Raw genomic sequence first — 131,615 nt, 5'->3', positions numbered from 1 at the left:
GAAAAATGGTCAAAAGTGCCAAACCGCCATTTTTTCACTGTTTTGATTCTGATAAAAATTTGAATAAAAAGTGATCAAAGCAATAACATTTCCCGAAAATGGTAGAACTACAAAGTACACCCGGTCCTGCAAAAAAAGACGCCCTATACATCCCCGTACACGCACGTATAAAAAAGTTACGGCTGTCGGAATATGGCGACTTTTCAAAAAAAAAAAAATTAACACAGTTTTGCCTTTTTTTAAGGGGTCAAAATGTAAATAAAACCATATAAATTTAGTATCCCCGGAACCGTACCGAAACACAGAACACAGGAGACATGTCATTTTGGCTGCACAGTGAACGCCGTAAAACCAAAACCCGTAAGAAAGTCGCAGAAATGCATTTTTTCTTCAAATCCACCCCATTCTGAATTTTTTCCCTGCTTCCCAGCACATTGTACAGAACAATTAATGGCGGCATCATGAAGAAAAATTTGTCCCAGGAAAAATTAAGACCTCATATGACTCTGGGAGCGGAGAGATAAAAAAGTTATGGAGTTTAGAAGGAGGGGAGTCAAAAACGAAAATCAAAAAATGCCATCGGCGGGAAAGGGTTAACTTCAAATACTTCTGTCCCAAAGTCACTATGTAAAGTTTCTCACAGCACCGTATAGCAGCTCAAATACAAATTAACTTCAACACAAAAGTCTCACGTATTCTCTGAATTACAGCAAAAACAAGATACAAACTTACATTTCATATCCCATACCTTATACACAGTACGAAAACCTTACCAGCGCCTGTATATACCCACTGCTACAATCACCACAGACGAAGTCGCGGGTACCAGCTAGTGTGTGTATATTTGTGTTAAGTGTCTGATACACTGTGTGAGTCCTGTATACTGTATATGTAGATTGGTGTGTGTGTGTGTGTGTATGAATGTATGTGTGTAAATGTATGTTATGCCAGGGGCCACTATGGGGTATAATACTGTGTATAGGGGCCACTATGGGGGATAATACTGTGTGCAGGGGCCACTATGGGGTATAATACTGTGTGCAGGGGCCACTATGGGGGATAATACTGTGTGCAGGGGCCACTATGGGACATAATACTGTGTGCAGGAGCCACTATGGGACATAATACTGTGTGCAGGGGCCACTATGGGGTATAATACTGTGTGCAGGGGCCACTATGGGGGATAATACTGTGCGCAGGGGACACTATGAGGCATAATACTGTGTGCAGGGGCCACTCTGGGACATAATACTGTGTGCAGGGGCCACTCTGGGGCATAATACTGTGTGCAGGGGCCACTATGAGGCATAATACTGTGTGCAGGGGCCACTATGGGGCATAATACTGTGTTCAGGGGCCACTCTGGGGCATAATACTGTGTGCAGGGGCCACTATGGGGCATAATACTGTGTGCAGGGGCCACTATGGGGCATAATACTGTGTGCAGGGGCCACTCTGGGGCATAATACTGTGTGCAGGGGCCACTATGGGGCATAATACTGTGTGCAGGGGCCACTATGGGGCATAATACTGTGTGCAGGGGCCACTATGGGGCATAATACTGTGTTCAGGGGCCACTCTGGGGCATAATACTGTGTGCAGGGGCCACTATGGGGCATAATACTGTGTGCAGGGGCCACTATGGGGCATAATACTGTGTACAGGGGCCACTCTGGGGCATAATACTGTGTGCAGGGGCCACTATGGGGCATAATACTGTGTGCAGGGGCCACTATGGGGCATAATACTGTGTGCAGGGGCCACTATGGGGCATAATACTGTGTGCAGGGGCCACTATGAGGCATAATACTGTGTGCAGGGGACACTATGGGGGATAATACTGTGTGCAGGGGCCACTCTGGGACATAATACTGTGTGCAGGGGCCACGCTGGGGCATAATACTGTGTGCAGGGGCCACTATGGGGCATAATACTGTGTGCAGGGGCCACTATGGGGCATAATACTGTGTGCAGGGGCCACTCTGGGGCATAATACTGTGTGCAGGGGCCACTATGGGGCATAATACTGTGTGCAGGGGCCACTCTGGGGCATAATACTGTGTGCAGGGGCCACTATGAGGCATAATACTGTGTGCAGGGGCCACTCTGGGACATAATACTGTGTGCAGGGGCCACGCTGGGGCATAATACTGTGTGCAGGGGCCACTATGGGGCATAATACTGTGTGCAGGGGCCACTATGGGGCATAATACTGTGTTCAGGGGCCACTCTGGGGCATAATACTGTGTGCAGGGGCCACTATGGGGCATAATACTGTGTGCAGGGGCCACTATGGGGCATAATACTGTGTGCAGGGGCCACTCTGGGGCATAATACTGTGTGCAGGGGCCACTATGGGGCATAATACTGTGTGCAGGGGCCACTATGGGGCATAATACTGTTTGCAGGGGCCACTCTGGGGCATAATACTGTGTGCAGGGGCCACTATGGGGTATAATACTGTGTGCAGGGGCCACTATGGGGGATAATACTGTGCGCAGGGGACACTATGAGGCATAATACTGTGTGCAGGGGCCACTCTGGGACATAATACTGTGTGCAGGGGCCACGCTGGGGCATAATACTGTGTGCAGGGGCCACTCTGGGGCATAATACTGTGTGCAGGGGCCACTATGGGGCATAATACTGTGTGCAGGGGCCACTATGGGGCATAATACTGTGTGCAGGGGCCACTATGGGGCATAATACTGTGTGCAGGGGCCACTCTGGGGCATAATACTGTGTGCAGGGGCCACTATGGGGCATAATACTGTGTGCAGGGGCCACTATGGGGCATAATACTGTGTGCAGGGGCCACTCTGGGGCATAATACTGTGTGCAGGGGCCACTATGGGGCATAATACTGTGTGCAGGGGCCACTATGGGGCATAATACTGTTTGCAGGGGCCACTCTGGGGCATAATACTGTGTGCAGGGGCCACTATGGGGTATAATACTGTGTGCAGGGGCCACTATGGGGGATAATACTGTGCGCAGGGGACACTATGAGGCATAATACTGTGTGCAGGGGCCACTATGGGGCATAATACTGTGTGCAGGGGCCACTATGGGGCATAATACTGTGTACAGGGGCCACTCTGGGGCATAATACTGTGTGCAGGGGCCACTATGGGGCATAATACTGTGTGCAGGGTCCACTATGAGGCATAATACTGTGTGCAGGGGCCACTCTGGGACATAATACTGTGTGCAGGGGCCACGCTGGGGCATAATACTGTGTGCAGGGGCCACTATGGGGCATAATACTGTGTGCAGGGGCCACTATGGGGCATAATACTGTGTGCAGGGGCCACTCTGGGGCATAATACTGTGTGCAGGGGCCACTATGGGGCATAATACTGTGTGCAGGGGCCACTATGGGGCATAATACTGTGTGCAGGGGCCACTCTGGGGCATAATACTGTGTGCAGGGGCCACTATGGGGCATAATACTGTGTGCAGGGGCCACTATGGGGCATAATACTGTGTGCAGGGGCCACTCTGGGGCATAATACTGTGTGCAGGGGCCACTATGGGGCATAATACTGTGTGCAGGGGCCACTATGGGGCATAATACTGTTTGCAGGGGCCACTCTGGGGCATAATACTGTGTGCAGGGGCCACTATGGGGTATAATACTGTGTGCAGGGGCCACTATGGGGGATAATACTGTGCGCAGGGGACACTATGAGGCATAATACTGTGTGCAGGGGCCACTCTGGGACATAATACTGTGTGCAGGGGCCACGCTGGGGCATAATACTGTGTGCAGGGGCCACTCTGGGGCATAATACTGTGTGCAGGGGCCACTATGGGGCATAATACTGTGTGCAGGGGCCACTATGGGGCATAATACTGTGTGCAGGGGCCACTATGGGGCATAATACTGTGTGCAGGGGCCACTCTGGGGCATAATACTGTGTGCAGGGGCCACTATGGGGCATAATACTGTGTGCAGGGGCCACTATGGGGCATAATACTGTGTGCAGGGGCCACTCTGGGGCATAATACTGTGTGCAGGGGCCACTATGGGGCATAATACTGTGTGCAGGGGCCACTATGGGGCATAATACTGTTTGCAGGGGCCACTCTGGGGCATAATACTGTGTGCAGGGGCCACTATGGGGTATAATACTGTGTGCAGGGGCCACTATGGGGGATAATACTGTGCGCAGGGGACACTATGAGGCATAATACTGTGTGCAGGGGCCACTATGGGGCATAATACTGTGTGCAGGGGCCACTATGGGGCATAATACTGTGTACAGGGGCCACTCTGGGGCATAATACTGTGTGCAGGGGCCACTATGGGGCATAATACTGTGTGCAGGGTCCACTATGAGGCATAATACTGTGTGCAGGGGCCACTCTGGGACATAATACTGTGTGCAGGGGCCACGCTGGGGCATAATACTGTGTGCAGGGGCCACTATGGGGCATAATACTGTGTGCAGGGGCCACTATGGGGCATAATACTGTGTGCAGGGGCCACTCTGGGGCATAATACTGTGTGCAGGGGCCACTATGGGGCATAATACTGTGTGCAGGGGCCACTATGGGGCATAATACTGTGTGCAGGGGCCACTCTGGGGCATAATACTGTGTGCAGGGGCCACTATGGGGCATAATACTGTGTGCAGGGGCCACTATGGGGCATAATACTGTTTGCAGGGGCCACTCTGGGGCATAATACTGTGTGCAGGGGCCACTATGGGGTATAATACTGTGTGCAGGGGCCACTATGGGGGATAATACTGTGCGCAGGGGACACTATGAGGCATAATACTGTGTGCAGGGGCCACTATGGGGCATAATACTGTGTGCAGGGGCCACTATGGGGCATAATACTGTGTACAGGGGCCACTCTGGGGCATAATACTGTGTGCAGGGGCCACTATGGGGCATAATACTGTGTGCAGGGTCCACTATGAGGCATAATACTGTGTGCAGGGGCCACTCTGGGACATAATACTGTGTGCAGGGACCACGCTGGGGCATAATACTGTGTGCAGGGGCCACTATGGGGCATAATACTGTGTGCAGGGGCCACTATGGGGCATAATACTGTGTGCAGGGGCCACTCTGGGGCATAATACTGTGTGCAGGGGCCACTATGGGGCATAATACTGTGTGCAGGGGCCACTATGGGGCATAATACTGTTTGCAGGGGCCACTCTGGGGCATAATACTGTGTGCAGGGGCCACTATGGGGTATAATACTGTGTGCAGGGGCCACTATGGGGGATAATACTGTGCGCAGGGGACACTATGAGGCATAATACTGTGTGCAGGGGCCACTCTGGGACATAATACTGTGTGCAGGGGCCACTCTGGGGCATAATACTGTGTGCAGGGGCCACTATGAGGCATAATACTGTGTGCAGGGGCCACTATGGGGCATAATACTGTGTTCAGGGGCCACTCTTGGGCATAATACTGTGTGCAGGGGCCACTATGGGGCATAATACTGTGTGCAGGGGCCACTATGGGGCATAATACTGTGTACAGGGGCCACTCTGGGGCATAATACTGTGTGCAGGGGCCACTATGGGGCATAATACTGTGTGCAGGGTCCACTATGGGGCATAATACTGTGTGCAGGGGCCACTATGGGGCATAATACTGTGTGCAGGGGCCACTATGAGGCATAATACTGTGTGCAGGGGACACTATGGGGGATAATACTGTGTGCAGGGGCCACTCTGGGACATAATACTGTGTGCAGGGGCCACGCTGGGGCATAATACTGTGTGCAGGGGCCACTATGGGGCATAATACTGTGTGCAGGGGCCACTATGGGGCATAATACTGTGTGCAGGGGCCACTCTGGGGCATAATACTGTGTGCAGGGGCCACTATGGGGCATAATACTGTGTGCAGGGGCCACTCTGGGGCATAATACTGTGTGCAGGGGCCACTATGAGGCATAATACTGTGTGCAGGGGCCACTCTGGGACATAATACTGTGTGCAGGGGCCACACTGGGGCATAATACTGTGTGCAGGGGCCACTATGGGGCATAATACTGTGTGCAGGGGCCACTATGGGGCATAATACTGTGTGCAGGGGCCACTCTGGGGCATAATACTGTGTGCAGGGGCCACTATGGGGCATAATACTGTGTGCAGGGGCCACTATGGGGCATAATACTGTGTGCAGGGGCCACTCTGGGGCATAATACTGTGTGCAGGGGCCACTATGGGGCATAATACTGTGTGCAGGGGCCACTATGGGGCATAATACTGTTTGCAGGGGCCACTCTGGGGCATAATACTGTGTGCAGGGGCAACTATGGGGCATAATACTGTGTGCAGGGGCCACTCTGGGGCATAATACTGTGTGCAGGGGCCACTATGGGGCATAATACTGTGTGCAAGGGCCACTCTGGGGCATAATACTGTGTGCAGGGGCCACTATGGGGTATAATACTGTGTGCAGGGGCCACTCTGAGGCATAATACTGTGTGCAGGGGCCACTATGGGGCATAATACTGTGTGCAGGGGCCACTCTGGGGCATAATACTGTGTGCAGGGGCCACTCTGGGGCATAATACTGTGTGCAGGGGCCACTCTGGGGCATAATACTGTGTGTAGGGGCCACTATGGGACATAGTGTGTGCAGGGGCCACTATGGGGCATAATACTGTGTGCAGGGGTCACTATGGGACATAATACTGTGTACAGGGGCCACTATGGGACATAATACTGTGTGCAGGGGTCACTATGGGACATAATACTGTGTACAGGGGCCACTATGGGACATAATACTGTGTGCAGGGGTCACTATGGGACATAATACTGTGTGCAGGGGCCACTATGGGGGATAATACTGTGTGCAGGGGTCACTATGGGGGATAATACTGTGTACAGAGGCCACTATGGGGCATAATACTATGTGCAGGGGCCACTATGGGACATAATACTGTGTGCAGGGGCCACTATGGGGGATAATACTGTGTGCAGGGGCCACTATCGGGGATAATACTGTGTGCAGGGGCCACTAAGGATTAGGCCCTACTGAGCAAAACACAGCTAACGCTGGGTTCACACCAGCGTCTGGTCTCCATTCTGAGGTTTCTGTCTTCTGCCTGCAGAAGACGGAAACCTGTCGATTCGAATCCGGCTGTGAGCGCCGGTGAGTGTTTTATGCTCTCTGCGGTGAAACCGTTTTTTTTTTTTTTAAACCAGACACAAAGTCCTGCATGTCCGACTCTGTGTCTGGTTAAAAAAAAAAAAAGTTTCACCGCGGTGAGCACAAAACGCTCACAGGTGCTCACGGACGCACACTTCATTTGAATGGGTTTGAAAAATGCCTGCAGGTTTCCGTCTCCTGCCCAGTTTCAGGCAGGAAACGGAAACCTGAAAGCAGAGACCCCGGGTGCAGTTGTGAACGAGCCCTTAAAAACACTTTCTATTTTTTTAAGCACACTGCCGATCCGAGTGTGCAGGGGGAAGTCTGCCTGTCCCAGTGTCTCCCAGTGCGGTCCAGTACGGCATGTAACTACCAGCAGAAGTGCAGGTCCAGAGCACTGGGAACAGATGAGTGTGTTTGTTTGTTTTTTATGTGTGCTTTGTTTTTCATCTCCCCGGACTAATTATAAACAAAAAAAAAAAAAAAAAATTCTGCTGGACAACCTCTAAAGTGTGGGGCATTTGGAGGAAAATTTAAAGGGGTTGTCCAGGCATAATTTTCTATGGTTTATCGTCAGGATAGGCTATAAATGCCTGATCTGTATGGGGCCCACTCCCAGCCCTCAGACCGATCAGCTGTATGGAGCCACTTCTGGCACCAGTCCTGTACACAATACGGGGCCAGAAGCAGAAAGCGCTATCCACTGTATATCAGCCGGCACCTTCTCTGCATCTCAGCACTTATTGAAGTCAGTGGGAGCTGAGCTGCAGTGAATCTGCCACACAACTATACAGTGGATGAAGCTTTCTGCTCCCAGTCCTGTGTTGTGTACAAAACGAGTTCTGCAAAAAGCGCTGCAGGAAAAACTGATGTGTCGGTGTCGGGGTTTTCCTGCAGCGCTTTTTTGCTGCGGGACGCTGTGTTAGGCCTTATCCTTATAGTGTGATGTACAGTATATTGAGATGGTAAAGAGGAGCTCTCACCTCCTGGGACACTTGCGGTTTAATACACTACTAGAGAGCTGACAGTGCGATGATTTCAGCGCACTTTCGGCTTTCCCGTTCTGTGCCCCCGGTGAAGAGCTATTGATGCCGGTACCGTAGCTTTTCACTGTCAGAAGGGCATTTCTGACAGTGAGTCCGGAACGCCCTTCCTCACAGCAGAGGAATAGGGCAGGACGGCGCTCACAGGTCCAATAGATTTTATTAATAAGAAGAATTGCACAACGCAAATAATCACAGCGTTTCGGGCTGGACGCCCTTTCTCAAGTGCGTATCTTGCAGGAAAAAGACCTGTAGATACCAAGGATCAGCTATTCAACAGAAACAGGTGAAGGCGCTTTTTATTTATTTTTTTTATTTTACACCTCCCTCCCAGCACATGGGTCGCTCCAATTCCTGGACAAATCTTTAAAGGGTTTATCCATCTTTGTAATATTGATGGTCTGTCCACAACAGCCAGGACCTCTGCAGATCAGATCTTCCAGGACAGCGCGGCTATAGGTAATGGTAACATTTCTAGGAGCCACGCTGTTCACTTTCCATACAGTATGTAGCAATAGGTTTAGGTAGTGCAGTGTTGCACATTGTATGGCGGGTGAGCAGCATGGCTCCTGATATGTTATTACCTTCAACCGCCCTGTCTTGGTTTCGCTGGTTTGCAGGGATCCTGATGGTGGGCCCCTAGAAACAATTCCACTGGTGGGCCCTAGACACCCCAGTCCGACACTGTGCCCTCTATAGGGTGGTGTACAGAGTGCACTCTGTTCTCCTAATTCCATCCAGGAGAATAGATTTGCATATTTTTTACCCATAATCCCTAGCGGAGCAGGAATGACTTGTAAGTCTCCGTACTGCCTATGTAGGCACACACTCTCCCTGATGTTGACGAGTGTCCTCTGACCCTAATTTGCATAAGGAATAACACTTCTATGGCTTTTACTATCCACTTCAATACATTTGTATTGTATTGTATTGTATTGTATGAACGATCAGACCCCCTAAAGTTCATGGTCCCTAGGAGGACTGAAAAATAAAGTAAAAGAAAAATGTAAAAAAAAAAAGTTTTTGAAAATATAAAAATACTAGCCCTCCTGTGGGCCAAGATCTGACTGTGCTATAGATAGGAAAAACAGTCTCCCTGTTAGTCTTGATAAATAAGGCCCAATATGTCTTTTTTGGCAGTGGGGATTGTGTTGTTAGTTTCCCTGTAAATTTGGCTGTTAAACATTAGAGGTGATATTAGGGGCAACACGGTGGCTCAGTGGTTAGCACTGCAGCCTTGTGGCACTGGAGTCTTGGGATTGAATCCTGCCAGGAACAACATCTGCAAGGAGTTTGTATGTTCTCCTCGTGTTTGCGTGGATTTCCTCCCATACTACAAAGACATACTGATAGGAGGGAAAAAATGTACATTGTGTGCCCTATATGGAGCTCACAATCTGCATAAGCAAAAAAACATTAGAGATGATATTGACAGTTGGCAACAGAGAAGACGATGCAATAATAAAGATGGCTGCCAGCTGAGTATCTGCAGTAATACATAGAGCAGTATTCACACCTAGTAACACAATACACAGCATAGAGAAGCAGGTGATAGACTATAATCATTCCTGTGAACTGTACTCCATACTTGTAAGGTAAGTGGTTGGTGATAATATCATATATTGCCCGATGATGGCACAATACATGGGCAGCAGGTGATGGTATCCTGGATTCCATTATGATGTCGCAACGTATGATGCAGATAGTGTTCCAATTCTGTGTTGGAAGTCACTTGCCACGGAGAAGCCCGCTCATAAGCATCTCTAGCGCAGGATATTATCCAAAACTTTGGATTATTTGCTTATTTTGCTTGATTTGAATTAATTGACACTTAATAATATAGTGTCCCTAAGGCCACACCTAGTGGTGGCCACAAGCCACAATATGCCAAAACGGCATCTTTCTCGCCAATCTGGCAGAACCGTCCAGGACAATCTGACGCCAAGTGGCATACAGCCTGCTGACCAGATGCAGGATTATTCACCAGTTGCGAGCCGCACAAGGAGTCGAACATCAGGCCAAAGGAGAAGCAGGAATCCAGGACCTCAGGACAGGAGAGGTAGAAGACATCATCCGTACCGGAGTCGCTCTCCTCATAACAACGTGGTCCCATCTACCCATCAGGACATCGAGGAGCCAGAATCATGTGCCATTTGTCTGGAGAACTATTATGGAGGTCAACAGATACATCACTTAAACTGCTCCCATGTGTTCCATGCTGCCTGTATAATCCGATGGGTCCAACAGAACAACACTTGTCCACTTTGTAGAAGCCAGATTCTCCATTTAGTTCCAGGTCGGCTCCAAGGTGAAGGCATCATCTACAGCACATCGTCTTCTTCTATTCTCAACTTTGAAGGACTATCAGTGCTCCATGTAGAATCAAGACGGCTCTAGCTCATTATCCAGGACTACGTTAGTAGCCATATTACCCTATATATTCTGTACCCTCCTATTTCTCTCTCTCTCTATCTCCTATCTATCTTTAAAAAAAAAAACACAAAAATCCCCACCTGTATATCTGTCTGTCTACCTAAGTATTGAAAAAAACTGATAAAAAAAATTACCCACCCCTGTGTGTCTATAAAAACTATCTATCTATCTATCTATCTATCTATCTATCTATCTATCTATCTATCTATCTATCTCTCATATCTATCTATCTATCTCTCATATCTATCTATCTATCTATCTATCTATCTATCTATCTCATATGATAAATAATTAGATAGATGGAGTAATGGAGGGGGTGTACATCTCACACAGACTGCTCTGTGGCATAATACTGTGTGCAGGGGCCACTCTGGGGCATAATACTGTGTGCAGGGGCCACTCTGGGGCATAATACTGTGTGCAGGGGCCACTCTGGGGCATAATACTGTGTGCAGGGGCCACTCTGGGGCATAATACTGTGTGCAGGGGCCACTCTTGGGGATAATACTGTGTGCAGGGGCCACTCTGGGGCATAATACTGTGTGCAGGGGCCACTCTGGGGCATAATACTGTGTGCAGGGGCCACTATGAGGCATAATACTGTGTGCAGGTGGGCGAGATGAGGAAAAGTCCAGGATGATTTGTTCTCAGCAGATAACTTTTGTCTGCTGAGCATTTTGTTACTGTACATGCTCAGTATTGGGCTGGATTTTTTAGGAATGGCAGGTAGGTTGGTAGTGGGACCTGTCATTCCACCCCCCCCTTCCCCAGTCCACACATTGTGGATGTTTCTGCAGCGTGTCAGCTGCTGAGTATTGTCCTTATCACTGATATCTATCTATCTATCTATCTATCTATCTATCTATCTATCTATCTATCTATCTATCTCATATGATAAATAATGAGATAGATTGTGGTACAGGATATATATATATATTTACATAAGTATAAAATATTCTGGTTTCACATATACTAATCTGCTGAAAGTGTAATAATAAAATTGAAAAATCTGAATATATTTATTTTTCTGTCCATGAGTCTTTATTCAGTTTTATTTTCTCTAATCTGACAATGTGTGAATATTTGTAAATCTTCTAAAAGGGACAGACACTGTATAATACGGACATCAGGTGAAGGCAGTGACATAAGTACCGCAGTAGTAGCTGTAGCGGCTGCCACTGAGCCCTGGATCTATTTAACCGGCCCTATTTACTTACTGATCCCCGCTCCTGCTCACAGCCACTTCCACTTCTGCCCTCCAGGGGGTATCATGTGTCTCATATATAACGTCACTGGGGCCCCCTGAAGGGGAAGAAGCGAAAGCAGAGGTGGCTGTGAGCAGAAGCGGGGATCAGTAAGGCTGCAGGCTCGCAACAAGAGTATTTGTTGTGTGAACCCCAACAAATACTACTATTATTATACTCAGAGGTCTCTTCAGTATAATAATTGGAGGCTCAGGGAGGGAGAGGGAACATAAAAACCAGTGTTTCTCACCTCTACAGCGCAACTCCATGAAGTGTTTGGACTCTGTAGTGACATCACAGTGGTCAGGCCATCGTTGCAACACATAATTACACTGGCGTAACCCATGTGTGTGACCAGTGGCGTAAGTAGGAATGGCGGGGCCCCGTGGCAAACTTTTGACATGGCCCCCCCCCGACCGACACTCAAGACCTCGACTGACCCCCTCCTACGCATTCCTGCGCGCTCTATTATGCCCCATAGTGGCCCCTGCACACAGTATTATCCCCCATAGTGGCCCCTGCACACAGTATTATGCCCTATAGTGGCCCCTGCACACAGTATTATCCCCCATAGTGGCCCCTCCACACAGTATCATCCCCCATAGTGGCCCCTGCACACAGTATTGTACCCCATAGTGGCCCCTGTACACAGTATTATGCCCTATAGTGGCCCCTGCACACAGTATTATCCCCCATAGTGGCCCCTGCACACAGTATTATGCCCTATAGTGGCCCCTGCACACAGTATTATCCCCCATAGTGGCCCCTCCACACAGTATCATCCCCCATAGTGGCCCCTGCACACAGTATTGTACCCCATAGTGGCCCCTGCAGACAGTATTATGTCCCACTGTGGACACCCATAAACAATTATTATACTCTTTTAAGACCCCAGAGTATAATAATCGGAGACCCAGGGGGAGAAAAACATAAAAAAACCCTCTGTTACTCACCTATCTCCCGGCTCCTACGCTGTCGGCCTCTGAAGTAGTCCATCTTCAATTACATCAGACGTCACATGACCCGGGACTAGGCCGAAGCCTGCCGGATCGTGGAGAGGTAAGTAACAGTGTTTTTTATGTTTCTTACCTCTCCCGGGCCGCCGATCATTATACTCGGGGGTCCAAAAAGACCCCCGAGTATAATGATAGCAGCGATAGCGGCTGTCACCGGGCCCCTAATGTCCCGGGCCCTGTGGCAGCTGCCTCTGCTGCTACGGCGGTAGTTACACTACTGTCTGTGACGTCATTAAAGGTAATAACATGTCGGGCGCCATGCTGCTCACCCACTATACCATGTGCACTACCTAATTGTATTGCTACACCTTGTATGGCAAGTGATCAGTGCAGCTCCTAGAAATGCTACTATTCCCTGTAGCTGCTCGGTCCTGGAAAAGGCTGATCTGCAGAGGTCCTGGCTGTTGTATCATCGCAGATGTAATATTGATGGCTTATCCTAAGGACAGACCATCAATATTAGAAAGATGGATAAATCCTTTAGGGCTAGTTCACGGAGATACATGAACTGTGCGTGTGATCATTCTGTCGCAGATGTCAGGCATCCCGTCGTGGCATTCCGATCCGGATTAGGCCCAAATGAATGGGCCGGAGCCTCGCGCCGCGGATGCTGAGACTGATTCAGCTGCAGAATCTGCGGCAAGATAGGGCAACTCGCTTCTTCTTTTTTCTGCTACTAGCTAGCGGAAAAAAGAAGCGAGCAGCTCCCATTGAAGTCATTGGGAGCCATTTTTGGCAGCGGATTTTGAGGCAGATTCCACCTCAAAATCCGCTGCCAACTTCCCCGTGTGAACTAGCCTTTAAAGTGGTTGTCCAGGAATTGGAGCAACTCATGTCCTTGGCGGGAAGTGTAAAATAAAAAACAAATAAATAAAAAAGCATACTCATCTGTCCCCGTCACTCCGTTGTGCGCTGCCAGTGTCCATTCGGTCTCGTGCTGGCGCCTCCTTGCTGGGAGTCCTGCACCTCATGTGATCGTTGAGACTAGTTAGGTAAAGAATTTCCAGAAATGAGACCGAATGGACACAGGCGGGGGACAACGGGGTGCTGGGGACAGGTGAGTATACTTTTTTTTTTATTTTTTTTATTTTTACACCTCCCTGGTGGCTACCACAGTGATCACTCCAGTTTATAGACAACCTCTTTTAAGGGGATGTCTGGGCCATATTTTTTATGGGCACTTCACTGGTCTCCCCCAATACAGTGGTCTCTTCATTGGTCCCCCATAATGTATGGGGTATAGTGATGGGGCCATTATATTGTGTGGGAGCAGTGATGGGGTAACATCCTGTGCGGAAGGGGGACGTTAAACTGTGTGGGGCATATTAAAGGGGTTGTGCAGGGTTAATCTTTATTATGGCCTATACTCAGGACAGGCCATACATACCTCAAACCTCACATTGCAGAAATGCAACGTCTTTGGCTACTACAGAAAAAAAAATTATGTGTTTTACAAAACCAGCAAAGTGAATGAAATGTTCAAATTTACCTCCGCACACTGCAGGAATAAAAGATGTGGAACAGCCACAAACTCTAAAATGCGTGCGCTTCTGAAAACATGGCCGGTTACTATCAGCTGCGTAATCGGGAGAAAGTATTGTGAAAATGCATCAAAAGCGCAATAATATGGGGCTCACAATCTATGTTAAAAAAAATAAAATAAAATATATATATATATATATATATATATATATATATATATATATATATATATATATATAGTGTCCTACACTATAAGGGTAAGGCCCCATGTAGCATCCCGCAGAAAAAAATGCTGTGGAAAAACCCCGGCGGCATCGCATCACTTTTTCCCACAGCACTTATTGCAGAAACTCCGCAGAGGTTTCCATGTAATGTATGAAAAACATTGTTATCCTTAAAAGCTGAATGCTAGATATAGTTGCTTCTGCTTGAAACTGGTATAATGTTATATGATAAGATGGCGCCTGTATCCAGGATGGGGGCAAGAAAAACAAATGCTTGGCTTGCTGCCAGAAGACAGCTCCTAAGGTTACCACGCAGGACCGGGAGTAGCTGGCTATATATGGCACTGCTTAAACTTTTTCTGAAACTTATGTTGTTGTTATCTCTCTTCCTTTCTCTGATACTATTTAACCCCATGTTGTTTTAATAAAAGTGCGTCAGTATTTCCTCCTTGATTGGAGGACCCGAGATATAAAAGGGATCACTGCGCTCAATTAGTTTAAACAATGCCCGAAACGCTTTGTGTGACGTCTATCAAAATAAAGAATACCCATTGTTTAAACTAATTGAGCGCGGTGATCCCTTTTATATCTCGGGTCCTCCAATCTTTTATCGACACCAAAGGTGGTACGGATTCTGCGGGCTCAGCATCTGGGGTGGAACCCCCCCGTGCATTAAGTGGTTCAGAGGCGCATTGAATGGTTGTATTCACAACCATAGAAGGTGAGGAGTACTCTTACCTTTGTTTCCCGAATAGTGCCATACGGTACTTCACTATTGGCAGCTCGGTGCTGTTTTCTGGTTTTTAGTATTTCCTCGGTTGAGCGAGGAACTAATCCCAACATTGTGTGTCTGGTGTCATTTCCTTACTGCTGGCACTCAGCCCAATTAATTAGGACAATGACAGTTACCCAGGGTTATTGGTCAATTAATCAATTAAACACAACTTTGACCTTATCAAGACCATGAACAAAGGTGGAAGAAAGCAGCCATGATTTCCTAATTTTATACAATCACTTGGTCAATCCCTGGCTGAACCTAGTCAAGGAATCTCCTGATTAGGTTCAGACCCAGATATTCGGCTGATGTACAGACTGGATTTCTGGTCCGGATTACCCTGTGTTAATGGGGCCATTACACAGCCATAACATGACTGCCATACATTTTTTGGGTACCTTACTGTACCCCTGTATGCCTCATTGCCTACGGAGAGAGGTACATATAGTGATTCCAGTCCTTTGAATCTATAGCTCATTCAATATGATATATATCGCTAGTATTGTATGGTATCTCATTGTTATTTTGTGTTACTTTCTATCTATGTGCTGTATACATTATTCTCTTGGATTTTTATTGTACTCCACTAGAGACGGCTGCTGGAAGAAGCCGGACAATAAAGCCAGAGTTGTGAGGTACACAAATTCCGAGCAAGGTCTGTAACCGAGGGTGTGCGAAAGTATTAATGCACATGAATGAGAAAAACATCTCCGAAGCAGCCACAATGGAGACCTTCACAGCGCGTTTTATGGCTCATCCATCAAAATCTCCTAATAAAATGTCTGAATGGCTTCTGTATGTAGCCTGAGCTAGACTGCATACATATATTAACATTAGTAAGCGGAGCGGCCTTGGCTACGGCATTGAGTATAGGAGCAGGTTTATCTATTGGGTAAATGGGTCATGATGGAAATTATGTAAATGTGAAGGAAAAAGGAAATTTGACAGTCTCCGAAATACAAAATGTCCTTGAATCTTTGATCTTCGATGCTTAAAGAGGAGAAATACATATTCCTAAAGTCATAGTTTCAATAGCGGTGTATTACATTGGAGGTGTCTGGTGTTAAAGGGACGGTACAGATATATGACTTATAATCTGTAACATTAGATTTTGGATGGCAGTGATGGGGCCATACAATGAAGGATGGGATCATTGGTATAAACTATACTACCCGGATAAGGGCAGTCTATCAGGGTATCCAGTTTATCCAGCATGGCCAATCGTCTTTTGGCAGACTAAAGTTATGAATGGCTGTTGGTGGCACCTACGTGGCAGATTGCCAGCCAAAATAGCCAAATCTAATGTACATGGCCACCTTAAGAAAAGATGATCGCATAGAAGGTAACAAATCATGTGTCCCTATCACTGGTTGCACTGTATTTAAACGGGCTTACAGGGCTAAAAATAAGTATGATCTATCCTACTATTAGGTCATCAATATCTAATTGGTGGGGGTTCAACCCCTGGCGCCCCATCTATCAGCTGTTCTAATAGAACAGGAAGCAGACAGCTCTGTTCTCTGCTTAGTGGTCAGACCAGGGTACTGCAGATCAGCTTCCATTCATCTGAATGGGACCTAAGCTGTAGAGAATTAGTTCAGCCATTACACAGAGAACAGAGCTGTCTGCTGCCTACTCCACTCTCTGTGTATCAGCTTCTGAGAATACCTAATCCTTGGGGGTACTAGGTGTTAGACCCCCACCGATCCTAGTTAGTGACTGATTTGTAGGATAGGTCATCAACATTTTGAGCCTGGGCTCTTCTTCTCAGAAGACACTTGGGCTGCAGACTCAATTGTTTGCATGAAGCCTAAGTTTTCTGCTCAGCCAAAATTCAATTCTATCATCAGGGAAAGATCACACTGAAATATAAGTTTAATAAACTAATTGAATTTTTTTTTTAAAGCTGATTTTATTGCCGTTTTTGAAGATTTTTTTTACAGCAAATAAAACAGCAGAAAAAGGTTAACAAATTTGTACAAAGCTTCAGATATGAGTAGAATAAACTAATTGAATTTGTTCCTAATATAGATTGCGCTATCTGACTTTCCATTCTAGTTATTGAATTGTATATATCGTTCATGTTTAAAATAAAATCCTCACGCTATGCAAAAAAGATCGCCGACCCCTGCACTAGGGTATAGGTCTCAAGCCACAGTTGTGTAGCCCACCCTTGGGTCTTCGATTATTATACTCTGGGGTCTGAAAAGAGTATAATAATTGTTCATGTGTGTCCACAGTGGGGCATATAATACTGTGTTTAGGGGCTACTATGGGGCATAATACTGTGTGCAGGGGCCACTATGGGCATAATACTGTGTACAGGGGCCACTATGGGGCATAATACTGTGTGTAGGGGCTACTATGGGCATAATACTGTTTGCAGGGGCCACTATGGGCTAATAGTATGTGTAGGAGCCACTATAGGGCATAATACTGTGTACAGGGGCCACTGTGGGGCATAATATTGTGTGCAGGGGCCGCTATGGGGGATAATACTGTGTGCAGGGGCCACTATGGGGCATAATACTGTGTGCAGCTGCCACTATGGGGACATAATACTGTGTGCAGGGTCCACTATGGGGCATAATACTGTGTGCAGGGGCCACTATGGGGACATAATACTGTGTGCAGGGGCCACTATGGGGCATAATACTGTGTGCAGCTGCCACTATGGGGGATAATACTGTGTGCAGGGGCCGCTATGCGGCATAATATTGTGTACAGGGGCCGCTATGGGACATAATACTGTGTGCAGGGGCCACTATGGGGCATAATACTGTGTACAGGGGCCACTATGGGGCATAATACTGTGTGCAGGGGCCACTATGGGGCATAATACTGTGTGCAGCTGCCACTATGGGGCATAATACTGTGTGCAGCTGCCAGTATGGGGCATAATACTGTGTGCAGGGGCCACTATGGGGCATAATACTGTGTGCAGTTGCCAGTATGGGGCATAATACTGTGTGCAGGGGCCACTCTGGGGCATAATACTGTATTCAGGGGCCGCTATGCGGCATAATATTGTGTACAGGGGCCGCTATGGGACATAATACTGTGTGCAGGGGCCACTATGGGGCATAATACTGTGTACAGGGGCCACTATGGGGCATAATACTGTGTGCAGGGGCCACTATGGGGCAAAATACTGTGTGCAGCTGCCACTATGGGGCATAATACTGTGTGCAGCTGCCAGTATGGGGCATAATACTGTGTGCAGGGGCCACTATGGGGTATAATACTGTGTGCAGGGGCCACTCTGGGGCATAATACTGTGTGCAGGGGCCACTATGGGGTATAATACTGTGTGCAGGGGCCACTCTGGGGCATAATACTGTGTGCAGGGGCCACTATGGGGCATAATACTGTGTGCAGGGGCAACTATGGGCATAATACTGTGTACAGGGGCCACTATGGGGCATAATACTGTGTGCAGGGGCCACTATGGGGCATAATACTGTGTGCAGCTGCCAGTATGGGGCATAATACTGTGTGCAGGGGCCACTATGGAGCATAATACTGTGTGCAGGGGCCACTATGGGGCATAATACTGTGTGTATAGGGGCCACTTCCTTGCACACAGGAATCTTCTTTTTTTTTTTTTTTTTTGTTCAGCAATAAATGTGATTTCTTCATTGAAAAAAAATAAGACATTCCCTTAAAAAGGGAATATGGCTGCTTCAAAAGAGCTGTTAGTCTGAGAGGTGGATTGGGTTTTGCAGTTGAAATTGGGACATGCTGCCAGCAACCTAGAACAGCACCCTGGACTTTGCAAGCTTTCCTGAAGGTGGGAGTCCCGTCAGCACCCTGCTTCTCCTTGATTATTTTAATATACACTCACCGGCCACTTTATTAGGTACACCTGTCCAACTGCTCATTAACACTTAATTTCTAATCAGCCAATCACATTGCGGCAACTCAGTGCATTTAGGCATGTAGACATGGTCAAGACAATCTCCTGCAGTTCAAACCGAGCATCAGTATGGGGAAGAAAGGTGATTTGAGTGCCTGTGAACGTGGCATGGTTGTTGGCGCCAGAAGGGCTGGTCTGAGTATTTCAGAAACTGCTGATCTACTGGGATTTTCACACACAACCATATCTAGGGTTTACAGAGAATGGTCCGAAAAAGAAAAAACATCCAGTGAGCGGCAGTTCTGTGGGTGGAAATGCGTTGTTGATGCCAGAGGTCAGAGGAGAATGGCCAGACTGGTTCGAGCTGATAGAAAGGCAACAGTGACTCAAATAGCCACCCGTTACAACCAAGGTAGCCAGAAGAGCATCTCTGAACGCACAGTACGTCAAACTTTGAGGCAGATGGGCTACAGCAGCAGAAGACCACACCGGGTGCCACTCCTTTCAGCTAAGAACAGGAAACTGAGGCTACAATTTGCACAAGCTCATCGAAATTGGACAATTGAAGATTGGAAAAACGTTGTCTGGTCTGATGAGTCTCGATTTCTGCTGCGACATTCGGATGGTAGGGTCAGAATTTGGTGTCAACAACATGAAAGCATGGATCCATCCTGCCTTGTATCAACGGTTCAGGCTGGTGGTGGTGGTGTCATGGTGTGGGGAATATTTTCTTGGCACTCTTTGGGCCCCTTGGTACCAATTGAGCATCCTTGCAACGCCAAAGCCTACCTGAGTATTGTTGCTGACCATGCCCATCCCTTTATGACCACAATGTACCCAACATCTGATGGCTACTTTCAGCAGGATAATGCGCCATGTCATAAAGCTGGAATCATCTCAGACTGGTTTCTTGAACATGACAATGAGTTCACTGTACTCCAATGGCCTCCACAGTCACCAGATCTCAATCCAATAGAGCATCTTTGGGATGTGGTGGAACGGGAGATTCGCATCATGGATGTGCAGCCGACAAATCTGCGGCAACTGTGTGATGCCATCATGTCAATATGGACCAAAATCTCTGAGGAATGCTTCCAGCACCTTGTTGAATCTATGCCACGAAGAATTGAGGCAGTTCTGAAGGCAAAAGGGGGTCCAACCCGTTACTAGCATGGTGTACCTAATAAAGTGGCCGGTGAGTGTATTGTATTGTATAGAACAAGTCAGATCCCACCCCTGGGTATTAGCTTACATGTAATCCTGCCTATGATGATAATGAGATGACTGCAGAGAAGTGATCTCTGCAGAACAGGAAGTGTCAGTTATGAGACTCTGAATCCAAGATTTCAGGCTTTTTTAATAAAGTGACAAAAAATGAAAATAAATTCGTATAATCTATGTTTATTGGTTTACACAATAGGTAATTGTTGATGACATACTACATATGTGAGTGGTAAATTCCTCCTTCCTTCTTATCTATCTACTCCAGTGGTTTACAAGGCTTCCATATAATTCTTCCTGGCAGATAATATAGGAATATTTATTATTTTATCCCCAGAGCAGGCCTGGAAGTAATATATGTGCTTGTTTTCTGAGCCTCTGCCGCCAAACCCTATGCTGACCATATGAAGTCATAGACACCTTTGGCCTGGTATATTTATAATCCTGTATACTTACAGACACAAGACATTTTTCAGCTCCTAATAAAGACATGAGCTGCAGCCGGGCCCTGAGCTGCCTCCCTGAAGAAATGATATGTGCACAGAGTCAGATAATTCGAGGATGCCTTTGTCTGACCCTGTTTTTCTGCTTGTTTCCTTTCTGTTCCAGCTGAATGCATTCTAACCTCTGGATGCAGAGCCAAGGGATTGCAGCTGCACTCCACGCCTTGCAAAACCATCCGCTCCAAAGTGATTGGGATCTCGTAACTACAGGTGGAGGGGGTTACAGTAAGGCAGAAGAGGACCATTGTCAATCTGTCCAACCAGTGGTTCAACCTTAAATTTAAGAGAAAATAGAACAAATTCTTGATAATAAAATGCCTTTTTATATTCCTTTGCTGCAGAGACTGTAGGGGGAGTGGTCGTCCTTTACAACCTTTGCACATACGTCCAACAATAGAATATAAAGGTCTAAAGTGGCGTTCACACTACCGCAGCTGTCTGCGTCGAGGTTTTCGTCGTAAACCCCGGAGAAACTGGACAGGGAACGACTTGACAGCGGTCAGCTTTAAAACATTCATTCATTTTTAAAGGTGACCACCAGTGTCCATAGGCAGCCTCTCCGCTTGGTAACCGTTTTTTTTCGCACGGACACAAAGTCCTGCATTGTCAAAACCGGACGGAAAACGCGTGAGACGTTTCCTGAGGCGTTTTTTGCCATTTAAAGCGTTTCCTGAAGTGTTTTTTTGAGGCGTTTTTCAAGGAGTTTCCTGATCCGTTTCCTCTTGGGATCTGGTCATGAATTATATTTGAAAAAAATTTTGATTTTAAATCTAAATTTATTGTTACAAAAATGTTTTTAATTGTAAAAAATGGTATCAGGAAAACACAAACATATAAAAACATTTAAAAACACACAACAAGAGTGGAGGTCGCACTGGACTGAGCAGCTCCAGCAGCTGTATAATCTGCTAGTGGTGTAGGGGATGAGAACAGCCACAATTAATGTGTGTATAGAGAGGCCCAGTATTTTGTATATATAAATGTAAATAGGCTCCTATTGCCCACAATATCACAAGATCAGGGCACTTAATTGAAAAAATATCTGTAGCATTGCAAAGATCATACCCACATCACCACTATATAGTAAGAGCATATAAGGTAACGGAACCAATGTAAAGTTACACACACATGCCAGTATTACATAAGTCAACCTACATAGGACAAAATGTGAAGCATATACATAAACCACTGCTCACCAGCTGCGACCTCCACTCTGAGCCCCGACGGACCGTTTCGCCCCTGCTTCTTAAGGGGGCTGAACTTAGCCTAAGGGTAAGTTCACACAGAGTTTTTGGTCAATGTTTTGAGGCCATAATCGCCTCAAAACCCTAACCAAAAAGACGGCTCCCATTGAAATCAATGGGAGCCGCTCAGGAGCTTTCTTCAGGAGCCGTTTCTTCTGGCTCCCAGAAAAAAGAAGCAAGATGCTCATTCTTCGGGCCGAGTTGCCTCGCGATTCGGCCTGAAGAAACTCCACCCTCCGGACTAGGCCCATTCATTGGGCCTAATCCGGAGCGGTGTGCGCGGCTGGATGCCGGTGCAGTGCACCAACTTTCAGTCGCGGCCACCCGTTTTTTTGGATCGTAACCTGATAAGGACTGATAAGATAAGCTCAACACCAGACCCCTGGTTATGGAAACGCAGTGTAAACAATGAAGTGAATAAATTAAGATAGCGGCCAAACAAAGCTGTTTTGATAAAGCAATGTATTTAGGAAAAGTCTTAAATCCACATAAATTAACAATATAGATAGGATCCTTGTGATGGGACAACCTCTTTAAGGGTTTTCTAAGACTTTGATGGTTTATACTTAGGCAGCTGTGATCTGGCGGGCGCTGTATCCATTGCTTTACCAGGGACAGCTATGCTATACTTTACAGCTCAGGCACAGCAACTACAAAATATAAGGCGCTGTGCCTGAGAGAAAATGCTGCTTGCCAGAGCGCCCCATCCGTCAGCTGATCAGTGGCGATGTCAGTACTCAGTCGGGCCCTCAACAATATGATATTAATGACTGGACATCAATATCAAAGTCCTAGAAAACCAACCATTGTGCAATATGAATGTCATTCACTGCCGTTTCTTACAGTGTCTACTTTTCATTTCTTAGCTCTGATTTTTATAAAGTAAAAAAGAAAAGGCAAAACTATGGAAACGACGGCGGTTTATACCTGTAGGTATAATTGATGCAGAAGCCTGTAGAGGAAAACTCTGCGGACGTTCTGTGAAAAGTGCTGTGTGTTTCCACCGTGGTTTTTTCCTGCAGTGTTTTTTGGCTACAACATGCTACATGGGGCCTTGGCCTAAGCCAGATTTCTGGTGATGCTGGGTGTTAACGTGGCAAATCTTTGGCCCATTTTTGCAAGAAAGCACCACATTATTCGTTCTATGCCTCGCTTGCTACTTTATAAGTAAGTGGGTGGAGAGCGGCACATGCAGACCTAAAAGCGATTCATTTCCATGACAAAAGTGTATATACACTTTGAAAGTTTCAACAAACCAAATTAAATCTTAACCGTGATTCTAGATCCTTACGTGTGGCAGTTCCTCAGCAGTTTGTACTCCAGGCTTCTAAGGGTAAGTTCACACTGAGTTTTTTGGTCCGGAACTTGAGGTGGAGGCTGCCTCAGGTTCTGGACCAAAATACGGGTAGCTGCAACTGGATGCCTGTGCAGTGCATCAGCATCCAATCGCGCACTCCGCTCCGGATTACGCCCAAAAGAATGGGCTTAGTCGGCAGGGAGTGTCTTCAGGCGGATGTCGCGAGGCAAATCTGCCTGTAAGAATGAGCACCTCACTTCTTTTTTGGGAGCCAGAACAAACGGCTCCTAGAAAAAAGAACTGACCGGCTCCCACTGATTTCAATGGGAGCCGTCTTTTCGGTCAGGATTTTGAGACGGATACGGCCTCAAAATCCTGACCAAAAAAACCAGTGTGAACTTACCCTTATATCTGGTCATCCAGTGGCTCTACCACCCTCTTACTATCCCTTGCAGCCAATTACACTAAATTGGTGCTCATTGGGGCAGATTCTGCACCATTATTTTGACACTAGCTGGTACCCGCGACTTCGTCTGCGGTGATTGTAGAAGTGGGTATATACAGGCGCGGGTAAGGTTTTCGTACTGTGTATAAGGTCTGGGATATGAAATGTAACTTCGTATCTTGTTTTTGCTATAATTCAGAGAATACGTGAGACTTTTGTGTTGAAGTTACTTTGTATTTGAGCTGCTATATATACGGTGTTGTGAGAAACTTTACATAGTGACTTTGGGACAGAAGTATTTGAAGTTCCTGCCGATGGCATTTTTTGATTTTCGTTTTTGACTCCCCTCCTTCTAAACCCCATAACTTTTTTATTTCTCCGCTCCCAGAGCCATACGAGGTCTTAATTTTTCCTGGGACAGATTTTTCTTCATGATGCCACCATTATTTATTCTATATAATGTACTGGGAAGCAGGGAAAAAATTCAGAATGGGGTGGACTTGAAGAAAAAATGTATTTCTGCAACTTTCTTACGGGCTTTGGTTTTACGGCGTTCACTGTGCAACCAAAATAACATGTCCCCTTTATTCTGTGTTTCGTTACGATTGCGGGGATACCAAATTTATATGGTTTTATTTACATTTTGACCCCTTTAAAAAAATCCAAAACTGTGTTTAAAATTATATTTTTGAAAAGTTGGCATATTCCGACAGCCGTAACTTTTTTATACGTCCGTGTACGGGGATGTATAGGGCGTCTTTTTTTTGCGGGGCCGGGTGTACTTTGTAGTTCTACCATTTTCGGGAAATGTTATTGCTTTGATCACTTTTTATTAAAATTTTTATCAGAATCAAAACAGTGAAAAAACAGCGGTTTGGCATTTTTGACCATTTTTCCCGCTACAGCGTTTACCGAACAGGAAAAATATTTGTATAGCTTTGTAGAGCGGGCGATTTCGGACGTGGGGATACCTAACATGTATGTGTTTCACAGTTTTTAAGTACTTTTATATGTGTTCTAGGGAAAAGGGGGTGATTTGAATTTTTAATCAAATTTATTTTTTTTATTACTATTTTTTTGACTTTTTTAAACTTTTTTTTTTGCATTTATTAGACCTCCTAGGGGTATTGATATGGGTGGGCGGTGTCGCGGATTGTCAGAGCGGTGGGGGTCGGCAAACATGGCTGCTCCGGAGCGTTAAAGAGAGCCTCCTGGAGTATCGGTAAGGTGAGGGGCAAAGTGGTAAAGTATATGTATATGAGATTGTGTGGGGTTAGGGGCGAGGCTGTAGAGGGCAATAGGAATTTTGTGGCTTGCTATGGTCCAAAGTGTGTGAGATTGCAGAGATGGTGGTGTGAGTTTGGGTTTTGTGGGGGTCCTGGGACAAACGTATGTGCGCTATTGTGACGAAAAGTAGCCTATTGTTTAATCGGGTGTATTAACTATGTTTGTGGAAAATTTCAGCCGAATCGGTCGAGCGGTTTTTCCGTGATTGAGGAACAAACATCCGAACATGCAAACATCCAAACACACAAACTTTCACATTTATAATATTAATAGGATTATACCCCTTCCCCAAAAATACAAAACCCTTTTTGATATACATTTAGCCTAAAATGGCAGCATTAAAAACACAAAAAGAGCGATCCCTGTCAGTATTGGACTGTCCCACCAGAATACCATTGAATTTCCCAGGGCGTCCCAAGCTTTAATACAATAACGGTCTAACAGAAGGGTACAATGGGCTATTTCCTTGGGATTGTTGGAGGGTGAACTCCAAGAATCATTTTGTCCAGTGGGCTCCAGGATCCTGTCAAAACTGAGCCCAATATGGATATATCCTTAGACTGGATTCCCATTGGACATACATCTAGCACGTTATCTTAACCCCTTCCCGCCACAGTCAGTTTTTGAATTCCCGACAGAGCTCAAATTTTCAAATCTGACAAGTGTCACTTTATGTAGTAATAACTTTGGAACACTTTAACTCACCAAAGTCATTTTATGAGGGTTTCTTCGTGACACATTGCACTTCGTCTTAGTGGTAAATTTTGGTTGATATGTTTTATGTTTAATTATGAAAAATAGGAAATTTGGTGAATATTTTGAACATAATGCAATTTAAAAAGTTTGAAATGATGTGCATTGCATACAGATAGTCAGACCACCCAAATTAGTTTATAAATATAATTTACCATATCTCTGCTTTATGTCGCATCAAACTTGAATCACCCTTTCATTTTTTACTGACATTATAAGCATTACAAGTAAAACAGCAATTTTTTAAATTTTCAAGAACATTTCCAAAACCCAGGGACTAATCCAGTTATGAAGGGGTTTTGAAAGGCCCCTATATTAGGAAATCGCCAATTTAAAAACTGCAACCCCTTAAATAAGCCAAAACAACATACACCAAGTATTTCACCCTTATATGCGTTTAACAGGAATTCAAACAAGATGGAGGTAAAATTTACACGTTTTCTTTTACTAATATGTTCATTTAGCCCTCGTGTTTACACAATCACAAGGGGTTAAAGGAGAAAACGCACCCCACAATTTGTTAGGCAAGTTCTCCTGACTCCCATAGTACCCCACATGTGGGTGTAAACTAATATAAGGACGCACAGAGAGACGCAGAAGGGAAGGAGCGCCAAGGAGCTTTTGGAGGGCAGATTTTGCTGTGATCAGTTTCTAGGACCATATTGAATCTGCAGAGCCCTTGATGTGCCATAACAGGGGAAAATCCCAGAGAGTGACCATTTTGGAAATTAGACCCCTCAAGGAATTTATCATGGGGTATAGTAAGTATTTGGACCCTACAGGTTTTTCACTTAATTCATTACCATCGAGATGCGAAAATGAAAAATTTACTTTTTACCGATCAAATGTTTCTTTAGCCCCAAATTTTTCATCTTCACAAAGGGTTAAAGGAGAATAACCAACTAACTTTTTTCTCCCGAATTCAACAATACCCCGTATGTGCTGGTACTTGAAAAAGAACAAGCACTAATTGGCTTTTGGAGGACAGATTTTCCCGGAATAGTTTTCAGGTACCATGTCCCATTTGCAGAGCCGCTGAGGTGCCAAAACTGTGGAAACTCCGAAAATGTGACCCCGTTTTGGAAACTAGACCCCCTCAAGGAAGTTATGAAGCGGTATAGTGAGCACTTTGACGCTACAAGTCTTTCACAGAATTGGGACATAAAGATGGAAAATTACATTCCTATTTATAAAATATTGCTTTAAAGGGGTTTTCCCATCTCCCTGTTTTAGCAGTCTGTAGTCTCTTCTTCTCACTTCCTGTATTTCTCCCCCCTTTATGAATGGACACTGAAGGATCACAATGCTTATGCAGATCAGATAATATGCAGATGCTTGTAGAGAATGGACTCAGTGTTATCTGTGTATTTACATAGAGAGATTACAGAAGGGGCTTTATCGGCAAACTGCAATGAGCTGAACTGATTATCCTGCAGAGCAGGGATTGCCGTCACTTGTCCTATAGGTCCGTGGTTATGTTAACGTTGTGTAAACAATGGGAGGAATAAGTTCACATAGCAGGCGAACAAAGCAGCATCTCCAAAGTAATATATTTAGGAAAAGTTTTCATTTTACATAAGCTTCCAGTATAGATAAGATCCTTGAGATTGGACAACTCCTTTAACCCAAAATCAGGGGTGAGCATTAGTATCCCAGAAGTGAATATGTCAGCTATGCAGTATACATTGGGTACACCAAGTCCCCCACTATTTTCCACCAGCTCTGCCGACATGGGTAGGGGTGTCATTCTTGTGGATTATTGGGGTGTAAAGACAAATGGTGCAAAAAAATGCAACTAATTCACCAAAAGACAAGTCATTGTACTGCCATGTGAGAAAAACAAATAAAAAATTATGACAAGAAAAAAACCCTAAAACTTGCTGTGTTTATGAGGAAATCAATAGTTTAACCCCTTATCATAAAACTCCCCCTAACAGTTACTGTAAGGAGTCAGGTCACTAACATATAGGAGCAGGTGGGTTTGCCTTATGGGCTCCATACACAGCCCACAGTGCAGCCCCCCGACCAGAAGCCACACTGCACGGCCACAAATACAGGCTTCACCCTGACACATTCCTGCGGACATGTTATTGAAGCCCACAATACAGTATCACACTGAACAGTCCCCGGTTTACACCAGTGAAGACAAAGCGGAAACAACCCGTCTTCCCTCTAGTAAGGAAGCTGCTGTAAGACTCGTCACCACAACATTGCGCAGCGCCATCTTTGTACCGGGCAACATTTCCCCTTGCACAATGAACACACAATCGGGTGATTCAGATATAACGTCATTCTAAATAAATAACCTGCCCGTGTAACACCGAGTGAACCTAAGACGTGTGGAGAGCTCAGTGGCGCCGTAGAGCGAATGTGCCCACAAGAAAGATGGCCGCCGGCTCACACGGGATGCGTCACCTCTGCATAGTGAAGCGGAAGTGACCCCGAGAAGGGGGCGGGGCGCTTTGAGAGGGAAGAGGAGCCGGTAGCGGTGAGTATATGAGGGGTGTTATTATCTCCTACAGATGTGGGGGTCACAGGTCACAGGAGAATTTAACCTGTTCACTACCATCTACACTATGTGTTTGCTGTTATTATACAAGGTGGAATGCAGATTATACCATTTTACATAGTGCTGGGGGAGTCTATAGTTACAGGGCTTCTACATTTTATGGGGTTTCCCACATGGGTATAATTAGAGGGGTTCTCCAAGGAGTCTGCCATCACACTGTTCCTTCAGGATTTTGTATGTTGTGAACCCGGGAATTCCAGGCTGGTTCTGGCCCCAGGTGAAAGCATCGGAAACAGCACTGTCACCTGTCACTGCTAGTTAGCTGTCCTAGGGGTCTGGCAGACTAGATCACTGTAATAGTACAGCCGGTCCCATAATGCAGGTAACTATCAGTGACATGGGGTCGGTCCTGATCATGTGAGCTGGGGTCAGGACCCCTCCATTCATTACATACAAAACTTGAAGGAATTAAGACTGGCGCAGGATACATCATTCTTAATAAATACCCCCAGATGTGTCTACATCTCATCCACTACATCACAGAGCTTATCTATGGGTGACTTGGCTATGGCTAGCCTACTGTGATTCCTACTCGTGTGTGCCCAGCCTTAAGATATCCGCAGCTTCTCCAAGTGATAACAGCTGATCACTGTGGGCTCCACCAGCCAGACCCCTGCACACCAGCCCGTGACTGGGGAGGTGCATTAGATATGGAGGTTAAGAGAAAAATCTTTATAATAAAGTAAAGTCTTCTCTCTACACGGTCATGGTGGAGGAAGTTTTGAACTTCCTGTCCAGGAAGAGTCTTTCTATATGTAGAACTGCTTTACAGTGTAGAAAAGATGTCTCTGCCCATGAGATCTGCTACTTGTGAACATTACAGGGCATCCCTTCTATGAAGTCACTGTGTCAGATTTATATGGTACCAGTCTTGATCTTCTCTGTACTGTAATTTATTAATGGGGTTTTCTAGAGTTAGGATAGGCCATCTATACAGTGTTGGCCAAAAGTATTGGCACCCCTGCAATTCTGTCAGATAATACTCATTTTCTTCCAGAAAGTGATTGCAATCACAAATTCTTTGGTATTATTATCTTCATTTAATTTGTCTTCAATGGAAAACCACAAAAAGAATTGTCAAAAAGCCAAATTGGATATAATTCAACGCCGAACATAAAAAGGGGAATGGACAAAAGTATTGGCACTGTTTGAAAAATCATGTGATGCTTCTCTAATTTGTGTAATTAACAGCACCTGTTACTGACCTGAGGCACCTAACAGGTGGTGGCAATAACTAAATCACACTTGCAGCCAGTTGAAATGGATTAAAGTTGACTCAACCTCTGTCCTGTGTCCTTGTGTGAGCCACATTGAGCATGGAGAAAAGAAAGAAGACCAAAGAACTGTTTGAGGACTTGAGAAGCAAAATTGTGAGGAAGTATGAGCAATCTCAAGGCTACAAGTCCATCTCCAAAGACCTGAATGTTCCTGTGTCTACCGTGCGCAGTGTCATCAAGAAGTTTAAAGCCCATGGCACTGTGGCTAACCTCCCTAGATGTGGACGGAAAAGAAAAACTGACGAGAGATTTCAACGCAAGATTGTGCGGATGGTGGATAAAGAACATTGACTAGCATCCAAACAAGTTCAAGCTGCCCTGCAGACCGAGGGTACAACAGTGTCACCCCGTACTATCCGTCGGAGTCTGAATGAAAAGGGACTGTATGGTAGGAGACCCAGGAAGACCCCACTTCTTACCCAAAGACATAAAAAAGCCAGGCTGGAGTTTGCCAAAACTTACCTGAGAAAGCCAAAAACGTTTTAGAAGAGTATTCTCTGGTCAGATGAGACAAAAGTAGGAAAAGGCATCAACATAGAGTTTACAGGAAAGACCTTCAAAGAAAAGAACACGGTCCCTACAGTCAAACATGACGGAGGTTCCCTGATGTTTTGGGGTTGCTTTGCTGCCTCTGGCACTGGACTGCTTGACCGTGTGCATGGCATTATGAAGTCTGAAGACGACCAACACATTGTGCAGCATAATGTAGGGCCCAGTGTGAGAAAGCTGGATCTCCCTCAGAGGTCATGGGTCTTCCAGCAGGACAATGACCCAAAACACACTTCAGGTCAGCACTAGAAAATGGTTTGAGAGATAGCCCTGGAGACTACTAAAGTGGCCAGCAATGAGTCCAGACCTGAATCCCATAGAACACCTGTGGAGAGATCTCTTGATGGCAGTTTGGAGAAGGCCCCCTTCACATCTCAGGGACCTGGAGCAGTTTGCCAAAGAAGAATGGTCTAAAATTCCAGCAGAGCCTTGTAAGAAACTCATTGATGGTTACCGGAAGCGGTTGTGCGCAGTTATTTTGTCTAAAGGTTGTGCTACCAAATATTAGGCTGAGGGGGCCAATACTTTTGTCCGGCCCATTTTTGGAGTTTTGTGTAAAATGATCAATGATTTGACTTTTTATCATTGTCTTTTGTGTTTTTCATTGCAAGTAAAATAAATGAAGATATTAATACCAAAGAGTTTGTGCTTGCAATCATTTTCTGGAAGAACAAGAGTATTATCTGACAGAATTGCAGGGGTGCCAATACTTTTGGCCAACACTGTATATGGATGGATCCCATATGTCTGTACAGATCTGCATGAGAAGTAATACATACATGTACAGTGTATTACAAGTAGATATATATATATATATACTCAAACTATGCACTCTATATTTGGTTCTGTTAATAATAGTCCTTTGTCTTGTCCTGCAGCAATATGGAGGCAGTCTCCTTTGTCTTGGCCGCATGCCTCTGCTTCTCCTTTGTGAGCGCAGATTCTAAGGCGGTGACAACGTCTCTCACCACTAAGTGGCCTTCTACATCCCTGCTACTGGAAGCCAGGTAAGGCTGGAACGGGTGGTCAGCATTTAGTTTTCCGGGTTCAGGTCATCATATTATATAGAAATAAAAATGAAAAAGATGAGCCCCACTTTTTGGTTGCTTTGGGCGTATATGTGCCTGTAGTCCAGAGTAAACCTCCCCGTAGCCACAGGCTGTGTACTCGTCTAATAGAGCGTCATTCTGGCACAGGTCTGCCTGCTGTGAAACTTCCTCTATTGTTTCTGTTCTCCTTCTGCTTACTAGTCTGATACGTCTTCCCACATGAAGCCAAGTCTTAGAGTTGCTTTGCTCCGTCCTTCCTCCAGGTCATAGTAAATATACGTGTATTTACACCAGTGGATGAAAGAGGGGAAAATCCATATAAAAGTTCACATGCAAAAACACAGGCTGGGCACGGATCAGCTTTGGGGCATCACTTATACATGATAGAGTGCTCATTCAGTTAAAGGGGTTGCCCAGGGTTAAAAATTCATGGCAGCTTTCTTCTAATGACAGCACCACATTGGTCCACAGGTTGTGAGTGGTATTGCAGTCACTTCCATTCACTTTTATAGAACTGAGCTGCAGTTCCACACAACCTATGGACTATGTGTTACCTTTGGGAAAAGGCAGCCATATTTTTTCTAAACTTGGACAACCCCTTTAAGTAGAAACTAGTTACCGTATTTTTCGGACTATAAGACGCACCCAGGATATAGAGGAGAAAAATAGGGAAAAAAAAATTTCAGGCAAAAAATAGTAAAATATTTAATATATGGGAGTTGTAGTTTTGCAACAGCTGCAAGGCCACATTGACAGGTGACCCTGCAGCTGTACGGGGATGTATAGGGCGTTTTTTTTGTGGGGCCAGGTGTACTTTTTAGTTATACCATTTTGGGAAATGTTTATTGCTTAGATCACCTTTTATTTAAATCAGAGGCAAATCGGTGAGAAAAACCCGGCGGTTTAGCACTTTTGATTTTGACGTTCACTGTACATTAAAATATTAGTAGACCGGGCATTTTCGGACACAGGGATACCTAATGTGTATGTTTCACAGTAATGTTATACTTTTATATGTATTCTAGGGAAAGGAGGTGAACTTTTATTTATTTTATTTTTTATTATATTTTTTTAAAGTGTTTTTTTTATTTTTATTTTTTTACTATTTTATTATCCCCCGCCTAGGGGGCTTGAACCTGCAATCATTTGATTGCAAGTCCCATAGACGGCAATACAAGTGTATTGCCGTCTATGGGAGATTCTATACATTACTATTGCGGAGTGTCATAGACCAGCCGCAATAGTAATATATATCTATGACAGGCCTGGGAGCCTTCATTAGGCTCCCGGCTGTCATCGGAACAGGTCGGCTCCTGCGGCCTCGCCGTGCAGGACCCGGCCTGCATCACTAAAGGTATGGGGCCGGTGGGGACCGGCCCCGGGGCTAACCTTAAACTGACAGTCCCCGGCATCTGCTGTAATAGACCGGCGGATGCCGGAGAGTGTTTTAGCTGCCGGAGCCTGCAGTATTGTCACGCTCCTGCCGCTACAGAAAACCAGTGGTGGCAGTAGCGTGGCCATGCTGTAAATCCGCTCCTCCCCCTACATTCGGACTATAAGACGCACCCTCATTTTCCTCCGAAATTTGGGGGGAACAAAAGTGCGTCTTATAATCCGAAAAATGTCATTTAGTAATTCTCCAGTCACACCTTAGGTTTGTTGCTTCTTAAACATAAGAATATAGAGTTAGTGCCATTTTTACACATTTTTGTTTCTCTGTCCTGTGTTTTTTTTCTCATAGTGAGTTTCTGGCTGATGATGGGTTGGATAAGTTTTGGACCTTTGTGGATGAAAACCAGAATGTGGATGATCAAGGTAGCACCGAGTTGTGTGTATTTTATAACAATATGACAGGTTAGGGAAGAGCATGAAGTCAGTTACTTTATCTACACATCTAATAGCAGGATCAGTCTGAAGACAAGCCATGACGTCAGGGAATGTCACATTCTCTCTTATTGCAATACGTTCTCATCAGCAAGTTAGGCAGTGTTCACATTGTTGTTGCCTACTTTTGATATACACTTTGGAAAAAAGTTCTTGGCATATATGCCAGGTCTATCCATAGGCTGAGCAGATGCTAAGAGTGTCATTTTGGCCTTTGTGGGGCTAATATTCATTGCTATATTATTTGTTGTAGTATGGACTAACATAACAAGCTACACTATGTCATACAAAGGGATATAGTCATTATATATATATATATATATATATATATATATATAAGCATTATATATGTGACTCCATTTTTGATATACCGGTAACATTCCCTCTGTAATAGTTGTTTTATATATAAGTATTAGCAACATATCACACTGCAGTACCAAGCAATGTTTAAACCATGTAGATGCTACTGTGAGATATCACTTCTTTGTATTTGCTCATATAACATCCCTTATAAATATAGCACAGAGCTATTCATACCTTATATTCATACTCAGGTTCTGATTCCGACAACTATCATGTATTGCTGAAAAGTGCTGGCCGCCTGCTGTCTCCTGTCCAGCAGAATCTACTGAAGTTCGCTTTGTCTCTTCGCTCGTACTCAGCCACTGTTCAGACCTTCCAGCAGGTTAGTATCTAGTTCTTGCACATGTAAAGGCTCTGCAGCGGATGGGCAATACTCCTAATAGCTGAAGGTGGCTTTATAGCCATACTGTGCTGCTTACTGTACTATTACTTATTTGCTGTAATGTCTTTCTTATGATATCGCTTCTATAACTTATCATGATTATGATTTCAGATTGCAGCAGATGAATTGCCCCCTGCGGGCTGTAAAGCCTTTATAGTGGTTCATGGAGAGAAGACTTGTGATCTTGACAAGCTGCCATCACTTCTCAATGGAGCTCTGGAAAGGTACAACATAAGTTCACACTGGTCACTTCAGGGGTTTGCAGGTATTGTATTGTATTTATGCAGCTAAGCCTAATGCACCTTAAAGGGAATTTGTCAGCAGAACCCAGCATATCAACCCAGCCCTGTGTATAGATAGGTTAGTGTCATCTGAATCACACAGTGTTTTTCCCCTTGTTCATTGTTGCCTCCAATGCTGAGATCGCACTGTTTTTGTCAATATGCAAATGAGCACTTTGGAGCAACTAGGGTTCATTTGCATATTTACAAAACCAGTAAAATCTCTGCAAAAGAAGCACATGTGACCAAGGGAAACACACCCTTTAATTCAGCCGACCGTAACCTATCTATATGAGGAGCTGGCTGGTACTGCTGACAAACTCCCTTTATTGGAGCCTACTATCAAAAGAAACAGGATCTGAGGAAAGAGTGGTGTTTTTTGCAAACCTCAAATAACTCCGAAACGCGTTATCAATAAAGCTATTGTGGTTTACCATATCATCAGACTTGTGGCTTTGAGGCGCGTGTCTCCTGGTGTATCTGTGCAGTGGTTTCACTGTGATCCTTTTAATGGAGTTGAGCCGTAATTCCACACAAAACCTCTACACATCTGTGGCAGCCATGTCTTTCTAATCTTGGACAGCTCCTTTCACTTGATATGATATATCAAAATCGCTGACATACTATGCAGAGAAAATGTACTTTTAATTCATATTTATTTATTCATTTTTTTTTATTTTTTATTTTTTTATAGAATAAAAATAGTTTGAATTTGAAAAAGTGATATTTTCTAAGCAACTGTTAAAAGTAGTACAAAAAAGTGTAATAAGGTACAAATCATTGTAAGGGTGCAGAATCAGCGCGTACAAAGCAGATCCCATTCATTTCAATGGGAGCTGGCATACGAGCGCTCCCCATTGAAATGAATGGGCTGCTTTTTTCCCCTATTGGTTTCAATGTGATACGCGCACTCAGTGTGAATGCACCCTAAAAGGTTATTCACTCTCTAATATTAATAGCCTGAAATTTATGGGGCAGCGCTGCAGTACCTAAATCCACATCTACACATTGTTTGGCGGATGAGCAGTTCGTCTTCCGGGATGTATACATGACGAGAGGCTGTATTGTCTTTGAACAACAAATATGTGGGGGTCCAGGCTGTCCGGCCCTTGCAGACCTGATGTTATGGCCTATCTGTAATAGTATTATAAAGTAGATTAACTCTTTAATAACTTTAAAAATGTAAATGTAATAACCATTGGTCCAGTACATGTGAAAAATAGTTTCTGACCCCAAATAATGGTTACAGACTGTCCCAGACCTAGAGTAAGGGTTAGAGACTGACTAAGGCCGACTGGCTACTGACAGGCCCAGAATAAGGACTACAGACAGTGCCTGGCACACAATAACGGCCCGTTCACACGGAGTTAACGCACGTGTATTTTGGCAAAATACACGTGTAAAAAATACATATGTAAACATAAGACTCCCATTGACTTCAGTGACATTTTACACGTGTATTTTGGCGTGTATTTTGATGTGTTTTTTTACATGTGTAAAAAAATGTCATTGAAGTCAATGGGAGTCTTATTTTTACACATGTATTTTGGCACATTTACTCCGTGTGAACGGGCCCTAAGGGCTATAGACAGTCTTGGGCCCAAAATTAGGGTTAGAAATAGTCCCAAACTCAGAATAAGGGTTATAGACAGACCCAGGCTCAGAATAAGGGCTGCAGGCAGTCTCAGATCTAGAATAAAGGTTACAGACAGTCCAAGGCCCAGAATAGGAGTTATATGTGGACAATGATACTGTGCTGAATTTCCAGTGCCTGGACGGATTGAACTTGTGTATGAACAGCTTTACTGATACTGACTGCTGGCACATGTAGTGTTTGAGCCTGCACACTATTTTGTGCTTTCTTCTTTCGCCTTGGATGTTCATTTTATATTTGTTGTCATTTCTCTCCTGCTATTGTAAATGTGTGATTTACATATTATGTCATATTATTTGGACAGGCCAAAGCCTTTCCTGTTTAAGGGAGATCACCGGTATCCTGGAGCCTCCCCTGACAGCCCGGTTGTCATACTATATGGTGAGATTGGCACTGAAGAATTTTCAAAGTTCCACCAACATCTGTCAGAGAAGGCCAGAGCAGGGGAGATTGTGTATGTACTACGGCACTATGTGGCGGTAAGAATCTCTTTGTGCTCTCTATTCACTCTTCATTCCATTTTATTCTTTTCCATCATATCTTATTTTTTTACATCATTGGTAATTGTTAGCTTAGAACCCCCTTTATCCTGGTGTATCAGTGACCCTGCAACTCCATGTAACCACCAGGGAAGATTAGATTAAAGGGAGTCTACCATTAACCTCTTTTTTTGTGGATAAGACGTCGGAATAGCCTTTAGAAAGGCTATTCATCTCTTACCTTTAGATGTGATCTCCGCCGCGCCGTTCCTTAGAAATACCAGTTTTTACCAGTATGCAAATTAGTTCTCTCACATCACTAAAAATGCGATGGGGTGTCCCCACTGCAGCTCGAGAACACGATCCTGCGACGCCTCTATCTTCGGCTGGATCCTCCCCTTCTCTGTTGTCTTCCTCCTGCGTCACCTCCGACGCCTGCGCAGTTGGTCTGCCAGTGAGACACCAGCAGAGCCGAGTGCGAATGCCGGCCGGCGGCCATTTTTGGGAGGCGCTCCAGCATTGAACTGCATGAGCGGCCACCCAAAAATGGCCGCTGGCTGGCATGCGCAGTCGGCTCTTTTAGTGTCTCACTGGCAGAGCCAACTGCGCAGGTGTCAGAGTTAACGCAGTAGGAAGACGACAGAGAAGGGGAGGATCCAGCCGAAGATAGAGGCGTCGCAGGATCGTGTTCTCGAGCAGCAGTGGGCACGACCCCATCACATTTTCAGCGCTGGGGCCCACCCCCATCACTGCCAGAGATCTAATTTATATACCAGTAAAAAAAACGGTATTTCTAAGGAACGGCGTGGCTGAGATCACATCTAAAGGTAAGAGACGAATAGCCTTTCTAAAGGCTATTCCGACGTCTTATCCACAAAAAAAGAGGTTTTAATGGTAGAATTCCTTTAATAGGAAATACCTTTCCTAATTTTTTTGCCTATAGCTGTGCGTCTTATAGTCAGATTCATCTTATTGTGTGATAAATATGGAATGTGCACCGCCTTGTAGCCAACAGACAGAGATAAGTTATCTTCCTTGTAAGGATATTGATCAACAATGGTATATTTACATGACCAGACCTCTTATTATCCCAGAGCTGAATGCACATATTTTAAGTGTAAAATTTTGTTCATCTGATACGAGACTTGACTTCACCCAGTGGGTCCAGGGACGAGTATTTGCTCAGTAAATGGGTGAGTTTGCTGTTCTTATATAACATAGTATTCTCCCTTTCGTTTCTTAAGAATCCCGGAGCAGACAAGGTTTTCCTCTCAGGTTATGGTGTGGAATTGGCCATTAAAAGTACAGAATATAAAGCAAAGGATGACACACAAGTGAAAGGTAACAGAGGAACCTTATATCACTATCTATAGGGGATGTTGAAAACCAAGATCCATATAATAGAGAATTTTGAGCAAAGGAGGACCTGTCGCCTCTTCTCACGTCTGTGTTAGTGAACAATTGTATTCTCCATAATAGAACAATTCTGGAGAATCTTTTTTTTTACAACTCTGTGTTGTGACGTTCCTCTGTTGTTCCTACTAGACAGCTTGGTGTTACTCTGCACACTCTGACACTATCTAAGCAATCCTGCCGGTACCAGACTGTGCAGAGGACAAGTCTTTGACAAGGAGAATGGTAACACCCAGTTGTCAGTTTAGTCATACATTCTGGGAGAAACAATAGAGGAAAGGTTATAAGAAAAGATGCTGCAGAAGTGTTATTTCATGGAATATATAAGTATTCAATAAAACAGATTAGGAGACATGAGAGCTGCTGCTTAGTAGTGGCTGCATGCTCTACTTGCCTGACCAGACGTGATGATGGCCGACCTCAGCAGTGACATGTTGTCACTCCATGTGTGGACGAGTCACCACTGAGGTCTGTGATTGACCGTAGTGGTCTCGTGACTACAAACAGGACAGGTCTCCCCACAGATTACAGATGATTTCCAAGCATACCAGAAGGAATTGTCTGAAGAGAACAGCCCCTTAAGTGATATAAACTAGTTGGTTTTATGAACCATTGCTTCAATAGCTTACCATTAATAAGGGGGTTGGGTGAGTGAGTCCCTGTTTTGGGACATTGTGTGGCTCTTCGTTTTGCAATTCTACTTCTATATTCATGTCTGCTTGTAGACTTAAAGTGGTTGTCCAGGACTTAAAGGTAAGTAATACTGATGACCTGTTCACAGGATAGATCATCAGTATTGATTGCCTTGAGGTCCTGGGGAACCCCTTTAATACACTCTGTGTACGGCTTCTGCTTTGACTTTCCCCTGGTAATAGTACTTCACTATATACAATTTATCTGCCCCTAAGTTATTTTTTTACCCCAAGAATTCTGTGTTGACAACACCATAAACTAGTATTCATTGCTTTTCTATGGTATTTTTTTTCCATCTGGGATATCAGATTTTCTTATATGTAGCCCATCATCATCATCATCATCATCACTGCAGACTCATTCCTGTATTTATTCTCTGTTGTAGGTAACAATATCAATGCCACGGTGGTTGGGGACAATGACCCAGTGGACGAGGTTCAAGGGTTTCTCTTTGGCAAACTCAGGTACAAGCCGTCTTCATTTTGGGGGATGCATCCAGTCTGGTGTCCCTTTATCTGTGCAGCACATATGAGTCTATTTCACTGCTTTTGTGAATAACACTGAGACTAAGCCTTTTCTATTTGTTCTGCAATATTCCCTAGTGTCCATGCTATTATCAGACTGACGGGGGGATCCTCTAGCTTACTCCTCCTGTACAATGTCACACAATATCTAGTTATTGCTTTCTTACATGAGGTCAGTAGTATCTGACAGCTCCGTCCTCATATATGTCCCCTGTAGAAGTCCAGTAGTGACAACAGTAGACACATTTAAAAAACTGATTTGACTCCTCAAATAATAATGTCCCGAATTATAGCCTAATATGTTCTGCACTGTGACTCTTAAGTGCAACTTTACTGTCAATGTGGATCTACAAGGAGCCAATAACAAGTGTTTGTTTTGCAGGCAGCTATACCCAGAGCTACAAGAGCAGCTGAAGGAACTAAGGAAACATTTGGTGGAAAGTACGAATGAGATGTCACCGCTGAAAGTCTGGGAGTTACAAGGTAAATGAAACTGAATAGTGTTTTGGTGAACACGTGCAGTATGTTATAGGGACAGGTCTGCACTCTTCCTATGTATGGGCGGTATGTTACAGGCACAGATCCTTTCTTCTATATAAGGGTAGTATATTAAAGGGACAGGTCTGCTCTCCTATACAAGTGTAGTATATTACAAGAACAGCTCTGCTCTCCTATACAGGGGTAGTATATTACAAGAATAGCTCTGCTCTCCTATACAGGGGTAGTATATTACAAGAATAGCTCTGCTCTCCTATACAGGGGTAGTATATTAAAAGAATAGCTCTGCTCTCCTATACAGGTGCAGTATATTACAAGAACAGCTCTGCTCTCCTATACAGGGGCAGTATATTACAGGGACAGGTCCGCTCTTCTACGTAAGGGCAGTATATTACAAGGACAGGTCCATTCTCCTATATAGGGGCAGTATATTACACAGACAGGTCTGCTCTCCTATACAGGGGCAGTATATTACAGGGACAGGTTCGCTCTTCTATGTATGGGCAGTATATTACAAGGATAGGTCCACTCTCCTATATAGGGGCAGTATATTACACAGACAGGTCTGCTCTCCTATACAGGGACAGTATATTACAGGGACAGGTCCGCTCTTCTATGTATGGGCAGTATATTACAATTGTATTCCCCACAAATAGCTAAATGTTTTTCTTTCCTAATTGATATTTTTATTCTTTTAAGATCTCAGTTTCCAGACAGCTGCTCAGATCCTGGCGGCCCCTTCTTCTGAGGCTCTCCAAGTTATGAAAGATCTGAGCCAGAACTTCCCTACTAAGGCCAGGTATTGTGATGTCCTCCGGCCTTTCTAGGATGATTTCCATGCTGCTTTTTTTTCACACGTAAATTCTAAAATGTTACCTAAAGGTTACTTATACTCTGTGTATTGTAAATAGGACTTTAACCAGGACTGTAGTGGACGCTGCAATTCGGATGGAGGTAGAGGAGAACCAAAAGGTAAGTTTCTGAACAGCTGTGATTGTAAAATTAGAACAACATGCCAATTTATATTCAGGCTTCCTCTGCGTGTGTGCTGTCATAAGCTATGAGAAGCTTCAGTATTTCATATGCCAATACATGTCAGTGTAATGATGATGCAATCTGATGAATATATATTCTGACAGTCTGTTTTACGGTAGACTGATGTGGTGAGTGTGTGTGTGTGTGTGTGTGTGTGTGTGTGTGTGTATATATATATATATATATATATATATATATATATATACACATACACATTTTGCTTATATTACAAGCTGTATTACTTCTGTTTTATCTAATTATTATTATTATTTCTCTTGTCTCGTTCCTGTCGCACAGTACTTTAAGGGCACCTTGGGGCTGCAGCCTGGAGACTCTGGCCTCTTTATTAATGGCCTGCACGTTGATCTAGACAGTCAGGATATCTTCAGGTAATGTGAGCATATGAGGAGAAACACTCACTTTAAAAAATTTTTTTTTTTGATATGTCAATCCTATTAATATTATAAATGTGAAAGTTTGTGGGTTTGTGAGTTTGGATGTTCGGATGTTTGTTCCTCAATCACGGAAAAACCGCTTGACGGATTTGGCTGAAAGTTTCCACAAACATAGCTAATACACCCGATAGCGCAATAGGCTACTTTTTGTCACAATAGCGCACATACGTTTGTGCCAGGACCCTCACAAAACCCAAACTCACACCACCATCTCTGCAATCTCACACACTTTGGACCATAGCAAGCCACAAAATTCATATTGCCCTCTGCAGCCTCGCCCCTAACCCCACACACTCACATATACATAGACTTTACCACTTTGCCCCTCACCTTAACGATACTCCAGGAGGCTCTCTTTAACGCTCTGGAGCAGCCATGTTTGGCGACCCCCACCGCTCTGACAATCCGCGACACCGCCCACCCATGTCAGTACCCCTAGGCGGTCTAATAAATGCAAAAAAAAAAGTTTAAAAAAAGGAAAAAAAATATTAAAAAAATAAATAAAAAGGATTAAAAATTCAAATCCCCCCCTTTCCCTAGAACACATATAAAAGTAGTTAAAACTGTGAAACACATACATGTTAGGTATCCCCGCATCTGAAATCGCCCGCTCTACAAAGCTATACAAATATTCTTCCTGTTCGGTAAACGCCGTAGCGGGAAAAATGGTCAAAAGTGCCAAACCGCCATTTTTTCACTGTTTTGATTCTGATTAAAATTTGAATAAAAAGTGATCACAGCAATAACATTTCCCAAAAATGGTAGAACTACAAAGTACACCCGTTCCCGCAAAAAAAGACGCCCTATACATCCCCGTACACGAACGTATAAAAAAGTTACGGCTGTCGGAATATGGCGACTTTTCAAAAAATAATTTTTTTAAACAGTTTTGGATTTTTTTTAACGGGTCAAAATGTAAATAAAACCATATATATTTGGTATCCCTGGAACCGTACCGAAACACAGAATACAGGGGACAGGTCATTTTGGTTGCACAGTGAACGCTGTAAAACCAAAGCCCGTAAAAAAGTCGCAGAAATGCATTTTTTCTTCAAATCCACCCCATTCAGAATTTTTTCCCTGCTTCCCAGTACATTATATACAGTAAATAATGGTGGCATCAAGAAGAAAAAATTGTCCCAGAAAAAATTAAGACCTCATATGGCTCTGGGAGCGGAGAAATAAAAAAGTTATGGGGTTTAGAAGGAGGGGAGTCAAAAACGAAAATCAAAAAATGCCATCGGCGGGAAAGGGTTAACTTCAAATACTTGTGTCCCAAAGTCACTATGTAAAGTTTATACCAACACCGTATATATAGCAGCTCTAATACAAAGTAACTTCAACACAAAAGTCTCACGTATTCTCAGAATTACAGCAAAAACAAGATACAAAGATACATTTCATATCCCATACCTTATACACAGTACGAAAACCTTACCCGTGCCTGTATATACCCACTGCTACAATCACCGCAGACGAAGTCGCGGGTAACAGCTAGTAATATATATATTTTTAATAACATTAAATGGGGATCTTATTAATTTTGGTTACTCAGTCAGCGAGGCAGATACTTCCATATTAAGGCATCCTACTAAAGAGATTTCCTATGTTGTCACATTTAAGGGGAGGGGGACAAACCTTTTTGGCTTTATAGGAAAATTCCACCTCTCATAACCAAGTGCACCAATGTTGTCCTTAAGAAATAGCATGTGAATATATTAGATTCTACTACACACCCTATAGCCCAAGATCTGATCAGTGCTATGTTTCTTCTTCTTTATTGCAGTTTGTTTGATGTGTTGCGTAATGAGGCCCGAGTGATGGAAGGTCTCCACCGCCTGGGGATTGAGGGCTCAGCCCTCCATAATGTTCTCAAGCTCAACATCCAGCCTGCTAACTCAGACTATGCTGTGGATATCCGCAGTCCTGCTATCTCGGTAACTGTCCTCTCCTGACAACCCTCTTATGATTCACAGGAAAGATCACCCTTTAAGTAAGATGGATAATACACTCTACACTACTACACACTATCTCTGTGTACCTCACATCACAGATTTATAGTACAGTACCTGCATGTGTGGATATATGGATGTGTTACCAGATGGGGGAGCTACTGCTCTGCATGTGACATGTAGGAACTTTGTGACTAATACAGCCACATCTTCTGAAACTGTCCCTGACAATACATGTACAAAATGAGGAAAGATTCCTACTTTTCCTTAAACTTTCAATATGGTATAAGAGACCACTACAGAAGAACGTAGGGTGCTAAGGTACTCTGTAATAGATAGCTAGAGATATCTGTGTGTATACATATAAATATTTATGTATATTATGTGTATATAATATGACTTGACCATATTGTCTACGTTTTGCATGCATTTACTCTGTAACCCTTTCTGAAGCCAATATTCAACCATATATTCTCCTCTTCTGCTCGCTTTGCAGTGGGTGAATAACCTAGAGCTGGACAGTAGATATAGCTCCTGGCCATACAACGTTCAAGAGCTGCTCCGACCCACCTTCCCTGGAGTTATTCGACAAATCCGCAAGAACTTCCACAACTTTGTAAGTGACAAAAGTGAAACTATGAGAAATGTATTCACGTGTCCAAAAATGACTTAAAATGTAACATATTTGTAATATATAGGGACATGTACGTGTAAACAGTTTGGATCTGGGCGGTGGAGTCTCTGTTGTGACCATATTGGTTGCAGGAATGGAAGGGGCTCTGGCATTCTTAGGCTGTATTCAGATCATGCTGTTTACATCCATTTAACACATCTGTTTAATGGATGTAAAAAAACAGATACAAATGGATGACAACAGATTGCTATATGTATATATACACACGTGGACAAAATTGTTGGTACCCCTTGTTTAATGAAAGAAAAACCCACAATGCTCACAGAAACAACTTGAAACTGACAAAAGTAATAACCAAACTCCATGTTGACAAGCCGCAAAGCTTCTGGGAGAATTTACTATGGACAGATGAGACTAAAATCCAGCTTTTTGGCAAGGCACATCAGCTCTATGCTCACAATTGGAAAAATGAAGAATATCTTGAAAATAACCCTGTCTCTACTGTGACACATGGAGGAGGTTCTGTTATGTTCTGGGGCTGCTTTGCTGCATCTGGCACAGGGTGTCTTGAATCTGTGCAGGGTACAATGAAATCTCAAGACCATCAAGGGATTCTAGAGAGAAGTGTGCTGCCCAGTGTCAGAAAGCTCGGTCTCAGTTGCAGGTCATGGGTCTTGCAACAGGATAATGACCCAAAACACACAGCTAAAAACACCCAAGAGTGGCTAAGTGGAAAACATTGGACTATTCGGACGTGGCCTTCTATGAGCCCTGACCTAAATCCTATTGAGCATCTTTGGAAGGAGCTGAAACATGATGTCTGGAAAAGGCAGCCTTCATACCCGAGACAACTGGAGCAGTTTGCTAATGAGGAGGGGGCCAAAATACCTGCTGAGAGGGGCAGACGTCTCATTGACAGTTACAGGAATCGTTCGAATGCCTCAAAAGGTTGTGCAACAAAACATTAAGTTATGGGAACCGTCATTTCTGTCCAGGCCGTGTCATGAGGTTTATTTTTTTTTTTTAATTCTGTTGACGTGAAAAGCAAAGTCTGACATTCATTTCTTCATTTTCATAGAATTTTTATTTATTATATTTGTCAGATTCAGGTTATTTCTGTGACCATTGTGGGTTTATCTTTCATTAAACGAGGGGTCCAACAATTTTGTCCAGGTGTGTGTATAGGCAAAAAAACTACAAAAAACTGATCTGTTTTTGTACATTTTTTGGACAGACACAAAAGTATGGTATATTACGTTTGTGTGCCTTTCAAAATAATGGACAGAAACGGATCAGTATTTTTTTTGCATTGATGTTTACACGATTTTGTACGTGATCTCTATGAAGTCTTACATGTGTCATGTGCCTTTGGCCTTTAGATCATTACTGTCTACTAGAGATGAGCGAGTACTGTTGGGATCAGCCGATCCGAACAGCACGCTCCATAGAAATGAATGGATGCACCTGGTACTTCCGCTTGGACGTAGCCGGCGTGCTTAACCCCCCGCCTCCCGGCTACGTCCATTCATTTCTATGCGAGCGTGCTGTTCGGATCGGCTGATCCGAACAGTACTCGCTCATCTCTACTGTCTACCAATATGGGGTCAAGATGTGCAAAATTTTTATTTGTCTTATTCTGTATTCCATAGAAGTTGATTAACCAGTATACATAGGTGCGATAAATTTTTGGCTAAACTATAAATGTCTGTTCTATTGGGGTTCATACACTGGAGTTGCCTAATGCTCCATTCCCCCTAATCTTATAGCCTAGGTTTTCTGATCGCACTTTATTATAGTAGGTGAGATTTATAGACACTGCCTATTATAACATGCCATCATCCCTGCAATCCTCTTGTGTTTGTCTTCAGGTTCTTTTCATTGACCCAGAGCAGGAGTCTACGTCTGATTTGATAAACGTAGCCGAGATGTTCCTCAGTAATCATATACCATTGAGGTAATTCCTTTCATTTCTTTGCTGCCATTGCTATGTCATTATTGTCATTTTGCTCCACATCCACTTGCATGAAGTTGTTCCATCTGGACGACCCCTCTTCTATCTAATTGAAGATATGGATATCATAGAGGTCAGTTCATTGCTTGGGCATCCCAATATAAGCCAGAGCAGAAAACTGTGGCAGTCAACATGTCATATTATGTTTTCCTGGTCTATAAGGACCAGCGGGTAGTTTAGTACCCTCAGGCCTCGTTCACATCTGTGTTTGGTATTCCGTTCGGGCAGTCCACATGAGGACTTCCCCGAACGGAATAATGAACACAACTGCAAGCGGTGTGCAGGTGAAAACACACGGACCCCATGGACTATAATGGAGTGTGTGTACTTGCCACCAGATCTCTGCAGGGATCATGCGGACAGGAAAGTAGTTCACAATCTACTTTCCTGTTCGCATGATTCGTGCGGGCAGTGTGCGGCAAGCACATGTACTCCATTACAATCTATGGGGTCCATGTGCTTTCACTGCACAGCACTTGCATTTACGCTTGGTTTTCCGTTCAGGGGGTCCCCATGCGGACTGCCCGAACGAAATACCGAACACAAATATGAACGAAGGGTAACTCGACCTAAGCGGTTCCATTTAAACAGCTCTCTGTCAACAGCTTTGAATAATCAGACTTGCTGATGGATTCCCCTTAGTATGGTGGGTATGGTCAGATGTTAAAATGTAATCTAACTTCTTATTATAAGATATTAAAAAAACATCAGCCTACCCTGTGACATCTTTGTGTCCCCCCCCCCCCTCCAGCCAAGCCCTTGATATAATGGTATGCACAGACTATATTATTTATACAAAAGGTACTATTGTGAAATAGAATAGCAGATGTGGATTCTCTATATGATAGATGTCATATATTCTGCCGCCACTAGAGGGCACACCATATACAGTATACATTAGGGCTAGTTCACACGGGGACATGGACGCTGATTTTGACAGCTGATTTCGCGGCCAAATCAGCCTCCATAAAATGTAGCCCTATGTGAATTGCTAGCTTTTTTTTTCTGCTAGCTTTTTTTATTGCTAGCTTTTTTTCTAGCAGAAAAAGAAGCAACATGACCTTTCTTCAGGCGTTTAACGCCTGAAAAAATGAATAGGAGTCTATGGGGCACTGAAAAAACCGCTAGCGGTTTTTGGTCGCTTATTTTTGCAGCTGTTTTGGCAAAAACAGCGACTGAAACCGCTAGCGTTTTTTTTTATCATGTACTTTTTTGTAATGCAAAAAAAAAAAGCTTCAAAAAAACAGTGACTGAAAAAGCGCCAAAAACAGTGTCAAAAACAGCGTCCAATGCAAAAAACAGTGTCCAAAAAAAGCAACACTGAAAAATCAGTGACAAAATCAGCTAGGCTTTTTTCACGTGTGAACTAAGCCTTATACATTTGCTTCATGTTGCAGGATTGGTTTGGTATTTGTGGTGAATGATGAAGAAGAGGTGGATGGTTTCGAGGATGCCGGGGTTGCTCTACTGAGGACTTTCAACTATGTGGCTGATGAAGAGGATTATTACTACGCCTTCCAGATGGTTGTCTCGGTAGGGTTCTCTTTTTAGGAATAGTGGAGTTTAGTGTCTTTGTCCTTACAGTTCGTTCTGCAGACGCGGCCCCCCCTAGCCCCCCTATCACGGCTGCTAAATAAGTGGGCAGTCTACATTCAGCAGGACTTTAACCCATTGAGGACATGGCCTAGTTGGATTCTTAAGAGCATTGTCCTTTTTTTTTTTTTCTCCCCGTCACCACATTCTATAAGCCATTGCTATTTTATTTTATCTATGTTCACATAGCCATATGAGGGCTTGTTTTTGTGTAACAAGTAGTAATTTTCTCTTGCACCATTTTGGGAAACATTTAGCTTGTTAATCAAGCCTTATTAACTCTTAGTGGGATGGCATAAAAAAGTCACGTTTGCCATCCTTTTTATTATCTTCTAAATTTTGCATGGTGCATCGGGCATCATAAATGTGCCAGTCAGTACAATGACGGTGATACCAAGTTTATGTTGTACTACTTTTATACAATAAAATCCATTATTTGCCAAAAATCGGTTGTTTTAGTGGCATTATATACTGAGAGCCATTACTATTCTGTTTTTCCATCCTTGGAGCTGTGTGAGGAGCATCAGAGCTGATTTTTCTGGGAACGCCTGTCATTTTTATTGGTACCATTTTGAGTTCTATGTGGCTCTTTGATTATTTTATATATATATTTTTTTTTTTTTTTGAAGGGACGTGACCAAAAAAAAGCAATTTTGTTCTTGTTTTATTACGGTATTTTTTATGGTGTTTACTGTGTGGGATCAATAACATTCACTTTTTATAGTATGAATTGTTATGGATGCATCAGTAACAAATATGGCTATTTTTTTAAATTATTATGGCAATTTATTTATTTATTTCACACTTTGTCCCATATAGGGACTTGAACACTAGGTGACGCGATAGCTTCATTAGTACACTGATATGCTTCTGCTTATGTATGTACAATGGTAAGGGACACTATAACCTAAAAGACTTTGCAGCAGGCAAAGGCTTATGGATATAGTTAGGAGGGTGATGTATTTTCTTTCACTGGACCCTGAAACCATTGTAAGACATAGGCACCCCTCAATTGGATCACAGTGTTGCCACTTGAAGGGACAAACACAAAAAGACCCCTTAGAGGCTACCATCATTATAGCTCCTGACCCAGTGCAACCTTAATGACATACTATGATGTCAGTTCACGGGAACAGGTTTCCACAGCTGACTTTGTAGTACGTCATGGGGAGCGAAGCAGTTAAAATTGTGTACATTGTCTGGGTAGCATAAAATATTTTAATTTTTCTTTTTTTTTTCTTTATTCTATGCAGATTTACAACAAGGTGCGGACTGGTGAAAAACTGACAGTGAAACATGTGACTAGTGTCCTGGAGGAGAAGTATCGCTACGTGGAGCTGAGCAGTATTCTAGGCCGAGACTCTGCTTATGACCAGAATAGAAAGGTAACAGTGTCTTGTTCTCTCTTTAACCCTAATACCAGAGGTCCCTCAAGTTACAACATTTATTGGTTCCAGGACGGCCATTATAAGTTAAAACCATTGTAAATGGTCACCATAACTGTGGACAACTGGCAATTGGTTCCTGAGACACCAAAATGTCACATAATATAGGAAAAAAAAATTAAGATTAAAAAAGCATCAGATAACTAATACAGATAATCCTTCTACATAAAAAATTATTTACATAAAAAAATCTGAAAAAGTCTGGAAGCCTTAAATCAGTTGGATCAGCTCATCCTTGCACAGGTAAAGAGACGTAGAGAACATGTAGGGTGGCGCTAGCGAGCCAGTCAGGGCACTTCACTAATACAGGGGTGTTACCAGTGAAATGGTCCTGCAGATTTGTTGATCCTCCAGCTAAACATTGTATGTTGAGAATGGTTTAGAGTTACAGGGATTTAGAAGAAACCATGGTATGCTCAAAATATAGGGCAGGATTATTAAGACTGGCATAGCGTACACCAGTCTTCATAAACGCCCTTACAGGTCCAGAGAATGAGTAATTTATAAAGACACTCTGGACTTCCTAAGTCAGTCGGACGTCCCTATGCCAGTATGGAGATCTATGTCAGAAAAGGTCTCACACGAAATCTACTCCATAGTATCACCTTTCTATGCCAGAAAACTGGTATATAGGGCTTCATAAATCCCCTGCATAGTATCCTGAGGCCATTGTAATTTGAGGAATCACTGTGCTTACGTTTAAAGGGGTTGTCCAGGATAACCATTTTATTTTTATATGTGGCTGGAGAACATAAAAAAACCCCAAACAAACCATACTCACCTGTCTGTGGTGCTCTGTTGTCTCTGCACGGTCTGGTCCTGCTGCTCCAGTGATTTCTTCCAGCAGAAGTCCCTGCACTGTAACATCCCATGTCCCTTTCCTTAGGCCGTTGATTGAACCCAGCGGTCACATGCGACAGGGACTTCTGCTGGAAGAAATCACAGGAGCAACAGGACCTGACAGGAGCGCACTTAGATGTAATACCGTCCATCTCCAAGGACATTACAGGTTCTCTTAAGCCCTGCACCTCAGCTAGTGTGCAGAAGATGATGGAATAGATCAGCACAAGATAGACCTCTTTATTATCCGGGGGATGGGTGTTTCTAGTCTGTTTCATGAACATAGAAAGAATGATGCAGACTGGCAAACAGTGGAGGCAAGATTCTTCCCTTTTAGGGTCCATTCACACGGAGTAACGTGCCGCGTGATCTGGCACGTATACAGCGTGTGAGACTTTGAGTGCCGTAAAAGCTCCCATTGATTTCAATGGGAGCCTGGATCGTATACGGCACGTTACTTCGTGTGAATGGACACTTATGTTGTTTTTATGTTCTAGTGTCCCTTTAAGGGTGATATGAGAAATATTTGGGATCTGTTGTCAGAATCTGTAATGTAATGGTAGCTGTCTCTCTCCTATGTCTTTCAGGAGGGTAAGGAGTACTTCCTACAGACTGGACTGTCCCCGCTCCCTGTGGTCCTCTTCAATGGGATACCATTTCAGAAAGATCAGCTAGATCCAGATGAACTGGAGACTGCCACAATGCACAAAATCCTTGAGTGTACCACATTTTTCCAGAAAGCTGTGTATCTGGTAAGACTTCTGACTCTATCATTGACTGTTGTGTTACCCAAGCCACTGAACAATGGTTAGAAGGTGCACCTATTATATTGATCTTGGCACATCCTGGCTTTTTGGGCTTCGCACATTGGCAGCTTTGGCTACTCAATACTTCTTGGTCAGTCATGCGCCTCTCAGGATCTTCATCAAAGGGGTCTGACTTTTGTATATTTGAGTTGGAAGCCTAGAATAGGATATTCATGGTTTCTTTCGGACACCAAATACATGGGAGCAATGAAGATAATCAAGTCCATCAGTGCCATAGACTCCATACACAGTGTGCATTCTCAGCTGCTGCACCTTTCCCAGTAATAAGACCCCCAGGGATCAGACACTTATCTCCTATGCTTACATCATAGGTTTTTATCTTCATACATAAAGGCAATTTTTGGCATTTTGTCAGTTCCATCATAGATTACTGACAACTTTAAAAGAGTTGTCCAGGAACTTATTTAGGTCATTTGTGGGGAGGAAGGGAGTGAAAGGATTCTTCTGCATGAATCATGTTATAGCACCGAGTCACTTCTAAAGCCGATACTGGGGCGTAACTGGAGGGGCTGCAGAGGGTGCAGTGGCACCAGGAGCAGGAGCTTTAGGGGTCTTTAAGCACTGGCATCAGTATTAAGATTGCAGCTTCCATCTGGCCCATAAGCCAAGGAGACCCACAGATTATCCTAACCACACTAAGGTGGATGAAACTCCTTAGCACCCATAACCCTTACTATCAAGAATTCACTGTAGGGATGAGGTAGGGGGCCTTGGACAAAAGATTGCACCGAGGCCAACAAGACTGATAATATACACTGCACAGAGCCAGAAGCAGATAGCTCCAGTGTCCTATATAGTGGCCAGGCACTGGTACTGCAGCCCATCTCCTATTGATTTCAATGGGAGCTCTGGTCTCTTTATAGTGACCACTAGCTGGTACTACTGTACAGCTCTCATTGACTTCATTGGGAGCTCAGTTGCAATTACAACACCTGGCCACTATACAGGCACAGAGCCATCTGCTTGTGGCTCCATGCAAAGTATAGCACGGGCACCTGAAGTGACCCCAAACAGCTTGTCCGTGCAGGGGCCACCTGTTATCCCCTCATCGATCAGCTAGTTATGGCTTATCCTTAGGAATAAAATCTACTGAACCACCCATTTAATTGTAATTTCCTTGGAGCTACACAAACTTAATGAATTTGTTTTTATTGCCCAGGGCGAAGTGACAAATGACCATGATGTTGTGGATTACATTATGACACAGCCGAATGTAGTTCCTCGTATCAATTTGCGAATCCTTGAACTTGAACGCCAGTATCTGGACCTCACCGCCACTAGTAAGTCACTATATAGATATCTACATACGTGGTATTCGTCCAGTGGAATCTTATCCAAGGAGAAGCAGTCGTTCATTTATTACCTTGGCAGATTTATTCATGTTGATGATTTTTAGGCCAGGGCTACTTAGTGAAACCATGTACCATCATACAACTTTCAGGGTGGTAGGTAAGTACTGAGGATAGGTTATCAATGAAAAAAAGAACTGGGCAACTCCATTACAGTTTTATGTCACAGTTTCTTTCCTTGATGTAATCTAATACTTGTAGAAACTCTGCAATCCTACATTTTGCTCCTGCACATTTCTCACGGCGAGGTCTGTACTTTGCAGATAACTTCTTTGTGGATGACTATGCCAGATTTAGCGTGTTGGACTCCAATGCTAAGAGCGCAGCAATAGCCAACAGTATGAACTACCTCACTAAGAAAGGTAAGAGAAGAAGTACCAAGGCTTTATCCCCATGAAAGTCCACTAGATAATGAGGAATTGTTTGTGATGACAAAGATGGGTGTCCTAAAACATATGACCAATGTTGGGTTGACCACTTGACCGTAAGCTGGAAACAATAAGTACATATCAAGGTCTTGAAAAGATTTGTCAGTCTAATTCAATTTTTATGGGAAAGGACTTAAAATGACATAAAATAAGTCTTACTTGCTTTACCAGCCTATTGCCACGTCAGTTTTTACAAGTGTTGAGATGTCATTGCTGCATCAAGTACTACAGAGAATGGCAGGGACTGGATGGGAGCGTCAGGGTTTGGTAAAGTAAGATTCGGGATGACTTATTTTATTATTTTCTCATGATAAACTCTTTAAAAATAAAATTGACTTAGCTGGACAAGTCCCTTACACTTAGAGTGCTTGCCTTTGTATGTGCCAGTTCAGCGTCAGCAGCCACCAGGGCATGATGAATGTACATGGGCAGTAGTAGTGCGCAGCCGTGCATGAAACAACATCCTGCCATATAGGTGCCAGTGGTGATAGTATAGCCACACAAGGCTAGAACGCTGTGTCAGGATCTGGATGTTTTATAAAAATAAAAAAAATAAAAAAAAAAATGAAAAAAGCAAAACAAAGAAAAAAGCCCCATTAATTTAGCAATAGTAGTAATATTATAGATTCTCGGCCGGAAACGTTTTGGTGCAAACCTCTAAGGGAGCATTCACACTACCGTCGGTGTCCGACAGCTAGTGTCCGCTGCTAATGTCCATTCAAAATCTTGTGTGGACATTAGCATCAGACACTAGCTGTGTCCGTGACATTTTGCATTCATTTAAAAGGACATCAGGTGCGTTCTTTTACAGTCCGTGTCTGTCCTTAACTGTCCGTTCCTAAAGATGTCCGACTTTTCAAGCAGACAGAAAAACCTATATGTCGGGTTTTGCTGTCCACTTGAAAAGTTGGACATCTTTGGGAACGGACAGTTAAGGACACCCACGGACTGTAAAAGAACGCACCCGATCTCCATTTAAATGAATGCAAAATGTCACGGACACAGCTGTTTTCCGCTGCTAGTGTCCACACAAGATTTTGAAAGGACATTAGCAGCGGACACTAGCTGTCGGACACCGACGGTAGTGTGAACGCCCCCTTGGAATGTGCTTAGACTATACTCTCAGCAATACTTGTCCTCTGGTTGTTCTGCCATCTTCTGTATGTTGGATTTTCCTGCATTTGTGTCACTTCTATTGTTTGTTCTCTTTACGCTCGTAACTTTTTTCCCTTCTTATTTCATCTTTGTGTCTTTGCTTGGTCCAGGAATGTCCTCCAGGGAGATTTATGGTAAATGTCGGCCCACTTTGCATGTTACCTCGTCTAGGGCTCTGTGTAGTGAAGTAGCTTCTCAAGATCTAAAATAAATAGTTGTTTGGGCGTAAAATTGTAAGTTCACACTACTGTTGTTACAGTCCATGTCTGTCACCTGTAATATCAATGGACATTAGATAATAGGAGTGTGAACCCTAATTGTTCTATTTTACCGACCTATTTTTTCTGTACGATTGGAAATCTAGCATGACTTGTACTCCAGCAGCTTCCCATATAATAAGTGGCTGGGTAAGACTCCATGAGCACGTCTGTAGTATACCATCCAAGGGGGTATCTGATGGTCATTTACGTTCTGATGGAAATAGAGCGGGTCCTACCCTGCTTTGTTTCACTGGAGTATAATGGATCAGAAGCCCCCATTGAGGTGAGTACATGTCATACGATGGTCACTCTGAGTGTCATCCGACTTCAAACTCAGCCCCACCACAGATGCAAACTTCGTTGTGTTCATGGGATCTAAAGGAGGGACCTTATTTATTGTGTTATGCCCCTTGTTTTATATCTTGAAAGCTCCTTCAATGCTCTTTGTACTACATAACCCTCTACATATTGTTCCAGCAAGAACTCCTACCTCTGCATGACTTCTAACCTTGATTTTTTTTGTGTGTGTTTGCTTTTTTCTTAATACATCTAATAAAAAACATTTAAGCCTAAGGCCATCCATGGCTAAAAACTGCTGCGGTGTTCATTGTGTTTTGCTACTTTTTGTACTGACACACTGTGTGTTTCTTACTCGCCTCATAGAGGTCAATAGCGGAAAAAACATTGTGCAGCGTTTTTCAAAAAAGCATATCTGTTTTCTATATTCTGGATGAGATTAAAGGGGCCATACAACTCATTGTTTTATTACTTAAAAGTGATTCTGTGAAAGCCATAAACACAAACAGTACTCAACTTTCCCCGGCTCTCCTTAAGAAAACCTTGCTGGGTCTGTAAATTGAGGATTTTTTTCTTGTTGCCTTTCCATAACCTGGCAGATAACAGGACAACCTACCTATAATCTAACACTGCCTTGGCTGAAAGACTCTAGCACAACCCTGACACCTTCACCAGAGCCCACAGCAAGGCAGGTTGGACTTTCGCAGGATCAAAACCCGGTTATCACTCCAGCAGCTAGTGTAGAAAATAGGTGCAACTGCAGACAAAAAGCAGATCAGGAAACTACAGCAAAACGTACAAGGCAGGTCAAACCAGGAGAGCAAAAACATATATGAAGAATCCTAACAGCGCAATGCAGTGTCGGCTGAGTCGCATATATGACATATCGCACCAATGCACCATGGATACGATTAACTTATAGTGAGCCTGTCCGTTGCTTTGATGAAGTTATTCTGCATGGTGTGCTAATTTTTTTTTTTTCATCAAATGGTCTGCACTAGAGCCTATGAAGCAGATATGAACAAAGCCTAACCTGGAAAATGCAGCAGAATGGGAGGAGGGATAATACATTAGATTATCTCATCATTCTTTCTCCACTAGTTCCCTTGAGCCGCCTAGTTTTGCAGAACAAGATACATTTTTAATTTAGGAATATGGAAAAACTAGCAACCAATGGGAGAACTGTGCTGGCAGCCATATTGGTTTTCACCCTTACAATTTCCTGTATGTATTGTATAGTGCTAGAGATATACGCACACTTATGTAGTATCACTTACATTGTATACTAACTTTTGGTCTGTTTGGTGCAGATGACTCTTTTGTCAGACCGGTCACGTTTTGGATCGTGGGAGACTTTGACAAACCCTCAGGACGTCAGCTGTTATATGATGCCATTAAACACCAGGTAACGTATAAATCACACGTGTTAGGTGAATTCTGTTGTCTGGTCTGAGAGCAGAATATGGTGGGGGAGACACTGTATTCTGTGATGTATAGGTTCATAGGATTTGTAGCAGGAAGTAAAAAACTGAGAGAAGACTAAGGCCCCGTTCCCACGGAGTAACGTGCCGCTCATTTAGACATGTAAACACGTGTCAGAGTGAGGCGCTTCAAAACAGATCCCATTGACTTCAATGGGTGCCGGCTTACGTGTGCTACACGTTGAAATCAATGGGAGGCTTTATAACCCATTGATTTCAATGTGTAGCGGGCGTAAGCCAATACCCATTGAAGTCAATGGGATCTGTTTTGAAGCGCCTCACTCTGACACGTGTTCACTAGAGATGAGCGAACACTAAAATGTTCGAGGTTCGAAATTCGATTCGAACAGCCGCTCAATGTTCGTGTGTTCGAATGGGTTTCGAACCCCATTATAGTCTATGGGGAACAGATACTCGTTAAGGGGGAAACCCAAATCCGTGTCTGGAGGGTCACCAAGTCCACTATGACAACCCAGGAAATGATGCCAACACCTCTGGAATGACACTGGGACAGCAGGGGAAGCATGTCTGGGGGCATCTAACACACCAAAGACCCTCTATTACCCCAACATCACAGTCTAACAACTACACACTTTACACACTCAATACCACCTCTCTGACAGTAGGAAAACACCTTGAAACATGTGTATTTGGCACTTGCAGTGAGGAGAGCTTGTCACCAGCAGTGAATTTGGCCCTTGTAGTAAGTTGAGGTTGGCACCAACATTTGTTTTGAAAATCAGGGTGGATTGAGCCTCTAACCAGCAGAGTTTGGGCAAATTCATGGTGGAGGGAGCCTCTAAACACCCCAGTTTGGGCAAATTCATGGTGGAGGGAGCCTCTAAAAACCCCAGTTTGGACCAATTCATGGTGGAGGGAGCCTCTAACCAGCCCAGTTTGGGCAAATTCATGGTGGAGGGAGCCTCTAAAAAACCCAGTTTGGACCAATTCATGGTGGAGGGAGCCTCTAACCAGCCCAGTTTGGGCAAATTCATGGTGGAGGGAGCCTCTAACCAGCCCAGTTTGGGCAAATTCATGGTGGAGGGAGCCTCTAACCAGCCCAGTTTGGGCAAATTCATGGTGGAGGGAGCCTCTAAAAAACCCAGTTTGGACCAATTCATGGTGGAGGGAGCCTCTAACCAGCCCAGTTTGGGCAAATTCATGGTGGAGGGAGCCTCTAACCAGCCCAGTTTGGACCAATTAATGGTGGAGGGAGCCTCTAACCAGCCCAGTTTGGACCAATTAATGGTGGAGGGAGCCTCTAACCACCCCAGTTTGGACCAATTCATGGTGGAGGGAGCCTCTAAAAACCCCAGTTTGGACCAATTCATGGTGGAGGGAGCCTCTAACCAGCCCAGTTTGGGCAAATTCATGGTGGAGGGAGCCTCTAAACAGCCCAGTTTGGGCAAATTCATGGTGGAGGGAGCCTCTAACCAGCCCAGTTTGGACCAATTAATGGTGGAGGGAGCCGCTAAACAGCCCAGTTTGGGCAAATTCATGGTGGAGGGAGCCTCTAAACAGCCCAGTTTGGACCAATTCATGGTGGAGGGAGCCTCTAAAAACCCCAGTTTGGACCAATTCATGGTGGAGGGAGCCTCTAAACAGCCCAGTTTGGGCAAATTCATGGTGGAGGGAGCCTCTAAACAGCCCAGTTTGGGCAAATTCATGGTGGAGGGAGCCTCTAACCAGCCCAGTTTGGACCAATTAATGGTGGAGGGAGCCTCTAAACAGCCAAGTTTTGGGAAATTCATGGTGGAGGGAGCCTCTAACCAGCCCAGTTTGGACCAATTCATGGTGGAGGGAGCCTCTAAACAGCCCAGTTTGGGCAAATTCATGGTGGAGGGAGCCTCTAAAAAACCCAGTTTGGACCAATTCATGGTGGAGGGAGCCTCTAACCAGCCCAGTTTGGACCAATTAATGGTGGAGGGAGCCTCTAAACAGCCAAGTTTGGACCAATTCATGGTGGAGGGAGCCTCTAAAAACCCCAGTTTGGACCAATTCATGGTGGAGGGAGCCTCTAACCAGCCCAGTTTGGGCAAATTCATGGTGGAGGGAGCCTCTAAACAGCCCAGTTTGGGCAAATTCATGGTGGAGGGAGCCTCTAACCAGCCCAGTTTGGACCAATTAATGGTGGAGGGAGCCGCTAAACAGCCCAGTTTGGACCAATTCATGGTGGAGGGAGCCTCTAAAAACCCCAGTTTGGACCAATTCATGGTGGAGGGAGCCTCTAAAAAACCCAGTTTGGACCAATTCATGGTGGAGGGAGCCTCTAACCAGCCCAGTTTGGACCAATTAATGGTGGAGGGAGCCTCTAAAAACCCCAGTTTGGACCAATTCATGGTGGAGGGAGCCTCTAACCAGCCCAGTTTGGACCAATTAATGGTGGAGGGAGCCTCTAACCAGCCCAGTTTGGACCAATTAATGGTGGAGGGAGCCTCTAACCACCCCAGTTTGGACCAATTCATGGTGGAGGGAGCCTCTAAACAGCCAAGTTTGGACCAATTCATGGTGGAGGGAGCCTCTAAAAACCCCAGTTTGGACCAATTCATGGTGGAGGGAGCCTCTAACCAGCCCAGTTTGGGCAAATTCATGGTGGAGGGAGCCTCTAAACAGCCCAGTTTGGGCAAATTCATGGTGGAGGGAGCCTCTAACCAGCCCAGTTTGGACCAATTAATGGTGGAGGGAGCCGCTAAACAGCCCAGTTTGGGCAAATTCATGGTGGAGGGAGCCTCTAACCAGCCCAGTTTGGACCAATTAATGGTGGAGGGAGCCTCTAAACAGCCAAGTTTTGGGAAATTCATGGTGGAGGGAGCCTCTAACCAGCCCAGTTTGGACCAATTCATGGTGGAGGGAGCCTCTAAACAGCCCAGTTTGGGCAAATTCATGGTGGAGGGAGCCTCTAAAAAACCCAGTTTGGACCAATTCATGGTGGAGGGAGCCTCTAACCAGCCCAGTTTGAACCAATTAATGGTGGAGGGAGCCTCTAAACAGCCAAGTTTGGACCAATTCATGGTGGAGGGAGCCTCTAAAAACCCCAGTTTGGACCAATTCATGGTGGAGGGAGCCTCTAACCAGCCCAGTTTGGGCAAATTCATGGTGGAGGGAGCCTCTAAACAGCCCAGTTTGGGCAAATTCATGGTGGAGGGAGCCTCTAAAAACCCCAGTTTGGACCAATTCATGGTGGAGGGAGCCTCTAAAAAACCCAGTTTGGACCAATTCATGGTGGAGGGAGCCTCTAACCAGCCCAGTTTGGGCAAATTCATGGTGGAGGGAGCCTCTAACCAGCAGAGTTGTGGGAAAGCAAGGTGGAGGGAGCCTCTAACCAGCAGAGTTGGTGGAAATCAGGGTGGAGGGAGCCTCTAACCAGCAGAGTTGGGGGAAATCATGTTGGAGGGAGCCTAGTATTAGCAGAATTGTGCAACGCTTATGGTGGATGAGTATGAGGATGCGGAGGAATTGGAGAGGTTGAGTACAGACATGGAGTTTCATGTTGGGGTGCTTTACACAGGTGGGCACAAAAATGAAGGCTCTATCCAGTGGTGGTTCATTTTTATCAAAGTGAGCCGGTCGGCACTCTCAGCTGACAGACGGGTGCGCTTGTCAGTGATGATGCCACCGGCTGCACTGAACACCCTCTCAGATAGGACGCTGGCGGCAGGACAGGACAGCACCTCCAAGGCATATAGGGCAAGTTCAAGCCACAGGTCCAACTTCGACACCCAATACGTGTAGGGCGCAGAGGGGTCGGAGAGGACAGGGCTGTGGTCGGAAAGGTATTCCCGCAACATGCGCCTATACTTCTCACGCCTGGTGACACTAGGACCCTCCGTGGCGGCACTTTGGCGAGGGGGTGCCATCAAGGTGTCCCAGACCTTAGACAGTGTGCCCCTCGTTTGTGTGGACCGGTGAGAACTTGGTTGCCTACTGGAGGAACTGCCCTCCCTGCCGCCAACGTCACATGCTGGAAACATCTCCATCATATTCTGCACCAATTGCCTGTGGCAAGCATTGATGCGATTGGCCCTCCCCTCTACCGGAATAAAAGACGAGATGTTGTTTTTATACCGGGGGTCAAGGATAGCAAAGATCCAGTACTGGTTGTCCTCCATGATTTTGACAATACGCTTGTCGGTTGTAAAGCACCCCAACATGAACTCAGCCATGTCTGCCACAGTGTTAGTTGGCATGACTCCTCTGGCCCCACCGGAAAGTTCAATTTCCATTTCCTCCTCATCCTCCATGTCTACCCATCCGCGCTGCAACAATGGGACGATTCGAAGTTGCCCGGAAGCCTCCTGTATCACCATCACATCATCGGACAACTCTTCTTCCTCCTCCTCCTCCTCCTCCTCCTCCATTAAACGCAGTGAAGCGGACAGATGTGTGGACCTACTCTCCAGCTGTGACGGATCGGATGCTATCCCTAACTCCTCTGTGTGATCTGAGTTATCCCTGATGTCAATCAGGGATTCTCTCAGAACACACAAGAGCGGGATTGTAAGGCTCACCATCGCATCCTCAGAGCTCACCCTCCTTGTGGACTCCTCAAAGACCCGTAGGATGTCACAAAGGTCTCTCATCCATGGCCACTCATGGATGTGAAACTGAGGCAGCTGACTTTGTGGCACCGTAGGGTTTTGTAGCTGGTATTCCATCAAAGGTCTCTGCTGCTCAACCACTCTATTCAACATCTGAAACGTTGAGTTCCAGCGTGTGGGGACGTCGCACAAAAGCCGGTGTTGTGGCACATGCAGGCGTTGCTGGAGAGATTTTAAGCTAGCAGCGGCTACTGTCGACTTGCGAAAGTGAGCGCACATGCGCCGCACTTTCACCAGTAGCTCTGGAACATTGGGGTAGCTCTTTAGGAAACGTTGCACCACTAGGTTGAAGACGTGGGCCAGGCATGGAACATGTTGGAGTCCGGCAAGCTCCAGAGCTGCTACCAGGTTCCGGCCGTTATCACAAACGACCATGCCTGGGCCCAGGTGCAGCGGCTCAAACCATATTGCCGTCTCATCGAGGAGGGCATCCCTCACCTCGGAGGCAGTGTGCTGTCTGTCCCCCAAGCTGATCAGCTTCAGCACAGCCTGCTGACGTCTACCAACGCCAGTGCTGCAACGTTTCCAACTCGTAGCTGGGGTCAATCTAACAGCGGAGGAGGAGGCGGTGGCGGAGGAGGAGGCGGTGGCGGAGGAGGAGGCGGTAGAGGAGGAGGAGGAGGGGGGTGTTCTTCTCGTGTCCCTGCCAGGAATGTTAGGCGGGGAGACGAGGTACACCGGGCCAGTTTGGGAAGCAGTCCCAGCCTCAACTACATTCACCCAGTGTGCCGTCAGTGAAATGTAGCGTCCCTGTCCGCATGCACTTGTCCACGCGTCGGTGGTCAAGTGGACCTTTGTGCAAAGCGCGGAACTAAGGGCCCGCCTGATGTTGAGTGACACGTGCTGGTGCAAGGCGGGGACGGCACACCGGGAGAAGTAGTGACGGCTAGGGACGGCATAGCGAGGTGCCGCAGTTGCCATCAGGTCCAGGAAGGCGGGAGTTTCAACAAGCCGGAACGCCAACATCTCCTGGGCCAGCAGTTTAGCGATGTTGGCGTTCAAGGCTTGCGCGTGTGGGTGGTTAGCAGTGTATTTCTGCCGCCGCTCCAATGTCTGAGAGATGGTGGGTTGTTGTAAAAAAACGCCTGATGGTGCCTTTGATGGTGCAGGAGAAGGAGATAAGACAGGACCAGGGGAGGATGAGGTAGAAGTCAACAAAGTGGCGGAGGCAGATGAAGTGGTGTCCTGGCTCGTCCTCTGGAGTGCATCGCCAGCACAGTCAGCAGTGGCAGTGGCAGAGGCAGAGGCAGTGGCAGAGGCGGCGGCCTTTGTCCTGCCGTTGCTGCCTGCCACTGATTCCAGTGCTTGGATTCCAAATGACGGCGCATTGAAGTGGTGGACAGGTTGCTCTTCTCAGAGCCCCTAATCAATTTCGAGAGGCAAATTGTGCAGACAACACTATATCTGTCCTCGGCGCATTCCTTGAAAAAACTCCACACCTTCGAGAAATGTGCCCTCGAGGTGGGAGTTTTTCGGGGCTGGGTACGAACTGGAACATCTTGGGAGATTCCGGGTGTGGCCTGGCTTCGCCTAAGCTGCTGACCTCTGCCTCTGCCTCTAGCTACCCTTTTTGGTGCTGCACCTGCCTCAACATCCACACTACTTTCCCCGCTTGACATCCCCCCTGTCCAGGTCGGGTCAGTGTCCTCATCATCCACCACTTCCTCTTCCAACTCCTGTCTCATCTCCTCCTCCCGCACAATGCGCCGGTCAACTGGATGCCCTGACGGCAACTGCGTCACATCATCGTCGATGAGGGTGGGTTGCTGGTCATCCACCACCAAATCGAACGGAGATGGAGGAGACTCTAGTGTTTGAGCATCTGGACACAGATGCTCCTCTGTTAGGTTCGTGGAATCGTGACGTGGAGAGGCAGGTTGAGGGACAATGAAAGGAGCGGAGAACAGCTCTGGGGAGCAGGGACAGTTTGGGTTATTGTTCTGTAAAGCTTCGGAATTTTGGGAGGAAGGAAGACAAGACTGTTGGGTAATAGGAGGAGAGGAGGCAGAGTCTGACTGGCTGCTGGACAATGTGCTGTAAGCGTTCTCTGACAGCCATTGCAAGACCTGTTCCTGGTTCTCGGGCCTACTAAGGTTTGTACCCTGCAGTTTAGTTAATGTGGCAAGCAACCCTGGCACTGTGGAGTGGCGCAATGCTTGCTGCCCCACAGGAGTAGGCACGGGACGCCCTGTGGCTTCACTGCTACCTTGCTCCCCAGAACCATTCCCCCGACCTCGCCCACGGCCTCGTCCACGTCCCTTTCCGGGAGCCTTGCGCATTTTGAATTCCTAGTTAGAAATTGGCACTGTATACCAGTAGTAAAAATTGTGGGTGCACGTAACCCCAATATATTCTTTGAATTACCAGTCAGAAACTGGCACTATATGGCAGTAGCAAGAAATGAGGGTATTTATAACCCCAATATATTCTTTGAATTCCCAGTCAGACAATGGCACTGTATACCAGTAGTAAAAATTGTGGGTGCACGTAACCCCAATATATTCTTTGAATTCCCAGTCAGACACTGGCACTATATGGCAGTAGCAAGAAATGAGGGTATTTGTATTCCCAATATATTCTTTGAATTCCCAGTCAGACAATGGCACTGTATACCAGTAGTAAAAATTGTGGGTGCACGTAACCCCAATATATTCTTTGAATTACCAGTCAGACACTGGCACTATATGGCAGTAGCAAGAAATGAGGGTATTTGTATTCCCAATATATTCTTTGAATTCCCAGTCAGACAATGGCACTGTATACCAGTAGTAAAAATTGTGGGTGCACGTAACCCCAATATATTCTTTGAATTCCCAGTCAGACACTGGCACTATATGGCAGTAGCAAGAAATGAGGGTATTTGTATTCCCAATATATTCTTTGAATTCCCAGTCAGACAATGGCACTGTATACCAGTAGTAAAAATTGTGGGTGCACATAACCCCAATATATTCTTTGAATTCCCAGTCAGACACTGGCACTATATGGCAGTAGCAAGAAATGAGGGTATTTGTATTCCCAATATATTCTTTGAATTCCCAGTCAGACAATGGCACTGTATACCAGTAGTAAAAATTGTGGGTGCACGTAACCCCAATATATTCTTTGAATTCCCAGTCAGACACTGGCACTATATGGCAGTAGCAAGAAATGAGGGTATTTGTATTCCCAATATATTCTTTGAATTCCCAGTCAGACAATGGCACTGTATACCAGTAGTAAAAATTGTGGGTGCACGTAACCCCAATATATTCTTTGAATTCCCAGTCAGACACTGGCACTATATGGCAGTAGCAAGAAATGAGGGTATTTGTATTCCCAATATATTCTTTGAATTCCCAGTCAGACAATGGCACTGTATACCAGTAGTAAAAATTGTGGGTGCACGTAACCCCAATATATTCTTTGAATTACCAGTCAGACACTGGCACTATATGGCAGTAGCAAGAAATGAGGGTATTTGTATTCCCAATATATTCTTTGAATTCCCAGTCAGACAATGGCACTGTATACCAGTAGTAAAAATTGTGGGTGTATATAGCCCCAATTCTATTGCTAGGGGACTTGCAGGGTATTTCTGGGGTGAAGGTGGGGGGGCACACCGTTGGAACGGGTATCGGGGTATATATCGAGTATACGGGAATACACTGACAGTGTATTCCATTCAGGATCCTGGGAAAGCTGGGTTGCGGCGATTGAGCCCGTTAGTGCCACGTTACACTGACAAGCTTCTCCCTGGAATTTAGCTCTTATAAGAGCTGTTGGTTCTCTTCTCCTTCCTATCCTAGCCTGTCCCTGCCTACCCAGAATCTAACCCCTAGCTAACTGGACGGAAACCTCCGTCCTCGGTGAATTGCAAGCTCAGAATGACGCGAACCTGGGCGTCGCTGTTCTTTTAAATTAGAGGTCACATGTTTTCGGCAGCCAATGGGTTTTACCTACTTTTTTCAACGTCACCGGTGTCGTAGTTCCTGTCCCACCTACCCTGCGCTGTTATTGGAGCAAAAAAGGCGCCAGGGAAGGTGGGAGGGGAATCGAGTAATGGCGCACTTTACCACGCGGTGTTCGATTCGATTCGAACATGCCGAACAGCCTAATATCCGATCGAACATGAGTTCGATAGAACACTGTTCGCTCATCTCTAGTGTTCACGTGTCTGAATGAGCGGCGCGTTACTCCGTGGGAACGGGGCCTAAGGATCAGTGTGCACGACTATGTGTGTATCCGATTTGGGGGAAGAGTTTATCACAGAATGCAGTCAAATGACACCCGAGTACACCCAAGCGTGGCCACAAACTGAGAATACACAACTGGATGTCCACAGCGGACATCTCACAGCAGAAACTAAATGAAATTGGCGGGTTTGTGCTCTGAATTTCATGGGGAGTTTCATTTCAGCTAACCTGGGTTTCTTCGAAATCCGTAGCCGAACACGCACCAATAATTGACATGCTGCGTGTCCCAAGCCTGCAAAGCAACACCCTTTGCGCTGCATTTTTATTTATGGTAATTCAGCCATGGCAAACCTACATGTGGCTTTAACCTAAATTCTGACAGGACTCCGAGAAGAGACGGTGAGAGTCCTGTTTCCTCTGCCCACAAACAGTGATTGACATCCTTGTGTATACAATGCTTTTGGAGATGCCACAATAAGGCTGTATTCACACAGAGTAACGCCAGGCGTTTTTTGTGTGTTTTTTGCACATAGCGCCGCGTTAACGCCGCGTATACGCCGCGTTAACGCCGGGCAACGCCACCGCTAAATAGCGCGGCGTTAACGCTGCGTATACGCGGCGTAAACGCGGCGCTACGCGGCGTAAACGCGGCGCTATGTGCAAAAAACACACAAAAAACGCCTGGCGTTACTCTGTGTGAATACAGCCTAAATGTTAGAGGACATTGTTTGTGAGTCCAGATTCTAATAAGGACAGCCTGCCGCTATCAGAAGACAAAAGGATCAGATATGTTAGATTTTAACATGCCTGAGTCTTGTTTGACTGGAGATAAGTATTGTCCTACGCCATTGATATATATGTGGCACTTCAATCCAAGCTTAGCTGTCTATGAAGGAGATAGGAAATCATCCCCTTCCAACCTGCAATGGCTGATAACAGAGAACAAGAGAGCACTTTAGGCTTTACGGGAAGTGCCGATAGGATATTCTTAGGTTATAACTACTGACTTCAGCTGCCACATGTGAAACCCCACCAACCCCCAGTGACCACTGACTGGCAATACCTTCAAAGAACCTTCCTTTTGAAGCTCCTAGAAGAAAAATCTTACAGCCTTAGACCACCATGGCTGAGCAGAATTGTTGGCTTATTGAGATTTTACAACATTTGGGGCATAGTTGTGTGTTGATTTGTGTCCCTTTGCTGTATACTTAGATTGCATCTTTTTTAAAAATTTTCTACCTAGAAAACTAGCAACAACATAAGAATCGGCATGATCAGCAATCCAAGCAAGAATCCATCTGCTGAGACCACCCGTATTGGCAGGGCCATCTGGGCCGCTCTCCAGACACAGACCTTAAACAACGCTAAAAACTTCATTACCAAAATCATCAAAGAAGAGAACGCTCGAGCCCTGGAGGCAGGACAGGACATTGCAGAGTTTGCAGTGGGGGTATTGTATATATCATCATCATAATCTTTATTTATAGTACACTATATAGCGCCAACATATTCTGCAGCGTGTTACAATTTATAAGATACTTTTACAGTCAGACTTTACAGAAATACAACCCAAATACCAGCGCTGTTCACAAGAGCTTACAATCTCTGAGGTGAGAAAGGTAAAAGCGCTCATTTTGTATAGTGGTTGAGCCATCTACTATAAAATAAGGGTTACACTCATAGAGCTGTCGTGATATCTGTGTGTTCATACATAAAGTGCTTTTGAGTACATGGAGTGTAGTGGAGAGTGTTGGATAAAGGGCTCAGGTCCTGAGGAATTGTGTAGTAGTAATAGTAGAATAGGACACTCTTGCCTGAAAAGATGTGCTTGTAATTATGGATATTGGAAATTGCCCTGATTACCCAGAGAAGCGCATTCTAGAGAAGAGGTGCAGCTCGAGATTAAGATTGTAGAGGATGCTAGTTTTAGATTGTTGGTAGAACAGAGAGCATAGACAGGGATGAAAGAGGAGATTAAGGGAGGTGTAGCACTCTGTAGGACTTTGGGGTTTTCCATGATAACTTTGAATTCTCAAAAACCCTGACACAGGGTGTAGCAACAGAAAGGTGAAGCTGGCGACTATCCATTAATAGTAAGTTACAGCGATCAGAAACAGAATGAACCAAAGCAAACTTTATGCTGTTTCCACAGTTAGACCATGTTCACACGGTGGAATTTGCTGCTGATTTTCGGGACTTAAAAAATAAGCGTCCTGCTTGATCTTGCAGTGAGTGCCACAGTTGATTTGGCTGCAGGAACCACAGCGTGACACAGATCACTGGTTAGATGTATTCCTCTAGGCCTAACCAGCAGCAGAATGATAATGCTCTGCTTCAGCTTCTGCTGGGAGGAATGAAGAGGATTCCGGAGAGGATGTTTGCCTCAAATTCATCTTCATTTTCTGCCGTGCGAACATACTCTTAGAAAAGAGCAGTTTACTTATGTCATACATAATCTATCTGAAGATCATGTCTTCCATCCTTGCCAAGGTTTTGCCAGATCACATAGCCTAAATTTTATTACTTAAATTGATATTGGAACTAGATATCCTATATTATATTACATCACCTTATCTGCTTCCTCCTCAGGGGATGAACATCAATCTTTTCCGGGAAGCTTTTGACTCTCCTAAGGTGGATTTTATACTCTCCCATGCCGCATACTGCCGGGATGTCCTAAAGCTGAAGAAGGGAGACAGAGCTATTATTGGCAATGGAAGGGTGAGTGTTTGTGTATTACACTAGGTTCTGGTTTCATAAGTTGTATTTCCTCTTCTTGTATCCGATACCTTCATTGTCCAGACCTTTGCTTTACGAGGCAAGTTTGGGGACATTTTGTTTCCTACTTAGAGATGTCACCAGCAGATATTCTCCTGGAGGGGTCTATCCTTCAGATAAGCCATCATAGGACCCTGCAGATTATTTTATTAAAGAGTTTGCACCTTCTTCATTGCATATCAAGCACATCACTGTGCATCTTACATTGGCTATGCCTACTAATACAGCTCAGTCTCATTGAATTGAATGGGACTGAGCTGCAGTATCAGGCACTGCCCAAACCATATGTGGATGCAGAACTTGCTTGGAGCGCTTTGGCCCCTACTAATCTGATATTAAGGGTAGGCCATCTATATTATAGTTACAGAAAATCTATTTAAAATTGCATATAGTGTTTTGCATCTACATAGAGGTCACTGCAGATAGACTATACATTGGGTGCTGTTAGATATTTGCTGAGATTTGCAACAGTCTGCGTTTATACAAGGTGATGTCATCATGACACAACCCTGTTACTTGCTTGGGTAATGCCCCATCCTAATAACCCTTTGGATAGTTTAGAATATATTTCTATCCTTACCCATGGTTTTATGTGTAGGTTGTTGGACCTCTGCGTGATGGCGAGATCTTCAATCAAGACGATTTCCACCTTCTGGAGAACTTAATTCTGAAGACCTCTGCGCAGAAGATTAAGTCACACATCCAGAAGCTTGGAGTGGAGGAAGATCAGTATGTCCAGTTCTGATATGACTAGCTATTGTCTTGTTCTGTTACTTCTTTAGATTTAGGTTTCAGATGAGACAGATGGTGTATGAAGTGTTATCCTTTATTTTATGCAGTGCCAGTGACTTGGTCATGAGAGTGGATGGTCTCCTCTCCTCCCAGCCAAAGGGTGAAGGAAGAATTGACTATCAACTAAGTGAAGATCAGCACAGGTGAGATATTCCCACGTGGAGGTGAAAGTGTTGTCACATTAGTACGTACAGAGCCTGTATGTACTAAAGACGCTCTCCATCAGTATTAACCTAAAGTGACTCTGTCAGGCATCTATAATATACCTGGTGTACAAGGAATAATAAATCTGCCTCTGAATCCTAGCAACATTTACCTAGCTTATAACATGACAATGCAAATCAAATCATAGTAAATGACATATACAAGAGCACAACACCTTATGTTGCAGATTCTGTTGCGTTTCTTTTAGCCAAAGCCAGGAGTGGATTGAGCAGAAGGGAGAAGTATAAGAACTTCCTTTATGTTTCCCATTCTTATTGAGGCCACTCTTGGCTTTGACTCAAAAAACACAGCAAAATCTGCAACAAAAAAGCAGTTTTTTGCAACGTGTCCTCAGCCTAAAGACATTTATAGATGGGATCCGATGGTCCGACCTGTTAGATACTTGCCTAGTATACTAATAATGGTCGTGACCATGTATTCTTTATTTTGTCCTAACAGTAAACACAAATTCCTGTTTTTTCAGTGCTATCAAGATAAGACCTAAGGAAGGCATGATGTACTTTGAAGTGATGGCTATTGTGGACCCTGTGACAAAAGCGGCCCAAAAGATGGCACCGTTACTCTTGGTAGGTTCTTAAGTCTTGAGTGTTGACGCTCACAAGTCAGTAATGTAGACCCCTGACTGTGGAGATCATTGCTGTCTTCTGTTATTTCAGGTTTTGAGTCAAATCCTAAATATGAACCTACGAGTGTTTATGAACTGCCAGTCCAAGTTATCGGAAATGCCCCTCAAGAGGTAAGACTCTGGTTATCAATGTCTTATTATGTCCAAAATGGCGACCGCGAGAGAAATACTAGTGAAAGGGGCTCACAGAACTTATTATGTGATGACGTATCCTTAGTGTCTGCAGGGTGTGACACCGCAGATCAGATGTTAGATCACACCTTCTACTTCACGTTCATCGGTCACATGGACTGTTCACAGCTCAGTTTTATTCAAGTGAATGGACTGAGCGGTGATAACCACCAATCATAAAGTGACGGAATATCTTAGTCAGATGGGTAAATCCTTTAAGGATTCTTTAATGAAGATCTGTGAGCCCTGTATTACATAGAAAATCCCAATAACTGATTTCAGTCCTGTCGAAGCATAAATGTGCACACTCCCTTACACACAATCTGAGCATTACAAGCCCTATTACTGTTCTACAGAGAGGCCAATGTGTATCTCCATTTTACCATAGTTTGCCTTAGCATCTTGCACCCATTGGCACCGATATGTAAGAAGCATCCACACAGCGGCAGATTGACAGTTCACGCTGATGAACCAAACTGGTGAGGTGGTGAATGGAAGCAGTGTAGTGTGCCCACCATTACTGTAATCCCTATCAGCAGAGGGACAGATCAGTCACGCATCATTGTTCTTGGTGGAGGAGTGATGAGAATGTGTACAGACTTCTATAGACCTGAGCCCAGTGTCTACTGCTTATGTAATTGTCAGCCCACCGCTAGTTGGTTAACGGGATCCTATCATTGGATACCCTTTTTCTCTGACTAACATGTAGGAATAGCCTTAAGAGAGGTTATTCTTTTCCTACCTTTAGATGTCTTCTCTGCGCCGCTGTTCGGTAGAAATCCCGGTTTTCTTCGTTATGCAAATGAGTTCTCTCACAGCACTGGGGGTGGGCCCCAGCACTCAAACAGCACTAGGGGCGTCCCCAATGCTGCGAGAGAAATCTTCAGCGCCGCTCCCATCTTCTTCTTCTGGAACGCCCTCTCCTTGTGTCTTCTTCCATCCTGGGTTTCAATCTTCTAGGCCTCGGACAGAGCCGACTGCACATGCCCGGACCACAAGAAAATGGCCGCTTACACAGTAAGCTGGTGTAAGCGGCCATTTTCTTGTGACCCGGTATGCACAGTTGGCTCTGCCCGAGGCCTAGAAGATTGACAGGCCTAGAAGATTAACCCAGGACAGAAGAAAACATAAGGAGAGAGCGTTCCAGAAGAAGATGGAGTCTTCGCAGCATTGGGGATGCCCCCAGTGCTGTTTGAGCGCTCGGGACCGCCTGCAGTGCTGCAAGAGAACTCATTTGCATACCAAAGAAAACCCAGATTTCTACCAAATGGCAGCGTGGAGAAGACATCTAAAGGTAGGAGAAGAATAGTCTTTCTTAAGGATATTCCTACGTGTTAGGAAAAAAAAAAAGGGTATCCATTGATAGGATCCCTTTAAGCATTCTGGGAGATATAGTTAGATCTCAGATTTATTATTAGTGAACGTAACCCCACTTCTCTTTCTTAGTTTCTACCGCTATGTGCTGGAGCCAGAGATTGTCTTCACCTCCGACCATAAATTATCACCTGGTCCTATTGCCAAGTTCTTAGATATGCCACAGTCCCCGCTCTTCACTCTGAACCTGAATACTCCGGACAGCTGGATGGTGGAGTCAGTGCGGACACCGTATGACCTGGATAACATCTATTTGGAGGAGGTAATGCTGTATGCTATACACTAGACACCACATTACTATTCTTTATACAGTATCTCAATGCTGGGTGATCCCACAGGAATAGTCTGCAAAAATGTAAACTTCATATCACTTGGTTGAGACTGGAATACAATGCTCCTTCTCTTGACCCCGGGGACGGGTGTTATGGAAACAGCAAAACGCAGCTTTTGTACACTGTTTGCATAATTACTATATAGATATAATTAGGAATTACAGAAACAGGGTACCACAATGAACTCTGCTGTTTCCACAAATCCAACTTACCTTCCTTTTAGGGACACACAACTTTGTCAAGGAGAATGGTAACCGTTGTCTATTAACTTATTCCCAGGAGTAATAACAGAGGAACTGCGTAATGCAAAGCTCTAAGAAAAAAGATCCAAAATTGTTCTTTTAGTTCTTTTTAGTTGCATTTAGTACGGACCTTATTTTATTTTTGACAAGTGAGAAATTTTTTGTTAATATTCAGTATCTAGTATTCAGCTTATGTATCAGGACTCTGTTACATGTTATCTATTGCTAATACAGTAATGAAGTAATATCAAGTATTTTATTGTCTTCATAACCTTTGATGATTTTCCATGTGTCTTGTATTTGGTTATAGGTGGACAGCATTGTCGCAGCAGAGTTTGAGTTGGAGTATCTGTTACTAGAAGGCCATTGCTTTGACGTATCTACCGGACAGCCTCCTCGTGGACTGCAGTTTACTTTGGGCACAGCCAGCAATCCTGTGGTTGTGGACACCATTGTCATGGCTAACCTTGTAAGTAGTTACATGGCTTGGTTTTCTCTTACGTTTTACTATTACTCTTACATATGCACTCTCTGTGATATAATATGGAACAGGATTAAAGGGGTATTCCCATGTCGCATACTCGACTGTCTTCGCTGCAGCAAATTGTTCTGTCTTCGGACGTATCGGAGGCATCGGACGTACAGCCTGCACAATGTAATACAGACCCGACATCCGCTGTAATAGAGAAGCAGATGCCGGGGAGTGTAGACGCTGGCAAAGGTGAAGCCAGCAGCGGCAGGACCGATGCTGCTATTCCGCTCCTCCGCTCTACCCCCCCCCCCCCTCCGGAATAGCAGCATCGCTCCTGCCACTGCTGGCTTCACCTTTGCCAGCGTCTACACTCCCCGGCATCCGCTTCTCTATTACAGCGGATGCCCAGTCTGTATTACCCCCCCCCCCTCCAGGCTCGCTCCCGTGCACTTAGCCCCTCCTCCCTCTCCCCTCAGAGCAGCAGATACATCACTTGACTTATGACCAGATAAGTCAAGGGATGTGTACAAAAAAAATGAATAAAGTAAGATAGTGGACAAACAAAGCAGTTTTTGCTGAAGCAATGTATTTAGGAAAAGTCTTACATTCACATTAACAAGCAGTATAGATAGGATCCTTGTGATGGGACAACCCCTTTAAAATAAAATTAAATGAAATAAAAGTTAAGGATAAATTGACATGGAGTTTTTTTAACCCCTTCCCAACATCCGCCGTACTAGTACGGCGCATGCCGGATCTTTAACTATGGCGGCTGCTATAGCCGCCAGGTGTCTACTGTTTTGTACAGTAGACACCCAGTGCTAATGCCCCCGGTCGGTGCCCACACTAATCTGGGGCATTAACCCCTCCGGCACCTCGGTCAAAGCTGACCAAGATGCCATTTTCCTGGTGGCGCATGGGTGCCGCCATTTTTCCTGTGATCACCGACACCCAGAATAATATCTGGTGCCGGCGTCGCATTGCTATGACATCCGGGAGCCTTGTGAAGGCTCCCCGTCCTGTCATTCTATTGCTTCTATTGCAAGCTATGTAGCCTGCAATAGAAGTGCCAGTATTTTGCAATGCATTGTAATGCATTGTATTAGTGATCAGACCCCCTGGGGGGTCTAACAAATGGAAATAAATAAATAAATAAATAAATAATATATATATATATATTTTTTTAAATATTAAAAGTTGACCTCACTCCCTTTCCCTAGAACACATATAAAAGTAGTGAAATACCGTGAAACACTTACACGCTAGGTATCCCTGTGTCTGAAATCGCCCACTCTGCAAATCTATAAAAATATTTTTCCTGTACAGTAAGCGCCGTAGCGGGAAAAAAGTCAAAAGTACAAACTTGCTTCTGATGAAAATTTGAATAAAAAGTGATCAAAGCAAAATCAATTCCCCAAAATGGTAGAACTAAGAAGTACACCCCGTCCCGCAAAAAAGGACGCCCTATACATCCCTGTACATGGAAGTATAAAAAAAGTTAAGGCTGTCAGAATACGGTGACTTTCAGGAGAAAATTTTTTTTTTAACACAGTTTTGGGTTTTTGTTAAGGGGCTAAAATGTAAATAAAACCATATAAATTTGGTATTTGGAAACACAGAATACAGGGGACAAGTCATTTTGGCTGCACAGTGAACGCTGTAAAAACAAAACCCGTAAGAAAGTCGCACAAATGCATTTTTTCTTCAAATCCACCCCATTTGAAAATTTCAAAAATTAAAATGGTCGGAGTTTTTGGGTGCAGTAGTTGCTGGGGAAGGAGAGGGGGTGTTTTGGTTATCTGTCTGCCCCTTCCCTGAGCTTGCCCCTTCCACTTGGAATTCAGTCTGGCTGAATATAGCGTATCTGCAGTGCTCCTATTAACCCCTCTCCGACAGAACAGGAGCACTGCAGATACCCTATATTCAGTAGACCGGGCACTGTCAGACACAGGGATGCCTAATGTGTATGTGTTTCACAGTCATTTTCTACTTTTATATGTATTCTAGGGAAAGGAAGGATTTAGAACTTTTATTTACTATATATTTTTTTAAAGTTTTGTTGTTTTTTTTTTTAACTATTTTATGGGAGATTCCATACGTTACTATTGCAGCAGGTCATAGATAACCCCCCTCCCCCCCCCCAAAAAAAAAAAAAAAAAATATTTTTTTTTTCTTGACTCGAGTATAAGCCGAGGGGGGCCTTTTTCAGCACAAAAACTGTGCTGAAAAATTCGGCTTGTATTCGAGTATATACGTTAAATTATATTACGGTAATTATGTTTTGGAAGAGAAATTCTTTATTTGGACAGCAGGTGGCAGCATTACATAGGACTGCAGCCTCCTGCAAATACTGGGTAAAGCGCACGGAAAGAGGAGAGTGAAGAGTGATCTGCATAGGAAAGAAAGGGGAATGTGACTGTCCTACTATTCTGTGCCAGCATGTGGCAGGCATAGGATACATGTGCACTATATATAGGGCAGTAGGCAGCACTGTGTGGTTGGCACTGATAGCGGTATGTGAAAGGCATGCACATGGCAGCACACGTATCTGGTACTATGTATCTTGCTGTGTGTCCCAGTGTCCTGCTGTGTGTCCCAGTCTGCAGTTGGCCAATTTCATGTCTGTATTTATTATGGAGCATTATGGTACACGTGTGGTAATTTCTCCATTGCTAATACACAGTACACATTGAAAGCCATGTGCAGGTCTGAGATTAAGTCATAGGTCACATCTGAAGCCCCCATAACAATTTAGTAACATTTTCTTGGGACGGAAAAATTGTAATTGTGGACTTCGGAGAGGATTTGTATAGACTATCCTCTGGAGTAGACAATGTGCGTGTCACATAATATATTATTACTTCTGGTTTCTTTTTATAGGGTTATTTCCAGTTAAAAGCTAATCCTGGCGCATGGCTTCTTCGACTCAGAAAAGGCCGTTCTGAGGACATTTATAATATATACAGGTAAATCACAGAATTCATGCCGCTGTAACATTTGCTAAACTTTCGGTCTGTGTGTGTTATTATAATGTGACGTACATTTAGTGGAGTTATATGGCGGTATTTACAGATGTCAGTGACTTGGGTACTTTTATCCTGCAGCCATGATGGAACAGATTCTATCCCTGAGGACAAAGACGTAGTGGTCGTTCTCAATGATTTCAGGAGCAAAACCATCAAAGTCAAAGTAAGTCATGTGGCGCTGTTCCCCCTGCTCTGATAAGACTGGTTCACCTGACCACCATTGTCCTGATATTGATGAGTTATCCTTAGGATAGAGTTTCATTATAAAAGTCCAGAAAATCCACCTCCTCATCTCTGATCTTAATAGGTTCAGAAGAAACCAGACAAGATGGAAGAAGATCTTCTCAGTGACGGGGTGAATGAGAATGAAGCTGGATTCTGGGACTCCATTAAATGGTATGCTTTTACATGGTTGGACTATTGTTCAACCACCCATTGACTATATATGTATTGGCATTCGGCAGCTATCTCTGCACCGATACGACCTTGCAATAGATGGTGCAACTGCAGAAGGAGGGAGATGGCTGTTCGTATACAGCTATAGGAGCCACCATTATGCCACTTCTTTTTCACCCGGCAATCATGTGATCCTCGGGGGATCAGGGACACAGAGCTGCTGGGTCCTAAAGATCTAAGATCAGCTCTGCACTGTACTGATATGAACATGGCCAAATATATATATATATATTGCTTTGATAAGCCATATATGAATCTTGCTTTGCACCTCTCACTGAATCTAATAGTATTTGGTGACTTTGTGATCTTTCTCATCAGGGGGCTGACAGGAGGACAAAAGCAGGAGGAGGTGAAACAAGATAAAGAAGATGTCCTTAATATTTTCTCCCTGGCCTCTGGGCATTTGTATGAGCGTTTCCTCAGGTGAGTTTATAGCGTCCGGCTGAGTTCACACTGGGTGTTCCCTGTCCATTTATTGTGTACATTAGCAAAGCACCCAGAGCATATATCACATCACATCACATACACTGTCTACTAGAGATGAGTGAGTACTACTCGAAACGACAGTTTCGAATAGCATGCACCCACAGGAATGAATGGACGCAGCCGACACGCAGGGGGTTAAGCGGCAGGATGCCGGCCCCGTTTGTGTGCCGGCCGGCTCCATTCATTGCTATGGGTGCGTGCTAATCGAAACTGCCGTTTCGAGTAGTACTCGCTCATCTCTACTGTCTACCAATAAGTATTTGGACACCTGTGGTAGAATAGAAAAACAACATTTATTCATATTGAATTGTTGGTAGACCCCAGCAGATGTTTCCTTACGGATGGTACTGATCGACACAATACTCTCGGATACCTGGTGAAACTCCTGGTGTATGTGAGCCATCGGTTGGGTGCGGTTTCTCTGGCCAGCACTTGTCGGTCTCTATTTCCCAGTTTCAGGGGGCTGCTGACTCGGGGCACATTCCAACAATCACCGTTCACCTTCCACTTCATAATCACATAGGCCACTGTTGATTTTGGGTAATTCAGTTCGCTTGCTATGTCCCTTAAGGATCGACCATTTCTGTGGTACCCCACAATCACCCCTTTCTTGAAATCAGACAACTCTGCACTTCATGGCATTTTGCATGTGACTAATGCCAATGCTGTTTCCTATTTAACAGCGGAAGGTGCGACGTACATCACGACCGCAGATAACTTTATTTGCTCGGGTGTCCAAATACCGTATTTTTCGGACTATAAGACGCACTTTTTTTCCCCCAAATTTCGGAGGAAAATGAGGGTGCGTCTTATAGTCTGAATGTGGGTTTGCAGCATGGCCGCGCTACTGCCACCGCTGGTTTTCTTCAGCGGCAGTAGCGCGGCAATCTGCAGGCCCCGGCAGCTAAGACAGTCCCCGGCATCTGCTGTAATAGACCGGCGGATGCCGGGGAGTGTCTTAGCTGCCGGGGCCTGCAGATTGCCGCGCTACTGCCACCGCTGGTTTTCTTCAGCGGCAGGAGTGTGACAATACTGCAGGCCCCGGCAGCTAAGACACTCCCCGGCATCCGCCGGCCTATTACAGCAGATGCCGGGGACTGTCTTAGCTGCCGGGGCCTGCGGATTGCCGCGCTACTGCCGCTGAAGAAAACCAGCGGTGGCAGTAGTACGGCCATGCTGCAAACCCACTGCTCCTCCTCCGCAGGTCCCGACAGTCAGTTAGCCCCCCCCCCCCCCCCCCCCGGCCTCATACCTTTAGTGATGCAGGCCGGCTCCTGCACGGCGAGGCCGCAGGAGCCGACCTGTTCCGATGACAGCCGGGAGCTAATGAAGGCTCCCAGGCTTGTCATAGATATATATTACTATCGCGGCTGGTCTATGACCCTCCGCGATAGTAATGTATAGAATCTCCCATAGACGGCAATACACTTGTATTGCCGTCTATGGGACTTGCAATCAAATGATTGCAGGTTCAAGCCCCCTAGGCGGGGGATATTAAAATAGTAAAAAAAAAAAAAAAAAAAAACCACTTAAAAAAAATATAATAAAAAATAAAATAAATAAAAGTTCACCTCCTTTCCCTAGAATACATATAAAAGTATAACATTACTGTGAAACATATACATTAGGTATCCCTGTGTCTGAAAATGCCCGGTCTACACCTGGCCCCACAAAAAAAAACGCCCTATACATCCCCGTACAGCTGCAGGGTCACCTGTCAATGTGGCCTTGCAGCTGTTCCAAAACTACAACTCCCATATATTAAATATTTTACCATTTTTTGCCTGAAAATTTTTTTTCCCTATTTTTCTCCTCTAAAACCTGGGTGCGTCTTATAGTCCGAAAAATACGGCACATTTTGTTAGACATAGGTATACGCATAAGATCCTATTCATCTGACAAAGGCCAAAGGTGTGCCTGGAAAAAGACAGTGTAACCTCTGTGAGTGGAAACATCCCTCTGATCCCCAGGAAAGTCTTATATCACCCAGCTTAATGCAAATAACTTTTAAAGGGGATTTGCCAATGAGACAGGGTGCAGATGAGAAAGAGATAATAGCAAATATATTTCCCTGTATATTTCTTTTTCCATTACAGAATAATGATGTTATCTGTACTAAAGAACACAAAGACACCCGTGAAGTTTTGGTTTTTGAAGAACTATCTGTCCCCCACTTTTAAGGTCTGTATTTTGTTGGTTGGAGGGGCTTAGTTCAAAGAACAAATGTCTGAATCTGTAACACAAAAATCAATTCTATTAATTCAAGATATCGCACCCCCATTATCAATTAGAAAACACACTTGCCGTTTAACCCCTTATATGCTGCGGTTAATGCTGACCTCAGCGCCTGAGTCATTTTTACAGAAAAAAGTCCAGCATAATTTTTGTGAGAGTTTTTAAAGTGAATGTAAGGGGGTTAATAATACTGAATTTGGCAAAGGGGTTAACGGGGTATTAATGGACATGCCATAAATGTGTTATAGATGTAGGTTCTAGCTCTAAGACCCACATGTATGTCAAATATGGAGGCAGGGGACCACTTCTGTCTTGCAGCCTGTATAAATAGAGCGATGGCTGTGAATGTGCAGCTCTCACATAAAAATGAATGGAAAAGGCCATGCATGCTCAGCCTCATCTTTATTCACAGCGTCCTCAACCTCCATGGGTCTTAGACGTGCGACCTACACATCTATGAGACATTTATGGCATAGCTAAGTTTCCAAAATGGGAATATCCCTTTAAGACATAAGTTGCAGGCCTGTCCTACAGTAGTGCGCACATCTTCCAGGATGTCTCTGATCTGAGACATGCCACACCGGTTTAGCAGTAAGTAGGGCATTTTTATGATTACATAACTATTTTGCCATCTCATTAGGAGTAAATGATGATTTTTTTTGCTACTTACAATCCCTTTTCCACTTACGTTCCCACTGCCTGCTTTTTCCTGTTATCACTGGTCAATTACTCTGAATAGACAATAAGCCGTGCAATTTCTGGCTTTATTTTAAGACCGGCCACATGAGACACCCCAGTTTTGGACGCCGCAGGGGAAATTCTGTTCCATAACCGGTTCTAAGTTTGCATTAATTGGGGCGTCCAGCGCGTTCTTATGTGTCACAAATATTCGCGCTGCTTTCTACTCCCATGTGCCGCAAGGCGTAATTATTCCTTGCAGGTTATGTACGCAGCCCCCCCCGCTGGGGCACTTATTGTATTGTAATGATGGGATTTCTGTGAACAATTTTCCGCTAATCCACCATATGTTTAACTCTTACAGAACTTTATCCCTTACATGGCCAAGCAGTACAACTTCCAGTATGAATTGGTTCAGTACAAGTGGCCTCGATGGCTGCACCAGCAGACCGAGAAACAGAGGATAATCTGGGGGTACAAAATCCTCTTTCTGGATGTACTTTTCCCACTTGCTGTGGATAAAATCCTCTTTGTCGATGCTGATCAGGTATGTCATATTCACAGGATATAAAGCTTTTAGAGATGAGCGAGTACTGTTCGGATCAGCCGATCCGAACAGCACGCACGCATTGAAATGAATGGATGTAGCCGGCACGCGGGGGGTTAAGAGGCCGGCTGGCGTCAAAGCGGAAGTACCAGGTGCATCCATTCATTTCAATGCGTGCGTGTTGTTCGGATCGGCTGATCCGAACAGTACTCGCTCATCTCTAAAAGCTATACATAAATGAATTGTTTATTCAGAGTGCCACTTAGCGCACTAGTGTAAGACCAATGAGACTTGCCTTGGAAGGTGGCTATACAGATCAGAAAGCTGACATCCAAATCCCACATCTATTCCTCCCATAGATGGACACAGTCTGTTCAGTCAACTATATAGGTGTTCTCAGTGAAAAGAGGGGCAAAGGTCCCTACCAGAGAGCTGTGACATGAGAACAGATTAGGCATATTGAAATCCAACAGGCCCAGTCCTTTCTTAGACAACATAGGTACTTGAAGAGTTTATATGGTCATTTCAAACAGAATATCCTACAAAAAAAACACCTACAGTATCTATAAGCTAGGCGATGAATGTGTGATAGCCACCATACATAGACAGTGCTGAGTTCTCTCCATTTTAGATTGTACGCACTGACCTAAAAGAATTAAGAGACTTCAACTTGGACGGCGCTCCGTATGGATACACACCGTTCTGTGATAGCCGGAAGGAGATGGATGGATATCGTTTCTGGAGGTCAGGCTACTGGGCCAGTCACTTGGCTGGACGGAAGTATCACATTAGGTAATACATTGTTTTTCATTTTTCTGCCTGGGTGGCTGATATAGTACATGCAGCGCCGTTTACCATGCTGTACCCTATTTCTTCTTAGTGCTTTGTATGTAGTGGACTTAAAAAAATTCAGGAAGATCGCTGCAGGAGATCGGCTAAGAGGACAGTATCAGGGGCTGAGCCAGGACCCCAACAGTCTTTCCAATCTTGACCAGGTTTGTGCAGTAGTCTGGTATTCACACTACACATTTTAGTTTCTACTGATAGACCGTTCTTTAGAATGGGTTAGTAATATCTGGCTGGAGGGGGTCCGACCCCTGGGACCCCAACAGACCAACTGTTTGAAGACACTGTAGTAGCGGGTGAACACTGCGACCTCTTCACTGTACACTGCGTAGGGGCCGTATTTGTTATTGCATCTGGAGTGGGACTGAGCTGCTAACAGGCCACATGATGAGTGAACGTGATGTCGCTGGTCTGGAGAGTAGAAGTGGCACTCATCTAATAACCATTGGGGAGTCGAGCAGCTGTTCTGTTTGGGACCCAGTGTCAGACCCCACCAATCAGATATTGATGAGCTATTCTAAGGATACGTCATCAATGTTTAACTTACAACAAGGACAGATTATACCTTTATATTATTTCTTACGCTGAGTTCACACCAGCGCCCAATCGCCTTTTCCAGGTTTCCTGGCAGACTGTATCTGATTCCAGGAAACCAGGCAGACCGTGTCTGGCTGTGAGCGTTTTGTGCTCTCCGCAGCTAAACCGTTTTTTTTTTAACCAGACACAAAGTCCTGCATGTCCAACTTTGTGTCCGGTTAAAAAAAAAAAAAAAGCAGTTTCGCCACGGAGAGCACAAAACGCTCACCGGCGCTCATGGCCGGACAGTTTCCAAACCCATTTAAATGAACGGGCTTGAAAACTGAGTGCAGGTTTCGTCTCCTGTCCAGAAATCTGCAAAACGGAGACCGGGGCGCAGATGTGAACCCGGCCTTAGTTAAAATGTTCATATAGAGATAAGATTGTGGGTACATGTTCCTGTATTAAATGATAAGGGAATGTATGTAGTGAATGTTCTCCTACCATGTTCACTGTCTCTGCTTACCATTGGTGAGTGGGAATATTTTTTTTTTGCATCAATAGGTCACATGGACTTAAAACTTCTCACAGCTGAGAGTTTGTTGCAGTTATATCCATCGTAGGCAATGCTCTGTGAGCTCAACAGGTTGGATTACAGGCACTTACATTCTGTCTACAACAATGCATTATAGCAGACGCTCAAACATTTTGCTCGCCTGTATATAATTGGAGCGAACCCTATGTTTGTGGGTTTTTAGCTTCTGGACATTGGTGTTATTGGAAGCAAACATGGCCCTTAACAGGGTGGTCCTATCAGGGCTTCCTTAGCTCAGCACCCTTGGCCAAGCCTTTAAGAAGCAGTGATGCTTGCATATATACGTATTACAGTACAGCAAAGTGTATGAGACTGTAACAGGTCTCCTCCTCACGATGCAGAAAGATCAAATAATCCACAATAGATTTTGATCTGTTTTGCGGATTTTAAATGATGTCAATTTATGCAGCAGATTTTCACCCTTTCCTATGCACAGGGTTAATCTGCTGCAAATCCGCAGTAACCACGCAACAAATACTGCTCAGTTTGGTTTGGGTTTTGCAGACAATCCTCAGTGTACATGACCCATGTAGACACACCCTGTTCCTTTTTCCACCATTTTTCCTTGTATGTTGACCGTTTGGTTTTTGGACAAGCATCTTTGAAGTATGTACTATCGGTCTGTGTTGGATATCTCCTTGAAGCTTTGGGCAGGTCACATTTTTGTACTTTTTGTAATTGTTCTCTTTTTCTCTTTCTACAGGACTTACCGAATAATATGATTCACCAAGTGCCTATTAAATCTCTGCCACAGGAGTGGCTTTGGTGTGAGACGTGGTGTGATGATGTATCCAAGAAAAAAGCCAAAACTATAGATTTGGTGAGTGTTTTTTTTTTTCACCGGGGGTGTACAGGACTGGAAGAACATGGCTGATTTCTTCAAGAAATATAGTTCCACATTTGCCTGCAGGTTGTGTGGTTTTGCAGCACATGCACATTCACTTTAGTGGAGCTGAGGGTCTGCAATATCAGACCTAACCAAGCCCCATAAGTTATTTAATTCCTTATATGCTTTGATTTATAGTGCAATAACCCAATGACCAAGGAACCAAAGTTAGAAGCTGCTGTGCGCATTGTCCCAGAATGGCAAGACTATGACCAGGAAATCAAGAGGTTGTACAATCGTTTTCTGGAGGAGAGTTCTGGAACTATAGCCGATCAACCTGAAGTCAAAAGGCAGCCAAGTACACAAGGTAAGTAGCCAAACTCATGTTAACATCAGTAGAGCCCTGTGAAGGATATCGCCTTACCAAGCCGCTTGGCACACCTGCGATCACCTTTCTTACTTTCCACTCACGTCCTGTGAGTGTGCCTGGATTTATAGGATAATTCGAAACAAGCTTTCTAAATTTTATATATTTATTAACCCGATTGGTTCGGTACTAGCCACTAACATATACAGAAATATACATTAATGGATCATCAAGCAAATACAGATAAAAGCACAATACAATACATAAAGTGGGAATAAAAGATAGAAAACAGGAACGCTAAAGCCTAACTCTTAGCTCTCAGGGCCCATGCTTAAGTCAGTACTGGAGCCAGGGTCAGAACTCTAAGGGCATGTGTCTTACATGCTGGCCAGAAGCAAAGAGACCTTTGTCCTTCATTGAGGACCATTTAACTCTTCCAGTCACCTCCCTGAGTGATACCACGATGAGGGGAGGTCCCACCCTCCATCTTGAAACCAAACGACTTATAACAATCATAATTCCTTGCGAGATAACCGTAGTGTCAGACAAGTGGTATGATGGGGTTCTTGGAGAGATCCCCATCGTGTAGACACCAAGGATGACACCCCAATCCCCTCTGTGTAAGGAGTTTAGTGTCTGGACCTTTTCCCTGCTCCCAACACTACCAAATTTGGACTTGGAGCGTTCCGCTCCGCCTTGCGCACCCATGGAATTTAACGGTGTAACTGTAGCAAGTTCTCCTAAGCAAAGATTATTAGAAAACCATATTCCCTTTGAATACTTTGTATACTTGTATACTCAGAGGTTTTTCAATACACAACTCCAGGAGGTCCATTCCTGCCCAACAGGGTTAATATGTACAAGATGTAACACACAAAAGAAAAATACAGGACTGGAAATACATAACTGATGGTCTCTTCATCACAAGCCACATGGTCATAATGGAGTTGTGCTGCTCCTAAGAGCTCTAAAACTTTTGACATTGTATTTCCTCTGTTTAACGTATGTGCCTCGAATCTCCTAGCACATATGGTAAATGGATGCCTGACATTGGCATCCATCATCCATAGGGATCCATGTAAAAAAAAAATAAAAAAATATCCAGCAGTATATTTTTTTGGATGCAGGTTGTTGCACTAACAAATGGTATGAGAACACTGTTTTAGCCTCAGTATAATGAGACTCTAAGGGTCAATTTCACTGCCATGTCTTAAAGCTTTCTTGGTGCATATGTTAAAGGGGTTGTCCAGGAATTATAGCAAACTCAGGGGTGGCTGGGGAGGGTGTACAGCATAAAAAAGTCATACTCACTTATCACTCCAGTGTATAGTCCCCTTTCCCTCTGGAAGCAGAGAGGCTTAATGGACCACTGAGACCCACTTCAGCAGATACTGGAGAGGGGCTGGTGATTTCACTCAAATACTTCATTGGTTCCTTACCAGCGACCGCTGAAGCCACTGATTGGTCTTAGTAATCATGTGAGCCTCTCTGCTTCCAGGACAACCCCTTTAAATGTGCCTGGGGAGGGGGGGGGGGGCAGCATGAAAATACAGATTTCCTTAAAAAAAATTGGATTGATGAAAATATCTTAGATGGGTTTAGAAATCTGCAGAGGTAAAATTTTACCAAATTTGCCAAAGGGAACCTATGGTGCCCAGGACCTGTACCCTGTATTCAGATAATGGAAAGCCATGTAATACAAGTACAGGGTGAATATGCTGGAAAGAGATGCCACTTTTTAACCTGAGCAGGGGTCGCCCTCTCTATGATGTCCGTATTCCCTTACCATGCATAACCATAGAACTAAATACAGGAGAAAATCCTCCTACAGAGGATGAGCTGCAAAACCCAAAACTGTGGATGGCATTAAAGGGGATATCCATTTTTCTGATATTTAAGGCCTATCCTCAGAATAGTCTATCAATGGTAGATCTGTGGGGATCAGACAGCCAGGACCCCAGTAGATCAGTGGGAAAGTGGGGCATCTAGTAGTGGTACAGCTGTACTGTCCCATAAGCTTCAGTGAGACACCACTGCAGTCCCTAAACCCATTGTTGGACATTGTACAGCAAATAAGCAGAGTGACCCCAGTGTGCAAACATTACCAGGAACCATGTTGTCCCGAAACAGCTGATTTGCGGGATTCCTGGCTTTTGCATTCGCAAAGATCTGAAATGGATGGTCTGTCAATATGAAAAAGCTGACTAACCCCTTTATGAACACAGGAGATCCTCTGTAGTTCAGTTATTTCATATTTCGCATGTTATATTCATCTAATTTTTTTGTTTTTGCAGATCACAAACCACACGACGATTTATGATCCACAGACAACTTCAGAAAACTGGACTCAAATTTTTTTTTTCTATTTTTTTAAACTGAATTTGAGATTATTGGGAATTTTACGTTCATTGATTTTACAGAATGTCTACAAAACTGCTGAAATGTTTGCTAGGTTGTGGTATTGGGGTATTTATATTTTGGGTTAAGAATTTTTTTTGCGTAGGGAAAACCGCCATTTTTCTTTTACCGTTTTTGGAGGATGCTGTAAGAAACTGAAACAAAAACAACCACAAAGACGTGGAAATGGACAGGTTTCAGTTGTCCCTTCCCCCCCCAAACCCTCTAAGAGATTAAACCACTAAAACCTGTTAATATGTGTTTCCATGAATTCCATTATCTCCTTACCTGCAGGGAAATGACAATATCTCACATTTGTCTGTCTGTATCCAGACGTGACGGAGGGGATCAGACGTGAATGGTAATGGCCTAGTTCTGCTTTGTAACTAGAATTGGGGAAACTTTGCAAAAACAGTCTTATTTAAAAAATATAATTTTGTGTTTGCAGCTCCTGTGCAGACCAATGTATCTCCATGGTAACAGACTACAGTGAAGTCTCGTCCTACAGTTGTATTGTCATCTGTCTCCTACTTCTTTCTAATTTACCATATGTCAGATAGGAAGAATTCGAATACTGAAGATACTAAGGTTGCTCAATAAGACTACATGGTTTGCTTGAGGTCCATAACCACAGACACACATAGATCTTCCTAGGAGCTGTAGACCTTAAACGGTAAATTTGTTGTGCGAGGTGATACGACTTTTTAGATATTTTAGATAGATGTGTCTCAAGGGTAGCATTACAGGTGATTTGCCAATTAAAGGGATTCTATCAGTCAGAAAACTGATTTTGAGCTGAGCACATGCCTGTATAACCTTTAAAAAGGCTATTTAGGTGCTGCCTCCAGTTCTTCCAAAGACCCCGCCCCCGTTTTTAGTAATAATGGGTATATACTATATGCTAATGCGGCTCACCGAGCACCCTGGGTGTTCCTCAGGGCCAGTGAGCACCCCCACATCACATCTCTGTAACGCCCCTCCTTTGCTTGTACTCCAAAAGACGTACCACCTATATCTTCTGTTGTTTCGCTCCTGGCGGTTGAAATCCTGTGCATGCGCAGTAACGCTCCGTTCTGAGAAGTAATGCACATGTCCGAGTGCCATTTTGTTGTAGACCGTACAGTTCTCTACAACAAATTGGCTCTTGGGGATGCACGATAGCGCTCGGAATGGAGCATTACTGCGCATGCACGGGATTTCAACCACTAGGAGCGAAATAACAGAAGATATAGGTATAGCAAGTGTGGAAGAGGTCTTTTGGCGTACAAGCAACGGAGGGGCGTTACAGAGGTATGAGGCGTGGGGTGCTTGCTGGCCTTGGGGAGCGCCCAGGGTGCTCGGTGAGACTCATTAGTATATAGTATTTACCCACTTTTACTAAAAACGGGGGGGGGGGGGGGGGGGGGGGTGTCTTTGAAAGAACTGGAGTCAGCACCTGAATAGCCTTTTTAGGCATATGCTTAGCTCAGAATCAGTTTTCTGAATGATAGAATCCCTTTAAGCAAATCTCAGGAAGTGATGGCCCTTTTATTCTCAGGATAGATGGGAGTGGAACTCCCTCCAAAAGTAAAGTAATGGCTTTCCTAGCAATATGCCATTGGTTTATGAGAGGAGAATTCCCCTTTCAAAGATCTCAAAGAAACTGTAACGCAAAAGTGGTCAGGACCTGGAGCTGCTTTGTTCACTTTGGTGGCTGATCTGCAAGGGAAAGTCACTCTGAGGGATGGTATCAGAAGCTTTCTGTGGACTCATAGGTTACAAATATGGTGAGGACCTTTCACCATCTCCAACAACTACAGCTCTTGGCATCTGCTAATAGCTGCCCTTCACTGATTCTAGCACAGTTGGAATTTTTTCTCTAGCCCCCACCGTTCCTGAGCAATCATTGCACATAAATTAGAAATACAGTCACATGACCTGGGTCTGATATCTCAGCTCAGTATCCGCACTACTAGACACAGTGCGCGGACTGCAGCGTGATTGTTTTTTGGAGGAGAAAGCAAACCTTTATTCTGATTCCAGACATCCCCTTTAATATTGCATTAGCTCAGGATGAACATTGCAGATTCCTCCATCAACATTTATCATTGTTGTCTGTGCCACCATTCACTGTATTGTACCTACTGCCAGTATTCAGGAGAGAGGGATCAGGGATGGGGGTTGGGTGCAGTGATTATGTCACCTCTAGTTAAAGGGATTGCTTATAGTGTTCTGTAACTTGTCTTTACGTACTATAACCCCCAACCGGGAGTTGGCGGGGAATACTGGGAGTTGTAGATGTTTGGAGCTTTTCCATTGTGTGAGTTTTAAGTTCCCTTTCTTGGCCCGCTAGGTCTTTAGTACAGCTTATTTGTCTCTTAAGGAATCCAGAATAGAGAGTTTTTAATGCTTTTCCAGTCTTGAGGACAGAATGACTATGTAATCTTCAAGTTTAAAGGGATTTTCCGAGACTAAGGTATCAATAACCAGTTCATTAGAGGTCTGACACCGGACACCCCCACCGATCAGCTGTTTGAACAGACTGACAAGCACTGCGGCCTCTTCACTACTTACCAAGCACAGCGCCGTACATTGTATAGTGGCTGTGCTTGGTATTGCAGCTCAGATCCTTTCACGTGAATGGGGCTGAGGTACATCCAAGTGACCAATGTCGTGTCATCACGTGAGCTGCGCTGCTGCCACTTGATCTAATATTGATGTCCTCACATATGTCATCAATATTTTACACCCAAGATACCCCTTTAACAATGAACAAGCCAAAGTAAATTTTTGCTCTTAGCCTAGTCTGGATTGGTGGTTGTACTCATTTAAAAGAACATTATCCCAACCAGCCAATTTATACGGATGGCCGACCATCATATATGGATGAAGTTTGTTCAGCAGATGTCAGCAAGAGGGTCTGACATGTTGAATTTGGACATGACCCATCATTTGTTTTTGGGGTGAGTGGGCAGTGGGTTATTCAGCTTATCCCATTGAAAGCATGTGCATGCTCAGGTGAACTGAGAGTGCATGTGTACAGGGAGTGTATTAGGAATAGCTGTCCGCTGAACAAGAATTGAAGTGTATCCTGATAATCATCCTTTTAGTTTCTAGGGATGATATTGATCGTTGTGGGTTACAACCGAAGTTACATTGATGGTGCATTATATAATCGCTCATGAACGTGCAGGTCATATCATTGGCCTTAGCGGGTCCATTTCTAAGGGTAAAGCTCTTCTCAATGTCAGGTTGCTGCTGGGCAGGATTACCGGTATATTGTATTGGTAAAACTCCATCTCCTTATCTGTGGATATTAGTTTGGCCTAAATTATGGAGACATGTGTTATTGACTATCTGAGGCAATGCTGTAAAGTCCAGTGTGATTGTGTTACTCTGTATGTGCTATTCAGTAGTGATTATGTAATCCAGTCATGGGGCGGTATTTCGGAAGCTGTATATACTGCCTTTATATCACCTACCTGCTACTCGCATTGTGACCTGTATTGGATATTAAAGGGAGTCTGTCAACCGAAACCAGAATGTCAATCCAGCCGCACAGATAGGTTAGGGTCACCTGATCACACCATTAGGGTCAGGGGATCCCGCACTATCTGTCTTCAGGGCTGGGGGCTGGTGACAAACTCCTTCTAAGAAAAGATGATGGCCATACGAACTTTTTATACATATATATATATATATATATATATATATATATATATATATATAGCCTAGACTGCTTAGCCTCAGCCACTGGTGGATCTAGACCTGCCATAAAATAAAGAGGACCTGCTGCCTCTAAGAACACGTCTCTCTTATGTATTCCCCATACTATTATAGTGCAGCAATTCTTAAGAATCTGCAGTGTGTTGTTCCTCTGTTATTCTTGCTAGAAATTTCTGAATGAATTGACAGATCAGTGTTTCCAATTGGGGTTATGTCCCTACACACTTTGACAAGAGGGAATAGTAACACCCTGTTGTCCATTTATTCATACATTTCCAGGAGTAATAACAGAGGGACGGCACAATACAGGGATTTAAGAAAAGTTGTTATGAATATTTAATAATACAGCCACGTGAGCTGACAGATCCTATTTACGTAAAGAAGGTGCAGAACACCATTGTGCTGTCTATCAATGGGGGGTCCCAACACCTGAGCCCCTTCCCTGGACAGTTTTATATGATGCCCTTATAACACGTCATTTTGTTGAAAAACTCCATGAACGTTGAAGATATCAAAGACTGTAGACCATGTAGCTCTGGTGTCTATAACAAGAGGGGTGCGTTTAGTTGAGAAGAATCCTCTATACCTGCCGACAAATATGTTAATGATATGTGTATATGCCGCAGGGTCATAGTTCACCCTTTTGCTTTCGGTCCACTTTAGGCATTAGATATAGTTGTCGCTTCTTGTTCTTCTAGGGTCCAGGATACTGCGAGGCCTGCTCATAGCAAAGGAGTCATTTTGGTTGGCTAAACTACAGCTGAACCAGCAAATATTGAGTTTGACTTTGCCTTTAATTGTGCAGGATCTGACCTGTGAGGATGAGGAGGGTGTTTGCAGCTCCGCTTAACTGTGGTGGCCCATGCACACATGCTATAAGGATTGAGGCCTGAGTATTACCTGCAGTAGTATGTAGGCCGGGATCCATTGACAGACTGATGCCATGTTTACATGTAGCAGTGCTCTGCTTGGCGGGCGCTGCAGGATGGGAATGAGGGGTCTTGTATCCCAAATCCTTATTCTTTAAGAATAACAGGGCAAAATAAATATGTTCTGGAAAAGCCTTTAAGTTAAAGGAATGTTTTTAGCTGTCTTTGTCTAGCACCGACTGTAGGGCCTTGTGCACACAGCTTGTGTTTTATCAGGATCCTATTCTTTGTATGTTGCATTTTCTACGCCTCTTTATACCTCTCATTTCATATTTTTGCATCGTGGGTCCTTAGCCTTACTCAGTGTTGTACCGTTCCTCTGTTATTCCTCCTAGAAATCTATGAATAACTTGATAACTTGGTGTAGCCATTCAGGTATGTCCTTACAAGTTGACCCTGGCATCACATATTGGACAGTGTGTAGGGACACCCCCATCTAATTGTAAGTTTAGTCTGCCATTTACAGGAGGAATAACAGAGGGACAGCACAAGTTAGAGCTCTGAAAAATGCTGTGTAACTGGTATTTCAGGGGGAATACAATTATTACATGAAATAGACAAGTCAGGAGAGGTGAGAGACCTTCTTTAACGGGATCAACCCCATCAGGAATCCTCGGGAAATGTCCAATATCTATAGGTAATATAACGGGTCTACTTTCTGGAGATAGCCATGTTATGATACGGTTCCTGGGTGAGATCTTTGCACATTTACGTCTGTATATTTAGATTAGATGCGGGGTGCTGTATTCTCCAGAAGCCGTCCAGTGGGTACATGGGTGACGTGTGATACCTCCCTCTGTTTTCTGTATTGGAGGTTTCTAATAATTGTCAGTGATTTTTGTACTGCTTTCAATCACAAGGTTTCCATTTGATTAAACTGGTTTTTGCTACCTCTGTCTGCCTGTGCTCCATCACTTCACCTCTTATGTTATCTCTGCACTAACTGCCTACACCAGGGGTCCGGCACATGGCCACATAATGTTATATACGCACTCACACAACACTGACTTGACTCTCTCAACATGGCCGGGATTGTCATCTATCCTGGTTTCCCAATGAAGATGAATCCCTTAGTCGGATCCACAAATTCAGAAGTTTTCGTATGTAGCATCATGGCACTTGTCAGGGCTCGTTCACATCTGCGGCCCGGCACTCCGTACTTGAGGTTTCCGTTTCCTGCCTAAAACAGAGGCAGGAGACGGAAACCTGCAGGAGTCTCTCTCACCTATTCATTTGAATGGGTGAGAGAGATGTCCGGCCGTGCGCGGCGGTGAGCGTTTTAGGCTCCCCGCCGCGAAACCGGATTTTATAATCCGGACACAGAGTCGGACATGCAGTACTCTGTGTCCGGATAAAAAAATCCGGTTTCGCGGCGGAGAGCATAAAACGCTCACCGCCGCGCACGGCCGGACCCGGTCTATGGTTTCCGTCTTCTGGCATGCAGAAGACGGAAACCATAGAACGGAGACCCCAAACGCAGGTGTGAACCCAGCGTCAGTCAAAAACTATAGTCCTGTGCAAAAGTTTTAGGCAGGCATGGAAAACTGCTGTGAAGTAAGAATGTTTGGAAAAATACAAATCTTAATAGTTTAACAAAATGAAGTGAACGAAAAAAAAGAGAAATGTAAATTAAATCAATATTTGGTGTGATCGCCCTTTGGAGGAGGAGTCCTGGAAGTGTCCACAGAGCCCTGATCTCAACATCATCCAGTCTGTCTGGGATTATATGAAGAGATAGAAGGATTGGAGCAAGCCTACATCCATAGATCTGTGCTTAGTTCTCCAAGATGGCGGAAACAACTTCCCTGCAGTGTTCCTTCAAAAACTGTCTGCAAATGTATTTAGAAAGATTGATGGAAGGCAAAGGGCACACCAAATATTGATGGGATTTATATTCTCTTTTCTTCCTTGACGTTATTTTATTAATTATTAATAATAAATTATTAACATATATATATATATATATATATATATATATATATATATATATATATATATGTATATATACAGTCATGGCCAAAAGTTCTGAGAATGATGCAAATATTAATTTTTACAAAGTCTACTGCTTCAGTTTTTCTAATGGCAATTTGCATATACTCCAGAATGCTATAAAGAGTGATCAGCTTAACAGCAATTACTTGCAAAGTCAATATTTGCCTAGAAAATTAACTTTATCCCCCAAAACACATTTCAACATCATTGCAGCCCTGCCTTAAAAGGACCAGCTAACATAGTTTCAGTGATTGCTCCATTAACACAGGTGTGGGTGTTGATGAGGACAGGGCTGGAGATCAATCTGTCATGATTAAGTAAGAATGACACCACTGGACACTTTAAAAGGAGGCTGGTGCTTGGCATCATTGTTTCTCTTCTGTTAACCGTGGTTATCTCTAAAGAAACACGTGCAGTCATCATTGCACTGCACGAAAATGGCCTAACAGGGAAGAGTATCGCAGCTAGAAAGATTGCACCTCAGTCAACAATCTATCGCATCATCAAGAACTTCAAGGAGAGAGGTTCCATTGTTGGCAAAAAGGCTCCAGGGCGCCCAAGAAAGACCAGCAAGCGCCAGGACCGTCTCTTAAAAGTGTTTCAGCTGCGGGATTGGGCTACCAGCAGTGCAGAGCTTGCTCAGGAATGGCAGCAGGCAGGTGTGAGTGCATCTGCATGCACTGTGAGGTGGAGACTCTTGGAGCAAGGCCTGGTCTCAAGGAGGGCAGCAAAGAAGTCACTTCTCTCCAGAAAAAACATCAGGGACAGACTGATATTCTGCAAAAGGTACAGGAAGTAAGACTGCTGAGGACTGGGGTAAAGTCATTTTCTCTTATGAATCCCCTTTTCGATTGTTTGGGATATCTGGAAAACAGCTTATTCGGAGAAGACGAGGTGAGCGCTACCACCAGTCTTGTCTCATGCCAACTGTAAAGCATCCTGAAACCATTCATGTGTGGGGTTGTTTCTCAGCCAAGGGAATCGGCTCTCTCACAGTCTTGCCTAAAAACACAGCCATGAATAAAGAATGGTACCAGAATGTCCTCCAAGATCAACTTCTCCCGACTGTCCAAGAGCAGTTTGGCGATCAACAATGCCTTTTCCAGCATGATGGAGCACCTTGCCATAAAGCAAAGGTGATAACTAAATGGCTCAGGGAACAAAACATGGAGATGTTGGGTCCATGGCCTGGAAACTCCCCAGATCTTAATCCCATTGAGAACTTGTGGTCAATCATCAAGAGACGGGTGGACAAACAAAAACCTACAAATTCTGACAAAATGCAAGCATTGATTGTGCAAGAATGGACTGCTATCAGTCAGGATTTGGTCCAGAAGTTGATTGAGAGCATGCCAGGGAGAATTGCAGAGGTCCTGAAGAAGAAGGGTCAACACTGCAAATATTGACTTGCTGCATTAACTCATTCTGTCAATATAAGCTTTTGTTACTCATAATATGATTGCAATTATATTTATGTATGTGATAAAAACATCTGACAAACACAGAAAAACCAGAGGGCAGCAGATCATGTGAAAATAGAAGATTTGTGTGATTCTCAAAACTTTTGGCCGTGACTGTGTATATATATATATATATATATATATATATATATATATATATATATATATATATACAGTCCTATGAAAAAGTTTGGGCACCCCTATTAATCTTAATCATTTTTAGTTCTAAATATTTTGGTGTTTGCAACAGCCATTTCAGTTTGATATATCTAATAACTGATGGACACAGTAACATTTCAGGATTGAAATGAGGTTTATTGTACTAACAGAAAATGCGCAATATGCATTAAACCAAAATTTGACCGGTGCAAAAATATGGGCACCTCAACAGAAAAGTGACATTAATATTTAGTACATCCTCCTTTTGCAAAGATAACAGCCTCTAGTCGCTTCCTGTAGCTTTTAATCAGTTCCTGGATCCTGGATAAAGGTATTTTGGACCATTTCTTTCTACAAAACAATTCAAGTTCAGTTAAGTTTGATGGTCGCCGAACATGGACAGCCCGCTCTCAAATGATCTGAAAACAAAGATTGTTCAACATAGTTGTTCAGGGGAAGGATACAAAACGTTGTCTCAGAGATTTAACCTGTCAGTTTCCACTGTGAGGAACATAGTAAGGAAATGGAAGAGCACAGGGACAGTTCTTGTTAAGCCCAGAAGTGGCAGGCCAAGAAAAATATCAGAAAGGCAGAGAAGAAGAATGGTGAGAACAGTCAAGGACAATCCACAGACCACCTCCAAAGAGCTGCAGCATCATCTTGCTGCAGATGGTGTCACTGTGCATCGGTCAACTATACAGCGCACTTTGCACAAGGAGAAGCTGTATGGGAGAGTGATGAGAAAGAAGCCGTTTCTGCACGTACGCCACAAATAGAGTTGCCTGAGGTATGAAAAAGCACATTTGGACAAGGCAGCTTCATTTTGGAAACAAAAATTGAGTTGTTTGGTTATAAAAAAAGGCGTTATGCATGGCGTCCAAAAAGAAACAGCATTCCAAGAAAAACACATGCTACCCACTGTAAAATTTGGTGGAGGTTCCATCATGCTTTGGGGCTGTGTGGCCAATGCCGGCATCGGGAATCTTGTTAAAGTTGAGGGTCGCATGGATTCCACTCAGTATCAGCAGATTCTTGAGAATAATGTTCAAGAATCAGTGACGAAGTTGAAGTTACGCCGGGGATGGATATTTCAGCAAGACAATGATCCAAAACACCGCTCCAAATCCTCAGGCATTCATGCAGAGGAACAATTACAATGTTCTGGAATGGCCATCCCAGTCCCCAGACCTGAATATCATTGAACATCTGTGGGATGATTTGAAGCGGGCTGTCCATGCTCGGCGACCATCTAACTTAACTGAACTTGAATTGTTTGTCCAAAATACCTTTATCCAGGATCCAGGAACTGATTAAAAGCTACAGGAAGCGACTAGAGGCTGTTATCTTTGCAAAAGGAGGATCTACTAAATATTAATGTCACTTTTCTGTTGAGGTGCCCATACTTTTGCACCGGTCAAATTTTGGTTTAATGCATATTGCGCATTTTCTGTTAGTACAATAAACCTCATTTCAATCCTGAAATATTACTGTGTCCATCAGTTATTAGATATATCAAACTGAAATGGCTGTTGCAAATACCAAAATATTTAGAACTAAAAATGATTAAGATTAATAGGGGTGCCCAAACTTTTTCATAGGACTATATGTATGTATATATATATATATATATATATATATATATATATATATATATATTTTACTCCTGAGCATTTTGTTCACACCTGCCTAAAACTTTTGCACCACACTAAATCTAAGCAAGTAGCAGATATACCTAAAAAAAGACAAGACAAAAATGAACAAAAGCATTTCAGCTGCAATTTGTGTTCAGTTCCGTTACAGCGCCACCACAGGGTCAATTAGGCATTACACAGTTGCGTTGAAATCATTGATCCATCAATGTAATGCACGGATGTAGTGTCTCTGTCATAAGGATAGGGCACAAATATCAGAATTCTGGATACCATTTTAGGCACTGCAGAAAAAAACGTGATGCGTTTCTGCCGCTTGTCTTCCCACATCAATGTCGATGTCGCCCGCTGTATGGGGCCTTAATCTTAAAGAGGACCTTTCACCACCTGGGGCACATGCGGTTTTATATACTGCTACAAAGCCGACAGTGCGCTGAATTCAGCACGCTATCAGCTTTCTAGCGGTATATATATAATAGTGAAATGTCCTCTTTAAGGTGTATTTTTTAAGGCTTGAGTCCATCACTATTTGTTAGTGCAAGTTATGGTAAGACCTGGTTCACATCTGCGTTCGACCCATTCCGGTCGCCTATCTGCAAGCATCACTTTCTTCTTCGCATTTCTCGTGCGGAAACCGAGCAGAAACCACACGGAGCTCATTAAAGTTTATGGGGTCTGCGGGCTTCCTGAGGTAACCGCTTTCTTATGTGGATAGGTTACCGCTTAGGGTGTCCCCTGTTCAAACCAGCAATATGAAGAAGGGAACATTTCACCATCCATTAACCCTTTCATTGCTGTGTAGAGCACGCAGTCATTTATAACAAAGATGGCTGTGTTCCTATGCTGTTGTTTCCTTCAAAATTTCAGTGCATAAAAAACCCATGACTTTGACCACAGTTAGTGGCGGAGTTACTAGTGAAGTGAATGGCTACATTAGTCCTGGTGGTATAATAGGAGCCATATGTCAGCGCTACTTGGATGACATTTTAACACCGCACGTAACCAATTCCCCTTCCCCATTGCTTGCTGTATTATTACATTAGCTGCCGTGACATAAAGCAGTCTGCGACCAGTTGTGTAGTCAGAGTTTACGTATCGCCACAACTGCTTTTCTAATGAGAATTCACAAGGCCCGGACTCCCGCCGGCTGCGTTGTTTGCCCCGTGTTTAAGATTAAGGCGACATTAGCATGACAGGCCTTTCTATCAAGGTATCCAGCGCTTTGTGTATTGTGCTCAGGTGACAGTGACGTGACAGAACAATTACTCCCATCATGTGCAGCCGAGCTCACACAATAACCCGCGGCAGATACCTAATGAGTGACATTCACCTAATGAATATAATGGAAGTGCATTTAACACTGACATTCCCTTTCAGCCGCTGAAGGGCAGAATAACTGTATTTCTCGGGATGAGGATTAAATTATAGACTAAGAAACTTCTGATGTCTGCGTGATGAGAGAAACAATGGATCCGAGAAGAGCGCAGCCTGAAATAAATGTATACAGTCCTCGCCGCAGGTTATTTATAGCCAGCCGATGCAGATTGGTGTGTTAGCGATAAAATACACGGCTGGATAATGGGGAATTCAGAACACCTACACATACCTAAAACTCATCTAAACTTTTCTGCAACTTTTGATTTTCTGGTAGCATTTGTGAAATTAATAAATTTTGTAATATATTTTATTAATGGGTTTTGGCTCCTTTTTGTGAAATCCTGCTCTGAATTCCACTCTATGACCTCTCTGTATTTTTTTCCTGGTTTTTCTCACTACGTACAGGTATATGGACTCTTGTGTAGTACAGGGAAGCTCGGGCATTATAAAATGTAGAACAGTGTTATATGAACGAAGATATTCTTGTCTTTCATATGACACCGATATCGCTGTTCTATTTTATTCTTTCCCAAGGTGATATTAGTTGAAAACGCAATTGGGATGCATATATTTATAGGCAGCTGCTTCTAATCCCCACTGTGTCTATAACTGCTGATATCTCTGGAAATAATGCAGATAGAACTGCTTGGTGTCACATAAAAGATGAAAATTTTATTAGTTATATGACACCAGGAGCTCTGTTCTATATTGTGTCTGAGATATAACTATTTTAGTGATTCCCCCACCTCAGCTGCTCTGCTCTATACAAGAGTCAGCCTGTCCGAGTTAAAACAGTGTAAAGATTTGCGATGCCATGCACACGACCAAGTGGTCTCCTCAGCCTGGCCAACTCCAAACTGAAATTGGTGTAGAGAATCCAAACCTCTAAGGGTCAGTTGGTTTCTTGGTCACCTCTCTTACCAAGGCCTTCTCTTCTGATTTAGTTTGGTGGGCGGACAGTTCCTAGTTATCCCAAACTTCTTCCAATTATGAATTATGGAGTCCACTTATGGAAAAATTATGCAGAACTTTCAGGGCAGCAGAATCTGTCTTCACACAATCCTATCTCTGAGCTCTACAGCCAGATCTTTCCTCCTCAGGGTAAGTTCACGTGGCGATTTTTGGTCCGGAACATGAGGCGGAGGCTGCCTCAGGTTCCAGACCAAAAGCTGGGTAGCCGCGTCTCAAAGCCAGTGCACTGCACCGGCATCCAGCCGCGCAATCTGCTCCGGATTAGGCCCAATGAATGGGCCTAGTCCGGAGGAGGGAGTGTCTTCAGGCCGAATCGCGAGGCGACTCGGCCTGAAGAATGAGCACCTCACTTCTTTTTTCCCGGGAGCCGGAAGAAACAGCTCCCGGAAAAAAACTCCTGAACGGCTCCCATTGATGGCCTCAAAATCCTGACCAAAAAACTACGTGTGAACTTGCCCTCATAGCTTGGCCTTTGCTCAGATCTGCATGGTCCGCTGTGAGACCTTGTATAGACGGGGGATGTCTTGTCTTTCCAAGTGATGTCCAAATCACTGAATGGACTCAAGTCAAGGTGTAGAAATATCTAAAAAAAATTTTATCAAGACCCCAAACCTAACGGATCTGAATTCTTATACTTATGTCCATGTGAAATTATAGTTCTTAACTTTATGAAATTTGCAAAAACTTCTAAAATTCCGAATCACATTCTCATTATGGTAAAAGGAAAATGTTTGTTTTGGTACCGTGTTAGCCAGTGGTTATAAAATATAAAAAACAAAAAAAAACTTTGCAAGTCTTCAGTAGGTGATACCTTTTTTAATGGCTAACTCATAATGATGACAGAATATGATGTTTCGAAGCTTTCCTCTGAGCTTCTTCTTCAGATATAACTGAAGAAGAAGCTCAGAGGAAAGCTTCGAAACATCACAATTCTCATTATGGAGCATTGAATGCAGATGTATGGGGGAGAACTTTTTATTTTTTTTTATTTTAGTACAAGCCAACATAACACAATGCGATAAACAGGTCTGGAGAGTTTTTCGGAATATATGGTACTTTTTCTGTATTTGAGGCGCAGACTTGTAACCCGTCCCCATCTTGTGAGTGTTATCTGATGTTCTGCTCGTGTTCTGTTCCTTGTCTTGTATTTTGTGTTAATTACGACCCATTTGCTTCTACTTTCGCCAATTCCACCTTGCCTGAGGACTGGAAGGAGAGGTCAGCCTGCAGCTGGGAGGTGTCATCTGGAATTGAAAGTTTATATTAAATGAAAATCAGAGTGTGGCGCGAGGTCTCCCGGGGGACGTTACTTAATCGTGCGGATCACATCGGTATCATTTAATAGTCACAGGGATCCATCTGTGTCTGTCCTGGTAATTGATGTCTTCTCCTGGGTACTTTCCTGGCCATTTAACAAGTAATGTGGCAATAAAGGGATCTTCTCTAAAGTGTAATGTTGCGTTACATGTAGGTAGGTAAGATTGTTTCTGCATCTTAGGAATAGGTTACTGGAAGAAAGTTTTATTGTAGAGGAATACGCCGCTCTACAGAAAGGAGATGATCCATCTTTATTGCAGTTAATTGCTAGAACAATATAATTGTCACACAACATGGTGATATACGGAGAAGGAAGAGATCGTAAAGGGCTTCAAGTTGTAAAAAGCTCCTCATAAAAAATATCTTCTATACCGAGAAAAGGGCTGTCTCTGCTATACCTACAAGGCTAGGCATCCAGCTTTTCCAATATCCTGAATGGCAAATATGTTTAGCTACGCAGCGATAACTAGTCAAACTGGCCACTAAACTGGGAAGATGAAGACTACTGGAAGAGGTGAAGTAGTAACCATGTTGGGGATCACTTCACTTTCTCAACGGGAAATGCACAGCTAGAAAATACCTGAATAAACCTATCAACTTATGCTAGGTTCACACCTGTGTTCTGGTCTCCGTTCTGTGCTTTCCGTCTTCTACATGCAAGAAGACGGAAAGCACAGACCGGGTCCGGCCGTGTGCGGCGGTGAGCGTTTTATGCTCTCCACCGCAAAACCGTTTTATTTAAAATCCAGACACAGAGTACTGCAGGTCTGACTCTGTGTCCGGATTAAAAAACCCGGTTTTGTGGCGGAGAGCATAAAACGCTCACCGCCGCTCATGGCCGGACAGCTTTCTCACCCATTCATTTGAATGGGTGAGAAAGAGTCCTGCAGGTTTCCGTCTCCTGCTCTGTTTTGTGCTGGAAACGGAAACCTGCAGAACGGAGACCGGGCGCAGATGTGAATGAGCCCTTACATTAACCGGAGCGATGGCGCATTTGGAAGAAAGCAGTCACCATTATTTCATCCAGAACAACCCATTTATGGCTGAAGACCCACGTGATGGAAACGCTGCCGAAAAAAACGCTGTGTTTTAGGCTAAGACCCCACGCCTTGCAGGAAAAAACGCAGAGGAAATGCATTGCAGTTCTTCCCGCAGCGCTTTGAACAGAAAGTTAACAGAGTTTTCCTTCACGGACTTTCTGTTCCCATTATAGCTACAGGGAAGGTGTCGGCGTTTCCATAGATATAATTGACATGCTGCAATGTCCAAAACATCGCTGTTTTGGAAATCGCAGCGTTCTCGTGCTGTGGTTTTTACCGCAATGTGGGCATGGGTTTCGCATGAATCACATCCACTTTGCAGTATAACGCCACGATTTTCCCGTGGCGTTTCCAGCCCATGGGACCCGACCTTACAATCACAGCAAAGTGGATGGGATTCTAACGAATCCCATTGCCAATTTGTGTTAAAATTCATACTGCGGACATGGGCGATTTCCAAAACTCCATTATTCTTCCTGGAAATTAATGAATAAGGCCTGGTTCACATCTGCGTTTTTTTATAATCTTCTCTCTCCAGGGCAAATGAAGCTTTAAAAACCAAAAGGAGCAACTGGTCAGCGATATATAGTGAAGGAGACATTAGGTGGGGGAGGCTGTGCCACAAAAAGGGGCCACTGATAGCGGATGGGAATGACGGGAAGTTTGAACAGACATGTTGTGAACAAGTCTACATTGTGGTCTGGCCAGATGGAGAAGGAACAAGTGATTATGAAGATAATCTTGTTTCCCTTAGTCCTAACAGCGGCACAATGTGAGGAAATCTTGTGCCGCTGGTACGGGCGACAGGGAAAGGGAAATGTAAAAGCTGCTAAAATATATGTGGGATGTGGCTGTAGCTGAAGGAGGAGAAGTTGCACAGAAGGTCCAAGCACCTTTAGTTACGATCCTGGATAACCAATACGAATTTCTGCAGAAACCCCCTAGAGCCTGATGACACAGATAGCAATAGCAGCAGTTTGGCTGCACAAACTCACCAGCTGCTAAGACTGGGTTCACATCTGCACCAAAGTTTGGAGACGTCATCGCAGTCATTGTTGTAAATCCCTGCATTTTGTCTGGTGCTTTCAGTGTTAAAGAACAGTATTGTAGCCCCTGAAGGACCAGAACAACGAACACACAGGCACAGATATGAACCTAGCATAACCCGCTGTGACATACATTAGCGATGTAGTGGATCAAACTTCTACAAATGTCATCCACATGCTGTGATTAGTGTTGAGCGAGTAATATTCGTCAAATACCTCGCCGGCATAGGAATGTGTGTAATCGGCTGAACTCCAAGGGGTTAAACGCATCGAATCTTCAAAGCGTTTAATCCCTTGGTGTTCAGCCGATTACACGCATTCCTATGCCGGCGAGGTATTCGACGAATATTACTCGCTCAACACTAGCTGTGACTAAAACCTGCAGCACAAAGTGACCTGCAATGTGGATTCCCCTATAAGATAGTGATCTGCAAGACCCCCCCACGATTTCCGGCTGTTATTTGCGATGGCGACTTTCACAGACACATAGAAATGGCCCTGTGTGTTCCTAACTTCTTTGATAGTTCTCCTTTATGACTAAGCTAAGGGAGAGTGACCATCCTAGAAGTCATAAATCTGTGTTGTGTCCCAGTCCTCTCCAGCCTCCCTTTATCCTCCTTTGAAAAGCTTTCACTGCTAAATGAATGAAACGCGCCGCCATAATAACATTACGTTGCCTCCATTGTATTAAAATATTGCTTTTCCCTCTAATTAAAAAAAAGATCTCATTTATATCGGGCCTCGGATTGTCCCCGGTTCTTTGAAAAGTGCATTAAATGAAAATGGCATCAATACACAATATAATAATGTACATGGCGAATATTAATTCATTTCGGGGGCCGATCTATCAGAAAATCAATGTAGCCATTTCCTGTAAAACCTTGTTGTACGGAGGTGGGTGCGGGACCATTTAGCTTCATTACTGTTGTGAGATAATTGTAACAAGATACCGCGCCATATTCGCTGCCGTACTAATGTAATTGCTGACGGGACGCTTAGATAATGAAACGCGTGGCTGAGTCTTGTTACTTTTATATGTTATTTGATGGATGACACAAAAGCTCATTGTTATAACTGATATTACTTCTAAGGGCAAGAACAATGCTACGTGCAGATAACAAGACTGTTCACACTGTGTAATGTGTCGTACAACTAGAACAGCCGGGGGGGGGGCGCTGTGTGATATGACACTACATGCACAATGTCAGTAAGGCCCAGGCTTCCTATTTACCCGTAAAATACAATTTCCTTTCTAGTTTAGGAGTTATCAGGATAAGGCTAGGTTCACGCTACCGTTTAATGTCCGTTGCTCTTATCTGTCTCACCTGTCACGATGCACAAAGTTATATATATTATATTTCACCTCGCTTTCCCCAAAAAATAGTAATCAAAAGCGATCAAAAAGTCATACATACCAAACATTGGAACCAATAAAAAAGTACAAGCAAATAAAGAGCCCTGACATACAGTGGGGCAAAAAAGTATTTAGTCGGTCACCAATAGTGCAAGTTCCACCACTTACAATGATGAGAGGCGTCTGTAATTTACATCATAGGTAGACCTCAACTATGAGAGACAAAATGAGAAAACAAATCCAGAAAATCACATTGTCTGATTTTGTAAGAATTTATTTGCAAATTATGGTGGAAAATAAGTATTTGGTCACCTACAAACAATCCAGATTTCTGGCTCTCACAGACCTGTAACTTGTAACTTCCTCGTAACTCTAGTGTCTGTACTACATAAAGTATGGGACAGTGAGGTAGCAGAGACTCCCAGCATCATAGATCACTGATGGCCTTGGCTGGGAAAATGGGCTGATTTCTGACCCGGATAGTGGTTTGGAATTCTTTTTGCAGGTGTGTGATTGACCATGTGCATTGGGCCTTAAAGAGGACCTTTCACCTCGTGGGGCACATGCGGTGTAATACACCGCTAGAAAGCCAACAGTGTGCTGAATTCAGTGCACTATCAGCTTTCCCGTTCTGTACCCCCGGTGAAGAGGTATCGGTGCCGGTACCGTAGCTCTTCACTGTCAGTAGGGTGTTTCTGACAGTCAGTCATGAACGCCCTTCCTCACAGTAGCGTCCAGGGGCGGATCCAGAGCCGGGCAACCGCCCGGGGCCCCGCGCTTAGTGGGGCCCCGCGGCCCGACCCTAACAAAATGGTCCCGGTCAGCCTCGGAGTCGGCATAGTCGGGGCCCACAGAGCCTCTGGGGGCCCCCCGGCACTTGCCTGTCACGATTTCAGCTCATCGGCGTCCGTCCGCCGATGAGCTGGAATACATACGCGATGCAGGAGCTGTGAGATCAGCTCCTGCTTTAAAGCTCCGGCCCGGCTTGCGTGTATAGGCGCGATGACGTCATCACATCACGCTTACACACGCAAGCCGGGCCGGAGCTAAGCAGGAGCTGAGGTCACAGCTCCTGCATCGCGTATGTGACTGGCGTGAGAGCGGAGAGAGGAGCGTCGGGGGAACGATGGAAAGTGAGTGATGGAAGGTGAGTGTAAGTGTTTGTTTTGTATTAAATATTAAGGTGGAACATAATGAAGGGGGCCCATGAAACTGGGGGGCAAATGTAGGGGAGGGGGGGAACGGCATGACACTGGGGAAGATGAAGGGGGTGGGGAGAGAACGGCATGAAACTGGGGACAGAGATGGAGGGGGCCCAAAGAAACTGGGGGGCAAATGAAGGGGAGGGGGGAACAGCATGACACTGGGGCAGATGGAGGGGGGGAGAACAGCATGACACTGGGGCAGATGGAGGGGGGAGAACGGCATGACACTGGGGCAGATGGAGGGGGGGGAACAGCATGACACTGGGGCAGATGGAGGGGGGGAGAACAGCATGACACTGGGGTAGATGGAGGGGGGAGAACAGCATGACACTGGGGCAGATGGAGGGGGGAGAACGGCATGACACTGGGGCAGATGGAGGGGGGAGAACGGCATGACACTGGGGCAGATGGAGGGGGGGAGAACAGCACGACACTGGGGCAGATGGAGGGGGGAGAACAGCATGACACTGGGGCAGATGAAGGGGGGAGAACGGCATGACACTGGGGCAGATGGAGGGGGAGAACAGCATGACACTGGGGCAGATGAAGGGGGGGAGAACGGCATGACACTGGGGCAGATGTAGGGGGAGAGAACAGCATGACACTGTGGCAAATGAAGGGGGGGGAGAACGGCATGACACTGAGGCAGATGAAGGGGGGGAGAACGGCATGACATTGGGGCAGATGAAGGGGCGAGAACGGCATGACACTGGGGCAGATGAAGGGGCGAGAACAGCATGACACTGGGGCAAATGAAGGGGGGAGAACGGCATGACACTGAGGCAGATGAAGGGGGGAGAATGGCATGATACTGGGGCAGATGAGGGGGGGGAATGGCATGACACTGGGGCAGATGAAGGAGGGGAGAATGGCATGACACAGGGGCAGATGAAGGGGGGGAGAATGGCATGACACTGGGGCAGATGAAGGGGGGGAGAATGGCATGACATTGGGGCAGATGAAGGGGGGAGAACGGCATGACACTGGGTTAGAGACGGGGGGGGGACATGAAACTGTGGGCAGATAAAGAGGGAGAATGGCATGAAACTGGGGACAGAGATAGAGGGGGGGGACATGAAACTAGGGGTAGATGAAGGGTGTATATGAAAATGGGGGGAGATGGAGGGGGAACATATAATTTACGGGTGACTGTAGGAGGATTATACTGTGTAGAATCACATAAAAAATGAATGAGAATGGGCGGAGTCAACATAAAACCGCAAACCCTGGATCCACCACTGGTAGCATCTATAGCACTGTACTGTGTAAGCGCTCAGCGTCATCACTGGGCGGTAAGCAACACCCCCACAGTACAATGCTATAGACACTACCATGAGGAAGGGAGTTCCTGACTGACTGTTAGAAACGCCCTTCTGACAGTGAAGAGCTATGGTACCGGCACTGATAGCTCTTCACCTGGGGCACAGAACGGGAAAGCTGATATATAAATATCGGTATATAAAACCGCATGTGCCGCAGCAGGTTCAGACACTGAAAATTTTATGATTATTTTGTTCTCCTTTATACACAGGGATAATGAAGATAGAGATTTTACAGTACTGATAATGCACAGTGATGTCACAGTACAGAGATAATAGACATAGGGATGTCACAGTACAGGGATAGTATACATAGTGATGTCACAATGCTCGTACAGTATAATGTACAAATTGATGTTATAATAAAGAGGTAATATACACAGTGATGTCACAGGACAGGGATAATAAACACAGTTATGTCAATAGTATATATAAAGGGAGTGCATTAATTGGGGTTCTATGTATATACATCCAGTGCACCATCCGTTAGGGTTCTGAGTGCATACTTCCAGTGTATCTATGCATTGGCATTCTGTGGGAACACTTTGAGTGTATCCATCCGCTGGGGTTCTGTATGCATACTTGCAACAAATCTATAAATTGGTATTTTGTATGCATTCTTCTAGTGTATCCATCCATTAGAGTTCTGTATGCATAGTTCCAGTGTATTCATCCATTAGGGTTCTGTGTGCATAGTTCCAGTGTATTCATCCATTAGGGTTCTGTGTGCATAGTTCCAGTGTACCCATCCATTGTGTTTGTGTGTGCATACCTCCAGTTTAAGGTTTTCATAACACCACATTTTTTTTATGCCATAAATAACAGTATTGCTTAGGATTTTTTTTTTGCTTTCTGCCATTTTTTTTCTATACACATTGTTTTTCCAGCAATTTTTCGGTGTTTTTTTTATGTAATGAACTGTACTGTAAAGAAAACGCCAATGATGCAAAGAAAAAAAATCCCCTGAAATATAAAAAGGCAATAAATGCAGTATATTTAAAAGTTTTCATATTTTATTCCATTGCCTAACTTGTAACATCTGTAACATTTTTATTGGCGTTTTAACATCTTAAAGGGATTCTACAATTAAAAAACTTTTTTTTCTAGGTAATACGTCGGAATAGCCTTTAGAAAGGCTATTCGTCTCCTACCTTTGGAAGTGATCTCCGCCGTGCCGTTCGATCGGAATACCGGTTTGTATCGGTATGCTAATTAGTTCTCTTGCAGCGATGGGGGCGGGCCTGCATTTCCTGTGCTGGGGCCCGCCCCCATCGCTGCAATAGAACTAATTAGCATACTGGTACAAACCGGTATTCTGAACGAACGGCGCGGCGGAGATCACTTCCAAAGGTAGGAGACGAATAGCCTTTCTAAAGGCTATTCCGACGTATTACCTAGAAAAAAAAGTTTTTTAATGATAGAATCCCTTTAAAAATGCCAAAAAATTGCTGAACAACCCCGCCAGAGTGAAATCTGACTTATGATTGTAAGGGTTCTTCGGGGTCTGGATTATGAAACATGTTTTCCAGGGATTGTCTTGTGGTAAAGGTTAAGAATCTTGTAACCTGAAAACTCACAATACAATACTATACTGCTTGGGCTCGTTCACATCTGCGCCCGGTCTCCGTTCTGCAGGTTTCCGTTTCCTGCACAAAACAGGGGCAGGAGATGGAAACCTGCTGGCGTGTTTCAATTCCTTTCATTTGAATGGGCTTGAAAAATCTCCGTCTGTGTGTGCCGGTGAGCGTTTTATGCGCTCCGTGGTGAAACTGTTTTTTTAAAACCAGACACAGAGTCGGACATGCAGTACTCTGTGTCCAGTTTAAAAAAAAAACGGTTTTGCCGCATAAAACGCTCACTGGCGCTCACGGCCGATCTCGGCATGACAGGTTTCCGTCTTCTGCATGCAGAATACGGAAACCTGAAAACGGAGTCCAGGCGCTAGTGTGAACCCAGCGTAAAACACACATTACATATGTGTTGTATTACATTTGTAACCACTTGGTGGCAGTAACGTTACATGAGAATTTGAAGAACTATCTTGTGTTATCCTTACAAAATATTAGTTTATGGGACGGCGATGGACAAGAGCAGCATCATGTCTGTAGTGCGCTGTGTGCAATGGTACTAGTAAAAGAGACCGAGGTTCTCATATCTGCCTCTTTGTTAGGTACGCTTTTGGGGAGGTGTGTAAGTTTCTAGTACGAGTGACACATACTGACATATCAGTGGTGCGATCTGCCTCTATGTTATGTAATAATGGTAGATATGTGCACTAGTACTAGTGAAATAGACTGAGGCTCCCATATCTGCCTGTGTATTGAGGTGTAATAATGATAGATATGTGCACTTTGCCTGGTCCCATCGTTTAGGATAACTAATGACAATAAGGGCCCCTTCACATGGCTGATACGCTGGCTGCTTTAGAACGTGTAAACGTTCTGTAGAAGCGGCGTCTAAAGCAGTTCCCATTGTTTTCTATGGGAGCCAGCAGACGCGCGCTCGCCATAGAAATGAATGGGCTGCTTTTTCCATTCATTTCTATGGGGAGCGCACGTATGCCGGCTCCCATAGAAAACAATGGGAACTGTTTTAGACGCCGCTTCTACAGAACGTTTACACGTTCTAAAGCAGCCAGCGTATCAGCCATGTGAAGGGGCCCTTAGACTACTATTGCAATGATGTGACAACGGAGATTATCTTCTTGCTATCTATCTAACATAAGATAAGATAATCCTTTAATAGTCCCACAGTGGGGAAATTTCAGTATGTTACAGCAGCATAGTAATACAGATACAGGATAATACACAGTAATATATTACAGACGTAGACACACTTATGCTGAGAAGAGAAGATATACTAGGAGTCCATAGCAGCTAAGGAAGAGAAGAAGAAAGAAGGAAGACTTCAGAATCATAATCATTAGTCTGCTGTATAATCATACTCTGCAGTATTATTCACTACTCATACGTCTTCACTCTTACATTGGTTGTGCTATAGTCACAAGCAGATTGAAGAAAAGCAGCACGACTATGGCGGACTGTGTTATTCAGCTGTGATAAAGTAACAGCCGCCCGTTATATATGATTATGTTGAATGGGGCCCTTCATTCTGCATTATTGGCACCTGCCACTTACATGGAGGATTGCATTTGTCCCTAAGAGAACTGATCATATTCTGGTGTGATGATACTGATATCACTTGGCTAGATAGGATAAGATAGCACGGCAAGGCAATTCCCTAAATCTCCACTAGATGGTTATATGGCGGCACAGTGATGGGCAGTGCCATAGCTGGATGCCACCATGTTGTGTGCTATATTACTGTGTTCTATGTCTGGTGCATTTGTGAACTTATTTCAAATTGCAGGATTATTTTCTGCAATGTGTATATGGGATGAGCCAGAATCCACTAAATCCAATCCACTTTGCAGGGACTGTAAAACACGGCATTTTTTGCCATGGCGCTTACGCTGCTGGGAAATCATGGAGTTTATGCTACGTGGGGCCCTGGCCTAATGCATAAAACAAAAAGGGCCCATCGTTCTGATAATTCAGATTGGACCCCTAACAATCAGACCCTTTAACTCATTGTTGACCATAACTGACAATGTAACAAAGAAATGGAAGTCTGTCATTTCCCTGGATTTTGTCTCTCTGCAGTGTAACTTCCGTCTTACATAACCTAATATTATTGCCCTCATAGACTTTTGGGTGCAGGCGCCTTGCAAACGCCCGGCATTAATAGACATTCGACTAGTATAATACCAATGCCACGTGTCACATGCCCTGTGATCCTCCAGCTGTAGTCTATTCTGGTTGTCTCTCAGGCCAGCCAATCTGTAAAATCAATGTCACAACCAAATATTTCTACTGCAGCAATAAAACACAGAATGTGACGGCAAAGAGAAACCACAGACCGTGCTCTGTCTGCCCCATCCCTGTTTCCTGGAAAACCTCAGCCCCCACCGAAATTCTCAGCTTCTTCTATATTCAGGGAAACCTCAGACTTATCGCAAGACAGGAGATCGGAAACTGGAATCACACCTAGTGATGTCTCGTCACAAGTGCTAAGGAGCACCGGGTTTATAGTCTAATCCTAAGGAGCACCGAGTTTATAGTCTAATCCTAAGGAGCACCGAGTTTATTGTCTAATGCTAAGGAGCACCGAGTTTATTGTCTAATGCTAAGGAGCACTGCGCGTATAGTCTAATGCTAAGGAGCACCGAACTTACAGCCCAATGCTAAGGAGCGCCGAGCTTATAGCCTAATGCTAAGGAGCACTGCGCGTATAGTCTAATGCTAAGGAGCGCCGAGCTTATAGTCTAATGCTAAGGAGCGCCGAGCTTATAGTTTAATGCTAAGGAGCACCGAGCTTATACTCTAATGCTAAGGAGCACCGAGCTTATAGTTTAATGCTAAGGAGCACCGAGCTTATACTCTAATGCTAAGGAGCGCCGAGCTTATAGTCTAATGCTAAGGAGCGCCGAGCTTATAGTTTAATGCTAAGGAGCACCGAGCTTATACTCTAATGCTAAAGAGCACCGAGCTTATAGTTTAATGCTAAAGCGCACCGAGCTTATAGTTTAATGCTAAGGAGCACCGAGCTTATACTCTAATGCTAAGGAGCACCGAGCTTATAGTTTAATGCTAAGGCGCACCGAGCTTATAGTTTAATGCTAAGGCGCACCGAGCTTATAGTTTAATGCTAAGGAGCACTAAATTCATTGTCTTATGATAAAGAGAAGACCAGGAGTGGGGAAGTGCAAAGGTAGAGATGATACTGAGCTAAGAACCCATCTGATCCGGAGATCACCCAGACAGCCCAGTATGGTGTACACTGAAGTTGTAGATGTATTCGGATACCGACCATGGAAGGATTCTGGCCAATGCACATGGCTTCTCTTGTTGTGCCTGGATGCAAGAAAACTCTTAAACTTCTTATGCGTTGGTATAAGACGCCGGCATGGCTGCACACTGTTGTGATTGCACCTTTATTTCAGACACTGGCAATGCTAAAGAGAGACGGGCAGCACTTTACACATATAGTGGCACTGCCAGTTGATCTGAGGTGATACATAATGCTAACATGATCTGCTCCATGAATATTCCTTTCTCACCTGAACACACTGTGCTATGGCTCCAACATGAAAACTTTCAACCAAAAAGAGAAGATTTAGCCACAGCCAAACTTCTAATCCCCACCCCTTAGAAAAGCCTCCCCCCCCCCTACAATAGATTTATGAAGTGATTAAACTCTGTACAATGGAGGCTTTGGTACACTGGAACAACTTGTGCAGGTCGATTGTAAGGGAATTGCTAGAAGAGCAATTTCCCAGTAGCTGCTGGTGAACTCTGGGAGGAAGGGAATAATAAGACAATGAGTCCTAAGCTGAACCCGTTCCCTGTCCCTGCCTACTTGCCTCACTGCTCTAGGCGACAGAGGACAACTGGGCGGTAGCCCCTTCTGATGATATAAGTGATGATACAGATTGTACAACAGCAAAAAGGGAGGTCAGCTAGCCAAGGGGTCGATACCAGTCAAAAAGCACAGTAGGGAATTATAATCCAAGAGAATAGTCACAAGAAAAGTCAAAGGTCATAAATGGAAATGCAGACAGTAACAGTATAGAGACAGAACCTGAAGCAAGGAATCATAACTGAACATGCCTCCTGCACCGCAGCATGCGAGCAGAGGGCGGCGCAGAAGTCCGAACAGGCAAAGATGTTACAATGATCTTCCTAAAAACATGGACACCATGGTCATCCATTAAACAGACCCTCACATGATAGCAGACTCTTATTGGCAATAACCTGTACTTCTACTACTCACCAGTCTCCTCATTCAATTACTTCTAGAACCCATAGACTATAAAACTCCCCCCTATAATATATAAGTCCTGCAGTGCAGTATATAAGATGATAGGTTCCTTTTCCACATTTTAAAAGGGTAATCCCTAGCAACATGTCATACAGCCCCTCCCCAATATTGCTGTTGTCTCTACAAGCAGGGGAGCAGTGTAAAGCATGGGGGAAGCATAGCAGAAATCAGAGTTTATGGTTATGAATTCAACAGATTTCGGAGTACCTAAAATGTCTCTGGAATATCTGATCATAGCCTTGCAGCAATATAAGAAGACGCTTACAGCAGACTGAAATAAAACAGAGGATCTCTTCATTGGACAAGCTAAATGGATTTGAAGCCATCTTTGCTGTTCCAGAAAAGTCACTTGTTTCTGCTTCTTTAAATACAATTCTGTTGGCGTTGTCATCCTGGAAGTGACATTGGTCCGACCCATAGAACCGCCATGATGTAGGAAGCACACTGTTATCTAAAATAGTGCAATAGGTGTTGGCATTGAGTTTGCCATGCACTGGGCCCAAGTCCACACCAGCAGAAACACCCCCAGACCATAACTCCACCTCCGCAGAACTTTAATGGGTGTCCAAATACTTATTGATTGACAGTGTAGGATTTGAACTCAGAACTCCAGCCCTGCAAGGCTGCAATGCTAACCACTGAGCCACCGTGTTGCCCCGACTGTGCATAATTTCACTGAAAAGAAGGACATTTGATAAATAATCCCCTTTAAGTCTAGGGAGAATTACTTGGTAGCTCTGGGTGCGACACATGTCACATGATCAAAGAGTACAATGTCACGCTGCCTTCATCACAAGCAATAAAAACCAATACTGTCATGTTGTAACAAGTTGCGTTGACTGCATTTACTTTCATTACTTGCAACGGCAGAGTGACACTGTAATCTTTGGCTATGTGTATTATACCCCAAGTCACACTTTAACCCTAGCCTTGGATATAATTACTGAGCCCCTTCCCCTTTAATATCCAAGTTTGCTATATAATTGTTATGAAACAATCCATACTATACACACACACCGTATATATATATATATATATATATATATATATATATATATATATATATAATCTTTCTTCGCTTTTTTATATTTCTCCGCAATATTTTCTCTTTATCTCATTTTGTGATTTTTTTTTTCCACCAGGATCTTGATTATTTCTCACCCTTTGGACATAAGCTGCTATCTGATCTAATAAGATGAATCCCTTTGAGAAGACCATTGTATCCTTACTTTCTTTCCTACAATGCCCCCAAGCCGTTTCATTATATTTACTGAAGAAAGCGGCCCACCGTCTCCATTGTTTACCTAGCCAAGCGCTATAGAGCGGAGAAAAGATGGACGGTAAATAGCGAGGAGTGTGTACTTAGAGAACATCAGGCAGACAAATCCACCGCACAGCAGCGAGAAATGGAAATAAGGCTGGAGGCTCGGATTACAAATCACAAGAAGTAGCGACCTTGAAATCTCACTGTTGACCTTGAGGTGATTTCCTGCCATCTTCGGATTAGACTTCTATAAACTTTGGGAGAAAAAAAAAAAAAATCAGGTCGTCTTTCAATATCGGCTAATGAGACTGAGCTTAAACAAGCTTTGAGCGCAAGCGAAAACATATCGCTCCCCCGACGCCTCGCCAATGTTATTTTGTATTTCAGCGGGAGCAAAAAAAAAAAAATGTGTGATTACCCTGGAGCGGAGGAAAAAAACCAACACGTAATGATAAGACACAGAACGGCGGTCACACTATTCTACTTCATTCTGAAATGAAATATAGATTTCTGTATGTCTGCTGATACCTCCGATGGGCGCCGGCAACACAGAGGCCAGAAAGGCGCCTTCACTTTAACTACTTCATTGCTGCTCATCCGCCATTGAATGATATATATACAGTATATACAGCATCGCTGCACACGGGGCGGAAGATTCACGTGTGATAAATTGACGTGCAGAAATTTCCATTTCGTTGCCTGTATATGAATTGCAGATAATACAGATTGCTGGGCTATAATATATCTGGTCTTATTACCAAGGTCAGCAATGGGCCACTACCTCTGACTATATTATATACTACTGGCCATAGCTAAAGATCTTAGACGTGAATTTCAATGTATGCTGTGAGGAGGAAGATTTTTTTCTCTATTTTTTGATGCATACACTGTTAGGATGTATTCACACCCAGCAGGTTTCTGGTTCTGTCCTATTTCTCTGAACGGGGCTTGCAGAATCTATGTGCTTGCTTCTTATTCAGATGAATGGAATAGATCAAGTTCTGCAACAAAACTGCTGTGTGTGAATAGACCCTTATTGCTATAGGCAATGACCTCATGCACATGAACATTGCATCCAGTTTTGTGGCGTTTTTTTTTTCCAATGTGTGTTGTTTTCATGGTCATTGTCTCCAGGGGGCAACTTGCCTTCACCTTTGACCTTGTCTCCTGATTTTGTGCTGTGCCTTCTCCTGATTATGTCCCCAGTTTGCTTCCGGAACACCGATTTGTACTTCGCTACGGCTCCTGTTACCGACTTGGCCTTCCTGACGTTCCCTTTGGATCTCCCACTGTACCGCGTTGCCTCCTTATTGACGACCCGGACCGTACAACTACTGCCACCTCTGCTGCCACCTGCTGACCACCTGCCGATGTCTTCTGGATTTTTGGATCAACACCGCAACCCGAAACATCTGCTGGTAAGAGATCTCAGTGACTGGATTGCCGTGGTTTGTGGTGCGCTGTGTGTTTAGCGTTTTCCAACCCGTACCGCTCTGCCCGGCAGTGTCGCCAAGTCCACCCCCACCATCTGGGGCTCTGGTGAACACCATTGTGGGACTGGAGTTGGTGCGGTCCGGGGGGGGTGTTCAACACACGGCATCGTGTTAACCATTTAAATCGGTATATCTATTGCTGGTTCTTACTTTGGCTCTAAACTGCATCTGCAATTGGTTAAATTGCTGCAGCATGATATCTTACCATAGAAGACAACAAAAAACAATGAAAAGCCATTGGAAGAACATTTTATTAATGATTTTTTTTTATTGCTTTTTGTTGTCTTCTATGATAAGATATCACGCTGCAGCAGTGTAACCAACTGCAGACGTTCAGGTTAACTGCGCTGTATTTTTGGCCATATCAGACGACCACTAGGGGGCTCTAACTGTACATAGATTTATAAAGCCAATATTGTGCGCTCTATAGTAGTGGTCCCTACAGGATACTGGGACAGTGTCACTGCTAGCAAGGAAAGCAGTTCAGTGTTGGGCGTCCTTCCACGATGGTTCCCATATCCACCATGTGTCCGGCCAGCTGTGCTTATTAAAACCAACTTTCTGATCAGAATTTTAGCAAATCTGTATTAGGATAATAAAGAATGTCTAGTCCCCCTGAATATAAGATACCAAAAGGGTCACTCACTGCTGGGGTCATTTATTACAGTACAGTGCATGTGGATGGGGGTGAGAAAATGCCACCTCGAAATTTTACACAGGAATAAAACAAGCGCCTGGCAGACTTTCAGATCTGAGGTTCTTCATGTTTGCTTCAGGTTCCATCTGTGGATTTGCCGCAAATTTGCAATGAGGTCTTCAGCAGAGAACTTGTATCTGCCCCTGAGGAACACCAAACAAATCCACCTTGCTTATGTTGATGCAGAGTATCGCTAGGTTCACACCTGCGTTCGGGTCTCCGTCTTCTGCATGCAAGAAGACGGAAACCACAGACCGGGTCCAGCCATGAGCGGCGGTGAGCGTTTTATGCTCTCTGCTGCGAAACCGTTTTTTTTTTAAACCGGACACAGAGTACTGCATGTCCGACTCTGTGTCCGGATTAAAAAAAACTGGGTTTGCGGCGGAGAGCATAAAACACTCACCGCCGCTCACGGCCGGACAGCTTTCAAACCTATTCAAATGAATGGGTGAGAGAGTCCTGCTGGTTTCCGTTTCCTGCCTCGGTTTTGTGCAGGAAACGGAAACCTGCAGAATGAAGACCGGGTGCAGATGTGAATAAGCCCTATTGTGGATGTTGTTGGGTTTTGTGTGATACTTAATATTGATGTCCTATCATTGTGAATATGGTTGAGTTTCAGGACCAAACCTAGCCCCTATGATATGTATAGCACTGTGCATGGTATATTCAGTGACGCGGCTGCAGCAAAGGAATCATTTGCCAGCACACTCCATATTCTAGGCCCTACCATCCATATGTAATCTTTGCAGAGTCTTCAATAGACATGGGCGAATGTCCCAAGATTCCTTTCGGGAGGCTTCACTTCCTAATTTGTTTCGGGTCGAACTAGTTCAATGCAAACTGGATGTGAAAAGTTGAATAGGTGAAGGGCCAGAGAAAGTGTATAAATAAAAATACATTTATGCCTTCCCTTCCCTTCTTTGGGCCTCCTCTCTTGGTTCCCTCAGTGACATCATGCACCTGAGGTCACTGATAAGGCCTGTGATGATGTCACAATGCTCGGTGTCCTCCATCTGATCACTGGCCTCAGTGGTGACTCCGGGCACATCACCAGGAGAGACCTCAACATACCATAGAAATAGTGGTCAAAAATTTTATGAATTCAATACAATATCTATAAAATATATAAATTTTTATTGAATAAATATTAAAAATTCATTTCAGCAGGGCAGATGGAAAAAGCAAATTGAACCATACAAACAAGGAAACAACAATATAGTAATGCTGTGTATGTACTAGATAGTAGATCTAACAAATAATCTGGAGTATATACAGACACAGATACAAATAGCTACACACCAGGTAAAATGGCATATAAGTATATCAAGGAGTAACAGGTAAGTATGTGTCAGGGGTAATAATCAACAGTCAAAATAAATTCTCAAGAATATATGCAAAACTGAACCAGAGCTTGTACCACAGAATATGTGCTGGACAGAAGCAACAATTATATAAATAAATGACTATAATAACCCACTAACTTTGTAGCTACAGCAGACCAATACAGATATACAGCATATCCCACAACAGTATGTCAGCGCAGTAAGAAAAGTCACTGCTTAGATTTAAAGACAAATGATATACCTGTAGCCATGGTGTGTAGAGAGCAAGATGCAGATCTCATGAACTGTGCCCCAAACGCCTCTACGCGTTTCGCCTATTCAGGCTTCCTCAGGAGGCATAAGATACTGTCTACACGGCAACCTATATATACATACTGAAATCATTGGTGATTCAGTGTCACTAGAGCGCGCCAACACCATGATGGCGCCGCGCGAGTCCATTCGCGCATGCGCGCACTAGACGGCACGTCACGAGTGACGTGCCAATCACGTGACTGCAGAGGCACGAAACAGAGTCACGCGAGACCAGCGCATGGAGGAGGCGCGCGTCTCGCTGGAAAGGGACGGGTATCTGGATATGAATATTAAAGAAGGTCATTTGAAAAAATCACATGACCAACAGATAAGCAACCAACAAAAAATGAGTGAAAAACATAAAATATAAGACAGGAAATGAACCAGCACGTCCTGAAGGGGTAAGTGTAATAAGTGACTAAGACAGGAAGTAAATAATACTGCCTGATTAAAAAAATATAAAAAGAAAAGGTGTGAAAAGTGACAATAGTGTGTAGAAATAATAAAAAATCAAATGTAAGTGAAATATGAAAATAAGTGTGAGTAATTAATATGAATATTAAAAGTGCAAATAAACCCAATAACAGCTAAAATAAAACAGGAAAAATTTTTTTTTTAAAAAAATGGTTTTAATATAATAAATTTAATTGTAGATATTTTTTGTTCGTCCATTAGCTGAGATTTTTGTTCCAAAATATCCATCCCAAATGAGCTAGAAAGAAAAAACATAACGTAAATGGCACATATACATAACAATACAAGACACCATAACACAAAAGAATATAACTGAATCACTACTGAATAAAAATAACAAGAAATAATATCTTGCCATAATTAAAAACCTAAGGGCACAGTTACAGAAAAGATCCGTAATTAACAGCCTCATTCCTAATTTGTTTCGGGTCGAACTAGTTCAATGCAAACTGGATGTGAAAAGTTGAATAGGTGAAGGGCCATAGAAAGTGTATAAATAAAAATACATTTATGCCTTCCCTTCCCTTCTTTGGGCCTCCTCTCTTGGTTCCCTCAGTGACATCATGCACCTGAGGTCACTGATAAGGCCTGTGATGATGTCACAATGCTCGGTGTCCTCCATTTGATCACTGGCCTCAGTGGTGACTCCGGGCACATCACCAGGAGAGGCCCAAAAAAGAGGAGGAATTGTGACTATACATTTTTTTTCATTGTTTTCACCTCCACTGGGCCTCCACCTATTATACTGTGGGTCTGAAGAGACCCAGAGTATAATAATTCACTACAACACTTGTTACATTTTAGTTTGTCTCAGAAAAATCCCAAATTTACGTAATTGGGAATATTCGGATTGAATCTAGTTCATGCCGAAGCGGTTTGCCCATCTCTAGTCTTTACCTACCACAATTACATCACATTCACATAATACTTAATGCTCCAGGTATTTTTTTTATTTTATTCTAGATATGTCTTTTAATGTTTCCTAACATCTGTAGGTTTTTAATTTTTATTATAATTCTTCAAGTGCAAATTACAAGTAATAACACCTACAGGACATAAAATTATACAGGTCGATATAGGAGAGATGGTGCTTAGTTCTCTGGTACCTACTAGTAATGTGCCCTGTCCATGGTGCTGAAAGACGTAAGGATTAAACACAACTATAAGACTATATCAGAATATAGGGAAGGTCTCTGTCACACAGCCATGTGCAGTCTCGGGGTCAGTAAAAACAGCACAAATGACACAGGGATTGGTATCTGTGTCCTCTGTGACTTTCACTGACCCATAAAATCAAATGAATTGGCAGAGTCGCAAGTACTGGAATGTATAGAACCTGCTTCATGATTTGCTGCAAAAACTATGGTTGTGTGTCCGGGCCAATTGACGTGCATGGATCCGTACTTTGATCCGCAATTGTGGAACCACAAATGCAAATCAAAAGTATATGAAATAGACCTTAAGGAGTGGGTTCCAGAGTGGGTATCTGTGTACGGGTATAGGAGAATAAAAACTAGGGTGTATATGTATAGGTTAGGGCAGGGGTCTCAAACTCAACTCAGCATGTGGGCCGCAGAGCAAGATCCCAGCCAGTCGGCGGGCCGCACCGCGGCAAATTTAGCTCCACCCACTTTTGTTGACTCCGCCCATTCATTTTTCATGTGCCCCCACACTGTATAATCCTCCTACAGTCACCCGTAAACTATGTCCCCCCTCCATCTTTCCCCCAGTTACATATACACCCTTCATCTGCCCCCAGATTCATGTCCCTCCATTTCTGCCCCAGTGTCATGCCGTTCTCCCCCCTCCCTTCGTCTGCCCCCAGTGTCATGAGCCCCTTCATTCCACCTCAATGTTTAAAGAGGACCTTCCACCATTTTGCCCACAGGCAGTTCTATATACTGCCGGAAAGCTGACAGTGCGCTGAGTTCAGCGCACTGTCGGCTTTCCCGATGTGGGCCCAGTGTGAAGAGCTTACGGTCCGGTACCGTAGCTCTTCTATGGTCAGAAGAGCGTCTCTGACACTCAGTCAGAGACGTCCTTCTTCACAGCACAGCCAATCACGCTGTGCTGTGGAGCGGGGAGGAACTCCCCCTCCATCTGCTCACAGTACTCGTCCATAGACGAGCATTATCAGGGAGGGAGGGGGCGTTCCTCCCGGCTCTCACAGCACAGCGCGATTGGCTGTGCTGTGAAGAAGGACGTCTCTGACTGAGTGTGAACTCAGCGCACTGTCAGCTTTCCGGCAGTATATAAAACTGCCTGTGGGCAAAATGGTGAAACGTCCGGATTCAACTTGGATCCGGTGTCCCTAGGTTTGTGCGGGCCGCACAAAATTGTTCAGGGGGCCGCATGCGGGCCGCGAGTTTGAGACCCCTGGGTTAGGGGGTGTCTATGTTGGGTGCAGCAGAGTAAGTTCTGCGTTCAATATTTGTGAAGCTGTGTCTGTTGGAGTGCTAAAGTTTGATAATGGATGTCTGTGTATATAAGTGCATGTCTTTGCTGGAGTTTGCATGTGTTGGTATTGCAGTGTGCTTGTGCTGGTATAGGAGTGTGCCTGTGTTGGTATAGGAGTGTCCCTGTGCTGGTATAGGAGTGTGTCTATGCTGGTATAGAAGTGTGCCTCTGCTCGTATAGGAGTGTGCCTCTGCTGGTATAGGAGTGTGCCCGTGCTGGTATAGGAGTCTGCCTGTGCTGGTATAGGAGTGTGCCTGTGCTGGTATAGGAGTGTGCCTGTGCTGGTATAGGAGTGTGCCTGTGCTGGTATAGGAGTGTGCCTGTGCTGGTATAGGAGTGTGCTTGTGCTGGTATAGGAGTGTGCCTGTGTTGGTATAGGAGTGTGTCTGTACTGGTATAGGAGTGTGCCTCTTCTGGTATAGGAGTCTGCCTGTGCTGTTATAGGAGTGTGCCTCTGATGGTATAGGAGTGTGCTTCTGCTGGTATCGGAGTCTGTCTGTGCTGGTATAGGAGTGTGCCTCTGCTGGTATAGGAGTGTGCCTGTGTTGGTATAGGAGTGTACATGTGCTTGTATAGGAGTCTGCCTGTACTGGTATAGGAGTGTGCCTGGGTTGGTATCTACATAGGTGACAGTCTGTGGGAATGTTTTTTGGGGGAGTGCAGAGAAGGTTATTCATGTAGGAGAGGGAGGATGTACATGCCTGTTGCGGCTGAGTACATGTATAGGTGAGTGTACTCCTGTGTTTGTATTTATGTAGGAGACTGTTGTGATGAATGTAATGGTGTAGGATACCTGTATAGTTGTGTGAATGTCTGTGTATATGTTTGTATCAGAGAGGTGGGTACCTGTGTGAGTGTCTGTGCGGGTTTTTTGTGTAGGAAAGTGAGTGCTGGGGTGACTGTGTTGGTGCATATCAGTGTGGATGAGTATAGTATATATAAGAGAATTTGTTCCATGGTGGGTGTTTAGGTAGGTGAACATCTCTTGAGAAGTCAATGTCTGTATGAGTATAGGTGAGTGAATGGGTGGGTGCAAAAGTTTTGGAAATTTTGGCAAATAATGCAGTGTTGCTTCATATCCTGACATAGGAACATCTACGGACAAGTCTAGAATTATAGTGTCTAATAAAACATTTAGGACTTTAACTGTAAGCAAAGAAGATTTCAGTCTACATGGAAATAGAAAATCCACCAAACCTAAACATTTCTAATTAATTCCTTAGAAAGTAGCTCAATAGAAAACTTCGGCAGAATTTACGGTCAGTGGAATGAAACCTATTTATAAAAGAAGTGGAAATTGCCATTATGGACGGAGCAGTCCAGGAGGGAGAAATCCAACAGCAATTATTGGAAAGGAAATGTATATAGATTAAGAGCCACGGATACAACTAATGAGTATTAAAGGAAATCGCAAAACATATTAGGATCCTATTAATGAATTCCTGAAACCCTGTTTATTTAGTAATGCACATAGTCCTTAATGCAGACACCCGGGAGATACAAGTAGCCGGACTCTGTCTTGGTTTAACTCTTCCTACCCCGTATGCAGTCTGCAGTATAATTTATTATGCAAGTCTCCAAAAGTCTTATCTCATTATAATCATTTGTAACGTGCCATAAGTGAAGAATTTCACCATACTCAAGTCCACATAAAACCCAAATATAGACAAAACATAAAAAGGAGCCCCTGTGCTCCCGTTATCCACAGAAGCACATATACAGTATATCTATAGAATACAATGTTGACATAAAAAGTCTGCAGAGCTCCAAATCCTCTGCCTACATGTAGAGTAGAATGATAAATTTTAGACTACCTAAGGTCACCACTAGGGGTAGCTAAGAAGTTTACTGCATATTCATTTATTGAACTCAATTACAATATTGAACTCAATTACAAAACAGCATGAAGTAAGCTCCTAAGCTCCCTCTAGTGGTAGACACTGCACCTGCGCCAATGATGAGACAGGGGTGTGTCTCAGACTACCTCAGATAAGTCACTGTAGCCTAATTGTTGTCATTGCCATCACAGCTCTGCCACAATGGAGCTGAGCTGAAGAGCAGCCAAGGAGCAAGTTTAGAAAAAAATAAATATTATCTGATCATTCCCTGTAGGAAGTGACTTGCATTTCATTTCTGAATTCCTGACTCAAGGATCACTTTAAGAAAATTTATCAAAGTATAAAGTTTAAAATTGGGAAATAAATTGACATGGGGTTAGAAGGTGGATATTCACTTTAAGGAGAGATTGTTATTGAAGTAGGGCAGAGAACGGGAAAGAAGGCTTGGGAATACTAAGAGGTTGCGCCATTACAGACACTTATCCCTTATCCCCAGAATAGGGGATACGTCTCAGATCAGTAGGTGTTTCAGGCTGGGACCCCAGTGATCATGAGTACAAGGTCCTGAATGGTTTCTTGATGACTCTATAGGAATGAAGCACAGTGCACTAATATGGCTAATGCTCTGTTCAGTTCTATGGGACTTCCAGAACTGCAATCTCCAGCAGCCCCATAGAACTGAATGGAGGCTTTGGGGGCACTTTTGGGCCCCCATTTTCCTGATCACTGGAGGTCCCTTTAGTTGGATCTACAGCAAAATGACACATCCCTTTTTCAGTGAATGGGTGTCTGTAATGGCAAAAACCATTTAGGCTCAGGCTCTATGTTGGAGAAGCGCAGCTTTTTTTGTTGAAGATTTTCTTGCGTTTTTTGGGGGCCAATCCAGGATTTGCTAGCATAGGAAGTAGCTATGAAGAATATTTCCTGCTCTGGATGACCCAGCAGGTCCTATCATAATCTGATATAGAAAATATAAACGATGTAATTCCTCATCTCTCCTGTGAGAGTGCTGTTTGGTAACTGAAGATTTGCTGGGGCATGCTGACATGCTGGAATCCGCTTATAATCAGGGAATTCTAATAAAAAATATTGTCTAAAGTTGTCTAAAGTGAACAACCCCTATTCATTTTTTACTTTAGTCTATTAAAATGTTTATTTCGGTCGTGCACCGAAATCTTCACAAGCCCAGCTGAAAGTTTTGCGAGGCTCAGGCTCCCGTAACATGCCACCTAATTAAATTCTTCACTTTTTCTTGCGAAAGGTTATTATATATCAAATATTGATCAAACTTATAAAAGTGCAAGGACGCTAGATAGAAATGATTTATTAGTTACGGAAAATAGAAGGAAAGGAGACAGGATAATAAAATGAGATTTATTACTCTTTTTTTGTAATCAGTTATAGGTCATGAGAGAAGGATTTGGGTAACACTAAGATTCCTATAAAGTAATCTATATTTAAAACAAGTGACATTAAAGATTAATAGAAAAGGTGAGAACGAGGGATCCATCAAACCTTCTTATGTACAGACACCTTCTCTAGCCGTCGTGTTAGAAAGGAACGGGTATTAGGAAAGGGAAACATGTCTGAAGGAGCGCTGAATTCTGTGAGATGTGTCGACAGGTAAAACAACCAATACTGACCACTTATCTTAACAAACACAATTCCTGGCAGTAGGTAAAACCTGCCAGAATATGATGACAATAGGTCTTGTTCTCATCATGTTTCTGAGGTCCATTCAGCAAATTTGTTTTCCCAAATATGCACCCATACATACGTATGGTTAAAGAGGGCCTTGAATACTGGCATGTAGGGATGAGAGAACCTCACAAGATACGCTTCTGAAATTGATATTATTATACTCCTATATCAAAGATTTTCCTTGAGCTGCACCAGTTTTCTGGAATGCACTACCCGATCAGGTTCATTCCCAATGTCCACAGTTTCAAGCGTGCCATTAAAATACATCTTTTTAGACAGGCCTATCATAATGGTTCTTTACAATTTAGATCCCTTTCACAGTATTCCACAGGACCTAATCATTTTATCCAAACCTTACCCCTAAATTCCCTATACATGTACTCTCTATAGTGTAAAGTGCTGTTGAATATGCTGGTGCTATATAAATAAAAATATATTATCATTATTATTATTATTTTAATGCACACAGTGATATCACAGTACCAGGATATTGCATACAGTACTGTCACAGATCAGAAAATGCACAGTGATGTCATTGTACAAGGATCATGCACACAGTGATGTCACAGTACCAGTATAATGCACACAGTGGTGTCATAGTACAGGGATAATGCATACAGTACTGTCACAGTACAGAAAATGCACAGTGATGTCACAGAACCAGGATAATGTACACAGTGATCTCATAGTACAGGGTTAATGCACACAGTGATGTCACAATACAATACATAGTGATGTTACAGTACAGCGATAATGCACACAGTGATGTCAAAGTACAGGGATAATGCCCATGGTGATATTACTATATACTCTGTCATAACACAGGGATAATATACACAAAAAGATCTTCATGAACGTTGTGACGTCAACACAGAAGAAAAAAAACATATTATGATGTCCCATTACAAAAAATAATATAGTGATGTCATAGCGCAAGAATAATTAAAAAAAAAAGTAATGCTGCATAGAAGGAATGATATAGACCATGGAGTTAAACATGGGTCTACATAATGAAACTATAGGGCCAAATTCAAGTTTTCTTTCCATTGTGCATACAAGTAGTCACAAGTGGTATGCCCCCTAAGAAAGGTGGATAACCCCTTTAATGGCTTTTGTAGACTTTTGTCACCAGGATATATGTCCATTGCAGAGATCTACTCAAGACAAAGGTCCTGACTTTGCTGCTTAGAACTGTCTTTCCATATCTGGATCCCTGCACTCAGTTTACTTGTAGATTAATGATTGGTCACCCTTACCAAGAACATCGCCAAGGTCTGGGTTGAACTCTTGCTGCATTTGACTTGCAAACTCCCCAGGAGAGAGTTACGGAAACAGAGGCTTGCATATCTGCATTTGAAGTCCAGTTCCCACTGCCGATGACTCTGTAGACCCCAGAGTACAAAAGAGGGGGCCATTTTATTTTGCCAGGGAGACAACTCTCCATTTGTTCGGTTTTGAACAATTTGAAATATTCAGGTTGAACCCGGCTTGGTACGAGTTGGTTCGCCCATCTCTAATGATATCTGTGTGCCACCTGTGGCTGCACGGACCCATCGATTTGCTTCAGTAAGCCTAAGCCGCAAAATAGACAGGAACTGAAATTTTTCCCTGGGCTCCCAACCCTGTATACACACGTGTGATAATATATGGGCATGTATGAGGCCATTAGAATATAATGGGCCAGTGTGCTAGCCATGAAAAATACAGCCAATACACTGACCAAGCAAACATTCGATAATTCTCTGTGGAATCTGGGACTGTCCCGCTGAATCCGGGACGGTTGGGAGGTATGTAGTTAAGATGCTGTACCATGAGTATTTGACTGAAGTACAATGAGTATACTGAGCCATACCAAAGTGATCTGGAGGCCCATCTGGCTCAGGGGCCCAGTGGAGGATTCCCCTGCGGGCCTGTCTTAGCATGTGGCAGACCATGCTAACCCCTGATAACCTGACTTGTGGTTACCCCTGCTACACTGACCTTTATTTAGCCCTGCTTAACTGACCTGTGGTTACCCCTGCTATCTGACTTGTGGTTACCCCTGCTATCTGACCTGTAGGCAGCACTTTCTCTTTTGCTGCAGGCAGATGTGACTTCCAGTTTCCTCCCAACTAGGGATGAGCAAACCAATGCAGACCCCAGGGCCCATGATGTCAGCCAGAGGTTGGAAGAGGCCTGAAGAGGACATTGGGCGATCGCTGGATGCTACCACGATGCCCAGGAGAGGTGAGGGAAGATTAGTATGATTATAATTTTTATTCCCTTCACCTGGACCTCCACTTATTATACTCTGGGGTCTGAACCTCATGAATATTCATTAATAAGAACCCTGTGAGGTTCACCCATCTCTGTTACCAACACTGACATTACAGCAGGGAAGTCCCTTCTCTGTTGCAGAAATAGCACATAAGTGGTCTAGGAGCTCCAAAGCATATTTAGGTGTCCTGGAGCAGAGGAGGGATGGACGCAACTGACATTAACGAAATAGACAGTTTTGAGTGTGAAGGAGGGATGTCCCATAGTGGCCCCTGCACACAGTATTATGTTCCATAGTGGCCCCTGCACACAGTATTATGTCCCATAGTGGCCCCTGCACACAGTATTATGTCGCTTAGCGGCTCCTGCACACAGTATGATGTACCATAGTGGCCCCTCCACACAGTATTATGTTCCATAGTGGCCCCTCCACATAGTATTGTATCCCATTCTGGCCCCAAACGTGTTCGTTGCAAATATCAAAACATGAAAATCAGTGGTGCTTACCTCTCCTGGGCTCCGCAATGGTCCTCTTCAATGATGTTATAGACGTGGGTTACCCCAGCACAATTATGTATTGCAACGCTGGCCTGACCCATCTGACATCTGTAATGTCATTGCAGAGGCCAAAGACTTCATGGAGTCGCACTGGAGCGGTGAGAAACACTGGTTTTAATATTCCCTCATCTTCTCTGGGTCTCCAATCATTATACTCGGGGGTCTGAAGAGATTATATAGTATCTGTCCCTTTTAGAAGATTTACAAATATTCACACATTGTCATATTAGAGAAAATAAAACTGAATAAAGACTCATGGACAGAAAATTAAATATATTCAAATTTTACAATTTTATTATCACATTTTCAGCAGATTAGTATATGTGGAAGCCAGAATATTTTCTGAAATACTTATGTAAATATATATATATATATCCTGTACCACAATCTATCTCATTATTTATCACATGAGATAGATAGATAGATAGATATAGATGAGATAGATAGAAGATAGATAGATAGATAGATAGATAGATAGATAGATAGATATCAGTGATACGGACAATACTCAGCAGCTGGGGGGGGGGTGGAATGACCCTGCATGTAGGGTTCCTCTGTCCGCTTGAGAAGTCGGACATCTTCTCTTGCGGACAGGGAAGGAAGGGCACGGAGTGCAAAAGAACGCACCCGATGCCCATTCAAGTGAATGACAGGTGTCACGGACACATCTAGTGTCCGCTCCTAGTGTCCGTGACAGATTTTGAGCGGACACTAGGAACGGACACTATATGTCGGACACCGACGGTAGTGTGAACGCTCCCTAAGTGTAAATGGGTCTGGTCCACCATTGTGACAGTCACTATTACCTGCCTGCTCCACACTGTCACAACAATAAGCTCAAAAATGGAAAATAGACAATGAATGCCTTTATAAGATGATCCCTTTATAAACTAATTTATGGTTACATCTGCTGTTCCTTTATCTCTGTGGTCATACCTATAGTGTGGTATATAGCATATATGTCTGTGGTGTAGAAAGTACAATGCCTTGCAAAAGTATTCGGCCCCCTTGAACTTTTCCACCTTTTACCACATTTCAGGCTTCAAACATAAAGATATCATTTAATTTTGGGGGGAAGAATCAACGCCTGTGATGTTGTTATAAGTAAGTTCTGTGTGTTCTGTTCTGCTTACTTATTCTGCTTTGTCTGCCTAGCACCAGTGAGGTAGTAATGGAGGAGGAGCTGAGCTGAGGGGGCGGAGTTGTTAGACAGGGAGCCATGATGGAAGCATGGAATAAAGTGTTCTGATCTATAACAGTAACCATCTCATAGTGGACTTATTCCAGAAGACCTGCATCCTCACTACAACACTACAATTGGCGACGAGGATGGGATCTCTGAGTGCTTGTCTCCTTAACTTAGATGACACACATCCTTGTATGATTTGCATCAGAATTTCCTTGTCTATATCAGCAAATTCACAGTAAGCTGCAAGTTGTCTTAAGCGGACATGATATTCATCAATGGTTTCTGTTGCTGACTGTTTGGACTGTCTAAACTTGAAAATTTCAAAAGCTGCATTTATGTATGGAGAGAAATGCTTAGTTAGTGCTGCTTTGCTTAGATCATAGTCACTGTCCTCCCCTGTATTGTGCAGAGGTGTGAAGATATCATAGACTTGCTCTCCTGCATAGTGTAACAACATGGCTTTCTTTCTTGCATTGCAGGAATATCTCAAAGCGTTTCAGCCATTTATTCCAGCATGCTGCTAAGTTTGCTTGGGGGTGGTGCACATCAAATGCAGCAAAGGAGGGTAAGCAGGCCATGGCTGGTGCTAGTAGTGCAGTCTTGTAAACAGTTTTCTGTAGCAGTGAAATACCTTTAGCTGATGATTCTTAATCCTCGTCGCCAATTGTGGTGTTGTAGTGAGGATGCAGGTCTTCTGGAATAAATCCACTATGAGATGGTTACTTTTGTAGATCAGAACACTTTATTCCATGCTTCCAAGTGGGACACAACTGTGAAGTGGAACGAAATAATACTGTGTGCAGGAGCCACTATGGGGGATAATACTGTGTGCAGGAGCCACTATGGGGTATAATACTGTATGGAGGGGCCACTATGGGGGATAATACTGTGTGCAGGAGCTACTATTGGGGATAATACTGTGTGCAGGGGCCACTATGGGATATAATACTGTGTGCAGGAGCCACTATGGGGGATAATACTGTGTGCAGGAGCTACTATTGGGGATAATACTGTGTGCAGGGGCCACTATGGGATATAATACTGTGTGCAGGAGCCACTATGGGGGATAATACTGTGTGCAGGAGCTACTATTGGGGATAATACTGTGTGCAGGAGCTACTATTGGGGATAATACTGTGTGCAGGAGCTACTATTGGGGATAATACTGTGTGCAGGGGCCACTATGGGATATAATACTGTGTGCAGGAGCCACTATGGGGGATAATACTGTGTGCAGGGGCCACTATGGGATATAATACTGTGTGCAGGAGCCACTATGGGGGATAATACTGTGTGCAGGGGCCACTATGGGGGATAATACTGTGTGCAGGGACCACTATGGGGCATAATACTGTGTGCAGGAGCCACTATGGGGGATAATACTGTGTGCAGGGGCCACTATGGGGGATAATACTGTGTGCAGGGGCCACTATGGGGGATAATACTGTGTGCAGGGGCCACTATGGGGGATAATACTGTGTGCAGGGGCCACTTTGGGGGATAATACTGTGTGCAGGGACCACTATGGGGCATAATACTGTGTGCAGGGGCCACTATGGGACATAATACTGTGTGCAGGGGACAATATTGGGGATAATACTGTGTGCAGGGGCCACTATGGGGCATAATACTGTGTGCAGGGGCCACTATAGGGCATAATAGCGTATATGCAGGAGCCAATATGGGGCATAATACCGTGTGGGCAGAGGCCACATTGGGGCATAATGCCACATGTGGAGGGGCCACTATGGGACATAATATTGTGTGTGCAGGGGCCACGGTGGGACATTATACTGCATGTGCAGGGGCCATGGTGGGGCATTATACTGTGTGGAAGTGTTTTATGCTGTGTGGGGGCTGGGTAAGAGAGTGCTGTGGGGGGGGGGGGGGCAAGTCAAAAGCTTGCTGGATGGTCCAGTCTTTGCTAGTTACGCCACTGTGCACATGCCTACGCTGTAGTATATAGTGTCTGAGGTGCAGAAACTATACAGTAACAGATCTGTGCTAGTGTTATAATAATGTAGCATCCAGGTATATACTCTCAGTCAATGCTGCGCTGCCCATCCCTCCATATACAGCTCATTACCTCTGAGCCTTATGCTTTTTTCTGGATATAAAAGCATCTCTAATGAGATGGTTATTGCCTCTTTCACATCTTGAGTATATGTGTTTCTCCAGGATGTATTGATCTGACTTTTCTGGATCAAAGACAATTGTGAGGGATCACAACATCAAAGTGTTTATCAGAATACGACTAAAAGGGAGAATTGCAAACCGTGATGCATTCACTTAGATTTACAAAGGAAATTGTGAGTATTTTCCCAGAAACACCACTTTGTTTTATATACTGTCCTTCTGTTCTCTCCAATGTACTAGATTATTATGTTTGATAAAGGAAAACATTGACCATGGGGAATGAACATGACATTACCGGTCTGAGAAACAGGGTGTCAATCTGAGTAGCTGATGTTTGGGGGGGTCTCAGGTGTTGAGTCCCTACAGATCGGATATTGATGATCTATCCTATTGGTATTAAGTGCTCAGATTTTTTTAATTGTAATGTCAACAAGACATTAACAACAACATGGACAGGAAGGCAGACCACCAAAGACAATCGACAATCAAAGGAACTACATCATATAGTACACATATATTCAAGTTTAGATTGACATTAGATGTGAAGGAGGCCTTCTCCAAACTGCCATTTTGAGATCTCTCCCCCACAGGTGTTCTATGGGATTCAGGTCTGGACTCATTGCTGGCCACTTTACAAGTCTTCAGTGCCAGAGGCAGCAAAACAACCCCAAAACATCAGGGAACCTCCGCCATGTTTGACTGTAGGGACCGTGTTCTTTTCTTTGAAGGCCTCTTTTTTTTCCCTGTAAACTCTATGTTGATGCCTTTTCCCAAAAAGCTCTACTTTTGTCTCATCTGACCAGAGAACATTCTTTCAAAACGTTTTTGGCTTTCTCAGGTAAGTTTTGGCAAACTCCAGCCTGGCTTTTTTATGTCTCTGGGTAAGAAGTGGGGTCTTCCTGGGTCTCCTACCATACAGTCCCTTTTCATTCAGACGCCGACGGATAGTACGGGGTGACACTGTTGTACCCTCGGACTGCAGGGCAGCTTGAACTTGTTTGGATGTTAGTCGACGTTCTTTATCCACCATCCGCACAATCTTGTGTTGAAATCTCTCGTCAATTTTTCTTTTCCGTCCACACCTAGGGAGGTTAGCCACAGTGCCATGGGCTTTAAACTTCTTGATGACACTGTGCACGGTAGACACAGGAACATTCAGGTCTTTGGAGATGGACTTGTAGCCTTGAGATTGCTCATGCTTCCTCACAATTTTGCTTCTCAAGTCCTCAGACAGTTCTTTGGTCTTCTTTCTTTTCTCCATGCTCAATGTGGTACACACAAGGACACAGGACAGATGTTGAGTCAACTTTAATCCATTTCAACTGGCTGCAAGTGTGATTTAGTTATTGCCACCACCTGTTAGGTGCCTCAGGTAAGTAACAGGTGCTGTTAATTAGAGAAGCAGCACATGATTTTTCAAACAGTGCCAATACTTTTGTCCACCCCCTTTTTTATGTTTGGTGTTGAATTATATCCAATTTGGCTTTTTGACAATTCTTTTTGTGGTTTTCCATTGTAGACAAATTAAATGAAGATATTAATACCAAAGAATTTGTGATTGCAATAATTTTCTGGAAGAAACTGAGTATTATCTGACAGAATTGCAGGGGTGCCAATACTTTTGGCCAACACTGTATTATACTCTAGGGTTTGAGGAGGCCTCACAGTATAATAATAGCAGTTTGGGGTCGGCCATGTTCGGTCCAAATAAAACTGCAAATATTGTTATAACCAAGCCAGTCAGTGAGAGTGAATGGGGACATTCTCTGGGGTTGTCTCATGATCAGCTAGATATGTCAAAATACAGTAAATCATCTCCACTATGTAAATTTTTGTAGCAGCAGATTTTGCTTGCCCTCGCTGTCTCCAAACGCTCCAGATGAAGAAAGCACTTCAACTCAGCAATGATCATCCAGGGTGTTGGTCTCAGTTCAACTTGATCTGTATCATGCTGCAGCCAAAGCCCCTTTACATGGAGGTATCCCTGAAAAATTTGCAAGATTTGGACACTTCCTGGAGAGTGCTTTTTCCTTGCAAAGCCTGGAGAATACTGCTATATGTGACCAGAGACTGAGCTTATGTGAACCCTCTTTGGCCTGTCAAATTCTGTTATTCTGAGTTGTCATTAGACGTTGTTTAGACGTCAACCTACAGTGTGTATATTTCAGGATGGAAACCTGCAGACCCTGGAGTTATGCTCCATGGCTAAGAACACTATCCCTTGTGCGTGGGATCACTGGGGATCACTGTGTGTGAAAGCAGTGAAGAGGACAATATACAGTGTATAGGGGCAGAGAAGGCACCATTATAAGGTGTGTAGGTGAACTGAGGGGCTCTGTGTATGGGGGCCCAAGGAGGCCATTATGTTGCATGATGGGGGTCTGAGATGGCCACTATACTGAGGGGAGTCAATGGTGGGTTATTGCATGGTATGTAGGGGCATTGAGTGGGCCATTATACTGTATGTGGGGGCACTGATGGGGGCATTATACATTATGTAGGGCACAAGTTTTTGTGGAAACTTAGCATTGTGTGTATGTAATGAGGGGGCATCATGCCGTTGGGTGGGATTTTGTGAGAATCATAAGAGGACAATATATTGTGGGGGCATGGAAAAGGCCATTATTATGTGTGGGGTCCATGATGATGTGTTATTCTATGTTGGGGCAATAAGGGCACATTATAATGTTGGGGAATATTGTGATGTTAATAACTGTCTGCCATATTATCTGGGCATTATAGTATATATAGTGGTGGAAGTAAGGGGGATCTCTGGTCTCTACAAGAACATTTGCGGAAGGTCCCAGAAAAAAGGGGTGACCTTCTGGAATCACTGGTCAAATCTCCTGGGCCTTGTAGAATGACCCCACATCTATTGGGATCTCAGCCAGTTTAATATGTAATGTGGGCACATTATGGGTCAATCATGGCTCAAAAAATTAACATGATTGGCCTATTACATGTCTGCGTCACAAAGAGGATTTTGGTACATACATAAAAGGGGTTTGGCTTTGTCGCAAAAACGTGTGGTCACTTTGAAGCAGAACCCATCACATGAAAGACATCTTATTATGGGTTCCATGCCACCTACCTTTCTTCACAGAACCCATTGCCTTGTAATTTCGTATACCAAGGCTACATGGTAGTGCCAGTGATTTTGATGTAAAGAATTGATGCTGCGTGCTGTGTTATTCTTCCCATCAAATCTGACATCATTGCTGGTGGAGGCTCCAAACAAAGCCTTATTTTCATGTGGGTTTCCTTCCACATCCTTGGTCAGTCCTGTGAATCTTGTCACAGCTGCACCTAAATCTCTCTGTACACGTCCATTGCTCACTACACTACAACCATGATTCACACATAGCAGCACCATACATAGTACGTTCCCACCGTTGAGTGGAGCCCATGTGGTGCCATGTTCCAGCATCCATACCCTTGACCTTAGATCAGTACAGTCCTACCTGCAAAGTAACAGATGAGTGTTATAGACAGAATACCTGTGATGAAGGAGCCCCCAGTTTCTCCCTACTTTATGAGACTCTTTACAAGACCCTGGATTAATATGACTATATGTTTCTAATTTCTGCTATGCATAAGGGCCTCTTGTTGTTCGTTAAACTAGCTAACTCGTGGATCTACGCTGGCTCAGTAGCCTTATGTTAAGATAAGATAAACCATTTACGTACTAACAATTACTAGGTAAGGGTGCATTCACACTGAGTAAACGCTAGCTTATTCTGAACGTAAAACATGTTCAGAATAAGCGGCGTCTAAAGCAGCTCCATTCATCTCTATGGGAGCCGGCATACGAGCACTCCCCATAGAAATGAATGGGCTGCTTCTTTCACTCTGAGCAGTCCCATTGAAGTGAATGGGAAGTGCCCGCGTATATGGCTAGCTCTGCTCATGCCGAGCCGTACACGCCGGCACTTCCCATTCACTTCAATGGGACTGCTCGCAGTGAAAGAAGCAGCCCATTCATTTCTATGGGGAGCGCTCGTATGCCGGCTCCCATAGAAATGAATGGAGCTGCTTTATACGCCGCTTATTCTGAACGTGTTTTACGTTCAGAATAAGCTGCCATAAACGTAGTGTGAATGCACCCTTATTGTTGTTATTGGATAAGCTGTGAAGAACAAAATATTGCATAACTCATTTAAAAGCATTTGAAAATATATGTTAACCAATTGTATTTGTGGTTACATCTTGTTACACCCTGTCAGAAAGAGTATAAATAAACAAGGCATCCCAACCCATCTTTGGGAATGCTGAGATACCCTGCATCTGCTTGTTGGCTTCTGTTATTCCCCCATTCACCTACAACATGTGATCTCATCCCCTGTGTGACAGACCACCTGTCCTGGTCTGCCACTACATTACCTGGTGGAGAATGCCACGGGCTCCACAACAGCACTCCAGCC

General features: G+C 44.1%; 1 protein-coding gene and 1 long non-coding RNA gene across 3 annotated transcripts in view; one reads left to right on the top strand and one right to left on the bottom strand.

The window, feature by feature from the left end:
* The first annotated feature begins 28,384 nt into the window (after nt 1-28,384).
* Nucleotides 28,385-85,335, top strand: UGGT1 (UDP-glucose glycoprotein glucosyltransferase 1). 2 transcript variants are annotated; one of them, XM_075269063.1, is made up of 41 exons: nt 28,385-28,442; nt 31,228-31,356; nt 33,140-33,213; nt 33,837-33,967; nt 34,139-34,251; nt 36,267-36,441; nt 37,686-37,782; nt 38,933-39,011; nt 39,454-39,554; nt 40,269-40,368; nt 40,481-40,541; nt 40,902-40,993; nt 42,846-42,996; nt 43,508-43,627; nt 45,514-45,599; nt 47,054-47,189; nt 48,503-48,634; nt 50,122-50,286; nt 51,521-51,641; nt 51,974-52,072; nt 53,404-53,427; nt 55,161-55,255; nt 65,348-65,554; nt 66,694-66,825; nt 67,481-67,611; nt 67,722-67,817; nt 68,363-68,465; nt 68,556-68,635; nt 70,142-70,331; nt 70,954-71,112; nt 73,996-74,081; nt 74,220-74,304; nt 74,449-74,537; nt 74,916-75,020; nt 77,180-77,264; nt 78,361-78,543; nt 79,175-79,335; nt 79,424-79,538; nt 81,204-81,320; nt 81,525-81,693; nt 83,988-85,335. In XM_075269063.1, exons 2-41 carry the CDS (start codon nt 31,232-31,234, stop codon nt 84,011-84,013), a joined length of 4,596 nt encoding a protein of 1,531 aa, XP_075125164.1. In that variant the 5' UTR covers nt 28,385-28,442; nt 31,228-31,231; the 3' UTR covers nt 84,014-85,335. The 2 variants fall into 2 exon arrangements, with proteins under 2 accessions (XP_075125164.1, XP_075125165.1); XM_075269064.1 differs by lacking the exon at nt 53,404-53,427.
* Nucleotides 85,336-115,249: 29,914 nt separating this feature from the next.
* LOC142198184 (uncharacterized) overlaps nt 115,250-131,615 on the bottom strand; it is a 37,532-nt gene continuing 21,166 nt past the window's right edge. Inside the window, exon 3 of the long non-coding RNA XR_012715344.1 lies at nt 115,250-115,297. This is a non-coding gene — a long non-coding RNA (uncharacterized LOC142198184). The remainder of the gene's footprint in view (nt 115,298-131,615) is intronic.

This window comes from Leptodactylus fuscus, chromosome 3 (assembly GCF_031893055.1).
Source record: "Leptodactylus fuscus isolate aLepFus1 chromosome 3, aLepFus1.hap2, whole genome shotgun sequence".
Taxonomy (NCBI): domain Eukaryota; kingdom Metazoa; phylum Chordata; class Amphibia; order Anura; family Leptodactylidae; genus Leptodactylus; species Leptodactylus fuscus.
The sequence above is the reverse complement of the archived record's forward strand: the minus strand, read 5'-3'. Positions and strand labels throughout refer to the sequence as shown.

Bases quoted from the DNA above. Each gene is read 5' to 3' on its own strand.
- UGGT1 (XM_075269063.1), top strand. From the start codon at position 31,232: ATGGAGGCAGTCTCCTTTGTCTTGGCCGCATGCCTCTGCTTCTCCTTT. The intron at 65,555-66,693 runs GTATTGTATATA...CTTCCTCCTCAG, and splicing joins TTGCAGAGTTTGCAGTGGGG to GGGATGAACATCAATCTTTT. The intron at 81,694-83,987 runs GTAAGTAGCCAA...TTGTTTTTGCAG, and splicing joins AAGGCAGCCAAGTACACAAG to ATCACAAACCACACGACGAT.